The 144179-nt window shown below is 33.1% G+C and overlaps 1 protein-coding gene across 2 annotated transcripts; it reads right to left on the reverse strand.

The window, feature by feature from the left end:
* Positions 1-22005: 22005 nt before the first annotated feature.
* On the reverse strand, positions 22006-86061 carry LOC123707202. Of its 2 annotated transcripts, none has more exons than XM_045657058.1 (7): positions 85941-86061; positions 37616-37714; positions 36578-36945; positions 30133-30352; positions 28411-28585; positions 24143-24279; positions 22006-22249 (listed from the first exon to the last, which is right to left on the reverse strand). In XM_045657058.1, the coding sequence occupies exons 2-7, from the start codon at positions 37671-37673 to the stop codon at positions 22050-22052; spliced, it is 1158 nt and encodes a 385-aa protein (XP_045513014.1). In that variant the 5' UTR covers positions 37674-37714; positions 85941-86061; the 3' UTR covers positions 22006-22049. The 2 variants fall into 2 exon arrangements, with proteins under 2 accessions (XP_045513014.1, XP_045513013.1); XM_045657057.1 differs by having other exon boundaries at positions 22006-22252.
* Between the last annotated feature and the right edge of the window lie 58118 nt (positions 86062-144179).

Consider the following 144179-nt stretch of genomic DNA (forward strand, 5'->3'; position numbering starts at 1 on the left):
ATAACAGTAGTTTATGACCGTAAATGTCTTAATGCATACTGTTGATATTAACACTGTGCATCGCGTATATCCGCGTATCCTAAGCCTCGGCCAGCCACGACAATGTGCCAACGGTTATTTAAAGCTAGATTTACATAATGTACTGGTATATTGGGATACACCGGTAACTATACTATTTGTGGGGCTTTAGCGTTTGAACTAGCCGACCAACATAATGTAACATTATGTGTTCTCAATAATAAATTGTAGTAAATGTTTGGATATTTCCATGCGAGTAGCTCTTATTCTTGGTCTTACAATAGTGATTTTGGCTCCGGATCAGGGTAAAAGCTATCCTTTTATTTATTCAATTAAAACGGCCCTGAACAGCAAGAAATATTTACAATTTCTATTATAGAAACTATATTCACCTAAGAAACATCTTTAAATGTTCTTAATGATTACACCAATTCTGAAATGTTAATCTATCACTTACAATAAAACTGTCACATCGATAAAAACATACACATGATTGAAATCGAGTTAACTTTTTGACATTCAGCTGTCATGTGTAAATGACTAAGTGAAAATTACTAAACCACTACAATATTTTTTTGTTGTAATTAAATGAAAAAGTGTCTTTTTTCAACTCTTACCATACGCTTCGTATTTTATTAATAATAAAGACACTCCTGCTGAACCAGTAATGCATATTATCCAGATTATTTTTGATAAAATTTCACCACGCTCTCATACTATATTTATAAAATTTCTGTAAGGTTCAGCCAAGTATCTGTAACATAAATTACTCGCAAGACCCTTACTTATACTGAAAAGACAAAATACGATCTATTATAGCTAGAATATTCAATTATAGAAAAGTTTCAATTAAGTTTCCAATTAACAAGGTCCCTGGTGTATTCAATGTCTCTAATGTTCCGTGCGGATTAAGTTTACGAGAAATCGAGCTATTAGAATATTGAATTGTAATTTATAGTAGTAAATGACCCGTTAAGTCTACATAAATTGTAAACAATATTTGGCAGAAAGAGACTAATTTTTAAGATGGATGTGTTTAGAATTAATCCGTTGTTAAGGCGGCCATACTCCATACTTTAAGTCGTAGTAATTATTCGTTACCTTTTATTATATTATTACTACGCATTTAATAATACATAGCTAAGAAACTACATAAAAAGGTAACGCACATCGTTATTACAGGTTCCATAATATTTAAAGTCCACAAAGTTGATTATTACAGCTTTTTTATTTTATCATTCATCTAAATACTTCCAGACTGTTCTTTTATATAGTTGAAATCTTAAAATGAAATATCCCTAAGAATTTAACTTCAGAGACGTGTTTATTTGAGTTTTCCATTACGGAATAACTTGTTCATCAGTATCTAGACAAACTTCGGCTGTACCTGGGGACATCACCAATTTACCTAAAAGCCTTGAATTTGGTGCAATCCGTTGAATATTTTAAAAATAACAACTATTTTCAACCATTTCGTATTTTCTTTATTGCATTTGACATTTCCAGAGCCAATCTACTTTTGCGATGCACAGAGATTGCAAGAAAAGTTTTGTACTTGAGACACAAGTTTTAGAGACAATGTCGTGTCTATTCATATCACAAGCTTTTAACTTTAGCTGTAAATAAAATTATATTATTTAGATTATACCTGGCAGACAAAGGAACATTAAAACATGTAGACAGCGACACATTAAAATTTAATACCTACCGTTATGAATAAAAAGGAATTTAATTCATTTAACATATAACCTGTGTTTATTTGTGTTTTATTATATCGATATGTCTTTTAAATCTAAATACAGAACTATAATTATATTAACTATATACTATCTATAACTAGAAAGATCAACTATTATTATAACAAGTATTGATGTAAACATTTTACAACTTCTCTATAATGTTTTTTTAATCCTAAAACTCCTAGTTACTTTTATTTTATGTTCCTCTCTGGCGGTAGTTTTGACTTGCGTTCCCGTGTCTTTCTAATTTACGAAACCTCTACTCATAAAACTGAATTCTATCACTCCTCCTTTATTGTGCAAAGTATCCTTCTTTGGAACTCCTTACCTCTTGATATCAGACGAGCTCAGTTTTTAACTTTGTTTAAAAAATCTTCTTGTTGATAATTCATCTTCTGCCTGGACATTATACACTTATATATATATATATATATATCAATTGTGATTCATCAACTATTGGATTAGCTTTTACCTTTTGTTAATATTATTTTGATTTTAGTTATAGTAAGTATTACATGTTATTTTTTGTTAATTATTTATGCAGTTCTAGTACTTTACTCTCTGTAGGTGTCCTTTTTTATTGTTCCATACCATGGTTTCCTGGAAGATATCGCTTGTTAGCAATAAGGCCACCCGTTGCCTAATAACTTATGTAACCTGCTTTTTTATGTATTTGTTTTATTGTGTTTTTGTATAAGGTAGCGAAGTGTAAATAAATAAATACATAAATGATGTATCCTTCTTCGTTAATATAGCATTTTCTTTTTTTAATTCTACATTATTTATATTACTATATGTTGATATTTCTCGTTTACTTAAACTACGCAATCCAATTTAACAGATGTGGGTCTCACGTTTGATACCTAAAAAGTGTTTCAGGTCTCATGAGAAATTTGACACAAGGACTGGTGAAACGAGGGAACGCCGCTGGGAGGTATCGGTCGCAAATAGAACGGCCTTCGTAATCTATAAAAACAATAATGATTTCAATAATTGGCAGTCCCTAATAAACCTTGGTGACTTCATCTAACGATAAAATCTAGGGACGGTCTTTTCAATGTCTGTAACGCCTATGCTGCAAGCTAGGAATGTGAAAATTCAGTGTTGAGTGGGGGAAGCTTTCGCAATCGCTATTGTAAGTTGACAATTATTTTTAAATATGGACCTAAACTTAGTATTTTCTACTAATACTCACCCGGCTTTGCTCTGTGCAACCGTGACGCGTAAACCTTACAAAAAATATACACCTAAACCTTCCTCATGAATAATTTTAGATATTGGTAAACGCTGCAATAAATTCAGTGCGAGTTTATCGCGAACAGAAAGACAAGTAGACGTGTGTGACGTAGAGGTCTCGTTTTTTATACAATATAAAACTAGACATAAATTCTGCCGCTGACTTTTCTGTAGGCTTCATCAAGGTCTATAACATTTCTGTAGAACGCAATAATATATCTGTGATCATTAAAGCAGCATTAAGAAACGTTTTAATTACATTGCAAATACAACTATCTTGAAAAAAAAACTTTAAATTTTCGTTTTAATATATAGCCTAAGAAAAAAGAGAGGACACCTACCAGAAACCTGGGAAGATGGGATAAAAGAAATATCGGGGACTGATTTGAAAATGGTGGCGAAAGGAAGGAGGAGGAGGTGAAAGAATGTTGAAGAGACCTTCACTCCATCAGAGGTCGTGTATTAATGTTAAACATAGTGACATGGACTAAATCATGTATTAATCGAATACAGGCCATTTTTATATTTATTTCATATAGCCTATGACTTCACTAATAGCGTTGCGTTGGAAAATAATTTACAAAATAGATTCAGAAAAATTAGAGACACCTACAACCTCTCAAACGTTACCTTATAAAATTACTAATAGATAGATTATTACAGTATTATAATAGGATGAGGGTAGGGAGAAAACGAGAGGCATGGGCGGTGATTACCGTGTTTTCGACAGTTTAAAGACATAAATTGTATCTATTTTGATGTATAATTTTGAATTATTTCGGAAATAACTGTGTTGAGGGGTATGTTTTTTCTAATTATTATTTTAAGATTTGGTTTTATTTAGTTGTGCAGCTATCTGAAATGTTTTCTTTCTTTTTAGCTTTGGGAAGCGCCCTCAAATTAGATGTTCATTATTGAATGATAAATTAACAAATTTGTTTATGTGGTATACGTTACCACATATAATAGGTTTGGTAGGATAAACCAAAATCCTCCTGACTCCTCCACATTTATTTAGTTAAGTTAATTATAAGATTTAGTTCAATATTTTTCTAGTTTAATTGTTCGAGGTTGCTTTTATAAATATTCTAATATGTGCTAATTTGTTTTATTTAATGTATTTAACCCAGTATATTACATAATTCTAATATTTTGTAAATCGTTTGTTTTTCTATATATTTTACAAGAGATATTGTTAGCACGGGTTTTGTCACCAGATACCATTTTTTGGGTTATGCAACAATATATATAAATAAAAACGTACAACATTTCTACATACTTTGATCCGAAAATTGGAAAGAATGAGTTGAATGAATGTTAGACAGCACATTATAATTAAAGTTTTAATAATATTGTAACGATATTTTTTACAACCTCCACCGGCAGTGTCAATATAACTTACAAAGGTTGCTGACGAAAATTGAATATGCCCCATGACACGTTTTAGCCAAATTATTGTGAGTTCCCTTTTCTTCCACATGACAGGAGTGACAAATGGACTGAGTAAGTGAATAAAGTGTCGCGGTTGAGTGATATCACCATTTTCATGTGACTATCTGTTACTCTCTGGAATTTTAAATCGTGGTTAAACCATAATACCATTACACATTTATAAAGTATAACATAAGTACAATATTGTCGTTTTACAAACATACCATTGTACCTTACTGTTACCTAATAAAATCCTACTAGATTTATGAATATAGCTTATTAGCTATATTCTAAGCTAGCTCTTCTGTATTTTCTAAGTTTTTATAATTTGTCGGTTTTAAATAAATTCTTCACTTCTAGTAATATACGGAAGTAGTAGTAGTAACGCATAAGCAGCCTAGTTGTTAAGGTAAATAAATAGAGATTGGAATTACCAAATAATATAACCGACTACAAAATATGCTAAAAAGTATTAAATAATACTTTTTTTGTATTAATTAACATTGTATTTAAATGTAAAAAGTGTAAACCAGTTTATTTTATGTAAAAGCGTTATGAAGATTAGACTATATTTGGAAGTTGAAATTTAGTAGATAATCCCTACGTTTCTTAGTGTCATCGAGGCATGTTTCTTTATATATAAAGACTAGCTGCCCCCGCGAACTTTGTTTTTCCTTACTGTAATTTTACTTAACCTACCTTTGTAGTACATACCAACATGGAGCATTTTGCTATGCTACCCCAGAGACTGTTCGGTTTTCCGAAATGAAAACTTATTAGGTTTTTCTATGAAAAGTTCTCTCTATAAACCTCAGAGTTAAAGTTATAATTGTCTAATTAATAAATAAAATATAGGGTTTTATAGTAGATAGGTTTCGGAGGAGAATGGGAACAAACATTTTGACACGAGAATGTTATATATATAGAGAAATAGATGTTGGTGAGACTGGGGATGCGAGAAACAAATAGTCACACAACTCAGTATGTAATTATAATTGTCTTTAAATTTAAACAAATTATAAATGTTAACCCTATTACAGTACCTAATAGAAGTAATAGAAACCCTTTAACATGTATTATATAATGTTAGTTTTAAGTATTGTTATGGTAGCAATAATATAATATTGTAACTTTAAATAAAGAACTTTTGTACATGAAACAAGCAAGGAACGAAGAAGTTATCAAATAGTCGCTTCTTCCTTGCGTTTTTATCCCTCCAAACCACAAACGACACTTTGAATTTAAAAAAAAAATTCACAATCTGCGTGGTAAGCGGTCGCAATTGCTAGCAGCGCGTACAAATCTACTTAGCAAAATTTACGCGCGTCATGCGCACCCTGAATACTACTGATTTATTTTAGTGTACTGTCACAATGATCGAATTATTCGTAATTTGATATTTAAGGTTGAGGTTTTACGTTTTCTTGTTTTGTTCGTTGTACGGTTCCTGGGTCATTGGGGTGCCATAAATAATATAAGATTTGATTGTTTGTTTGATTTGATTGTTTTACTCTATATAAACCATTCGCATACTACAATGAATATAAGCGAAATAATGAAATGTTAATTGCTATGTAACGAATGAATGCAATGTAACAGTCAAAGAGAGTGTCTATACTCTGCGGGCGTAACTCGTCGATTTTTTTGAATGTATCGCTGTTGGCTTTAAGGGCCTTTATAGCTGAGCTCAGGCTGTTTTGATCGAGCGTAGGTCGTCCTGAATGGACGTACCAACGATTTAGGAAATCGCCACGCTTATAAAACTTCTTATAAAGCTTTTTCGTATTAGAAAGATGTAAGAGCCACTCATAGCAAATTGTAATACCTTTTATAAATCCCTATTAAATGCGTCAAAACTTGTTATACAGGGTAATTTTTCTGTAGTGTATTTTTTTACGGTGCGATCAGGACTAAACAAAAAGTTTTGATTTGAGAAATTTTAATAACGTAGTATGTCTAACGCATGGACTCATCAGTACCAATCTAGTGGATATTATGAAAAAGATACAGGTGTAATTTTTTCGAATTTTAATAAGAATTAGTAAAAAAAACAATTTAGAAAAACGCCAAATGAATGATAACTCTGCAGGGGCTTAAGGACCTCTCGTAGAATTTTTTTTTGCAGCTTATGATCCCATCTAACCCCTAGTTGCGATTGATCCACGACTTTTTGATACATATAAAACCATTATTCATAAAGCTACAGGATGTTATTAAGGGAGAAGCTAGGATCGCATAAATAATTCGAACAAGAGCACTTGATCACGCGTATCAGATACAAATAGCGATAAAATCGGAGCAATATATCACACGGCGCACCTGGCTGATGGAAAACATTTCTGATAATATTACCGTGGATGGAGGATTATTCAGCATCAAAAATTTTATAATGCGGTTGAATTATCGGTTCAGGCAAATATTATCTTAATTGCGTTTTGCGGATTCATGATATAAATCTTCAACCGCATTTAACATGGAGAGTGTACAGAGGAGTTGTTCGGATTAATACCGGCTGTTAAGTTTTATCATCGGACGTCGAGGCAGAATACGAGATTCCGCCCGTATCACCTCGACATCCGTCGTTCCAGAATTGAGCGAGTTTTTAAAGCAGTTTTACCACTATGTTGAACCAGTTGCCTGAAGTATTTCCAAACCAATTTGACTTAGGGTCCTTTAAGGAAAGATCATACTAATTCTTAAAATGCCACCAACATAATTGGGGGCCCTCTGGCAATGTCTATCACTTGTCATCAGATGACCCTCCTGTTACATAAAAAATATACACATAAACTATAGCCCAAATTACTCATAGTTACTAGACCATAAAAACAGGCATACGACTGATAGGTGTAATTATTGTGCGCAACTACGTTCTTTCGTCTTAGACGCCATTAATTTGTATAATGTTCAATTCAGTCCGATCACTAACCAACGGTGACAAATAAATTATAAGTTTAATTATGAATAATAAAACAACATAGTTTTACAAAATCACGGAGCCCCAAGAATTTCAATACTTCGAGACACAATATGGTTTCATATGGAACGTCAAAAATCTGTAACTGCAAAACCAATTTTTCCATACAAAATTGCAGCAGCTGGTGCCTCTAATGCTATCTAAATAGAAATCTACACTACGTTGAGACTACGTTAAATTACGTTAAAATTCGAGTTCTCGAATACAAAATCCAATTGACACAGATTCGATTCCCCGCACATGCCTCGAGTCATTTAACGCTCCAACGACACTGACTATTAACTCTTTATTACTTTTTACGTTGCCTACTCGCGGTCTTCTCTGCCTAACCAGATTCATCTTGGAACTTGTTATACCTAAGTAATATAAGGTCCGGCGCTGAAAACGTTTTTCTACTAACTACCAATAACTTTTAATTATCATGCGGTATTTCTGAGCCGCGAGTTTATAGTTTTATGAAAATTTATCGTGTTGAGTTTACTACTTAAGTTAAATAATGAAAAAAATTTAATAGAAATTTACATATTTGTTGCTTGACTTTGAGAATAGTTCAGCATAGATAGAGTTTCCATCAGTGTCACTGTTCTTCTGTGATATTACGCTACTCCAATAGACCTAAATACTCGCGTGAGGCACGCGAAAAGTTTCATATTTCGACAAGATACGGTACGCAAATGTGTATTGAAACGCATTTTGCAATACATTCAATATTTTGTAGTTAAGCAATAGGAATTGAACTTATAGTAAATACAGCAAAACGAATTCAATGATCCATATAATATCAGAAACAGAAGAAAGCTTAGGTACGTATCATAATTTCAGAATTATATTTGAGTTACTACTGACTTAAAGTCCTATCTCCTCCAAGTGAGGCAGAGGTCCTGGACAGAACCCTTATTATGGACCTTTTAATTTAGAAGTATATTTATTGTAAAATTCACTACGTTGTACAGGTTTTAAATTTTTTTTAATTAGCATACTTATAGTTGTAGTGGAAATAATAAGACTACAACATTATAACAATTATCGAGAAATTTATTGAAACTTATTAAAATATCTTATTAATTTTTGAATAACTTATATTCAGAGCAAATAACAAAAGTAAAATAAACAACAAAAGCCCATCTAAAAATAACCACGAGTTTAATTCGTTAAAAATGCAAAATTCATATAAAACAAAAGACGATTGCAAAAATCTGGTTTCTTTGCACAAATGAAATTTTCTAAAAAGGAAAAAAAACGCGCGCAATTCTCATCTGTGTATTCAAAGCCGTGCAAGCGGGAGGAATGTGGTAAAGTTCAGTTATATGCTTTTGTAGGCGACCTTATGCCTTTGTTGTGAAATTTCTCGTAATATTCCTAGTTGGTAAGGCTTCGCTGAAAGCTTAGGTGACTGTGGTACTTAAGTTTTAAGCTTCGCCTACGGCTCTACTTATGTGGAAGGATTTGCATGAGTATCATAGATGGCATTTATTTTCACATTTTAACGATATCGTCTTTAGTCACGTTCTGCTTTTATATGATATAAAAGAAAATTACTAATTCCAGATTCATTATTAGTACAATGATTACATAAGACTTTTATACCAGTTGAAACATTTGTCTATACTATTTTATTTCTATAAAGTTACGCGAAATATTTCAGTTTATTTTTCATAAAGTATATGGGATGCTTTGTAGAATATAAATACTCGTACTGCCTTAGGTAATATTTATGAAAATGAATTTTATAATCTGTACCAGTTAAGGTACAATTGTATTTTAAAATTAAAATAATCAGACTGTTCATTTACGGAGTTAAATTTTGGAGTCGGTTAAGACATGAGATTGTAAACCTCTGTCTAAAAAAGGCTAACCCTTTATCCGGGGTGGGTAAAAATATATAAACTCCATGAGAGCCTTCTGTAATTGAAGGATTTACCGGTAAAATGGACTCGGTTTTCCTGGACAACGTTTTTAAATGACACACTATGGTAACAGTTTACTAATGATCGAAAATAGTAATTCAATAGTGTTTTCTTTTTTGGGGATGACCAGGGCACTGGCATGAGGCTCATATGATGCTAAGTGATAAAAACTTAGGGACAGAAGGATTGCAAGTGCGTTGCCAGCCTTTTAAATTTGGTACGAAGCATTATCTTAAAGGACCCTCAATCAAAATGTTTCAGAAATACTTCAGCGAGCAGATAGTTCCACACAGTGGAGATGCTTCGGGTGGAATTTCGTATTCTGCCTCAAAGACCAATGATGAAACTTAGCTGCAAGTATTAATCGGAACAACTACTACGAATAATGCGTAGTAGAAGCAGATAGACAGCCCGCCTCTACGCAACGCCAAGGGATCCAGCCACGCGGAAATTGACTGACTGGTCGTCGACGATTCGAATCGCCACTCGTTAATTAGCGATTCTGGTACGGCATTTATGTCTTCTCATATCATAACTTTCAAATTATATATATTAAAGTCATTATGTATTGATTAAACAGGATATCTATGTTACGCACTTTCCTCCACCCAAACACGTAACAGGCCTTACCTACTTTTATTATTATAAAAATATACAAGACGATGGAGCTGACATATTAAATAGTGTTAGCAAACTCCTATATAGTTACAAATAGACAACAAAGTATTGTCGTCTCACGGAAATTGGTAAATGTTTAAGGTGATATATGAATTACATTCCAACCGCATTTTTGACTGTAAACTATTACTATACGTATAGTTCATCACTACCAGAGTCAGTTTACTGTGTGTTTCTCCGTGAATAACTTCCTTTACCTTTAATTCATGAAAAGTTTGGTACCTTTTTTAAAAGGATCGGAATAGCCGCAGATGTTTTGAACTGAGCCTCGAGCATGAAACATTGGTGGTACAACTTTCGAGGAAACATTGGTGCATATAAGAGTTCAAACATAGGAATTTTTGAAAAATATACCAATATTCTATTCAATATTACCAAGTTGAATTGTTATTTGTTACTTAAGATGTTTAAACTATATTTATAATGATAAAAATTTTATAATTGTTTCCAGTCCAGTACAATATCTACAAAAAGTCCATATGCCGAACAAATTAAAAAAATATTTTAAAGTCTAATTACCGAGAAAAGCTTCAGGATGTAGAATTGTGCTATGACTGAATTAATGTATGAATGTATGAAGACAGAGCACAGCTACTTTTAACAAGACTATGGAATTGGGTAAAAAATATAAAAATACTGTAGATTTCGCAAGCGTGTCACTTGTAAACAACGTGATGTGATTAAACTACTAGATACTTTGATAACATTATATTTCAGAGAATATAATGTCATCAATGGGGCGACTAAGATTCCAGTTGAAATTTTGATGAACGGTCCTTTCAACTTTTTTACTCATCACACAATACTCAGTATAGTAAAACCGCAAGTCATAAGTTCGCCTATTGTGCGGCTCGGTGTGAATATTCGCACATTGATTCTATTAAGTAAACACTAAATTTCGGTCTCAACAGACAGTGGAACATAAATTTGGGGATCAAGCGCTTCGCTCATACAATATGTTTCAGATTACATTTGATGTTCGGTTGTAAATATAGGTGCTTTAGTATTCAATGTAAGTCACATAAATAGAATGAAATTCTGAGTGAGTCATAATGTAGACGAGGCAAATACAAGAGCTGTAGTAAGTACTACTTTATTATACTTTATTATATATGCTACTAATATTGTCGCTTTGCTATCTAAATATGTTGCATGTACACGAAGTAAGTCAACCCATTTCACTTCTGTAATCTAACTTGACTGAAATTAATGTTTTTAATTTTCTCTTTGCTATAATGATACTTAAAAGCCGTGCGTAAACAAAGAAATTGCTCATGCAGAATATTAAAAATTAAGTTCATTTTTACAACGCGTGTAACAAAAACTACCTTTAAAAAACGTTGACATTTTAAAACCTTTGAGGAATTGTTGGGATTTTATAAGTGTTGTGCTTGGTAGCGAAACGCATAAAAAAGACAAGAAAGATACATTTTTCTATTTATGAATGGTTATTTTATATTATTTTTGTAAATGTTGACGTATAGTATATGTCTATCGGGGCACTTTCGCATTTGACTCTGTGACATGTCATCAAGTTCCATTGTATTTTGTAAAACACTTCTCTACACGGGACGTAGAAATACCGTACCTTCTCATATTTTCCTCGTTGCTTGTATCACACTATCATATTCATATTGTATCAGGCGGTAAATCCAGGTGAAATTAAAAACAACGCTTCCGTATAAAGCGTATACATAATCTGCGCTTACATATCAGTGCGATGACGTCATTCCTGAAACATGCTAACGGAATTATTCCGGCCCCTTCCCGATCTAGCCACTGATCCCTTCATGCCAGTCAGTGGTTAGTCTAGTCCTCCCTTTAGTTTGCAGGAACATTACATCATCATTCCTACACATTGTTATTGCATGTATTTTACATTCAAATATTTATATTCAATTAAAAGGCTTTATATTTATTTCAATAAAAGAGACGCTAATCGCTTATGGGACGCGTATTTACTACAATTTATGTTATTAGTGTTTTTATTTCATAGAGACACAAAATAATATATGAAGTTAATTGGTTACAATTTTCATAATTCAAATTATTTACTTTATCAAAAAAACTAATTTTTAAATTAAAATTGTCTAAATGTCAGATTTATTGAGATTTTAATTAGTTGTAATACAATTTTTTACCAGAGATTTACATTTATTGCATTTTTCAATTATGGGTTTAACAAGTTAGGGAGCGTTCAAGTATTACGTAACAAATTTCCACTTTACACCACATAATGGTAATTTTTAGGTTCAGGTCTTAGGTCAGTGGGGGTGGTCACGAAACGTTTTACTATTGGATAAAGAAAACGTTACGCCGGCGTTTCATGAGGGGGGGGGACGGTGTTGTCATCAAGAATCTCCAAAAAATTGCGTGACGTAATACTTGAATGCTTTCTAACCCCAAAAGTCAGTTTGATTAAAACATGAAATTTATTTTCCACACCATAACAATGTTTAATTTATCTGCACGATTATAATTGGACATAACAATTCTTTAACTCGTAATTAATATGATTCGTGCAAAAATAACAAGAACTTGAACAACTACTAACTATGTAACAAGTTTATTTTACAGTTGTTCCGTGTTAGTAATGTACTGCGCTTTACTTAACGACTGTTGTGAACAGATTCCTGAGACCACAGTCTAGACTTCTAAATATATCGGAATACTTTTTAAGTCATACCTGTTTCCCAACGTGGGAAGACAAAGACTTCCACGCCGTACGGTCTATATATTTCCCGTGTGTGACAGCCTCGCCCTCACTTTACACACTCGCCTTATTGTGGTTATTGGATTGCACTGTGACTAATCTTTTCTCTGCTTCTGCATATGGTGCAGACATCCATATATAAAAACCATATTTGAACTATGCAAAGAATAATTATATCTTTTACTTTAAATTTCACAACTGTCGTATGTTATGTACTGTAGACACTAGATATCCTACAATTGTTGTAAACACGCGAAAGTGTAATTATTATGCATTGTTTTGTTGTTTCTGTGAGACTTGATTTTACGAAAATTAGTCTGATACAGTTTACGAATTCTTATTAATCTTAGCTGCGATAGCTTAGTTACCGCACAATAATCAGTTATAACTTAGATATTCATATAGTCAAGTTTGATTCTCAGAAAACTATAATTTGTATCGCGTCGTTAGGAATTTATGTCTATAAATATAAAAGCGAGGTAAAAATAATTCAGATTTTGTAATGTGTCTTCATGCATGGTCTAGTTTTTTTACTGTATCATTTTCTCTGTAAGTAGCTGTATGCATTTTAATAAATAGTATAAATAAATAAAAATGGAAAATAAATAATTATTAATGTTACTCGCAAATTTTATTTAAAATTGTCGAGTGTCTTCCAATAAAAAGCTTCACGTTGTTCATCTCAATAAGACAAAAAGGAAATTGGTGAAATATTGAACCATTAACCAAATAATTATCAAGTTTCAGCAACTCACATTACCTCTAGTTACGGGAAATAAGAAAAGTTGCTAATCGGAAAAGTTCCCTACAAAAAGTTATGTGGAATATTAAATCAGAACTTACATTCGACGCCAATTCAACAATAAAAACAAATCGCTACAACCTTTTTTTTAGGTCTGCGCCCCTTATTTCTGTATCTGCTTCATGATCATTTGTAAATTGAATAAGCAAGTAGGTCATCAGCCTTCTGTGCCTGACGCACACCGTCGTCTTTTTGGGTCTAAGGTAAATCGGTTTCCTCACGATGTTTTCCTTTACCGTTCGAGCTAATGTTTAATGCGCACATAGATAGAAAATCCATTGGTGCACAGCCGGGGATCGAACCTACGACCTCAGGGATGAGCGTCGGGCGTTGAAGCCTCTAGGCCAACACTGCTCAATTCAATAATGGCTTAAACATTTACAGAATATTTCGTTTCCTTAATTGTTTGCTAAAATTATATTTATAGTATGTAGGTCATAGATATTCGTTTATCATATTAGCCGAGCAGTTACTTCAATAATTAGTTTTGTGAAACTTTTTTTTCGGAACTAAGTGCACTGTACTGAAAGAAATAATAAGTAAGTAAAAATTGCTTCTGGCGGTGTCCATGCGTTGAGTTGTCTCTCTGGCCATGCGTCATACTCGCGAACGGATGCTACTTGTGGTGAGTGGTCGTACTTGAATTAGTGTATGCGGTTATATTAGTTATTTCGACTACGTATTTGCGTGTTGTTGCCACGAGAATGCAAGTGCGTGCTCCTATTTCACAATGCTGCTGATAGAGGACAAATTTTTGTTTTTAATTTATTTTATTATAATTAATTACTTAAGATGTCATGTGGAACATGGTGTTGTGGTTGCAGCTCCTTACAAACGTTGTGTAAAACAAAAAAACAAAAACGTGGTGATTAAAAAGAGTGGCGGATAGTTTATGGCCAGTTGCTCTCTTCCATTCTACGTCCTTGATTTGAGAAATGGCAGTAAATGTAAAATTTGAAGCATTTCATATACATTTCTGTTTTTGACGTTCATGAGCGTATTAGTGTAGTAATATCATACTGTATGTTCATTGTGTTACCTATATGAATAAATGATTTTGAATTTGAAAATAATTGCATCTCTTGCATTCCCATCTTTGAAAAAAGAGAAAGCTCAACATTATGCTTACATATGCAATCAATTGGGTCAACAAATCGTGAAGAGCAGTGTTCCATGACCGTACTCTTCGCACCCCTGTCGTAGGTTGAAACCCTGGCTCTGCAACAATGCATTTTTCTATGTATGTGCGTATTTAACATTCGGTATGAAAAGGAACTAAAATCTCGACGGCGTCTGACAGTCTCATAAAGCTTATTAGATAAAACAAATGATTTCGAAACAGACAGAATTCTAAAGCCATAGGTTGTAGCGTCTCTGGTAAAGTACTGTAAGCAATACAACGAATTACGTATTTATTGTATGTGACATTATTTTCATTGAGGGGACGTGAAAGAATACAACACTGAGGGCCCGAATGGGACACTTATGATTTATCGTCTCTCTACTGTGTAGGTTTCAATTAACCTGCTACATAATAATGGTGACATTGCGTTGCCTCGCACTGCTACGTTTTACATGCAAATGACGTGTATATTTGGGTAGTGAAAACATTTAATCCGTAGCGTAGCTGTTTTATCTTTATAGGAAAAGCGTGAATTTTAAATTAAAAAAATCCCGACGTTGCAACAAAATTTATTCTTCATTGCAGTTCACAAATTGCGGTTTGGTTTTGGTCTGCAACGAGCCAAGCAATTTATATGTAGGCAAATATAACGTGGTTTTACGGTTAGAATGAATCAGCTATGTATGTTGGCGCTAGTTAACTTATTGTTACCTCGTTATACCTAGTCGCTTTGTGTTCTCATGTGTGAAAATGGAATGAATTCTGTTTGAGCAATTTACAATATCTAGTTTTTATTACAGTGAACAATTCATATTAAATCAATTAATTATCAGAACTGTTATAAACTAACACTCTATTATTTTCTGTTAAGTCAGCACTTCGAGGGACTATAATAAAATATTGAAGCAACCGAAAAATTCCGAACATTAGCATCTACCGCGCCCACAAATTTGTTGAATTATTATATGACATAGCCTAACTTACTACCAAAACTACGAACAATTTTAATTTCTACGTAAAAAATAAAAACAATTCATCTCTCAGTCTTCCCAAATCTGTCACAAATATATCCAGTTTTGATGGGGAACTGAGGAAATGGTTTAGCAGCGAGATCATCAGCCTAATTGGTGGTTGCTGGTGGAGTTCCATTCAGACAGCAGAGCATGCCTCTGGGATCTGAAATACTGTTGGCTTAAAAGTAATACTTCAAATGTTATTTTTTTATACTTTGTAAATCCTAATTAAGATATTCATTTCTATACTTGAATTTTCATAAATGCCTCAAAATCCAATTACAATAATTATTATTTAAATTATTATCACGCTGTTTATACTTATTTACAATTTACAAATTGTAAATAACTAGTAATAATGTAGCCACACTCTACGGCTAAAATCACTGAGACATTCGTGCCGGACAGTCAGTTGTTTGACTGGTCGGGGGTTCACCGTAAAGGTCTGAAGAACCATCTTTCTACAGTACCTTATGCGGCAAAGGAAAGTCATTTACGGACTGTTTTTTTTTTAAAGAAAATACGTATTACAAAATGGCCATTAGCAGATGATAAGAATCTATAAGGCGTATACATTTTAAAATAGCCATGTTTATAGTATATTAATAGGGGTTAATCTGACGAAAATATAAATTTTATCGTAAGTAGATCGGTTTATAAGAAAACTGACAAATTGAATTTCGTGCCGTATCTCGATACGTTTATAGAAAATTCGTATTCAGAGGGCACGATAGGACGAATGTTGCCATAGAATATAAAATATAACTCACTGATCCGTACTTACTCTGTTTATAGGTCTATACATATTGAGCCTTTAGCCCTAAAATTATTTGGAATGTATCATACAGGTGTTTCCGACGGAGTTATAAAATATATACACGTACAGTATGCAGGAAATGGGTTTGGTGGTAGAGGCTAATAAAATATAGGCGTTGAACACTTTCGTCTTATTGCAGCTTGGTGCTCGTCGATACGTATGGTGTCAATAGAGTTCCTTACAATTTCTTTCACAAAACTTGGTGATTAATGGTGGAGAATTTCTTAATAATTTCTCTCGCCCGCTTTGCGCGTTTTAGTTGGGAACTGGAACTGAATTTAAACATTTAATTTATAAATTGATGACTTTCAAATATTGACGTTCATAAGTGTACGTAGTTACTAATACAAATAAATCATGGCTGTGAAACAATGGATATTTCAAATGCGACTTGCTTTCTCTACTCTAGAAGTAGATGATCATAGGGAAACAGTATGCATGAAACCTTAAACGGCGGATGTCAAGCTGACCACTCTATTTCGTAGAATTACCAAGAAACAGATAAATAAACCTAATTCCAAACTAAGGCCGAATAGTTAATAAGTAGTTTTAATAGCAATGTCTCAACGTGGTATTAAAATATGTCAGAAACTTTAAAGACGAAGCCAAGGCTTTGTAACAATTGTTTTTCAATACATAGAAAATTAATAAAAATAAGTTTAATATTGATTCATTATATTAGTTACATTAGATGACTATTCTTCTATAACCAAAATTAAAGTTAAGTCGATAAAGCACACTAGGTGCTCAAGCCCGGAGGCACTAAGTTTGATTTTCGTATAGATACAAAAAAAGTTGCTGCTATGGAGTCTGTCCCTGTAATTTGCAATGGAGCATGTTGTATGTTGTGTGGCTTCTAAAAAGATCCTCCGAAAAATCACTTATATAATAAACTCAGGTTTATTAACCCAGGTTTTTTTGTGTTTTTGGTACAAAATCCTATTTATTCCGCCTATTACTATCTTCAGTAAAGCTTTCAAAAACATGTTGAAAACCTTTTATAGAAAGCTTAACGTTAATCATTTCTTTCATATGATTTTAACAAGTTCAGACGAGGCGAAAAAGATCTTAGTCCTAAAGAAACTAAAGAAAACTGTGGGATTTAGTGAAATACCTAAAAACCCTTTTCAGCTATACAATTTCAATTTCATAGAGAGTATTTTGTTGAGTAACAAGTATAATTGAGGGTTTAACTATTTACAGAAAACAATAATAATTTCAATTCCAATACAACTCAAGTACAATCAAAATTATATTAAAACAACTAGGACAACACAGCTCTATACACACACATATATATACTGTAAATAAATATTGACTAGTCAATCACTTCGATAATGCGTAGCATGTTTAATCGTGCGGTCCAGACCTCTAAACGGCTTGCGCACACAATTAATTAGAATCACGACTGCTCTCACCGATGACCTCAATAGGCTAAGTAGTGATTGACTAGTGATTATTAGTTTTTTTTATTAATCACACATTAGTTTAGTATAATAATAATAATTAAGAGTAATTCATTTAAAACATGGTGTAGCGGCGAAGACACAGCAAAGTAGACCGAGACGTAAAAATATGGAATCCCCACTAACCGTTAGTCCTTTGTCTCCGTGGGAGAAGACCACAAATAAAAGCGTATGCATAAGTGTTAAAAAAAACAAGAAGCGTGTCTACTCGGTGGTAGTGTCTTCCCTGCAGCGCGGGAGTCCCATCCTCTTCACTTGAGTATAGCTAGAGATACCGAGTGCTGTTTAAAGAATGGGTGACGTAAAGACAGAAAATGTGAACAGAGAGGACCATTATGTGGCGTGAACACATAATAAAGTAAAATAACTTGTATAAATCATAAATTTATCAAAAAATACACAGTTTAAAATATTATTATTCATCTTTTGGTCACGTAAAAAAAAGTCACAGATTAGTGGAATCGACGATTAAAATTCTTCGGCCGCCTAATCCTAATACTTACCTTAGAGTTTACTTGCATCGAAGACGGCATTTGATCGAATAACAATATATGCGTATTTGTATGGAAAACACTTTAAACGGATTGAAGCTATGTTTTATTATAAACTTATAATTATTTTACCTAATTTTAATAATTATATGTTTGTAATAATACATAAACTTACATAAGCTTCAATCTGTTAAAAAGTGTTTTTTTTTTAATGTGTAAAAGTTATGTTAATAAAAGGCAACACTATGTTTATTTGTGTAAATTCAGAATAATTAACAAGTAAAAACCTTTGTTTACGTTTGTCCAAGGGCTGCGAATTAAAATTGTATATTTCTTAGTGAATGACGTCATGGCAATGATGGTAGCCGAGAAGTGTACCTACCGCAGTATGCATTAAAATTATGAATGAATAATAGCTATTACTGAACGGAACTATATATAACAATTTGTGTAAGAATTAAAGTCATGATTAAATTTTTATATTCTACTCATTTAGTTCATTATATAAGAGTTTTGGTATTATTGATATTTTTTACGTTCCACAAGCTACGAGAAAAATAGTTATGTAACCATAATTTACTAATATATTAATTATACCAATAAAATGAAGTTTGACCAATAAAATGACACTGATGATTACTACTATTAAATATATATTTACGTTTCCCGACGCACTTTTAAATTGAAATTGTCTTACTCATCAATCTGCTTATCAAACAGTTGTTGAAATAGAATTCTGCACTAGGTTACATTTCAATTGATCGATAGGGACTTAAAATAGAGCGTCTGAACTTGTTAATAACACAGACTTATATATCATCGACTTTAGCATTTGTTTTTAATTATTTGCATAAACTACGTTTTTATTGAAAATCGCACGCCACGTCACGGTTATCGGACTTGATGTGGAGACTGTGGGGACCCTGTTGCCCTCTGCTATTCAGAGACAGACTTTACCCACTTAAAACACGTCAGCCCTCCACACGCCCTGAAGATGGGCCCAACCCAAGGGACCCGGGCGCATATCCAACAATGACCCCAATCAAGACTGCTGGTCTCCAGGCTTCGATTCCCCCATACCACCGGCCAGTCCATGGTCATAAACTAACTACTACAACTTCCTAACATAGGAAGATCATTGAAAGTTATATTTAAATTACTAAATGAATAAAAACTTTGAGTTCTCAAACTCGGCATAATAATAGTGAGGGCTTTCATAATTTAACCTCCGTATCCATAGCTTCGATATGTATAATTAGGTAGAGCTGACAGTGTAGATAGTATAATTACTGCCTATTAATATTATCTATGTGCAAACTAATATGTAATAAAGGAAACCAGATCTATAGATGTTAAATAAATAGGCTTTGATATATTAATATGACGTAAATGGGTTTCATTTACGATGTTATGTAATATATTGGTTTATAGTAAGTCGGTTTAGATTTAAATTTGCACTGTGTGTATTTTTATACCAAGTGGATATTTTTATACTTTCTGCGATTTTTAGATATATCTAGTCCAGCCATTAAGATATTTCTTTGCTTTTCCGCTGCGTATCGCAACATAACGCCTTTTAATAGATCAACTCTCTTTAATTGTAAAGATTGACTTAGGGCATGTCCTGTATGCCGGTAAGCACCGAGCTCCAGGTCTTAATTTATAATACGCGACAGAGTCCTAGTGGGAATCTTTATTTTTCGTGATAAGATTTTTTGCTTCCTAATGGGATTTCGATGAATTCTCGCTTTAACAGCCTTTGTAGTTCTAATAGCAAGCGGTCGCCCCGATCTGCGACAGACGAAGTGTTGTTGTAAGTGTTGATAGTACGATATACGAACGTACGGCCGATATCAAGTTTTTGAAGTGTCTGGAATATATCCGACAGTTCCATAACGAGTTCAGCAAGGAGATCACTGCATTACTATTTTCTTTAACACCCCATTCCATATTGTCTATAATACACGTGTTCCAAATTGTACAATAATTAAAAAGTTGAAAAAAGGAAATGATTGTATGAAACAGGATTTATGGCCGGACTAGTTATAATATTCTTGGTATAATTGTAATTGTATGCTATATTAATACTAAAAACCGCCCCGGCATTGCATGGGCGAACGTCACCCATACACCTTGGAAAATGACACACTGAAACCTTCCTCATCAATTATTCCTGATATAACAAAACACTCCGTGCTGTACTTTCTAAGCTTATCGTGAACAGACCTGTTAATAATATGACAGTGTCATATTTAGCCAATCTAACTACGACACAAAAATCTTATAATTTTTCAGGTAACATACCCTATAACTATAACAAAAGGCTATCAATTGGTAAAAGAATTTTCGAAATCGGTTCAGTTTAGAGATTACCCCGTACAAAGTCACAACCATTATCTTTTTATAATATTGGTATGGATACATTTCGTTGAGAATAATTGGTACCGTCTAAGCCTCGGTCGATATATAGCTGTAGTTTTTATAGATTCCTAGATACAAGTCCAATCTGATACACCTACATAATTCTGCACATTTAAATCTAGTGAAGTAAATACTTAACAAAACAATACTTTGTACATTAGATGCATTTAATTATCACACTAACGTTCTGGGGAGCAACGACTGCCATATTTGATATGGGTTGTCCCTAATTATAACAGAATGCATATTTTTTTAAACGTGTAAATCTGACGTAATTCATATTATGTAGTAAATATATAAACTTTATCATTTTTACAGTGATATATATATATAGATTTTGATATAGATTTTAGTGGTGGAGTATGATAGCTTAGTGGCTTCAGCAAGCGACACTCATCCCTTAGAAGGAGGAGGATACTTTCTGTCTATCAGCACAATTAACACTCGTTCGATGAAAGATATTTTGCTTCAAAAAAAAAAAACAAATGATCACATAACATAAAGAATAATGCGGCCAAGATCCTAAAATTTTCGGTATTGGTTAAAAAAAAAGTGAATTAGTGACGCCTCTTAGTGCTATTTATAATAACAGTATACCCTCATAAGCTGTCCTTTGCATGCAATTGGACCTCTGATTCAACATTTACGTAGAATATGCGGACATATTTTCGTAAGCCCAGTTGATACCGAGTTAGGGGCATCTAGCCATAAAATGTGACTGATAAGCCGACATATAACATTCAGCTCGCGTATTTGTAACAAATCCTTTACAAGATTACATGATAAGTGGCGCATAGATAGACTTTTATTAACGTTGAAAAATGAGTTATTAGTGGAAATCAGGAACGAGGAAAATTCGTAACAATGTTTGGGTTTGACTTGGACGTGTGACGTGTGTTTAGAAACACACTCCTTTATTGCTATTTTGTTTGAATTTGAGGGAATCATTCAAACAATACATAATGTAAATTTTGCTGGTATTTAGATAATTGATTAATTACCCACAAATCATAATATTAGATTTGATAGTTTTAGGCAGTTACCATTCTTCCAAATTCACTTATGATATCTTCAAGTAGAATTTTTTATTTATAAGACAATTTTTTTAATCTTCCAAACTTATTATACAGAGAAATAAAACAACAAACGTATACAATGAAATTTAATTTCTGATAAACTAGTTATAATATTTAAAACGATATTATTTACAACAATTATCACGTGGGCAATATTATTCCCGTGAACTGTTCACTTAATAGGCCTTGGACCCTTATATTATGTGCTAGTGCAGCGAATGTCACTGCGACTGCGACTAACGGTGATTGTGAAATAACAACTGCTATAATTAGCAACGTTATAACAGTGATTTTCGTTGGTTTGTGAATTGAGTTCCCGGCATGCAACTCGGCGAGGCTTTCTTCTGAAACAAAGGATGGTATAAGTTATGCTGAAATTTACTGTTATATGTATTACGAAGATTTATAATTTACATATACCTTTAATTAAGTTTTTAAGAGCACATTGATAATAATGGTCGTTTTATTATTCAGGTTACTTAAGAGTGTTTGTCACTCAAAAGCGTTTTTTGCAACGAAGTGTTTTATAAATCCTTATATTAAATGTGGTGAGCAGTATTGGCCTAGTGGCTTCAGCCTGCGACTCTCATCCCTGAGGTCATAGGTTCAATCCCTGGCTGTGATCCAATGGATTTTGTTTCTATGTGCGCATAACATTAGCTCTAACAGTGAAGGAAAACATCGTGAGGAAACCGGCTTTTCTTAGACCCAAAAAGTTGACAGCGTGCGTCAGGCACAGAAGGCTGATCACCTACTTGCCTATTCAATTAACAAATAATCATGAAACAGATATAGAATCTGAGGCCCAGACCTAAAAAGGTTGTAGCGCTATTGTTTTTTTTATATATTTTAATGTATTCAAAAATCGTTATTTCTTAGTTATTTACTGTACTACATAAAAATGCTACCCGCGTCCTTCGGTCACGCCTTGATTTTAACTAAATTGCTTAAATCTAGCAACACGTTATTTAGAGAAACCAATTTTTTTTCTCATTCAAATTTAAATATACTTATGTAAATAAATTATGCTGAAAAACAAATTTTATTAAAATACTCATAATAAAAATAATAGCTCAAAGATATATGTAGCAATGTAGACTATGATTACTTCACTGTTAAATTTAACATAAAATAGGTGTAGACAAAAGATTATTTATGCCGTTCTTAATAAAGAGACCGAATTAACATAAATGTTTAACCAAAATTAATATTCCAATTATGAACTGTTATAACTTTCCACTAAGTTTTGCAGTAAACAGGATTGTTAAAAGATAGGCGTAAAGTCAATTTCCTACCAAGACAGCAAGAACGCTCGAGTAACCTTATTAAAGAAAATCGAGATCTTTAGCATAAACTACCCTCAATTCGCTAAGAGCTTGTTTATTTTCTAAACAAATTGAATGTATTTATATTTGCTTAATGATGATAAAGCGGCTCATAATTTGTTTTGAAGAAAAACAGAGACTCGTGTTAAGCTTCAAGTAGCAATTAGTACGTGGAAAAATCCGCGTATTGACTTTTGCTGAATTATTTTTATTCTATATTTACTCCTGATGTTTAGCATAGAACAAAAGGAGTATGAAACAATATCATCACAGTATCATTTAAATCACACAACATATTCAAAATTTTGAATATTGTTTCAATATGTCAATATTGCATAGCGATATGGTTGCCTAACAATTTCTTGGACACAATTAGCGATTGTTAGTACCGGAGAGTTTATTGCCAATTCTTCTCGCCCGCTATACGCCTTTGATTTGGGAACTGGTTGTTAATATAAAAATATTTTTTTAAATATTCATCAGTGTACATAGCAAACATGATTAAATAAATGTTAATTTGATTATGATCCCGAATTAATGAGTGGCAATTTAATAGTCTTAATGAAATTAATTGATCGCGTAAATTTAAAGGACTACAAACTCTTAATTACTTTGTCACTTTCGGATGTCGCTTTGAAAAGTTTTGGTACTTTATACTTAAGAAAAAATAATATATTATATCACCTAATCCGGTATTGTAAAGTTAGAAGTGGTAGGTAGTGGTATACGTGTAATTCTCCTGCTTAAGGAATTAACTCACTTTAAATTTTCAGCTTTCTGTCAACCATGGCGAATTAAATTCTTTCCCTAGGAAGCGAACTCAGGATTAACTCTTTTTAACTCCAGGTTATACGCCAGGTGAGTTAGCAACTAAGATAATTTATGTAGTTATTGAAACGTTAACATTACCATTAAGAACATGAACAGCGACTGTGTGTGGCTTCGCCCCTCGTACAGCGCAAGTGTAGTTCCCCGCATCGCTGCTGTTTACTCTTGCGAGGCGTAACACGCTGTCCGCACCACCTGGTACTTGTTCTGTTTTTACACTGAAAATAAAGTAGTGTTTTATTCATTATTCTATCCGGAATTACGATGGCAACGATACGATGGAACTAGTAGCGCTACGATGTCCAAATTACAGTTCAGACCCCTTAATGGTGTATTTAAATTAATAAGAAAGTTGAACAATTATTGATATTTCTTAAGGATTGTCGTGGAGCTATTCAAAAGATTTGTGGTTAAGTAATAATAATTTAGATGAAAATTGGGGCTGCAACATTTTAAGGCTGGACCTCAGATATTTGTATTGGCTTCGAGATTATTTATTTTATCTCAAGTCATCTACTTGCCGATTAGAAAAAATAAATGATTCTTCTATGCTTCACGTGTGTGAGTAGACAGTGTGTGTACACTGTACACACACTGTCTACTTTTGGGTCGAAGCTCTACACGTATTTTCCTTCACCTTATACTTCTAGACAGAAAGACAATTTGTGCTTGTCAATTGGAGCTATCGTTCGAATCGTACCTTAAAATTCCTTAGCCTACTATACGTACGTAAAAAATATAAAACCTGAAAGAAGGTCTTACCTAATTCCAAAAGATATTAACAAGAATCAGCTAGTTTTTGATTAAGTTTGACAATTATATCAACATATAACTGAATACCAATGGTAGATTCCCCAAAGACCCTTGTAAACAAAGAGAGTCGAAGACAAATAGTGACTTTATTTGCTTAACGTTCGTTGAAAAGTGAGTAATTCAACAACGTACTGTTGGATTTCCGATTTGTTTTAAAAATATACAAGATTCCTGCTTTTGTAGTAACTTAATCCACTTTTAATATATGCGATGGTAATTCAAGGTCAAAAGTGTCACAAGGTCACACTAAATACAAATTATCTTAAATGTTCTTAATTTATATTTATAAAAGAAAAGGATTTTAACATTTTTATTTTTACTACGAGTGTCTAAGGAGGTCCACGTACATGGCAACAGATTTGCGCGAATCAAATATTATTGTTCGTTACTTTTCCTTACATAAGTTAAATTGCATTCAATAATTGTATTAGGACGTAAACTACGTTACTACTACACTAACTTACTTACTACATTGATTGAACCAAGCTTGGTTTTCCACGGCATATTATTTAAAGTAAACCAAGACTCCGCATTAAAATCCAAAATGAGACTGTATTTAAGCGAAATTTCGTAGCAAATGGATTCAGGAAATCTCGACAAAGTATTAACAATTTATTTAGTAAAAACATTAAAGCTTGATTTCTCAAGAGACGGCTTTTGGCTTAATAGGATTCTTAAAATATTAATTTAGCACACGAAACGCATTACGTTTAATTTGCTATTATTGTGCCTTAATTTTAATTTGATAGGATTTAATAATGGTAATAGAGTTATAAATTTAAATGTAGTATTCGGAAAGAAAATTCCTTTCTTCAAAAAACCTCTCCTTTCCTTAAAAATACTTTCATTAAAAAGGAATCGGTGTAATTCCACATTTTTATCTAAAGTACTTATTTGCCTCTTTATGACATGATAGAGAGAGACCAAAAAGTACTAAATAAGTACAATAATACTGTTTATACAAATAAATAAAAACAATGCAATAACAAAAAATTTAATCAAGAAATGAAATCAATATAAAAAATCATCGTGGTCTGCATGTCCTTTTAATACGCATCAAACGCAAATGTAGTTGATTTATATGAAGTTGATATATTTTAAAACACGCACACAACTTAAACATTTCAAACGAGGTGGCACTTAGAACCATTACAATACATACACAACAAAACACTTCAGTATGAACTAAATTTATTGATTTATAGCCGCAACAGAATATTCAAGAAGCTAAAAAGTCCCTTTGTTGATCAGCTATCGAAAGACACGGTTTAGCTTTTTACCAAGCTTTATGTTATCGATAACGTTTCTTATGGTAGCGATTTATTTTCCAAACTGTGAGATTTTTCACCGATTGCGTTTTAGCCACTGTTACATTTATATGCGGTAAAAGTTACCAATTAATACCCTGCGGAAAATTACTGGTATGTGGAAGGCTCGTAGCTGGCTTTCATCACACGCACCCAAAATAAATAAAAAATGTGTGCGTGTACTAGTGTACACACGTGAGAAGTGAAACTTCTTTATGACCTTATTTTTCGAAAAATGAACTATTATATGCAACTTTACAGAAATTGGTTAGATAAAGTTAAATAAGATAAAGTTTAACAAAAGGCTTTTATTATCATAGACATGAATACAAATAATCAATTATTTTATTTTACCTTATTACTACTAAGATTATTACGGAATTTCATTAATTTTAATAGAATTATTACTATCATTGTTATCGTTATTATATATGTTTGTTATTAATGGCTTCGAATCTCTTCGAATAAACCGTGGTAGGGAAAAGAAAAAAATGGCGCACAACGGAATACTGTGACGGTAATTTTTATTACAACGCCGATAAAGAAGTTTAACTTCAATAAAAACTATTGTTTGGAGGTATAATATATACTTGTCGTGGGCAGTATTAATTATTGTTTTACTTGAGATACGATATAATCATTTTTATTACAATGAACAGATCAGATATGATGAATTCAAAGATTACTAACTTGATGGGCTAATGACAGATTATGTAATAAATTTATTTTATTTGATTATTATAAGAAAACTGCTTTCAGATAATCTAAATGTAGCAGGAATAAGAACATATTTTCTAACACTTTAGAATTTCTGAAACAGGATGTCTGTACGTATTTCAATTAAAGTCTTTAGTTGCCATTAAAAACAAACAAGGAATGTTGCTGAAAGTCTGTCGCTGTCCTATTGTAACGATTCGTACGTATATCTACGTATAAACAACTTTGCAATTAATTTAATGAATCGTGTTCAGATGAAACTATTTTATATATACTCGTCGTTATTAGACACTAATACTGAATTTCGATATCGAAATGGACAAATCTTGTCATCGTACTAATCATTCACGTAAAAACATTATTTTCTGAAAATTTACACCGATTTATAAGATTTATCTAAAACTTAAATCTATACTTATCTAAACTAAAATTTATCTAAAACTATCACTTAAGGACAAAACCCTATTCGATATATTTCTTCAATATCCACAAGTAATGTATCACCACCACAAACTTTAAATAATAATCGCTATGCGGCAATAAATGTTTATAGAACTTTTTTGGTAGAATTATTGGTTTTTGATATGAGAAACTTAATGTATACGATCGAGATATACGTTGCCATCAGACAGCCGTCCTGATGTTAGTCTACTAGGCTCATTCTGATATATTAAATTGCGGCAGTGATTTAAGTATTTTTATGACACCAGATCGAAGTCGATGACTACCAGTCGTAGACCACACACCACGGTGATATACTAGCGAGAGAAGATTAGATTGTAGCCACCATGGATAAATACAATAACTCTTTTGGTTTGGCTACGAAACGTTAAGAAAACACCGCAAAGATAATCCTGTTGAAATTGGAAAAAAGAGAAAACAAATCCTTATTCTTGAACAGTGTTTATATTGGTTAATGGAGAGATAAACGTCGAGTACTGTATATTTCCAAAGAACATGGTGACGTGATGGTGGAAACTACTTCTACTATGACTAAATAATTGCAGCCCTCAATAGTCACTTAATAGACTTCTTCATATAATTTGAACGTGGCTCCGGCAAGATAAGCAAACTCGCTCAACGGGTATTGCGTTTGATTTGTTAAGTTATGAAGAAAGTTATTTAATTTTTAAAAATAAGATACAGGATTTATAGCATAAACATATACTTGTTTAATTGTCATATAATTGGCTTATAATTTATTTTACTAGTTTGTGTTAAACAATTGTTTCTGAATAGTGATTTTAATAATTTATTTTGTAGTGTTTGTATATTTCATTTTGATATATAAAATGCGGCTTGACTAAACAATTATCAATGTTTACAGATTGACCCAAATCTGGCTATAAGTGATTTGTTAATTATGTCTGTTAAATATGTTTGTTAAATATGTGAAAGTTCCCCAAAAAGAAAGAAATTAAAAACTTAAGAACCTAAGAACTTTGAGAAAAGTGGCAGGTTCCAGTACTTCTATAATGATGTATTTATAAGTTAAAAGTTTAAGAAACAAACCTGATTCCACCTCTGGATGTGTCAGAATTCAGAGCTTTTCCCTCGTGCAACCACGTGAGGACAGCTGGTGTATCCACGTAGCGAGCTCGACAGACCAGCGCCAGGGTTGATTCCGCTTCATAATATTTCTCCAGAAGAGGTGCTCCAGCCTCGTCCACTACCCAGACTTGGGGAGCTAGGTAATATTTATATAAATATTAAACGCAAGTTGTGCGCTGGCCGTTTTAAAGTTAAACATATTATATAATTATCAAGACGTAATCTATGTTAAATAGTAAATACCACATTTTACTTTGGTACTTTATCTAAAAGTAATCTACGAGCCGCTCAACAAATTGTATCAATAAAGTCAGAATTATCTGTCAGTACATTAATAAAATTTTAAATAATATTCTTTAGGCTGTCATTTTTAATGCATGTACATTGTACATATTTGGCATGCATATTAAAAATAATTATTAATATTAAAAAGAATACCGTAAGACCTCTTAAAACAGGGTGGCCTCAGCCTTATTCGTGTCTCGCTAAGAGAGGGTGAGGATTGTTAAGAATATGCGAGAACATTGAAACTCGGGAGTAAACATACCCTTACATAAGAAAGTTTGGACTGCGATAATAACAGAAGCATCACGCTACATAATACTGCGTATAAAATTCCTTCGAACCTAATTTATCGTAAGCTTCAGACATACGTCGATAATACAATTGGTCAGTATCAATGTGGTTTCCGTCCCAACAGATCTACTATGAACTACTTATATTTTTGCACTCAGAACGATATTAGAAAAGCCACATAAAATCTATTTATAAATTTTAAATTAGGTAACGAATGCGTTCTGCGTTCTAAGAATTAACAGAAGACAATGACTGAATTCAATATTTAAAACTTATAAGACTGACTAAAATGACGATGGCCACTATTACTAATTGTGTTAAGGTACAAATTGTTGTCTCCTCGCATTTACCACCTACAAAAGCCTAACACAGTGTGACGCGCTTGCAACCCTATAGTTGCGAGCGATTAGAGTTGCCGAACTATAAGTTAGAGGTACTATATTTTATAAGTACACGCAAAAGTTACTAGTCATAATAATTCCAACCGAGATATCAGTACAATCAGACGCATTATGATAGCAAATCGCTACTACTTTGGTGTCAAAAATCTCTGCTGCGGCCAGTGCTCACTTATGGTTCTGAAGCCAGGGCCATTAGCAAGAAAGACGAGCTTGCTCTGTTTATTTCCAAGCGGAAGAATCTTCGAAAAATCTACAGCTCTGCTTGCGACGACGGTGTTTGGTGTATTCGCTACAATGAAGAACTTTACAACATTCTTGACGACGCCACCAACGTCCAATTGCAAAAAACTCAAGTGATTGGGCCATTTGCAACATATGGTGGACGACAGAACCCCTAGCTCCTTACTTCTTATCTCGAAACAATAGGGGCTTAAAGTTGGATGGTATATTGTGATGGCAAATTATATTATTATGGTTACATTAATACAAACCACAGCGGTTTTCTTATGTCACATATTCTGATTATATTATATTATTTTGAATAAAAAAAACTTGATGATTAGAAATAACATAACAGCGGAAGTATAAAATTTTACTACAACCAGTTGATTGTTCCCTATTCAAATGATCCATATTATTTAAAATTTATTAACTTATTTATTTTGGGATTAAGTTTATAAAATATTTGTGCTTCAGGCAATCTTACTATTTATATGTAGATATGTCCGACTGACTCTCGGCGGATGTGTAGAAATCTGGCACTCGTACACTCCTTCATCTTCTGGCTTCACCTCCCTGACGAGGAGTTTCCAATTTCCAGGGTACCTCCTGGCCACCGTTACTCGATTATCCGCGGCATATGTCACAGCACCAACTGTGAGCAATTCTGGAATCTCGTCTTTACCTCTTCGACGAACCCAGGATACCTATTAAATATAGAGGATTTAACAAATATTATTATGTGTATGATTTGTATATTTTTGACTTCAGAAAACCTAAAGAAAATGAACGCGTGTCTGTAATTTTTATTATTTGTATTCACGTATACCGTCCGGGAGACGAGTCTTGGCCTTTTCATAGGACCGTGCGACTCTCATCCTTGAGGTAGTATCTTCGATACCCGCCTGTGCACCGATGGCGCATTTAACACTTGTTCGAATGGTGAAGGATAACATCACCACAAACCTGGAATGGCTTAGACTAAAAAAGTCGATACCGTGTATCAGCAGAAAGCTGATCATCAACTTACTTATTACCTACTGTATTCGTACTTGTGACATATTTGGTTTAATTGTTATATTATGCCTCTAACTAGATTTTATATAGAAAGGAGGCAAACTGGGTGGAGGCTCACGAGACGTTAAGCGCCCATGGACACTTTGAATGCCCGTGGGCTCGCGAGTAAGTATTTAAATATATAATCAAATTAACTGAATTGATGTATATGATGATTCATGTATATTTATTATTGTTGATTCATAGGATACCCAATTTACTAGTTTGTAGCCGATACAATGAAGTGAGATTAATGTTAGCTTGGAAACTTGGCACTCGACTCTCAACCCTCACGTGATCCAGCTCCAGTTTATTTTTCAGATCGGCGTATAAATGGCATTTGATCAACTATGTCCCTTTTAACAAAATTATAAAACAGATATTAAAATTTAAAGCCAAGACCAAGAGTTATTTCTTATTTGTATAATAGGTTAAAAATAAACCGTAAAGTTGATTAAACTAGTAGCTATTCCAAAACAAGGCCCACTCAGAACTGTACAAATTGCATTGCCTCTTGTAAACATTATAGCGGGTTTCTTGTTTTTAACTCGGCAAGTTAAAGTTACAGTATCCTTAACACTAGGAAATGTTCAGTTAATAATTGTATTAGTAATTGTACCAGTACGAGCAGTACAAATTGTATTGTACAAATATTGATCCAAAAAACAGAGTGGTTTTCGATAGCTTTATACTATAAAAGTATTACTTTTGACTAGGGGCATGTCTTTTCGAAGCTGGACACGTCTTATTTGATATTTGGAAAAGAAATAGTGTATGCTACTCAAGGATAATGTAAGATTCTAATGTGTAACCTAATTGGTCACCATGTTACAATATTATAGACATCTGGACTTAAACACAAAATTGTACTCGCAAATTAATTCCCTTATTAAAAATTCTAGGAAGTTGTGTTTGTTTTAGGGCTGTGAAAATCAAATAGACTCAATTATTATAATATAGTGTTGATAATTTGATAATTAAAATGATTAATTAAATAGATATTTAAGAGCAAATCTGATAAATTTGGTCATAATGCCAATTTGTGTCGATTTATATTTGATGGCTTTCATTACAAAATTAAATATTAATAAGATGACAGTGTTGTAAGTGCTATTTAGGACACTTCTTGCCGCGAAAACTCTATGAAACCAGTTGACAATCCGTTAATATCTGAACAGTGACGACTCGAGGGCTTCTTCTTTTTTCCTTCTCTATGGCTAAAATTTTTACGAGACAGAGGGAAAGTCGCTTGTAAACAAATACTTTGTCGGCCTTTAAGCAAGTGGTTCTTTTCTTGGAGACCCTAACTCAACCTGGAACGGCAGCTGGTTCCAAAAACCGTGGGGCACTGCAAACGAATTTTTAACATTAGACCTTTATTTGTGATATGAGCAGTGTTGGCCTAGTGGCTTTGCGTGCGACTCTCATCACACACACGACACGTGACATCACACACGCGACACGTGACATCACACACGCGACACGTGAGGTCGTAGGTTCGATCCCCGGCTGTGCACCAATGTACTTTCTTTCTATATGCACGTTTTACATTCACTCGAACGGTCAAGGAAGAGACCCAAAAAGTCGACGGCGTGCGTCATGCACAGAAGGTTGATCCCCTGCTTGCCTATTAGATTAACAAATGATCATCTGAGGAACAGACCCAAAAAGGTTGTAGTGCCATTGATTTATTTTATTTTAGATTACAAAAAAAAATCAGCCTAAACCTAGTATTAGAATAAAAATTGAAATCACTATTACCTATACTTTCACCAATGTAGTACAAATGCACGCAATGTATAGCAAGCTCAGTTTATCGTAGCCCTGTGCTTTTTTGCAACGAACACTGTAAGTGGCTACAAGTTAGATTTTAACTAGCGAAGTTAAATTGTTATTGCGCTGTAGTACGAAGTAGAAATGTTGAAACAAAAAGTTTATCATCATTTAAGTTTATATGTTCCGCTAATTATTTAAGAGGTATGTTATTATGAAAAAGTTTACACAATGTCCTATTCCAATTTTAAAAGCTTGCCATAGAATTCAATATCAACCCTTAAATAATATAATTATGCTCATTAAGTATTGTAGTCAGAAGAATTCAGGCTTACGTTTACTATAGATTATTTCGTTGAGGCAATTACCTTAATGACCTCGAACTTAACATGGATACCTCGCGGCCAATTACAACGAATTTTGTTAAATATTCGCTTTTGCTGCTATGATTATGTTGTTATGTTATTTACGTTAGAGTGATTCTTAATAATCTTTATACATAGATTTCATATTATTACTAGCTGTATCGGTTTTACATGCGTTAATTGTTGGAGTATGATGTTATATAGTTTAAAGCTTACCTCAAAAAATAATATTAAAAACAAAATTAATTAATCATTTAAAATTATATAAATACTAAAAAAGGATATTGTGTCAGAATAAAAAATAAAAAGTATTTTATTCCGATATGAACCGGTTGTCTTTAAAACTAAATTTTGTTATACATGCAATGTAACACGGTGTTTAATCAAAAAACTCATAAAATCTGGCATAATGTAGACATAACATAATAATACGCATAAAAAATCCACAAACATTCCCATTTATACTTTCAGTATAATAATATCCTTATCCGATGCCTACAAGTACGAAAACAGAGTAGCCTCAACCATAAAACGTTAGGCGTTTTCTTTCTTCGCGATAAATCCGACAAATAATTCAGTCGTATTCGCCTGGCGAGGAAGCCGTATTGTCTTAAATAACATCTTATCAGCAAAAGCGAATATTTAACAAAATCCTTTGTAATTGGCCGCGAGGGATCCATGTTAAGTTCGGGGCCATTAAGATAATTGCCTCAACGAAATAATACATTATAAAACATAGCCCTGAATTTGTCTGACTACAATCTTTAATGAGCATAAATATATTCATTGAGTGTTGATATTGAGCTCTATGACATGATTTTGAAATTGGAATAGGATAAAGTAAATTGCACAGACCAGCTAATGAAGCAAATATAGAAAAACTTTTTGATCTTTGACGATTTTATATACTTATTTACGCCCATGGAGGTCTATCCTATGGAGATTAGAATCTTTTTGCGTCGGTGAGCTTGAGCACTTATCTTCAGCATTATCGGTGATGTAAAGAGAATCGATCTCTCTTTACGAGAATTAGGAAATTGATGTCAAGATCGACGACATCAGTCGTTTAGTATGGAGCATTTTTTGCTGCCGCCATATTAAGCGCGGGATTTTATAATAGCTTTCAGGTTAAATGGATATTTCTTTCTACTGATTGTTGTGCGCACTTAACACTCGCTCGTCCGGTGAAGGAAAACATCGTGAGCACACCAGCATGTCTTAGGCACATAAAGTCTATCAACTTTTAGAAAAAACCAAACAAAAATCTGAGGGCCACACCGTAATAGGTTCTAGAAAATAGAGAATATGGTAATTTCAATTTTTATGTATGAAATGAAACTACCTAAGTCTAAGTTACATAACCGTTAAATACGCATATAGGCAGAAAAACCATTGACACAGCCGGGGTTCGAACCTATGACTGCTGAGGCTCCGGTAGTCACCAGAGGTTCATCGCGTGTCTCATCATTTTTCCTGTCAAAATCACTTAATTAAATTACCTCAACGCAATTTCTGGTCGAAAACGAAGGATTAAAGGGACAATTTTGTATTAATTATATCTTTTGTAATTGGCCTCAAGCGTTTATAAGGTTGGCTATTATGGTAATTAGAGTCAAACAAAACAAAGCCGCCTGCATACTGTCTACTATTGACAGGTATAAGATAAGAAGAAAAATTGTGGGAACTTTGTGCTTTGTAGAATTTTGTTAAAAGAGTTACTTGCTTGGGATGAAACTAACTTTGATTGAGGATATAACCATAAATGGTAATCACCAATAAATACTCACATAGTCTTTTATTAACAAAACTTTTACACATTTAAAGAAAACACTTTTTAACGGATTGAAGCTATATTATTTTAAACTTATAATTATTTTACATAATTTTGACGTTTCGCGTGCTTTACAGCGTGGACACGGTGACTGAAGACAAAAGGTTTTGAATGTCAAGATTGGTTTCTTGTTATTTAATTGTTCCATATTTAGAATCATAACTTAACGAATAAAAATAAGAATAGATATGCTCTTAGCATATACTTCGAGTGGTGTCGAGGCGCCATTTGGCTTAGGACAGTGTGTTCAGAGAACGCAGGCTAGTTCTGATTGAATATTCAGTGCAGCATTGTAGTGATGAGACGTTGGACCGAGTTGGATCTATGTGATTTGTCGTTGGGTAGATTGTAATTAAAGGTGCCTTAAACCCGCTGTTCGTTATAATTTAAGCTTGAAAAGGAATCAAAAAAGTTGTAGCCCTTTTAGGTGTCGGTCTTATTTCTGTATTTGTTTAATGATTATTTATTAATCTAATAGGCAAGTAGGTGATCAGTCTGTTCTGTGTCTGACGCACGCCGTCGAATTTTTGGGTCTAAGGCAAGCCGGTTTCCTCTCAATGTTTTCGTCACCGTTCGAGTGAATGTTAAAAAGAAAGAAAGTCCATTGGTGCAAAGCCGGGGATCGAACCTACGACCTCAGGGATAAAAGACGCACTCTGAAGCCATAAGGTCATCACTGCTAAAGGGATCTATCTAAATAAAATACTGTACGATAATTGTTCGTGTCTTTTGTGCTCGCACTTGTGTAGGTAACACTACTAAACCAGCTTATAACGATGTCCATATCGGTAGTGACGATATTTCTATGTTTAGTTTTCGATGCATATTAAAAGTAAAGCAGAATTGATGTGACCGTGGAACAGTTATTGATTTAAAATTAATATAGGCATGCAAGGCATTGGTATTGTGGCTTCAAAGATTCTCGTCCCTGAGGTCGTAACTTCGATACCGGCTGTGCACTAGTAGAGTCGCTGTCTATGTGCGCATTTAGCACTAGATACAGAAAACTGAGGCTCATACCCAAAAGGTTGTTACACCACAAAACATAATACTAGAAATAAAAATCTATTCGTATAGATACAAATATGTGTATATATAGACTCGTTCCTACATTCAAAGTGAAGATATTTCCTAGGTCGTGTTTTAATAGACGCCGTCAAAACTTGATTACACAACTCTGCAGTAAGCACTGTAAAATAAATGGCCATCAGATGAATTGCAAAACCGTAAATCTGCTTGTTTTAATCTAAGGAAAGTAAGCGGCAGGTACTCAAAAGTTACGTAACTTGTGGCTCGAATTTAAGCCCCTTATTATGGGGACGGTAAAAATTAATAAAGGGCCTTATCTTGTCTTGTACACAAAATACGGTTCCTTGTAAATCTACGGATAATCTCGGCAAAGCTTGTTCAATTTTACGGATAAGAAATTAATCTTGTGACATTTTAGACTATAAATTGTTATAATTATAATCTCGTAATGGATCGAAATGTTTCCGTTATGAGTTTTGAACTCAAATTTATGCGATATTTCAATTTTAATACGGATAACAATGTCTTGGATGTAATATGGAGCAACTGGCTTTTAATCCATGAAATCAATAATTTAAGACTGATCTCTTGATTGATGTTATGTAATTTGAAAACAATAACAATAAAGGCTTTTTTTTAAACAAATGTAAAAAAAAATCTAGAATTGACTTTTATATGATGCATATTAGATATTAACGTTTTGAAATATATTTCAGTTAACAGTTATTATCAAGATACTTTATTAAATAATATCTTAGTAGTCATTTCTCAACAGTCACTATAAGTTTGTAAAAAAGAATGTTCCTTTATGTTTCAGATGGCGCTTACAAGTTGAATGTTTTCGCGAACCATTTTTATTCCGATTTGTATTCACTCACCGTTTTATCTTGAAGAAGACTAATCCTGCAATTCAAATGCGCGTCTTCGCCGAGCTGAACGGTAATTTTAGTCACATTACCAACTGGGACGTCCTCAAACGTCGGGCCATACTTCCTATCGTGATCGAAGTAGGATTTAACTGAGACCACGTGTGGTACGACTTGCGGTGCAACTTGTTGGACAACTTGTGTCACAACCTGTTCGACTATTTGTGGTGCAGCTGTGTTGTCGGTCGGTTGCGGCACTTTAAAAGACTTTGTGCTGTCTATGGTGGAATTGCCGAGACGTAACATGATCGGGGCGGGAACAATGCCGGTGCTTAGGGCGTAGTAAGGCGTAACAGTTGTGTCTTCGTTGGTAATGTTATCTGGAAAGAGAGGTCTTGGTGAATAGTTTGCCGTTGTTTACCGTTAAATAAGTTTTCTGAATTATATTATTCAGATCTTTTTAATGCAAAGAACATACATGGAATGAAGTATAAAATGTAAAGGTGCTCAGGATCTATGGCAATATGCGTGATGTCTAGGGACGCCTAGACGATTTACTTCTTACTTAATTCTTGAAAGGCCGCAACGCACTCGCGAGCCTGCCCGTTTGCCCCCTGTTTTATTTAAAAAAAAACGCATCGATTCGCCTTTTTGCCGATACCGATACCAACGCTTATTGAATAACAAATAAATAAGGTTAAACTATATCAAGTTTGGTTAAAGTTTTTTTTATTTTTATTAAGAAATATAAACTGTCACAAACTTTGACAAAGCGGGTGAGAGAGACAACAAACTGAATGAAACGTGGGGTTTCCCCGGGCATAGATAGTCCGTACCTCATTTGCAACTAGATCAAACAAGAAGCGCCTTTACATTACGTTTTTAATGCGCGAAATTTGAAAAGTATAGTTGTATCGGCAATTAAAATATCGCCGCCGATATTTCGGCAAACCCATAGTATACCGGATATAAGTCCTAGTGCATAGATGCATCCCTAGTGCTGAACTACTAGTTCATATAACATTTTTAAACGTTGAGAAGTTATTGTACCTCTTGTGAATTGGCAGACGACTATCTGGGAGAAAATGAACACACCGACACTCCACATAGCGCCTGTTCGAGGCTGAGCCCCATTCGGAGCCTCATAATCTGGAACAAGTTAAACTTATTAATGCAATAAATACTAGAATAAATTAAATAAAACGAAAAAAAAAATAGATATGTAAAATAGTTGTAGTTTGTAAGATCTTGTTTAAGCCCCCTAGGAGCGACAGACATGACGGCGTCTATTCTCTTAATCATCAAATACATCAGCTCACTCTTCCTGACTCGTCATCGGAGACGATATCTGAGACCTGTCAGTTTCCTTACGAGGTTTTTTTCACTGTACTATCAATGAAATGGTCCACAACTTTAAGACTAATAAGCACAGGCTCAAACTTTTGCTAGCTTCTAAGAATTCGTATTTGAAATTTAATCTCTAAATAATTAAAATCAGTTACTGCTTGGGCCACACGAACTATTTTCGCTATAACTATTACGTTCATATATTAATGTATATTATATGTTCAATAGGCTTTGAACAGTACGGATTCTGTAAGCTACAGTATGTCTTTTACAATTTACTTTGATCCTTTGACCTTTGAACGTTCACATCGACCTTGCATAATAATACTCACACTTCAAACGGCTTGCAACATTCTTGAAAAGCCTTTAGCAACTTCTGAATGGCCTCGCTTCAAATGCTCGAGGCAGTAATAACTAACTTACAAGTTTTCTTAGAATATCTATACAAATGAAAGTTTCCCCTTTAAAATTACACTACGGATGTGGACGAGGCTCAAATATTATGGATTAATTTAATAATTAACATATTTTGTACTATAGCCGTTTTATATTATAAATATAGGTGCACGGTGGTTTTATTAGATAGTAGATGTCATGTGTGTTGCGTGATTCGATTGATCGCGGCTAAACCACGTCTAGAGACATTAAAGTCAAGTTGTTCCTCTGGGGTGCATTGTCAAAGTGAAATCAGTATAGACTGAACTGACTGATCTACATACTCAAAACTTACTTAAACCATTAGAACCTATTTTTATATGGTGGTGGTGAGTATCTAACCAATATTATAAACATAAAGGGGTGCTGTATTCGTCTCAAATTACTGCATTTGTGTTATTTATATATTTTTTTCTTTATACAAAGCCCTTTAGTGACTAAGTTAGTCACTAAATTTTTAAGTTGAAGACACGAGTTATGTAACCTAACATTCGTTAAGTTACATATATGCATACTTTAGTTAATATTTCAAAGCGTATACAAAATGCAAAAAATCGTCGCACAATTGAAGCCAATATGAGCCCTTTAGTTTTTACCACACTCATAAATTGTAATTACCATTCTCGTTACCGATACTATACTCGATAATGTCCAATAATGTCACTGAGATTTTCGAACCCTTCAATAAGCCAAGTTAGTTTAACTGCCGCTACTTTTATTGTAGTTGTTTGGCTTAAACAATTAACGCCAGTTGTAACCAAGCCACTTTTATTTGAATATATCCATACAATAACCGTCACCAAACTTATCTCATGATTGACAATTTTTTCTGTACTAAGCAAGAACAACAAAATCTTGATGTACAGCATTGAGATAAACCTTGTTTGAATGTCCCATGATTAACTCTTAGTTAAAACTGATTTTATTTACGTATTAAATTTGAAAGTAAAAGATTTCACATTTTCCCGCAAATGGCCTGGAACCTACATTTAGTTTTATATGAAACACATACAGAGTAAAGAACCCGAGAGATGTGATAATCCCTTGTGTGACAGTCGTGTGTATTGGAGAAATCCCGCTTACTTGCATAGATATTTATAGAAACCACTTTTATTTTTACTTTTACTGAGTATTTGATTGGCTATTGAGTGTTAGCCTAGTGAGGTCGTAGGTTCGATCCCCGGCTGTGCACTAATAGACTTTCATTCTATGTGCGCATTTAACATTCGCTTGCCTTAGACCCAAAAAGTGTGTCAGGCACAGAAGGCTCATCAACTACTTGCCTATTAGATTATCAAATGATTATTTAACAAATACAGAAATAAGACTCAGACCTAAAAAGGCTACAACATTTTTTGATTGATTTTTTATTTCCTGTTTGATTGGCTATAGTGAGTGTGTCGATCGATTATCGGTTTGTTTACGGGCAGACTGAAATTGTTATTTTTAAATTTGTTTAGTAGTTAAATGACACAACAAATACAACTATTTAAAATTAACAAGAAAACGAAGTATATTTACTAAATTATTATATAAAACAAAAACAGTAGCGCTATAACCTTTTGTAGGTCTGGGCCTCAGATTTTCGCATCTCTTTTGTGATCATTTGATCTGGAATAGGCATGTAGGTGAGCCCTTCTCTGCATTGTCGATTTCCTTACAATGTTTGATTCACCATATAAGCGTATTGTAAATGCGCATGTAAACAAAGTTTACTTGTGAACAGCCGTGATTGGAACCTACGACCTCCGACCGACCGAGTTGGGAGCTGCACTTGTCCAACGCACTGCATATGTTCATAATATCAACACGTTTTTTTAAATATATTCAGACATATATCTTTATATTGTAATATCTAGTTATGAAGTATACCTATACATAGAAGCAATTGAGTAAAAATGTTTACGCACACATAAATAAATTATAACGTTTAAAAATAAATTCTAATTTAGAACATCGACATGTTTCAATTTATTTTTTGCTGTCAGCTCTAAAATTATTGCAAACAAAATCTATCATGGCTCGTCATCCATCGGTCATATTTGGATTGAAATATTTAGACTTTTTATTTCTGTTCAGTTAACTATCATTACAACAACAACTAGATTGTGAAGAAAACACTTTTTAAACGGATTGCAGCTATGTATTATTATTAAAAACTTATAATTACTGACATGATTTTAAATTTTTTCCGACGTTTCGCGTGCTTTTCAGCGTGCGTGGTCACGGTGACTACTACTGTAAACTGATGATGGTGAAACTAGATAGTGTCTACAGACTTGTTTGCTGTGGTTTTATTCTTCTAAACACAACACAAAATAAATATGCAATTTCCTGTAATAGTATCACTAAGTAACTTTGACGAAGCATTTTAAAGATTAATTTCGTATAGAAACATAGTAACTATTCATACACATAGTTACTGTTTATTATAAAAATATTAAACTAAATTTAAGAAATGGGTCCTATCTATATTATCGTTACCTTGAGTTTATTTTTACGTAAGTTTTCTTTAATCTTTTTCTGCAAGATTCTAACTTGTTAACGAATACTTTTAAGTCAGTAATCTAAAAAGGGCTATAATTATGTATGAGGTAGTGTAAAGGCTCCTTCATCCTTTAGAGTTTGACACCTTGGTTGCATTTGGACCCGTGTAATCCGATTAAGGTAAAAGGATAAATTGAGATCATAATGACATACGGAAAAGCCGTGTAGATTTTACGCCTGACATGAATCCATTTCCTTCATTGAAAGATCCAAATCACCGTAATACTGATTGGATTTGTATGAAAACGCCAGAACTTTACGAGAACTGAAAAATTCTCTACTTAAATTAAAATATAATGCTTTTAGAATCTGTTTATAAAAAATATTTTGTTTTAAACGAGTTCAAACATTCTTAGAAAGGATAACGAAGATAATCGACGGGAAAAGAGGATAAAGCAGCGCGTAAATGCGTCTGTGAGGAGAAATAGGCATAATAACCAGAAAGCAAACAAAACGTGATAGAAGATAAATTCTTTCGATATAAGAGTCTACTTTTAAAAGGCTTCTGCTTATTCAAACTCAAACCATTTAATCAAAGTCAGGGCCACATTTTTTTATGGAATCTCGTTGTTGCCTCTAAGGAGTGGGCTTCTCCTTGCGCTAGTCACCGCAAGAGCTTCTCCTGCGAAAGTCGGACCTCGTCTTTGACAAGAGTGGTCAATCGCCTGAAAGCCAGGATGAAAACTCTAGAGTGACTGAAGTGCACAGCAAAGGACTCTGTCTTCCCTAGTGAAAGTGTTTTTTACCCTCATCTAACCGTAACATGCCGCAAGGGCGCCTGTAATTTGTTGTTCGCTTATGTTATTGGATCATCCGCAACCGTTAGAACGTGACGTAGCCTCCCACGGGACCTTTTTCTCGGGAACGAGTGCCGCACAAACCGGTGCCTGTATTTATAGCAACCCAAATATGTGAAAAACTAATTTCGTGATATTTCATGCACGTTTGGCGATCGAATTCTACAGAGTCAAATGACAGACAAAGGAATGAGTGTCAAAGTCATTAATTTTAAAGTTTCTGTTAAATTTTAATAATAATCATTATTATTATTATATTATAGACTATTGAATAGTCGTAATTTTTTAGATCTAGTAATATTGATAAATCGAATAAATTACAAGTATTAACCGTGAAAATCTAATGTATAATGACAGCTGACACCAGCGGCATTCTTCTGTCTAACTATAATATAACGTATTACCATCGTTATTTTAAGTAACAATTGATGGCGCACTCTTCAAGCTTCTATTTAAAGTGATGTTACGATGGCTAGATCTTATGGTGTGTTGATTAAAATTGTAAATGACAAATAAGTATCTTTGTAGGCGCAGGAACACTGACACCTTAAAGGAGGATGTCATGACTTCGACATAGCCAGAATCGACAAATATATGGTTATTAATCTATTAAAATTTGACATAGTTCTCGAAGTGAGTAAGATATTTTCTAGTTTTTCCTGCACATAAATTGGGATTTATTACCATTAATAAAAGTCACAGAAATGTTAAATTAAATTTGTCTATTACTTTGTCTTGACTTGTTCTTTATTAAAGTACTGTTCTGACGTACGCAGTTCAAATATTAGGATACGAGACTAAATTAAAAATAAGTGATATGCGATCCTCGCCCGAATAAAAGACATTAATCGGTGAAAGCAATTGATGAAGGTTGGGTAAAAAGGATACCTCTTATAGAAGTTTTTGTTTACTTTGTTAATATTATGTATACATACACGCCTTTTTACGCCTGTAAATTCGTTTATCCATAGTTATTGTTATTCAAAATATTTGGTTATATTTTAAAACCAAAACTTAAAGAAGTGTGTATTAAGCATCTAATAAGTCACTAGCATAGTTCAAAGTTAACTTTTCTAAGTAATAACAGACCCAAAAACAAAACGATCGATGTATTTCCTAATGTTATCTTGTCATTATCTTTCAAAATTATTTTATTATTTGCTGGAATCACGCACGAATACACATTCTGAAATGCTTCGTGGGTACAACAATAACACTCAATTTGCTGGTACAGTTATTAAGAATTATATCGTTCAAGTGACCGAACCTCGATTCACAGATCTAGCCCTAATGGACAGCCTAATAGCTGTACGTGATCTAAATAAGACTATTTTGTTTTCGCTTTACACATTATTTGCTACTTTTATTACTTTTCGTGCGATTTGTGATACTAAGATTATTATCATATATTTTTTATGTTTTAATAGTGTCACTGGACGATCGGAGAGCCGATGTTATGTTCTAATCTAAATAAGTTAAATGGCCAAATACAAAATAGCAACCTCTTATAAAATAATGACATATTATTCCACTTTTATTCCCAAGTTCAGGCACTTCTCACTCGAAATCTTCACCAATACTATATAATACACGCTGCTCATGCAGAGTTTGATATATTCGAAATTGGGCTGAACAATTAAAAACAAACCCAGTTAGGCGTATGAGTTACCTAACCTGCATTAGTAAAATAAGTACCTTAATAAGTTAAAGTGGTTTTCTTATTCCCTTTTTTGGATATGAAAATTTTGATTTTATTTTTCGTTTGTTAACCATAATTTTATTTAGAATTTTAGAATATCAGAATGAAACTTAAACAGTAGAAAGGATTTTGTATGTGAAGTGGTTTGCTTAAATAAATAAGTTCTATTAAAACATCATCCTGAACTTAAATCTGCTTAAACGTGAAAATTATAATTAAGGAAATAATATAAACTTCTTTTTAAATTAGTTCGGTTTCATATGAAGTAACATCCAATTATTTCAGGCCACCAATTGAATAAGAGTATAATAATAACACTATACCATAGTGGCTGCTTGGTGATTGAATATGACAAGGTAGAAAAACTAAACCATGTACATATATTTTTTTAAATACAAAACTACTTATAAACATTCTTGTATTGGTTTATTTATTTGGGGCGTTACACGGAAACACCTAGTTGAAACAAATAACATAAAGCGGGGTTCCACGTGCAGAATTATATTTGTTTTGCAATTTTATGTGAAATAATACATTTATTTATTGCGTTGTGTTTTTATACCAATCCGTTGGAACAAACATTTAATTAATTTCAGTTTTTTAATACCAATTTTAGATTACGCTTATTACCTATTACCCTTTATATTCTAGTATTTAAAACTTTGAACGTTAATTTTATAACTAGCTAAGAGATAACTGTTAAAAGTTAAAATAACTGTAAAATCAGTAACATTTTAAACACAAATAACCTATCAATAATTTTACTTTATCACATTAATGTGTCATTATAGTAACCGTTACAGTACGTACAGTTTGCATAACCCGGGGTACTAAGTTTGAAGCAAAAAAATTCTCGGATTTGAATTAAAATATTGAATGATGATGTATGTTCCAATCACTATTAAAGAATTAGGGTACAAGAACTGATGTTCTCAAACTGAAGTACATAATTATGAATGATATAGAAAGACTTTAAAACTTGAATACATCCCAGCTTCAAAGTTCTTTAAACTTCTACGAAACATGCCTCAAAAACTTTTCATTGTACCAGTATTTTCGTAGAAAATGTATGCTACAGTTAAATAGAGTGACGGACATATTAATATGAATAATATATATTTTTTGGGAAATTACAAATAAAAGACTTTTAAACGTTTGTCCCTCCTCATTTATATTTCTTCTGTCTTCTCTTTTGTAATATTTTTGCATATATTATATGGAAGGTATGAGTTCAAGGGTAGTCATCACAAAATCTAGACATGAAACTCTCCGATACCATTCACCAAGCTGAAATCATCAGACGTGGAAGCAGTGGTGTTGTTTTATGCCACAACAGAGTTAGAAGCATCACAACGCTAAGCAGCAAGGAGTATGTGCAAATAACTTAAGTTGTGTAAGTGATAGAGAAAGTGTTAGACACATACAGTTTTATATTATATTAAACAGACATTGAGGGCAATTGTGTTATGTGTAAAATAAATATTTTATTACTTCTTACAGTACACACAAAAAATTCTAAATAGAATGATATTCAAAGATAAAATTATTTACTTTAATAAATTACAACCTCGACCTAAGCTTTTTATGTTGAGGATAGGTAAAGGTGATAAGTTTAATAACATTAATTCCTAAACTTTAATAGAACAATAACTATAAAAGATATGTTTATAACACCATTAATCATCGCTCAGATACTACTAATCATGTATGTATTGTACTGGCCGAAAATAAGTCTTACTGTCATATAATTCCCCTTATTAGTCTATCTTTTTAGTATTCGAAGAATGTATATATATACCCTGTCAAAAACTATCCTCAATGACCTTTCATAGATATCATAGTTGACAAGGGTGCGCTGAGATATTAAGCTGACAATTTACGAAACGGAGAAGATAGAAACCGCTGATTTTTAAAAATTACAAGAGTTTTTTTGCTCGAGTGGACCCTATTATTGAAAGATATTTCCTAAATTCAATTTGAACTAAAACAATGAATTTGGAAATGAATATACAGTCATACATAAATATTGTGTTACAATGTCTTTCAAAATGTGTAGGTATATAGCGATCGTTTATTTATAATACGCGTTTGGAAAAATACTATTGACACAACATTAATTATAATTAAGGGAAGTTGAAGACACAAGTTAATAAACTCTTTGTAGGGAAAGAGCCATAAAACGAAGAAACCATAATCAATACAATGCCCATGAACACTCTCAATGCTAGAGGGTTCGCGAGTGCGTTGCCAGCCATTTAAGTTTTGATACGCTCTTTTCTCGAATTAAGTCAAATTGGTTCGGAAATAGTTCAATGGGTTGCTGGTTCACATAGTTGTAGTGCGAGGCAAAAGTTGCATAAAAAACGCTTACTTGTTCACCGGTAGACGTCGAGGTGATACGGGTTTTGTATTCTGTCTCGACGATTATATGAAGAAAACTTTGGTTCCTCAGTTGCTTTCTATATTATAAAAGTAATAACGATTCCTTCTGGCACTGCCTTTTTTCATAGTTAAGCTGTTGTGTACCAATCCCTATAAGTTTTCTAATTAATGTGGGACGATCCACTTTTACTGGAAGTTGATTAGAATAACAGTACAGTATTACCCAAAATGTTGTATATAAAGCACATTTTTGTGTTTCGGGTGGATCCTCGTAGATCTGATTAAATAAAATGACCTTGGCATCTTGACAGAAGATAAAATCAATTCTTATTAAGATGACTATGTCATATAAAATAAATTCTATGTACTGGATAAAACTGCTAGGAACAAAACCTATTTGGTATCATTTGTATCTACACTCTCGTATCTGAACTCTACTGTTATATATCTTTCATGAATATGAACAAATAAAAAACAGTAAAACTGTGATAATAAAAAATAACAACGTCTTTGAATGATGCGCCAGACTAATCGTAAAAATAAAGATTATATAAAACCATAAAATGGACTTTATGTTTCATTCGAAACTTACGACAATGATGGCCAGTTTTATTTTTAGAAACCTATTTTGAAATTGACAAAAAGTCAATGTCACTTTATCTCCAAAGTCATAGAATTGTATCAAACCCTTGTACCTTTTCTTTCTAGTTTAAAATGCGGACAGCTGAACAATTGACTGTAGCGGACAATACGTAAAATATCGCCGTTTTATCCGCTAACTGAGCGAACAAAGACCTTCGATAGTCAACCGTACTACAAGAGAACGTACTTTTGATAAAGTAAAACGGAAAATACTAGCTACAGGGACTGCACCATCAAGATACTATACTATTTCATGTTTTATTTAAAACAATATTTACTGCGGAATAGATGAAACACAGACTCTTTGCTATTCTTATTTTGATAAAAAATGGATTAAAAAATATCCTACAAGCCGGCAACGCACTAACAAAATGGATGTTCATGAGCTGCGGAAGCTGCCTTTTACGGACTTAGAAATCGTTAAAAAGGTTAGGCAATCTACAATTTTTTGTGACTATATTATTTTTAATAAATCTATTACCATATCTACACACAAATCTAATATAATTAACCGGAAAAGTGAAATGAAAATCGATAGTAAATAAAGCCTGTTAATAAAATTTGCCCGGGTTCAATCTGTCGATATTAAATTAGGACCCATAATTAGTGAAGGATAGTTCAATCAAGAAGTGACTGAATGATCGATTGAACGAGTAAGTGATCCGCAATGTGAGCTATTAATCGCAGTGCGTGCTTGGCGTGTTAATACCGAATGGGATGTAGAGTAATTTATTCTTAGTTTATCGTAAACGATAAAACTGCGTGAGCTACGCTCTTGAGGGCAAGTAAGCCTCGTTTCCCCAAATATTATAGTAATTTATATATAACACAAAAGACAACTGTTTTGAGAGCTGCTACTACTACCATACCGTGTTCCTGTTTATTCAAAGTTACTTAGGTAGGTATAAAAAGTTGTGTATAAATTCATTTTACTGAGTCTCAATTATGATTTTCGTTAATTGTCAATGTTCAATGAGATTAGTAGAAAAATTTATAAATTCTATGCAGTTTAAACTGCATGCTATTTTTGTAAAAGATAAGTAAAGGAATCTAGAAAATCCAGGTTGAGGAAAGCTTAAATTTAAACTTTTTATGAAGAGCAAGCAATATTGTAGACATTCTTGAAATATTTTCTAGTTTAATTAAAACAGAGACTTGATCATTGAGAAATCAAAGGCACCTTTATGTCTTTATGAATTTAAAATTTTGAACAATTTTCAATTCGAGAGCTTGTGAATTCACTGCATAATTATTGTGAAGTTATCTACACACTTTTGAACGATAAGTCGATCGTCATTTATTTTTTAACGATATTGTATCGGAATTTTCTGCCTGGATTTTAGCTATAATATCCAGTCGCGTAAAAATGTTTTTCACGATTCCTGTTATGTACTCCTCTATCATTTAATTAATCATTTTTCATACGTTTTCAGAGTATTCCTCTAATTTAGGGTCCAAGACACGCCAACTTTCTCACTACTACTATATTTCAAATGCTTTTCAGAAGTCCTGGTCAGCGAAATCTTAAAGCGAGATAGAAAAACCCTTAAAAATAATCGGTATTTATTTACTCTGACGATGATAAAAACTGTATTTAAAATCATCCAAATACAATTTCGTTAAAAAATAAATGACGATCAACTTATGAGTTCAAAAGTGTGTAGATAACAGCTTTGCAATATTTATGCAGTGAAATCAAAAGCTCTCGCATTTCCGCGGTTGCCTTGAATTGAAAATTATTCTTTATTTTTAAAAATTTTATCGTCCAAATGGAACATCATTTTTATTCATGTTACAGTTATTTTAAATTAAAAGTAGCATATTTTTTTAACGAACAAGTCTTTATAGCGCACATGTAAAACCCATTGGTGTGCGTCTGTAAAACGCATAACCTCAGAGTTCAGAGTTGACAGTTGTCACCAACATTTATGTATTTATGTAATATACCTTCATGTACGTGTTCAATCGACATGGACGGCGTGTATCTATGATATTAAAATAGCAGAGTATAACTTTGAAATATCGATAATCTAAATGTAAAAAGCACTTTCCTGCTTTCCCGATGATTGTAAGCAAACATCTTATTCGTACTTTCGGATTTTACATTCAGGGAAAATACATTATTTGACCTTTTAAATCATAAAACGTTCTCAACGGCGTGAATAACTTATAATTAAAGTACTTTATTCAACTCTCGGTTCTATTATTCCCTTCGGTATTCATAAAGAATATTTTTTACGATTTAAATATTAGATGTGTTATTCTTTATAAATGGCCTTTCAAACGGGGATTTGTAAAACGATGTTACAAAAGTGAAACTGTTATATGATTGTAACCATATATGTAGTAGTAAAACAAAAGAACAATTCTACATTGATATTAAAAAGATAAAAAGATTTTTATTTGGTTGAACTTATGTTGCAGAGTAGTGTTGGTGAGTAGAGAGGCTTTAGGATGCGACTCTCATCCCTGAGGTCGTAGGTTCAAGCCCCGGCTTTGCACCAATGGACTTTCTTTCTATAAATAAAACATCGTGAAGAAACAGGCTTACCTAAGACCCAAAAAGTCGACGGCGTGCATCAGGCACAGAAGGCTGATCACCTACTTGCCTATTAGATTATCAAATGATCATGAAAGAGATACGGAAATCTGAGGCCCAGACCTAAAAAGGTTGTAGTGCCATTTTTTTGTGAACTTATGTTGACTAGTCAGTTTATTTGGAGCCTCTATAACGCAATCGCTATGCATTTCCAAATGTATGCGAGTGAAGCACAGCCCAGCTATATTTGTATATACGTATACCGTATAGTAGACTTTATATTTTTACACTGGATAACTATGTACCGATAGGATTTTTTTAGTTCGCGATTCTGTCTTACCAATAAACTTACGGCTAATATTAAAAAAATATGTGTAAATTTGTAAAGAAATAGTTGTATATTGTCAAACTTTATTAAATTTATACGATTTTATTTTACTATTAATTTAAACGTAAATTGTTCATTACGTCTCAAAATTTAATTTATTAAAGCAATTAATTTCCAAACAGACCCATTAAGATGTTTGTAACTTAATAATTAGCTGACGTTGCTACTTGAGTATGCAGAGGACGTCGTCTTTAAATTTAATTTATAAAATTTCCTGTTGCATTCATTGTTAATCTTGAAACATATTGTATTTTTATTTCTTTGTACGGTTGATTGCTATTGTAGAGTGGTTTGCGTTTGCTATTTTACAAGTTTAATCGCATTGCTATGAATATTTGACGTATACACATATGCTTTACTTATGTCACAAATAGATATTTTTGTTTAGTTTAAAAACCTGAATTCCACTAGTAAAGTCATATTTTTACATCTCTAATGTCGCAAACGTTTCTTATTTAGGAAACATAATTACTTTGAATCAATTGGAATGGTTTCGTGTTTATGGAAGACTTAAGTATGTTTCTCGTCACTTGGATTTGGGTAAGTATTGGGGAAGGAAGAATCCCTACGAACTTAATGGAACAAGTAATTGACACGTTTGGGGTCAGTTTTAAGTGATATACTGATCTATTTTCGCTCTTGGCGATACGATATTGGGAATAAAAAAATTGTGTATACAATCCGAAGTTATCATAATGATACATAAAATATGCATTAATTGCTTAACCTCTGGTTTAACAGTGATTTAATTTATAGTGATTTTTTTCTAAATATCTTATCTGCATGAACAACTTCAATATGTTTGTTGTATTTACGGACATGAAATAATTACTAGTAGAACTATTAACGTAATACTGGTTCTAGTTTCTATTTATTAAGGACAACCATTTTATAGTTGTTTTTGGACGAGTTAATGTGCTTGTCGATTTTTAATTATATAAAAATATTTCATATTTGATGGGTACCTAAGATATAGTTTACACTTTAAAACCACTGAAATAACTACTGAACTAACACCGTCAGAGACAATTAGAGATGTGATCCCACGGTAATGTTCGGCTTATAGTTGTTCAGGACCCGGGATGATGAAAAAGCTACCTGTGGGGAACATTTACATAAATATACATACATAATTAATTTTACCGGTATGAGCGGGTTAATGTTTTTACATAAGGATTTTACGATGATATTGTGTAAATTTAAAAATGTGATGAGAAACCACTTTTTAATTCATACTTAATTTGTTATTTTTATCGTTATATATGTTGGAGATAATTAATTCATTCTTGCGATCAATAAATTATAAATATGTATGACAATTGAATAAATATGTATAACGAAATATGCATTTTTTAAAAGTAATATTTATATATTTAAAAAAGAACAGTGTTGAAATCATCACCGGCTCTAACATTATATTCTACTGAGACGAGCTGACAAGATAATCTGTAGTAAATTATTATTATTAAAAAAATATATGTAGTTAATTTTTAGTATAGTTTTAGTTTAATATATATCAGATTTTAGATAGTGTTATTATCAGATTTACTTAAATATAAATAAAGTCTTAAATTAAAACCTACCAGTTTAAAATGCATATTAAGTTTTACAAAATATTAGCTTTATATGAAAAAAGCATGCGTCTTCTAAGCAGATTACTTGGTAAATCAAAATCTTTCAGTATAATAAAAATTTATTCCGATGAAAAGTAGGAATGGATTTAAAATTCTATGCGGCTGCCATCCGCGGTGTTATTTGTTATTCATAGAGGATCCACAGAGAATTTATAGAACGAGCTACTTGCGACGCGACGTTAAACTAATAAAACTTTACCTTCAAGAACTTCTATACAAATCGCCTAATCTATACGACTCTAACTGGCCAATCTTTGTTAAAGAAATCTTCAGTGTTTGTATATAATATTTTCATAGTTTTTGCGCACTACTTTTAAAGTCTAGTGAGAGTCTAAGTGCGGCAACTAAGTTCACAAACCAATAACTAAGAAGTTCACAGAAGGAGTGACAATTGTCAGTTTGATTTTTACTAGCACAAGCCTGGGGTTGGTTGGCACGAGTGATGGTTGACGTGCAAGCGATGGAAGAAATCATTATTGAGATCTCCAGAAGTCGCCATTAATAAAATAAAGTGAAGTGAAGTGAGATCTTAGCGCGTGCGCAACAGAATTTCGACATTTTCGAGAGTTTACACACACCCACAACCGCATTTACAGTAGAGGAGTAACTACTTTTTTAATAACTGCTGCTGAATTTTATCATAGAATGTCGAGGCAGAATACGAAATTCAACCCGTATCCCTTCGAGGTCTACTGGTATAAAGGTATGTGCTAGTTTCAATCAGATTTAATTTGGTATTTCTTATATTCTCACTATTACTATTAGTACATAATAAAATTAAAATCAAGGTAAGGGTGAATTCAACGATATAGGTAGCTTCCAGGAATCCAGGCATATATATAATTAAATGCACTAAAATGTTAAACCTCGAACTCATATCAACGATCTGTCTTAATAAACAGCTTTAAAGCAAAATATGTATCTCTTTAGAGCAAGGGGAGGCGGCCACAGACTAAAAGTTTTATTAGATCATTGATCATGCATAGACCCACAAAGTAGTTGTTTCACTATATATAACTAGATGTCGCTAGTACTCTGTTACAATAAAATTATTTTCAACAGCTGTTCTAACAAAATGAAACATTAAATAACATCATTATGCTTGCTTCTTTTGTGGAATAAACTATGTTTGTAAATTGTGCACTCAGGTTGTCATTATATATAGGTGACTCATTTCTGCATTTCCATTAACAAGTTCCTTAAATAAATAGCTTCTTTACTTGCCTCACATATAGTCATTTACTCAGCTTCTGTGCTAGACAAAGCTAATGTCAATTGTTTTTTGCATTCAAGTGAGATGTGACACTAGCAGACTACATCTTAAATATAAAACCTGCATAAGACTTACGGTCCACATCATCTGATGCCCAATCAGCATCAGCATAGCCTATTAAATCTAAATCATCCTTGACATATTTTAAACCAAAATATTTTGTTTTTTGCAAGTACTTTAAAGCACGTTTTACATGGTTCCAATGTGTTTCATTATAATTCTTATTAAACTGACTTAGATAACAAACAGAATACAATATATCAGGACGGGTTAACATTGATAAATAAAGCAAACTTCCTATTAATTGCTGGTAAGGATACTGAGCACAACAAGTGTCTCCCTTTTTAAGCTTATTTAGCTAATTTACTTTCATCGGCGTAGCAAAAAAAAAACCATCTACGTACAAAGCTATGTTCTGGCAGTATTATGTTGTTTAATAAATAAACAAGGTTCATCCAGTGACTTTTTATATCCAAAAGATTATTAACAATCATCTACACGCTTATACCATGCCCTAGCTGATTGTTTCAAAACCGAGATTGCCCTTTTTAGTTTTAACACTTTGTTCTCCCTATCATGACATTCAAAATTCTCAGGTAAACACATGTATACTAAATGAAGATTTAAATGCCCATTTAAAACTGCTGTTTTGTTATTTCTACGTTATATTTAACATTAATGCAATTAATAGTCTTATTGTTGAGTGACGAACCACTGGAGAAAATATTTCTTTATAGTCTATTCCTGCTTTTTGTGTAAAACCTTTAGCAAGCCTTAAACCTTTTCTAGCTCCGCGAACACATGCCTATCTGATCGCTGGCTTGATTGGATTTTATGTTGCGGTCCTTAAAAAATAATATTAAAAACCCTATGTCTGTAGATCTGCCTTGCAGTTTTATACCAAAATATGTTTCTCTTTACATCCTATCTATATCCTTTAATTATAGCACCGTCATTTAACTGATTCACTTTTTTATGAAAAACGTGTTTAGGGGTTTTAACTCCATTGGAAAATAGTGTCTTAAAATATAATAATGTGTAGATGTAACAGTGGAGGTGTGTTGTGATTGTATTCTTGTACAATCGTCATGCCATGTCATGACGTCATGCTCACTCATTACGTATGTCACGTGACAACGCGACTAATGTTATTGACTAATCAAAATGGTTTTTGTTTTATATTCTTACCTCACTATAGTTATCCAAGTTTTAAAAGCTAAAAATCTCAATTTTAAATTGCTTTTAAGATAATTTAGCCTTGATTCGCTCTGAAGACATTTTTGTTTACAGAATGAAGTTCTAGTGCAATTTTGGATCACTAATTTAAAAACTCATCCTGGCTTAAGAATTAATAAGAAAATCAGCCGAGCTTAATTTTTCTGACCATGGCAGGCTTCATAGTTTTATCGAAATAAAATCTCGATGGAGGTAAGAAATATCCTTTGAAAAATGAATTCGAGCAAACGTGCTGTCATTACAATACTTATGAATGGAAGAGACGTGAAGAAAACTGAACTATTTGAAGAGCCTCCCAACTTTTATCGTTATAATAAAAAGGTGTTACAAACATACTAAGATCCATCGAGATAGTGAAGATTAAGATGCATTATGTCGCTGAAACTTTTAAAAGATTTTTTGTGTCTCAACACAAAAATGACATCTCAATGTTATTTTTCTTTGATATTTAATTACGATAACTGATCGTGTGTTCAAGTAGTCCTTATTTGTAATTCATGCAGAACTGTTAATTCATAACATATTAATGCTACCACTTATAATTATAAAATATCTTATTACGCGATTTTACTTTTAGCTACTAAGAGCATCTTCCGTGACTTAAGCGGTTAACGAACATAACATATAAATCCAAGGTTATGGATTCAATTCTAGGTAAAACAATAATCGTTTCGAGCAGTAGGCATAAAAGGTCGGTCACTCGCTTGTTTTAAGTATATAATTAATGATAAAGGCGCAGAAATGAGTTCACCTCGCACCCTTGAATAAGATTTTTAAAGACACGTGCTACACGTTGCTGACACGTGTTATTAATGTTAATATATGCAGAATATTATAAAAGTTTAGTTTTTCCGATACCAATTTTCTCAGATATTTTCACAAGCTCAAAACATATTTTGTAAATGTCTTTAGGTCTTCGAAGACTTAATACGGTTAGGCTGTCTTTGTACAGATATTTTCTATCAAAATTTATTTGGCGTAAGAACCTCGTAAGAAAAAATAGCTTGGGAACATAGGTCGTCTCGTGTACACTCTTGAGTCGTTTAAAACCTTCTCAATATACATACAAATGACCTCATGTAAACTCGCGCAAACTTAGATTATAATGTCTAGCAATAGAAAATTCAAGAGAAGCAGAAGAATTTTTAGTTTTAATGATGATTTAAACTTACTTATGTTACGCATTGGCAAATTTCATATATGATAGTATCATGTATTACATATTGTATATAAAATAAAGAAAGTAAGAAATAAGATAAATATTTAAAAATCTAGAAAATCGCTAGCATAATGCATTATTGGTTTCAAGAGATACGAAATTAGCTCGGAAAACGCTAGCTATTGATTTCCCACGCCAGAGGTTGTTAATTCGACTTAGTGTTGCCCCTGTGGGAAATTATTGTTGATGTTTTTTTAGTACGATATGTTCGTGTTTGATGCGATAAATTATTGACCGAAGCCAAATATTTTAATCTATATTCTAAATATTATCTATATCATTGCTGAATAAGATGAAACGGCGCGTTCTGATTGGTCAACATTTAATCACAGATACGTAACAAGATCTTTCTTCCTGTACGTTCGTCTTTAGATCTGACTATCCAGCGGTAACGCCATAGTTTTAGTTTATATGTTGACTCTCTACTCTAAGTAAAATTATGTCAATACATTTTCTAAAAATATTCTGTTATCAACTCATAATTTTGTTTATATAAATCAATCAACATATACTTGTTGTAAATTTATGAATCTTTCCCCTATTTCAATTATATTAGCTTCTCACGTACGCCCGACTTTGTGTTCAATCTTACAATTCTCTTTGTCCTATAAATTCACGTTCGAATTTCTGTTTACTCGCAGTAAGAGATTTTCGTGCAAGGTACAATGATCCTTCCGTAGCAAGTAATCTGCTCAGTCTCAATTTGCATAACAGCAAACTCGACACTAACCGCAAACGAAACAGCTGCATGTTCCAAGATTTCTAGAGATTAGCAAAACTTCGTCAGTTAATCAAGACTTTAAGTAACTGAAAATGTTACAAAAGTCAAATTTTAATTACGGTTTTCGCTGCTTCGGTTTCGTTACTAACTAGTATTCAATTTTTTTCTGACTGAATTTCAGACTGAACATTATATCTATTTAAAGTCCAATAATGCAAGAGGTAAAAATATCACCGGATCAACTGTATTCGTTTTTTGTATTAGAAATCATTAATTCAGTGAAATCGAATCAGAGATCTTCGGTTTACACCCCATGTAAATGAGCTTCGTAAACGTCGTTATAAAATGCAAGTATTAAACGCAGAATTGTAGGATGAACATTAAGCCTAAGCATTTTTTGTAACGTGGAAATATTTAAATATTTACATTGATTATGAAATTAAAATGTAAATAACAAAGTAACTAACTAAAAAAATCCCAGTTAAACCACAAACTCTAACGATAAACTGACTAATAAGACAAGGTACATTTCCGTAACCGCTAGATTGCCGGTCAGGATAATCTCTGTTTAACCACAGGTTTAACTACACGTTGCAATGCTCTTAATAGACCACTGTAATAAAGTAGCCGCAAATGCTCTGCGCTTAGACATGTCCAACTTTATTTGCAAATAATTTTTGTCTTACCACGTAATTTCATTTGTGATTGCACAGAGGAAAATAAATATTTTACAAGAATTATTTTAAGAATAATAAAACATTATAAGTTCTTTTTTACTTACGTAAGTACAACACATTTTGAAATATGTATTTTTTATTTATAAAAACTTTTTCATTGTACAGTAATTAATTTTAAATTTGGAATTATACGAATATGGACACAGGTTAATTTGAATTTAGAATTTCATAGCAAGGGTTAAGGAAGGTGTCTAATTTTAAAGTAAAATTATTTCAGTGACGGCCGTGATTGTTGGGGCAAATAAATTTGTATAATCCGTAAAATTCCCATCAAAAAATTCTCAGTGTAAAGAATACTCAGTAATAATTACTTAATTGAAAAACATATTATAGTTACCCTCTGTATGGATCATAGTGAATATACAGTGCCATACTTGTTATTTCCTAGTATTTCGCGTTATTACATTTCGAATAGAAAATGGATTGAACCTTTGAAAGGAAATTGCCACCTGAACGACCGATGACCATACAGTATAGGGCTTTTCAATTAAAACAACATTAACAGTTTTAATTAACTCTGTTCTAAGATCCAATATTTTTCAACGCTATGGTTGCTGTGAAGATCGTTAAAGTCACCATAAAATCTATATTATGGTGCGATAAAACATCGTTGTGGAACATTGACTATAAAAAAATTAATTCAGATTTTATGGTGCCTCACATGGGTGTTTGCTACGGAGATCTGCCTATATTTCATTAATCATTTTCCCTTGATTTGACAATTATATTAACATTCTTTAGTATTTTAGAATATATTTTTGACAGCTGCGGCAGCTTCCTTTAATGGTAGTTTGTCATCCTATTAGCAAACCTTTATATAATATTTAGGAAAATCTATAGGTTACATTACTGTAGGCGGTGACAAAAAATAATGTTAATCTTAAAAATGAGTTTATATTATATCTACTAGTTCACTTAATTGCTACGCTGTGGCCTCGGCGTAGCAATATAGACAATATTGTTACGAAGATGGGTTGACTGAAATGGTTCTCGATTTTTCCACGAGTTAGAGACGTTTTCAGAAAGCTGAAATGTGATGACCGATTAAGAGGCTCAATCACATTCCAGAAATTTGAAATTTGCATAAACTTACCCTCGTTTTTTTCGTAGATATTTTTTTCAGACGGTTAAAGTAATTAGTGGCAGTAATAGTGTATTTCGGTGCGTCTTTTTAATGTAATTAAATTCCTCGTTGAGCAGTGTTGGCCTAGTGGCTTCAGCATGCGACTCTCATCCCTGAGGTCGTAGGTTCGATCCTTGGCTGTGCACCAATGGATTTTATTTCTATGTGCGCATAACATTAGCTCGAACGGTGAAGGACGGAACGGACGGAAAGGAACGGTCGAAAACATCGTGAGGAAACCGGCTTGTCTTAGACCCAAAAAGTCGAAAGCGTGCGTCAGGCACAGAAGGCTGATCACCTACTTTCTCGATTAACAAATGATCATGAAACAGATACAGAATCTGAGGCCCAGACCTAAAAAGGTTGTAGCGCCATTGATTTCATTTTTTCAAATTTCTCGTTTAATTATTTAAAAATAAACCTTACAAGTGATTTCTAACTACTGCTATTACTTTATTCACTTATAATTATAATGAGCATTTATGATACTTCGAAGTACCTTTCAAGTACTTCTACTCTAAGGTATTAAATACCTTAAGACTATGATAGTATTAAAGATTTATGAAGGGCGTGAATAGCTGACATACTCATAGTTCATAACCGATTGGAAGTAATAGACTTCATATTGACTCGAACACAATAGATAATAGAAGTATAATTGTTCATCGTTAATTTCAAAGTTTCAGCATGAATTGCTTTTATGACTTAATTGTGTAGTTTAGAACAGGAAATTATTTAGAAAGTTTATAAACAAATGCGTGAGTTTTGCCAACATATCTAATATCTCCTAAGTTACTATTTATGTATATACTATTTGGAAAACCTGTAATAATTATGGTGCTATATTTTTTATTTCGAGTGTGAGTGTTTTTGTTTAACGTAACGTAAGTCAAAAACTATTTTTAAAATATAGAAACCAAGTTAAGTTCAGTAGCGTTAACGGAGTATAACATAATGTCTACCAATATGATATAATTACTGTATTATTCTCTATGGTCAAATAAAGGTCATGGTCATCTTTAACGACATATTGCTACTTTTATTAAACCTACGTAGGTTATAATCAAACAAGAAACATTAAAGAAACTGCAATAAAATCATCCACATAGGAAAAACAATTTCTAAAAATTATTACGAAACTTTTCTCGTTCTTCCTTTTTAGATAAATTTAAAAAACTTTGTAGACCAATAACCATTTACAATGGTTGTAGTGAAATATCGTATTTATAAATTTTAAACAATTATATGAAGATTATTGTTTTATCAAGTGGTCGTTTATGAAAAATTATTGATAAATTCACACTATATATAGTTATAACATATAACAATAGTATATAATCTCAAAGCCTATTATAGCACTGATTTAGGATACGGTAATTTTATATTTCGTATATTATGTTTACAAAACCGTCAATAAAGGAAGACATAAATTAAACTGTAGATACATCTATAATAAAATCAAATAATCGTATACCAAGTCCATATCCGGATTATACATTGTATAACATCAAGCTCACTTCTAAGATTTAGTATATACTTCGCGGAGACTCGAAGCCGGTATTTAGGTCGTCAGGGACCTCGCTGGATGGCACCATTTTTATGGATCGTAAAAAAAACCCGGTTACAATACGTATCCATGAATTATACGAACGCTTTTATTGCTGCCTACTCTAATCGCTAAAGGATTTTCGTCCAATATGTATGGATTTTTAAAATTTCTCGTATCGGTTTTTACCTGTCATATCGGTCGTGTACCTTAAATATTTTTGAAACTGTAACGATAGACTAGTTTATTTAAAATAAATGTAGGTTAACATCGCTCAAAGTTGTATTTTTGGAGTAACAGGAAAAGCTTTTAGGTCCAACAAGTTCAAGGAAATATGTTGTGTGTATAGCAGAGCCTATGAAGGTTTGAGGGCTTGAGGCTTGACCCTTGAGATAGGCCTATAATTTCGATGAAATTGTATTAATGCTACTACAAATTTATCGGAATGCCACTGATTGGTGGGAATAAATATTAGTTTAGGTTTTCTTAAAACCCTCATAACCTAACACACTGGCAACATATCCGCTTCGTCTGGAATTTTGATATATTCTTCCTTCAATATAGCTGAGCTGGAATAACCGAGACTCAGCATCGGGATTTCAATCGCTTTCGGAAATATTGCTAGCGGATTTGTGAAAAGGTTATAGATAACCTTACCACTTATTACTCCAGAACTTGTACTATTCTAGCCCCTTGTATGAACTCCATAAATCATTTATCGAACTCGATATAGATTCTGTTGACAATGGTAAAAGCATTTTCCGACTGAACAAAAAACACGTAGGCTTTTTATATTTATTCTCTGTTTGTTGACCATCAGCTGTTAACAGCTAAATGGAATTCGATTGAATGCATTGTGTATGAGTGCTATTGAAGTACTCCATTCAACCACGCGATATTGTATAGTATAAATTATTCTAGAAATAGAGATTATTCCTCGATTAAATGGACAAATATATTGTTTAGGATATATAGTTATTTACATTTATATGTTAAAATTATTATTACTATCTCAGATGATCTACAAAGAGATCATAAAGAATTAAGTGCCCAGAGATACAACAGTGCGAAGGTAGCGAATTTATATTTCACCTTTGCCTTCAGCAAGAAGAGCACTATCGAACTATTCATAACTGCATACTTATAGATAAAATAACTGTATTGGTCTAAGCACAACATAATAAATGTCTTAAATTTCTTCTTTATTATGAACGAAACTCACACAAATAAGATAACAACGTTTCTCTACCATCATTAAGCTTAAAAATAGATGTGAAACATTGCCACCTGGCATTAGCAATACACCTCTATGTCCACACAATATTTCGTCAAAGCGAACGATATCCGTATCAAAGGCCTTTCAGATCCTTCGTTCAATATAATTGCGAACAGCCACAGTGACAAAGTGATACGTGATTGAGACCGCTTTTTGATTGTACAACACTAAATTGAGCTATTCAGCCAGGAGTTTTTGCCTCAAATAGTGTTATTGCATTAATCCTAGAATCCATTACATTCTATTGTTATCCATTTCAATACTCAAACAATGTAATGGTGAGGTAGTCGTGGTTTGTTTATCATGTATGGAAGGTTGTTCAAATTATGGTTTATAATTTAATCATGAATGTGTGAGTGTGTGATGAAGTGCATACTGTCCTATTATCTATGGTACGTAACCGCAGAAATACGGCATATGATCGCGCTTTCCCTTGGTCACGGCATCACGCGTGAACGGCTAGACCGATTTCGCTAATTATTTTTTTGTTGTGTTTGTTGTCAGGAGAAGGTTCTTATGCAAGAAAAAAAATCAGAAAACTGCACAGAAAATTAGAAAATGTAATAATACTTTTCTTAGGATAGCATTTTTTTTTAATTTATCAAAAGGTTGATAAAACCTTATGGCGTTTGACATAATATTGACAGAATGCATGCTGCAAATATCGTCAAAGAGGATGTAAGAAAACTGTATATCGTTTAAAACAAATGCTTCGATCGAGTTATTATTTTGATAAATATAATTAAATTAAATTAATAACTAATGTATGATTTCAAACAAAAAATGAATTTCTTAGTGCACATGACCGTTAGTTCAAAGCTAACACAACTAATATTAAAGTTCAATTTAATATGGAGTTTTGGTATGTTTGAAATTTTTTTTTGTTAATTATACCAATTCATAGTTAATACAGGACAACGTCTGTCGGATCCGCTAGTTAATTCATAAAAATTCACTACCTATTACGGATGCAGCGAATTCGTCGATATTTGTGATAAAGTTTTAGTCAGGTTATTGGAAAATGTTTGACAGCAACGTATGTAAAAATATTTAGTATAAACTAAATTTTGTGATAACTATCATAAATTATAGTAAAAGATAAATACGATGACGCATTTTCGTAGATATTTTCAACGATATCAAAATACATTTGCGAAGGACTTTTTATGGGAAAAACATTTTACGAGGCAATCGTTAATTTTCAGGTGTATTTCAAAACGTGTACAGAATTTTGAAACATCCAATTGGGCTTATCCTTTGTGTTCTTAATAAAAATTCAACGACTCTCAAAGCCTATTAAATAAACAGCCACATCGCGAATTCATGTACATTCAATTCCGGTAAAGTGCTATTTGTGTCTGTTCGAGTTACAAAGACTAAAAAATTCGAAACAAAAGAAGCACCTCTTTGATATGACACGTATGTAAGCAAATTAGGCTCCCGCCTTTGAAGAGCGGGTCTCAACGTAGGCATATAAGACTTTGAATAATGTCTAAGGTCGTTTCTACTTTTGCTCTTAATGTTTAGCACTTGATGCTCGTGTTCACCTATTTTTTATCTTGGTCCGATGAGAGATTTACACTGGTATAAATGCAATAAAAATGTATATATAAATATAATTATAACCACGACTTATGTATGAAGTCAAACAATTAAATTCGTAAAGACATTTATTAAATGATTAATATTATGATTATTGCGTATTCATAATAATTTATCTTAATGATAGTTTTTATACAATCGATTTATTGATTTAAATTAAACCGTTTCAGGCAATAGTTAAATTTAACCGCTCAAGAAGTAAACAATAAAGTTACGTGAGAAGTTCACAAGTGGCGTTACGGTGTGAACCACTTTCGTTCAACTCTAAATCAGGTTAAAACTTTGCCTAACTGCTAACCACTTGCGGTATTAGAGTTTTTGTTTTAGATCCTAGATTTAAGTTATACTCGTTTTAACTTTATAATTAAAGGACAAGTGTAATTATAACCATCGAATTTAACTAATGAAAAGCTAAGGTAACTGAATATGATTATCGAAGATAGAAGAAGATATGAAATAATTATAATAGAAGAATAATTTCATACAATTAAGGTGCTATTTTAGAAAAATGTTAAATAAAGTCTACAAAGTACTCGTATGGTAACTCGGAAACTCAATCTTACGTATGGTAGATTACGAAGTTCACATGAAGTTTAGTTATATTCCCAGGCAAACTCGCTGTTAAGTGCCTGTCCAACTTGTTACTATGTAACAATTTTACATGATTCGGGTTGACTGAAATTCATTTCTACATTTACGTTTCATTAAAACTATCTTATTTGTGGATAAAAACTATGTATAAAGTACGCGGACTTTAAAAACCTCACATTTAAAATTGTATTTTTTACGTGTTTCATTGCAAGCGTGATCAAAATCGATTGAAATGTCAATGTAGTACCTATTGCTATAACAACATATTCCTCGAATGTGTTGCTGATGATTACAAAACATTGAATTCCTTCCTAAAAAGAACATGTGTGTGTACTTATGTACACGCGTTCGAAGTTATACCTACTTCTTTGGCGTAACATATGTATAAAAATATTTTTAAAGCTCTTATTTTTCGCCTTATTCTACGTTTGTAGAAAAAAAACTACACTATCAATAGAAAAAAGGTATTAAATACTTTGAAAGTTTTATTATAACGTTAACTAAAGAATTAGTTAAATAAACTTATTTTAAATATCACAAAAAAAAGATTTCTACATAATTAAAGATATGGACATTTTTTATTTTAAAATGCTAACTTCAGGGTGTCGGTTTTTTGTGACGGTGTGCGGTTATTCTCACCATTTTATCCTAACGCGCCAAAAGAAGTATTACTTTAAAAATCTATAATGTATAAACCGTGCTAAATACAATAAGAATATTACCTAAAGTGGCTTGTATTAAAATAAGAATTTCAGTATCTTTTCAGTTTCAGTCGTGACTGTCTGTTAAATGCGCTTTCTTTGAAACCCTTGGTAATTCCTGCTAATAACAAACGCATTATGTGAACGGGAAGGTGAACTCGTAAAATTTAAAATTGGAACGACGGATTTTACTACGTGTTTCGTTTTGTTTGTCGTATCTACGTATTTGCCTAGCAAAGTACTGTTGGTCTAGTGCCTTAAGCGTGTGACCCTCGTTCCTCACGTCGTGCGTTTGAATCACGTCTATGCACATTGGAATTGTCTTGAACACTTCCAAGTTGAAGGCCAACATCGCGAGGAAACCGGCATGTTTAAAAAATATTGGAAACGGTTGCAATTTGAGGCCAACACATTTATAGTCGTAGATAATTATATATATAGATTATTATCATTAATATAATTGTTAAAATTAAATCAATAGATAGTTAACTCCATGACCATTATTTTTATAACTTTTATTACAGTTCCAATGAAGTCTAACGTTTTTTTTGCGTAGAAACCTAAAGTTTCTTAATTTATTAGCGAGCATTTTGTCGATTGAATAGATACCAATAAATGGATTATCAGAGTTTGCGACGTACTCGCGTTATCGGCTTCCGCACAATCTATCATTGGATACAGTGTAAGGAAAATAAAGTAGTTCAATGCCTACAACAACTACACAGAGGATATTAATGTTTGATAGGTTTAGATTTAGTATTTCAAAATCCAAAATGTTTTTGACAATACGGGAGTCATACAACTACGTCATTTTTCAACTTTTAAACTCTTGTTAACGTACGTGTTAATGTACAGATCTACAGATCAGTGATCTCTTGATAATTTGAAGCTCCTCGAAGCTTCCTATTGTGAATTACCTGAAACAATTAAAATATCTTAGAACCCTGTGATCAGCAATACTTATTTTATGCGTATACAGACAAAATGAGTGTAACAAGATTTTAGTTATTTGTAATATAGTTATTTTTACTAGAACTAAATAGAAAATACATCACCTCTCGCACTTCAAAGGCAACTACTTAATCCGTGACAACGATTGCTGTAAAGCACGCGAAACTTCGAGATAGTTTAATGTATAAATTTTAACGATGAATAATACTAATAATTTACTTCAATTTATACACGTTTTTTACCAAACAGTAGTTCAAATGTTGCAAACCAATGGATTCTTTCAATATCCGAGTTTCGTATGCACTCCTCCTCGCATGGTGAAAGAAAACATCGTAAGAAACCGTCTTAGTATAAAAAAAAACATGTGTATGTACTGTACACGCGTTAGAAGTTATACTTCTTTGGCGTAACAAGATAAAAATCTTTTATCTCTCGCCTTATTCTGCGTTTGTAGATAAATTTTGATTCTCTTGCGTTTGTTTAATAATCACGTAGCTTCGTATAGTGGTTTACAACTGCTTCTTGAATGCTAAATGATTTGTACGGTAGAAATACAGGTAACTCGTTATTCCTGCTTATTCTAGCATATACTTTAAGCTATTATTCGAGTGTAAACCCAGCTTAAAGATAACCTAATTATCTTACAATGACTGTGCGTAAAGTGTGTTTGATCTAAATTCAATGGAGCGATATAATGTTCGCATGTTACTGACGCGTAATCTAATTTCAAACAGGTGGATGTGACTTATCAATTATTAGCTTCAATCAATTACACATAGTGACATTGCGTTTTGACAGTTTTATTAACGTTTCTAAAAATGGACGGACGAAGTGACGTTATTTTTAATTATTAAGGATTTATAACTGAATCAGTTATTTTAATTTTATATTTACACAAGAGTGAAATAAAGGTTACATACGTGTAAATGTCATAATCATAATTTAGCAGAAACAGACATTATTTATTAATTACATAATTGAATTCAAAAGCAAATCAAAGCCAGAATGGTAACTTAAGAAAGGGTTAAAGTAAATCGCGTTGTTGAATAACCATTAAGAAGGATTTTTTTAGGATCTCCATTACGGGAGAGGAAGAGCAAATAATGAATTATAAAAATTACGAAAAAGCCACAGTTAATAGCCGTTAAATTTTTTATAATGGTCCCCTTTTTATAGAAACAAACTAGCTTTATAATTTTTTTAACCTAACTTTAGCTAAGTTAGTTCATATAAATGTTTTAGGTAATAATTAGAGGCGTAAACCAAATTTAAACTTACACTTGAAGCCAATATGAGCCCTTTAGTTTTACCACACTTTTAAATGGTATTTTCATATTCTCGGTTACGATAATGTCCAATAACATAAGTGTCATTTAGATTTGTGAACCCTTAGATAAGCCAAGTTTTGTTTTTGTTTACGTCGCGACCCCTCTGCCTCTAATTTTCTATTAATTATAAGCTCCTATTTTAAACCATCAAAGTCAGTTGTTACCTAGCTTTAAACACAGCGTTTTATTTAACCATATCCATACAGAAAACTGCCACCAAACCTGCGTATTAAACGCGGAAATTAATTTTTACTCTATATACAAGTTTAATATTCGATCAATCACTCAAAGAATCAGAGCTAAACATTTAGAGGCTGGATATAACATAATAATCAAATTAAATCGATACATAAATAGGTTTAACCTTACTGTATACGTTTGTAGGCGGACACTGTCTGTTATATCCGATTTTTCTTGGTCGAAATGTTTTTGTTAAAAGAAGAAAAGAATCTAAGAAATACTGAATTACCCCAGTTCTTATTGAAGATATACTTCATATAATCCATAAGTACTATACTTTTTCGTAGAGTAACGCTAGATTCATATTTAATAAAGGTAGAGATATCTTTGTAACAAAAACGTTACATATCTTTATAGGTTTGCTAACGTAAGTACAAATAAATATATTGCAATATAGTTAATGGAAAGCCTAGTTGCTAAGCAAGAATAGCCTAGATTATATTCAAAACGAAAATTGTTTTCACGTCTGTGTCGTGATTGTAAATTTATTTATACTAAATCAAAATATTATTAACTCAATAGATGATAAATTATAATGAAGATTTTTCTATTATATCAATCAATGTACACTTATGAACGTCAAAAACAGAAATGTATATAAAATGCTTCTAATTTTTACATTTACTGCCAGGTCTCAAATCACAGGGCGTAGAACGGAAGAGAAGAACTGGCATGCAGGCCATGCACATTAATGTACATTATGACAAATGTAATTATTGATAAAGATACAATTTATTTAGCTGTGAAATAGAGATTTTTCGGTCAAAATCGAATCTCAAAACCAATGCTAGTTACTACGCGATTTTTGATGAAACAAATTGAGTGATCGAATCAATGTCTGATGTTAAAACTTGGAAGTCATGAAATAACTTATAGTCTTTATGGAGTCCAAAAAATAAGTTAATATTATAAATCCTTCACAAAGAAAAGTAATAAATTAAGACATGTCGGCAAGATTAGCAAGGAGACTGAGCAGGCGGTGCTGACTCATCGCTTTACTTGTTAAGCTGTTAGTTTTTCCTGACTTTGCACAAATTAAAGCGATCCTCAACCAACCAACCATTCATTATGTTTTGTATAGCGTTTTTGTGAACGCTTGGTATTGAATGGTTTCCTACTTCAACATAATCATACCACATATGGTGAGTTAAATCGCAAATTATTCACATTTCAGTTTCAATCAGTTATCACTGGATTAAAATGTATCTCTTTAAGTCCTGTTCGGATTTCTTCGTGCTCGCTGTGCGCTCATATCAGACAAAGTAATTAACCTTATGCATTTTGAATTTAGAATTCTTACAAGTGAAATGTGAAATGTGAAATGTGGAGAGGCAAGGTCTATTATTAATTATAAGATGTAGGTAGATTAATTTTTAACCTTTATTTGTATATTGTATTAATTCATATAGCAGTAAAATCATAAAGTCTTCTGTAAAAGAATGTCAATGTGTGTAAAATTATCTCAAATGTGAAACAAAGTCGTTTTCTAGCAAAACATAATAACGAAGTACTCGTTCCTAGCTGATAGAATTTCTTAAAATAGACATTGTTTCCTTTGAACAATGTGAACAATATTATAATGAGTTTAGCTTTTATTTTTATTTAGTACAATATTTTAAAATTCATCTAAAAATCATTACAATATACGAGATGTCAAAGAGTGGCCCATGTACCCCAGGGGGAAACGCCTTTCATCTTGCTTGCCTTATTTGGTTGGTTAGGGTGACGTTCCACTAGGAGAAGGCATCACGCCTCTGCCTCTGACTTGTCATAATTCACTATCCAGAGTAGAGTTGCGCTCGGGGGTGTAGGTGTCTAATGGCGTAATAGCGGGCTAACTCACTCCAGACTTTTTGAAGGGCGCGGTGGTAAAACCGAGGAACCTTTCTACACCCTAGCTGATTCAGTTGATGGTGCTCTCTGTTGTCATATCAATACAAAATTTAAGTTAATTTAACAAAAAATTGTTCTTAACATAGATCCTGTTTCGAACCACACATTAGCTTTGGCTTCCCTCATGTTGTTGAGTTAGGGGTACCATCTCCTCAATACTCCATTAATTGGCCCAAAAATTTTCTTTAGTAATTTCGTACTCAAGACAGTTTTACAACGTTTAGTTTACCACACGTTGTCAATATTAACTGAACAAATTCAATACAATTATCAGAAATTCCACTTTGTGACAAATTAATGGCCTCGCAAAATTATACGAGAACTATCACTAGAACTGTCATCAATTAAACGTCACTAAAATGACAGTTGTTAATACAGACTAATGGTGTACACGCTTAAATTTACACGTTTGCATCAAATGGTAATGAGAATGATTGCTAGAATTAAGTGTTTGTTTGGTAACGTAGTTTGAATGCTTAATATACAAATGAGTGGTATTTAATAATACCAGCAGTGTTCACCTAGTTGGCCTAAATATGCGTTTATCAACCTGGTCCTACAAGTACACCAATAGATGTTTTTTAGTATCAAGATGAGCAAATTGCGAGGATATCAGCATGTTTTAGACACGTAATCGACATGTATCAATCACACAATTTAATACAAAATCATTAATGAAACAGAGCAAGTGTTCAGTAAGTATATTAGAAATTTATTTGGTCTAGCTTAAGGTGAAATGTGCGTTAATCAATATCTAGTTGTTTTGCATTTTATGGCCGCAATCTAGGCCATAAGATTCCATTTATCATAAAATTCATATTTTTCTATTAAATACCGTACATCTCTGGTTGTAATTTTAAAAACATCTAAAATTATTGCCTATTGTTGTACATTTTTTACTAGCGTACTACCACAATTAATTTATAGGTTAGCTTAATGTGTTTTTGTATTAGTTAGTATTTTTCTACTGTAATAATAGTTATACATTTTTTTGTAATGTAATAATAGTTATAGTAATACGTCAATAAATTCCTAATATTTTATATAACTTCTTTTTTATAAAATCTATACAGCCGTTTTTTTAGTTTTTTTTATTATTGTTAATTAATATTAATTTTCTATACAAGACCTCACAGTAGTTTTAAGACCATCTCGATGCCTTAACATATGACATCATCTGAAAATCTAAGTCTAAGACAAAAAAGAAGTTAAGTGTTTTTTTTAAATAACAAAATTAATAATTCAAAAGCCTCCCCTAAAATAACAACCAATAAAAATATTGTGTAGAACAACACTACACATCAATATTTCAGTAGGTTAAAAATAACAAATCAATACCATGAAATCAGAACAACTCAAGACGTAGTAGAATTTATTTCAAAGAAATTTATGATATGTAAAAACAATGAAATATACTATATTCGAGTTAAATAAATTGTTGAAATTCAGAAAAATTAAAATTGTTATTTAGAGTGCCTATTTAATCATTGGCTTCACCACAATATTCCGATAACACATGTTTGAAATAAATAAATAAGGAAACATATTTAGATTGTAACTTTTTACGTTCTTCTAATTCACAAACAAAACCAAATCTAATAAAACCTTTGATATTTTGGGTCGCAGATTTGGAGGATTTTAATGTAAAAATACTACACAGAAAGGGAAAATTATTTATTGGATATTTAGTTGTGGTATAAATATACCACAACTAAATATTATTTCAAATATGAACGTGGATTAAAAACAATTAAAATAAAAAATGGAAGTTGATTTTTTTCTTATGAAGTGACTGGTTTCATGTATTTTATATACATTTCTAAACGAAATGCTTTAAGGACTGTCAAATTTGATACTATTAAGCTTAAAAGCTTCCTTAACTTTGAAGTATGTACTTAACATTTGGCAACGTAAAGTATCCAAGGCATTTGTAAAATATTCCTTTGAACCCAAATCAAATTACTATAAGTCAAGCTAAACGATATTAAATTGAGAGTTAGTATTCATGAAATTAAGACAAATTTATGAAAATCTGTTTATTTTTTATTATTTCGTCCTTAAACATTTACCACAAGCCTTATAATATTTTCATCGCTAGACATTAATATTCGGGCCAAAATAATTATATTATATCGTCTTGAGATTACACAGAGATCTTCGTATCCAAGGTACGTCAAACTGTAACGTTTCACAAGTTTTTGTATGACAAGATAATAATTACAGAAACGTTTTAAACTGTTTTGACTTCCTATATCAGTTTCATAGGTTTTTCCTAATATATTTTTATTACTAGTTTGGGTTTGATGTCACTCTTTATTAAATCGTAATCACCTAGCTAGCTGCAACTGGACTGTCAGCATAGACAAGGGAAGCTAGTGGGACGCATGTTAAAATGTCAGCATTTGTACTTTGACGCAGAGATAAGCAAATGAGAGCAGTTCGTATGCCACAACTTACAAGTGACATATACCATATATACTCTATATATCATATAAATTACTTGTTTTCTAACAATTTCAAAATAGGTTTCTTAAATAATTACTGTTTAGTTATTATTAAAAAATAAACGAATCCAAGTTTATGTAATAAAATTTTGCACGAGATTAAAAAGGCGTAAACTATATGTTACCTGTTTATAGAATACTAGAAGCGCTGTAATCTTTTTCATCCAACTATTTCATGACGTCGCGATATCAAAGTTAATTATTAAAATACATACAGAAACTTAAAATTTACGTTACACCATAATAACACAATGGTTTTAAGAACTTGATTCATTATTGAAATTAAACGTAGTAAAATGTTATTTCCGTTTTCTATTCTTTCTTTTTTTTAATTATATAAAATCTCTGCCAAAACGCTACATCCTGTCCGGGATACCAAACAAAAGGTGATATGAGAGCAAGTCTCATAGTAGCAGTAATTACGTATGCCATTGTATGGACCAGAAACAATGCCCAAGTTTTAGCTTGAATGGAGACGAAACCACTTTGCTGAATTTAACTTTTATACACAAAGGAAGTTGGCCAAAAATGAATTTTCAAATGAGTTTTTATGGAAACGGCTTTTTGAACAATTACTTTTTGTTTTTAATTTCAAGGTCAATTTTAATTAACAATAAAGATCGGAGTTGTTTTCATTTCATTTAGATATATTATGATGGAGAAACTAATTTAATTGAGGTAAGGAATAAGCTTGTGACGGTAGACCGTTTTGAAACTTTTCTCAAACTTAGGAAAAGTCAATAAATTAAGCTTTATTCTGTATAATGACATAATTGACTATATCTAGGAAAACTTAATATACACATTGAATTTAATTGTATTTTTTCTCATATAACAGATAGATAGTATATCCATATACTTACCTCATTTCGTACGCAAATAAAACTGTAGGTGATTAGTACGTGTCGCCTCGATTTTATTGTCTACGCACCCTTCGCATCTTGGTACCACATGTTACCACTAGTGGCCAGGTAGGATAATTTTTGTATATAAATCTACAGTTTTTAAAAATTAAACACATTCCACATTCCATCTTCACCTCTTCTCAACGAATTATTAGGAAGTTTTATTTTAACCAAACTAAACCAAAACTCCCTAAAAAACCTTTGATTATATTGAAAATTATTTGTGCATAGAATTCCTGAAACCCGAGCGAGTATTTAAAAAAATAAAGTTCAAAGCCACCTTTCCTTTAATAAAATTGTTGGCCATCTTTCTGGTAAATTTCGGACTTAAAAGACACAAATAACACCAAAATATAAAAATAAAACACGGAGGTTATAATTAAAGTTCAAAGGATCAGTCCAATTTTGTTTGAGGAGCTCGTTTGAATAAAAGGCTTAAATAATGGTAGAATGACATTTTCGACAGTAATAAAAGGATGTTTTTTTCTAAGATATCAATTATTTATCAGTAAATACGTCATATCCGAATACGTTATATCCGTTTTGTTGTTTTAAATTATTTATAAAAGTTAATTAATTCGTTGTAAATAAATTAAGGTACGCGGTATTTGTGATAAACTATTTTAAAGTGTTCAATATTTATATTATATTCCTTCATTGAATTAAGAATTTTTAATACTATGGATGTTTTACAAATAGTTATTTTTGCCTCTTTAATCTTCCTTAGATTTTAATTATAAACATAGATACATAATGTCTGATCTTGTGAGTTTGCCAAACTCTAAATATACCAAATATTTCACGAAGCTAATCGATTAAAGCTGGGTTATATATTTTCTAATCATGCGATATTCAATTTGATATTTTAATCAAGTTCCAATCAAATCCCGCCGTTAATCTATTGAATTCGCGAACAATATATTTATCAGAATTGAACGGTCCAGTGGACAAATATGTGCCAGGCTAATTAGTGGGACGGTAATTTCATAACGCTATTATACGTGCAATTTACGAACCTAATTTAGACCGCTGTGGTTTATTGGTTTCCTATATTTAGATATACAGGCTACAACTATCTAATCCGTATCCAGGTTTGACTGTGGACCAAACATTCGGAGTTGGTAAACACGGCTTAAAAATAAAATAAAAAAATATGTTTATTATGGAACATGAGATACAAGTATCACTTATTCCACGTTTTTATTTAAACACCAATTGAAATAGGTAGACATCCCTACTCATCGGCAAAGAAGACAGAGGCCGAGAGAAAAAGCGAGCGTAAACAACTCTCGGTACTCTTTTAAAATAGCAAATCATCAAACACCACTTATTTAAAATTCCTTAAAATAAGTATTACACATTTGTAACATATCTGCACAGTTTATAATAAGTTTATTGGAAGATGCTCAGCTATCCCATAATATATAGGAAGAAAAGATCACAACGGTTTCTTTAAAATTTAAAGTAAAAATTATATCACAAAAGTCAATTTATATAAAAAGCAGACCATATAATGGAGGATTTAACACATTTCTTAAGAGTATGAATAATAAATCGGCAAAGTTGGCGAATGTATGCGCCATTTGCCGATTAATAATCGCTAAAGTGGCGCCGCCTGTGGTGGTACTTCGAGTAACTACCGGCCCTTTTAGTGAGGGTTTAAACGCTTGCGACACACTGGGTAAATCGCTGTTATTAATAGAATTAGTTTAATGTGTGAAATTTGCGTTATAATATACTTAAATGTTTTATAAAGTCCTCTGAACAAAAATAGTAAAATTAATCCTATACTACAAAACCCTGTCAATAATTAATAACTTTATAATAACAGTAGGCATCATTATAACTTAGCAGGTTTTCCTGTTATCCCTAATTGTCATAAAAAAGTTGATAAAACTATAATTTATTGTCTTTCATCACATCTGAACAAAGGGCTTAAACAAATATTTACAATATTCATTAACTGATTTTGAAACTCTCAGCAAACAATAATCGTCATCAACTTCTACAAATATGTATGAGTGTTGGAGTTACTTACAATTTTCTTGTTAACCAGAAAATTGGCGATTTAGAACGATATTTTCTTGCCAGTTCTGTTATACTTAATGTTAACTTCAAAAATTATTAATTATTTATAACTTAGTTAAACATATTAATTTTATTAAAATAAAATCTAAATTTTTTCTGAATGGATAAGATTTACTAGATACTTGTGTGCCACTTCCTTTACTTACAAAGCCCGCCGTTTCATCAGTCAATGACTGGTCATTTCAGGCTACATCATAATTTGTACGAGCAACTTTACCCGGATTTAACAGTTTCTTAAATCAAATTAAGTACTTCGTAACAATAGAGATAAATATAAGTAGCTTCGATATGTTTAGTTCATTCAAAGTGAAACTCAAACTCAAGATATCTTTATTCATATAGGTAAACAAGTACACTTATGAAAGTCATAGATTAAATGTAAATTTACATTTACTACCAGTCCGCAAGTCAAGGGTGTAGAGCGGGCAAGAAGAACTGGCAAGAAACTTTCCGCCACTCTTTTTTATCACTATGTTTTCAGTCATACAAATTGTTTGAATTGCAAATCAATCCCAAGGATTATAATCATTTAAGTATTCGTCAAATGTATAAAAATATTTATTGATTAATTTACGTTTAACGAGGGCTTTGAATTTATTTAGTGATAATTCTCTAATTTGCTTTTGAAGTTTGTTGTAAAAACGAATACAAATTAGTTCTATTTGACGTATTATACTGGTGAAAGCCATCATTTGTTTTAAAATCATTTATATTTTTTTGTACATACAACAAGGCTTCAAGAATATATTGACCAGATAGTGTATTAATTCCGTATCGACTCCCTCGGAGAAATACAACAAATACCCCGAACAGCCCGCTTCTGCAGCACAATTATGGATTGAACCTCTTCAGCAGCACCCCACAGTAGAATACCGTACGACATAACGCTGTGAAAGTAGCTATGATACACAATTTTACCCATGTCCTTATCAGTAAACTGTCGGATTTTCTTTACTGCAAATATGCAGTAGACTGAGATCTGCAGAATACTGCAGAGCTCCGCCTATTCGAAAGAGTCTCTATGTGTGGGCCCCAATAGAGTTTACTATCTATTTTTAAGCCTAGAAAACAGTTTTGTCAACAAAGTTTAGTTCACTGTCCTAAATCTAATACATTTTGTTTTATTCTCACTAAGCTGTAAGTTATTTACATTAAACCAGTTAAATATACCAGAGATTGAATTGTTTATATCATACATGTAAAATAATACATTTTTCCTATTCACTTTAAATAGAAGTGAAGTGTCATCAGCAATCAATACCATCTCATGAACTTCGTTGACAGTTGAAGAATGGGAGGTCGATTATATAAATCAGAAATAAGAAAGGCCCGAGAATCGTGCCATGGGGGACGCTGATTGACACCTGCGAACCCGCAGAGGTGATTCCATTGACATGCACTCTTTGGATCCTTGCCTTTAAATATGAATTCACCAGGCTTGAAGCTTTGCCATCAACGCCATAGTGTTGAAGCTTTCCAACCATTCAATTAGAAGTCAAAAATATATTATGAATATACAACCGAAACCGTTTACGACGGTATATTGACTAAAACTAAAGGTCCCCGCTGAATTCTATTGTATTAGGTACTTAATAACAATGTCATCGGCTGTTACGACTATCGGTTTTTACTACCAAATATGAGTTCCTTCGATGTCGTTATATCAGAATTTGACTTTATATGAAAATACCCATCATAGGTTAACGGTTATAGGTATAAAGGTTTTTAGTATTAAAATAGTAGTTTATTTAAACCCACTGTAGATAACTTAACATTAATATTTATTAGTTGTACAAAGCAGATTTTTCTATCTAACACATGTCGATTTTTGGAATTGAAACATGCCTATTTCCTCATGATGCTTATGCACTATATAAGCGAGTATTAGATGCGCATAATATAGACAGAAACTCCATTGGTGCGCACAGCCAGGGATAGGACCTACGACCTTAGGCATGAGAGTCACGTGTGGCCACTAGCAATGCCCACACGTTCATATTTGGTTCAATAGATGTAATTTATATTAAACTTTATTAATATATATTTAAGTTAAGAAGTTGTATTTATAAATGTTGTACTAGCGTTAACTAAAGTTTATATTAAAGTACCTTCTAAACAGCTCTTGTCAAAATGACTAATTACATTAAACAAACACTAACCAAACATTATAAGTAATTAATCAAGACTATTTTGCTTTATCACGACCAAAATTAGCTGCTTTGAAAAGTCACTTTGAAAAATGGTATAATTGAAAATCTTCTTTCTCGGGATACCAGAAGTCAGACAAAAATAAAAGATACTTATGAAACAAAAGGCCGAAAATCTAATAACATCATATTTTTTTATAATATCCAATAATTACAACTCTGATTTCAGGAGTCATGACTAAAAGGAAGAAGGAGAAGACGGTGCTGTAGAAAAAAGATATCACCTATATAAGCGTTAGAAGAAAGCGAATGGAAAAAGAAACCCATGGATAGAGAAATTGGCTTAAGAAGGTTCTTAGAACGCTGGGCAGTAACAGAAGAGGACGCCCGTCAGAAACTTGGGAAGGTAAAATAAATGAGAGATCGGGAAAAGGTTATAAAAGATTAGAGGCAGGATTCTGGAAGAGGCCTTCACTCCTTCGGGGTTTTATATTGCACGGGTTATATAGCACGACTAAATTCCGCTAATTACTAATATGTCTATTTTCTAAAGCATACTTTTAACTACGGAAAACTTTTCAATTAACATTTCTATAGGCCTCCATTATGACGAAAGATATATGTAAAAAATGCTACATGGTTGCGTATATGGTTATGCAACCGATATCACAAAATTTAAGTGGTTTAAAAACTTCGCATTCGTATGTGATTGGATCCCATTAAAAAAAATATTATCCCTCTATTAATTATATTAATCTCGTAACTGATTTAACTAATGTAGGTGTTTATTACTCGGTCTTAAGTTATGACAGAAATATATAAGCTCCTATCAAAAGCCACCAAGTACAGATTATAGTTAAACTAATGATTGCATAGCCAAACAAATTAGTGTTGATATAGGTCATGTTTGGAAATGGATGTAGTGCAGTTAGTTTTGATCCATTATGGTTAGATAGCTTGGAAATGCTGCTCATTAAAAGTTACCAGGATATTACTGACAAGCATATCCATAACTGAAATGAAACATGAAACCTTCGATCTGGATTTTGTCTCGCTAATTTTCAATATTCTATAAAACCATAGACTAGATCAGAAAATAACTTACGAATTTATTTTTATTTTTTTAGATCTAGGCGTGTAAAAGGTTTAAAAAAACCTTTCCTTCATAGCAACTAAGTCAGTTTTTTAATGAGTTTAACTAAAGCAATATTTCGTCTTTTTCTGCCAAATATGTCTATGGCTGAATAAAAAAGAGTCAGATATATAGTTTAAATAATAAGGAAATATTAGTCTAACTTTGTTTTTATGTAAAAGGAGTGATGTATTTACGTGATATATAAAATTTACTACATGAATACATGGCCTAGAACGGTAAGCAAAATATAAGACTCATACTTGTAATAAAAGCTTAATTAATAATAAAGTAGCTGGAAGAATAATCCATAAACCCAGTGAACGTTCAATGATTAATATGGTGGAAAGCAATTTTTCAATCATTGTGCCTTGAACACATAGTACTATTAGTCTCACTGTATCCGCTTGGCGAGCTATTTTGTTTCTATAGAAAGTAGAATTAGGTTTTATTATGTAATTTTAGACTCGTTTAATTACCGCAATTTGAATTTTCGATAGTTATCGATTTTTATCGAGTAATATACCACAATATATTTCGCATTATATAGTAACTAAGCTTATCAGAGGTATACCCAAATTCCAGTATTATACACCACCAACAATACGTGCAAGAAATAATCTTCGATTTTATTGGTACTATATTTTTAAGGACGTCCTTAAGAAATACGAATATCTTTTCATACTTTTGGATTACGTCTTCCAATATTTCTATCAAAGAGTCTAATTCTTGAGTTAAAGAGATTATTGAGAATAAAAGCCTTTTGAGATAGGAAAGATTATAATCGAATCAAGCATAATTATGTTGTCAATTTATACTATAACAGGTAAATATCCATAGTTTTATCTTTTATAAATTTCTGTTGGATATTGGGAAATCATAGTTTTTTTTATTTATATGATATATTTTCTTGTTCACGTTTTACGTTGTTTGATTCATAATATTTTAAGGCTCATTGACTAAACATTATTGTTTCAACGGGAATTAAGACCTTCAGGCTATACACATGTTTACATAAAAATATTAGTACAATCATCAGCAAGCTACTTTATAAATCAGTGCTATGTCTGAAAAAAATATTATTTGCGGCTTATACGATGCTCCTAAACTTGGTAAGACATTGTAGAAGGCTTTATAATGTAAATTGATAGAACCCAAAATTCATAATTTAATTAAATGTCACACATAACTCTTAAGTGGATTACGTCACACTAACTATTCCAGACACAATCTTATGTACTCAGCAAGTGTCAAAGTTACTGAAATTGGTAAAGTGACGGTTAATAAAGTAAATTTGTACAGTATAGACTGAATTAATTGATAATTTTCAATCTAGGATACAACCATATAAAATATGTTATGTTGAAAAATACTTTTTCATTATGTTGTATTTTATATATTCCTTCCTATATACTATTATGGGTATAAATAAGGATTTAATAAGTGACGGGCCAGGAATCCTACAATACTCTATTTGCCTATACAATATTATAATTAATTTAGTTGTGCATACATTAATTTATACACAATACATATTTTTAAATACTATTGTGTATAAACTACTAATAGTTTTACTATTATTTTTTTGTGAAATTTTTGTTCACCGTAAGTGTCATGTGTTTTATAATAGATAGATTGTAACTTAAATTATACAAAATGCATTATATTTTGAAATACTTTTTTTATAGAATAGGGGCAAATGGGCCTACGGGACGCCCAAAAAGGGCAGTCATCGCAGTCCATGAACACCCAATTTTTTATGGGTGTGTCACCGGCCTTTAAGACGTACACTCTTACTGTGAACAGTTGGAGTTCTGAAATAAAGTTTCATTAAAGATAATATATCTACCGTAATATTAATCTACAGAATCACATTAGATTAAGATAAACTTATATTGTCTAAAGAAAAATGTAAGCGATGAAAACACGGTCAGATCTTTTCTTCGCATTCCATTGTCTCTCTTACATAATAGTCAAGAATATACTAATTAAAACAAAATACACGTAAGAGAAAATTTCCATTCGCTTACAATACAAACTTTACGTATAAAGTTTTGCTTTTTGTTTATGTTAAGTCTTGTACAACAGTATTTTCTAAATTGAAGTTTGAGATAGAGTCATAAAACAATTACGATGAAAATGAACTTTGTATATGCATAGTACTTTAGTACGCTAACAATTTATATTATGTGTTAATTAGAACTTCGGAGAACAAATATGTGTTCAGTATATATTAATATTTTAACGTACAAACGTTTCAGTTGTTGCTATTTTGAATCTGTGCAATTATAGTCATCGGATTGCATGAGACTTAAGAATTTTGATTCGCTATCCTTATCATTACCTGACGTGATCATTTATTCTACGCATCTAATTTGCAATGTTGGATCGTAAAAATGTTATGTATATTCAGGTTCTTGTTGTTCAACCCCAGGGCTTGGACAGAGTTATCTCTGTCGTTTGGTGTGAGTAGTCTTTTGATATTTCTAAAACAAGTATCATCAAAGGCATCCTTACCCTAGCTCAGCAACATCGGTTTTGTTTGAACTGCCATATGACATTTGCCAAAAAACTGTGGGTTTTCTCTAATTTTCCAGATGAATACTAATTAAAATGGATGAATATAAAAACTGAACTAACGTTTAGTTTTAATCAAACACTCAATAACGTTCTTACTCACTATAAGATCAAAAGTCATAGCGGACAAATACTAGAAACTAACAAATTTAATCGTTAACTTGGAACAAAGTTAAGCTATGGTATAATCCCAGAGGATTGTAAACTTTGTGAATAAAACTCGCCGTACAACTTCAATCCCTTTTGAACCCCGTTACACTTGTGCCAACGACATTATGATACATACAACAATTCTGACGATAATCTTTATGACATTTTTAGCAAGCTGAGTTGTTGAAAGAGCAGTGTTGGCCTAGTGGTTTGAGCGTGCAACTCTCAGCACTGATGTTTTAGGTCTGAACCCTGTGTGTTTCTACATATGTTGTTGTATTCTATTTTTTCCTTCGTTTGAGGTGATGGGAATAAACATCGTGAGGAAGCCGGGCTTACACTTAACAGTCGACATTGAAACTGATAATGAAATCTACCAATGAAATGAAATGAAGACCAAGACCGAGAGTTGTAGCGCCACTGATGTTTACAAATGATCGTTGCCCGTAATTTGAGGCCTTTAGTCTTAAGTAATTGTACATTATAAGAATTTTCATTGCAGATCCTTTGGACTTTCTTCTTTAGATAAATAAATAACAAAATACACTAGAACACAGAAACTTTAGATTTTTCAAGTTTTTCGACCATTGCTCACCTATATTCCGTACCTGATATCGATGGCGTATTAGTAATAACATAGTTATTAATTAGCATTTATGTAAATTGACTGAAATTATCAATCAAAACTCTTTCCAAATTTATAAATTCTACGCCGACGATGGCAAATGAAAGCTAGTTACTTATAAAACAGTAAAAATTTCTGACTATGAAATAACTACTAGTGCTTCAAGCAAACTACACATACGCAAAGTTTGTAGCAATTTCGTAGCACCAACAACGTATATAATTGCGTACCATATGCTACGCATTTATTTTGCTATGTAAGAGCTTTTAGCTCCACAAACATATGTTACAGTTCACTTATTGTACTGTTAGGAACAATAAACCGGAAAGAAAACCTTTAAGGAGTTCATAATTAAATGTATGTCTTACCGTAAATAACCTCATCTGTGTCTTTAAAATAAATTTTATTTTTCAATGTACATGTTTGATAATATCTTCTTCATCAAATAAACTATAACACTCTAGATACTAATAGAAAATTTAATAAGAAAAATAATCTAGCTGGTCATAGAACTTATTGCAATTTGAATAAAGGGTTGGAAGAAACTGCTAATTGTAATGTGTAATCTTTCTTGTTTATTACTTGTTTTTGGATAAGTGTTTTGGTGTAAATGTAATGTTCTTTTTTTATGAATGATTTATTTTTAATATATTATTTACATGTATACGTAGTTTAAAAATAGGTAGGTAGAAATTAGCAATTGTAACATGTGATATCAGTGCAGCAGTTTCTTTTACAGGGCAAATGAGCGGGACCTAATGAACTAATGTTAAGTGATACCGTTGCCTATCTGCCAGTGGGCTAGCGAATGTGTTACCGGCGTTTTAAGAATTAATAGACTTTTGTTTCTTTCTCTTTTTTTAAATTATTAATTACAATTGTAAAAAAAGTACAAATATTTTTTTGATAGTGTTAGTATAGATTTACTAGACTCGTTATTATGTCTAGCGATAATGTGTATAACAAACCGAGCAAGAGTGCAACACACAATGAATACTTGGAGCACACAATAAACATGCTATCCAGGTCTTTAAATGCACTAACGGCTCTCACAGCTACTTGAAAGCATTACTCTGTTGGATGTACATTTTATGTGGTACGTGGGTTGCCAAACAAAATCCCTGTTGAATTTAACGAACGTTTTCTATTAAAAAGAGAAAGCTTATAAACAAGGTTTAGTGTTAAATATCAATTGAGTACATAATTATATAAATAACGCCTATTCCCAAGTCAAATTACATCAAACTTTGTTCAAATAAACCCTTTACAAAGCACTTGTGATATAATATATTATTTATATATAGCAACATTGGCAGTGTTGCCCTACTGGCTTCAGGCTGCGACTCGTGGACTTTCTGTCTATGTGGGTATGTCAGAAGACTGATCATCTCAAAGTCAAAATCATTCATATATCAAAATTTATTCATATAGGTAACACTTATGAACGTAAAAAAAAAAATATTGCCAGTTCTCAAATCAAGGACCTAGAACAGACGAGAAGAACTGGCCATAAACTCTCCGCCACCCTTTTCTTACTTGTAATCTACTTGTCTCTGTAATAAAATTATTTATTTTTTGTTAATGTTTAGTATCTTCTTTATAACTATATGTAATATGTATTTTTGCACTTCTTGCCTACCTTATGTAATTTTTCTTTTTCTTTACTCACAGTGGTTGCCTGGAACAGATCGCTCGAAAGCGATAAGGCCACCAGTTGCCCTCCTTTTCATTTAATTATGTTCAATTTTTATATTGAAATGTAACGAAGTGTTCATGAATAAATAAAATAAGTAAATAAATAAATATAATCAAAAGATGCAATCTAATGCCAAGATCAAATTAGGGATGTAAAAGAGGAGAATAAATTGTTTATTTTTTTACATTTCGTTTTATTTATTTCATTAATAAATATATTTACAAAAGTGAACCTACGAATTCGTGCTTAATATTCCAACTGGAAAATAAAATGATACGAATAACTTTTATCACACAATAACCGTCCTATTAGCTGTAACATTAACGTTTAACGTAAACACAGCCGTTATTCAAATTGCCATGCTGTCGTTAGACATTAGCCCCTCGCCACATTACGTGTAATCGTTTCAGATACAGTTTGTATGAATCAATTACGGTTTCATGACAATTAAATAATGAAAATATTTTCCCAATGAGTGTAGATAAGCGGACATATCTGAAATATGTTAACATTCGCATGGCGTATTGCATAGAAATAAACCTTACAAAATATATAACTAATTATTCAAGTTTTTTTTACTCCTGGCGGTAAGTTTATGGCAACAATTTTAAAGCACCAAACAGGACAGACTAAAGAAATATATGGGCGTTTTAAAAGCCCAATAGTTCTACTTAACAGATATAGACTTTCTATTAAGCTAGTAAGTGATAGCAGTTATGATTCAATAAACCAACAAAAACTTCTACACGTTCAATTTTACTCAAGCTTATTTAAAAATAAAATATTAATTTGGATTAGGGTTAATCAAAATTATTTTATTAAGTTAATGAAACCGTCCCAACATGTCGCGGCCTTCTTTGCGTTGGTCTAAATTGTACTGTAAATGTAATTAATGTTCAATATGTATTCTCTGTTAGACATTTATTGTAAAATATTCATCTCATTACTAACTCATTGTCTCTGAAAATCAAATACCACTATAAAATTTACATAGTCAAAATTGAGCCTGTATAAGCTACATTAGAGTCGAGCATAATCTGAGAGCACCCGGAGCATAATGTTTTTTTGATGAGAGTCATACGTTGCAAAAATTACTTCACTGTTTGGTCATAGCTTTATAGAAATATTTACAATCGAATTCGTTCCAAATTCAAAATTGTAAGCAATCTCTACCTACGTAAGTACCTTATTGAAGTCACGTATTAAAACATTTTTACTTATATTATATAATGTGATTTTAACATTAATAATGATAAGTATTGAACGATTCTAATTTCAATATAAAAGACGTCACAGGCGAGTATAACTACGACAAGACGCTCTTACGTTAAAAAAGATCTTTCTTTTTTAACGTAAGAGCGATTTTAAGGTGTTTAAACAAAACGAAAAAATGTTTAGCATAAATTGAATTAATTCATTTTAAATCAAATCACAAGGTTTGCTCATAAAATAAATGTTAAGTACTTTGCACGTCAATCGTGTTTACTGAAGAACCTTTTAGTATAAGAGCCAGAGAAAAGAAATAACATCTTCTCTTCATTAAGTACCGATTTCTTTGCATACCATTAGTACTATATTTTGTATAATATATATAATTACCGTGTTTTGAAGGAAATTACCTAGAAATGGTAGTATTTTTTTTGTAATAGGAGGCAAACGGGCAAGAGGCTCACCTGATGTTAAGCGATGCTGCCGCCCATGGACACTCACATTGCCAGAAGGCTCGCAAGTGCGTTACCGGCCTTTTAAGAATTGGTACGCTCTTTTCTTGAAGGACCCTAAGTCGAATTGGTTCGGAAATACTTCAGTGGGCAGCTGGTTCCACATAGTGGTGGTATACAGTATTCTAATTAAAGCACACAAACCAAAACATAGGTTATCACAAATAGAAATAATAATTTTAAATTTCAGTTCCTTATGCAACATAACGTATTCTTAATATACCATTAACTTTCTTTAAAAAATTAACAGCATGGTATTTGTGAAAATTAAATTGGACGTAAAACAATTCGCTCTAGGGCTACACGTGCAAATGAAAGAGAATGGAAAATGAGTCAGAAAACATGGACGTTTTCCTTTGAGTAAAATTGATGTTTGGATGAGAAAATTGGTTTGTTTTTGCCGGGTAATTAAATGCTTTAATTTATTTACATGTACGTATTCATAAAACAATCGATACAACATGAAAAGACCAGTGTTGACTAGCTGTGTGACTCTTAATCATAAGGTCATGCTTTCGATTCAGGGCTATGTACTAATGGACTATCTGCGCCGTGAACTCTCGCTCGTACGGTAGGTAGGCAAACGCTGATCACCTATTTGCCGAAGCTTTTATCCGAAGTAGGTATATATCGTAAAATAAATCTTTTCATTAATCTAGAGTTGTAAATTATGATTATTGAAATTTACATTATAAAACCATATAAGTTACATAAAATTTTAAAGGGTGTTATTGTGTATGCTTTTTTTTATTAGAATAGCCAAACTAACTTCACCATTAAACTATAAACTATACCACTACTATATTTTCTTTACGATTTCTTGCATTGAATAATCATTGGAACGATGTAGTCATTAAGTAATATACCGCCACATAAAGAAAGATTAACTTCTAGAACTTAGTAGTACTAGAATAGCAGTCTGTTAACAACGATAATAGTTCAAGTTTAATAAAGATCTCATAAGTCACCATATTTTTTTATATGCAGCAGGAGGTAAAAGGCTTACCTGATGTTAAGTTATATCACAGTCCATGGACACTCATATTGCCAGAAGGCTCGCAAGTGCGTTGCCTGCCTTTTTGAACCATAGGAAATGTGCGTAATGCATGCGGAAGTGGTAAATCACTAAGCATGTGAGTGCAAGCCCGTGGCACAGCCAGGAATTCAAAAACTTCAAAATCCTTTACTTATTTAGTTAACACAATATACGCATATAAACGTCAATAAAGAAATACATTTAAAATGCTTCCAATTTTACATTTAATGACCGTACTTAAATCAAGGGCGTAGATTGGACGGCGTAGAAGGAGAATGAGGCAATGAATTCTCCGCCACTATTTTTTCAACAGTCACTGATTTCCATGCCTGTCGCGGTAAATCGGCACTCGCAGCCCCAACCTCTCTATCGCATCTTCAATGTGTAGTAGCCCTAAGGATTTCAAATAGGTACCGAGTAATGGATCGTCCCTCCTTACCCTAGCTGAATGTATTCAACCATACCAGATATGCATTATTCCTGAACAAAGCCCTCTACACTCAACCATGATTTGGGATACATAATTCATAAACACCGTAGTGAATACTGATGCTATCATTCTTTAGAAAACAATCTAAATTCGTATGAAAATATGATGGTGATAATTACATTTAAGTACGCCAATTATCGCGCACGCAAAGTAAACATAAAGGCTCAAATGCAAAGGAAAATAAGAATATTTAGTTTTGTGTCGTGGAACAGAAAGTTTGATACTAGAAACTCGACTAAAACTACTCAACAGATGAACTTAGAACGATAACAATGATTAAAGTTTGTTTAGGTATAATTTTATCGCAAAACTTGTCTACGACTGCGTTAAAAGTATTTGATATTATTTTTTGAGTTATGAATGAGACCACATATAATTTTATTATCCAAAATCATTATGAGAAAAGTATTAGGCTTGCTGTGTTCAAATATTTAGTTTTATGGTTGTATGGTAACAACAACTGGATTGTTATATCTTTAACGGAAGTGCGAACTTTATTAATGACATAACTCAACGTATCATAAATCGTTGCCAACGATATACTGTCACTTCAAGTTAGTAATAGACAATGATTTGTGATTAGAGTCTATTGAAATAATATTAACGCAGAATTTGTGAGTGCACGCCATCCACACCCTAATCTAAAGTACGTATTTCCTGTGTATATAGTGCTAGACAGATATCTAAGTGTAAACCAAATCTTAATAGAACTTAATCATACTTTTAGATCCTTAAATGCATTTAATAATAAAATAATTAGCGAACTGTCTTTTTTCTGTAACTATAGTTACTAGCACCCTAAGTATTTAAATATATATAGAAATAAGCCAATTTTCCACCCCATTAAGCGTAACTTTATATATAATATGAAAGTATCGGTAATTGAACTCAACAGCCGAAGCGCCGGGACCCTTTTATTTGGTCATTCAAAGAAAATTCTTTTCATGTTCAAAGTCGATTGAGATACTTAGGAGTTTAAGGTTTAAGTGTCTTAGGCGATTAAACGAGTAGTTCAAAAGTTTTATCTAAACCTCAAGGAACGAAACACTCTTTATCTTCCTGAATAATGTGGTATGTAAAGTGCATTCAAGTCTAATAAAACATAATAATACCAAATAAACTTTTCTCATACAAATTTTTCAAAAAATAATTAAAAGCTTAACATAAAATACGTATATAAACACAATTTAAATAATTTTCTACCGTATTAACGAGATGAATAACTTTTAAATTAATTGAAATAAATTGGAATATTTTTTTGAAATCCGAGATTTGATTCGATATCTTTCATAATTGTTTCATTACAATAAAGTTATAGTAATATAATTCTTATTTAAATAAACGTAGGCACCAAAAGAATGTTTTTACTATACACATACTAAAATAAATAACCACCTTTATACATTAGTAAAGCAAAAGGACGGATGAAACGGTTTTAATTAAAAATACACGGTTACCTGTTAAATACCAAGGTCATAACTTTCCTTTTACCCGGGAACACACACAAGGACACTCAACACTACACTACACACTTCGTGATACTAAGTTATGATGCTGCCACCGACACGTCTGCTCTATGCAGAGTTTGAGGCCTGACTGATGTGTAATGGAAGACAGCGCACGCCCAAACTTAAGATGGAACTTGGAAGTTATATATAGTGAAGCTTTTAAGCCTCATGTACTCTAATTTTTAGTAAATTTGTAATATAAAATCGCTAGGCGTCTTGGCATACGGATGTCGTTTAAAATAAGATGGACGGTATATAGTTTACGAGAATGATTTATGTAAATCTTTGCAGCGATACTGAAAGTACATATGCAGGTTTTTATGTAATGGTTAAATATATTATGATAAAAGCTTACTGCTGATTATGAGAACAAAAATGTAGTTTTTGATGCTATTTGTATTGGTTTAAATGTACTTAATGTAACAGAACTAATGCTGATAAAAAAAACTGAGTTATCTTCTACGCCTAAGGTTATCCAAAGTAGTACAGCCTTACGGTTTTGAAGATTGTTTCAATTTCGTCAAGCTTTTCCAGCTTTTCACCTAGGCGTACTTCATAAAATTTATAAAATTTTTCGTCGTAACAGATAAAATTATTATTTAAATCTTTGTTGCATAACGAAAACATCACTTTGTAAAATATAACGTTAACAAAACTAGGTCCGTCATTCCCAAACGGCAGTAAAATATGTTGAAATATAGTACAAGACAGCACTCACAAAATTAAATTTCCAACTAAACTAAAAAAGTAATTTGTCTGCGTTTTGAAGTTAGCTTCCAATCACAGGGTCGCCCTAATTGTCCTCTTCTCTCCAAGTTTTTACAAGTTTTCCGTCTGATTACGACATGCCCGGCCTCAGTCCCTTCGGAAGTGAGTTATGACAGGGCCCCTACAATTGCTCCACTGATTTTATTTTTGTGTCTGGATTGTCCATGTGGAATTAAAAGTGGATTAATACACATTAACCACTTTGTGACAATTATCAGTTAAAAGAAGCGACACATAATTATATTTGCTTTACATTTTTATCGTTTTATTATATTATATCTAAACGAATTACATGTATACGTTTAAATATCTATATTTAATGACAGATATACCGATTTAAATATTAAACTTTTATAAAACAATATCAAGTTCAATAAGGAAAGGTATTTCATCATTAGATGATATGATTTTGGTTTATTTGTTAGGGAATATTCCCTTATTAAACTATCATTGAATGTATTGTCCTACCCTTGGATTCGTGGTCCTATATCAATTAAGTATTAGAATCAGAATCTCCGAAGATTACTAAAATGTTCTGATTTCAACCCTTAACGAGCATATCACTTTGACATATATACATGTGATATTGTTGGAATCGGATAATATCTGAGTAAGATACTATATTTAGAGCTTATTAGGAACGTGTGTTGAATGTCATAAGTGTGGGTATATATATATATGCTCGCCCATTTCCCGGAAATTAAGATTATCATTTATCGTCAAATCGAGATCCATCTTAGGGAACATTATTTCATTAAAATCAATTAGCAGTGTTTGAAATATGAATAATATTTTCCCCTTTCATTAAGCGCTTAAGTAACATTGTATAATAATGTATTTGTTGAAGAAAGTAAGTTATATAAGATAATTCTACTAAGATAAACATTAATTAATTGTAATAAAACATATCGTTCTCCACGCCAAATAATTATTAAGCAAATGCTTAAACAATTTTATTCGGACTACTCACCAGATGGAGCAAGTTGAGTTTGTTTTAATCATTTGTTTTTAATTATTATTTAAAGCTGAGGTGTGGCTTGAAGCCTCGAAAATTATTAAATAATTAAATAAATTTTATTTAACAGCAAAGGCAAATTTATTACGTTACAGTCTCTCATTGACCACAATTCTCGAAAAACACTGGAAAAACCGAGTTATATAAATAATGTAATAAATAAGTAAGGTTTATGTGGTGTATTACTCACGTAATTCAATTACTATGGATAATTATGAAGCTTTGATTTCATCCCCTAGGTCTTAAACCTGCGTGTGTATTTTTTGGTTATTTTACCAATGCATCAGTGTGCCGAGCGTTGGCAAGCTTTTATCCCAAGGTTTTTAAAAAAAACCCGTCCATAAGTACAACATTAAGAAAAACACTTTTTGAACGGATTGAAGCTATGTATTATTATTAAAAAATTATAACTCACCGTGACCACGCACGCTGAAAAGCACGCGAAACGTGGGGGAAAAAAAATTAAAGTTATGTAAATAATTATAAGTTTTAATAATAATACATAGCTTCAATCCGTTCAAAAAGTGTTTTTCCTAATGTGTAAAAGCTATGTTAACAATAGACAATACTATGTCTACAACATTTTAAATACACACTATAAACCTCTAAAAGCTATTGAATATTTTCTCCGGATGACGAGAATTATACAAATAATGTTATAAATCACTTTCTATATAATTGCTTATTATATGTATATACATCTAATGAGCAAGCCGCGTGTTATCTCTTGTATCAAATCCCTTAATATCCCTGATGCTCAGCACACATAAAAACAAAGTAGAACGAACCAATCAGTCAGTGGGAAGTGTTTCGAGGAATTTATTAATACTTTTCTCTTATTTATATTCGAAGTTTGAGACAATGTTTTCGAATCTGCATAACTTTTTGTTTTGCGAGAGCATTTTCTTGTCTTCGCAAGGTCTATGAAAATAAATTTTGATTACGAAAGTATTCTTAATATTTGCAAGAAGCATTTTCTATAGTCATCATATGTACGTAATACGTATGTATTAATGATAAGGTAATAAATATTTAAATGCGAGATAGTTCCTGAGTGATGTAAAACTACGTTTTTCAAAAGAACAAGTGTTCATTTTTTATCTTACAGTAATTGTTAATAGCTTAGCTGCGACAGGTTTCACGTGCTGTTAAAATGAGATTATTAGCTGACTTATAAAGACCTGCAGTGCCTCGCAGTGTTAGATCAACTGCTTCATTGTGTATATGAAATCAAACAAAAATTAATTTAAGATGTGTTTTATATTTTTGAGTAGACGTCAAAAAATCAATCCCCTTTGATGGACTAACTTAGTAATTGTATATCTATGCTTTTTACTGTGCGCAAAAAAGTGATTGTGAGGCGTTAGAAAGGCATACTCGTATACTACAAATTCATGAACTACGCTTGAGCAGTTGAGTTTAAAGTAAGCCTATGCCTGTAACAATATAAATGCCATTCGGTATTTAAAGACACAAATGTCATGTATTCATTTCGGCTTTGAAACATTGGCCTAGACTTTTTTATTTTATATATGACATAGATTAATGATAATTAGCAAAAAACAAAATATTTATTCGTTTCAATATATTTTACGTTTTTCAATATATTTCATTTCGTTAGATTAAAATTGTACAACAAAACCAACTAAACATGTAATTTGTACCAAACGAAATATACATGGTTTTACGTTCTCATCTTTTGAACATGAAATATAAGTCAAGTTTTCTTCAGTAACTGATATATTGTAAATAAGTGTACTACTATGTACTAAGTCCTACACGGCACTAAATGCTCCATTCATACACAGGCTTCAGTTACACTTACAAATACACCCCCACACCCTACACGCATTAGATATATTATTGTTTAGTACAGACTAATTGGCGTTTCAATTTAAGAATTATTTTGTATTTTAGTTAAATAAGCTGTAAGAGTTTTTCTTAATAAATAAATAAGTGCTTACCTTAAAATACCTTACCTTCGTGAGCAGTGTTGGACTTGTGGCTTCAGCGTGGAACTCACATCCCTGAGGTCGTAAGGTTCGATCCCCAGCTGTGCACCAATGGACTTTCTTTCTATGTATGCATTTAACATTCGCTCGAACGGTGAAGGAAAACATCGTGAGAAAACCACTAGCCCAAAAAGTCGACGGCGTGCGTCAGACACAGAAGGCTACCTACTTGCCTATTAGATTATCAAATGATCATGAAACAGATACAGAAATCTGGGGCCCAGACCTAAACAAGTTGTAGCGGTTTATTTTACCTTACAATAAAAGTGTATACAGTACTTTTCCATTTATATTGTATACGTACTGTTTTTGCTTTTGGTTGGTTTTTAATATCGAAAGTTCATGAAACATACTTTTTCCCAGTACCTGATAGTGAATTCATAATGAAAATGAAAGTTATGATTCCGCAACTACTTTAATATAACAAACTCAGATAAACGCTTTTTGAGGTCTAAGATTCAGATTCTAGCATTAACAATTAATATTTTTGAAGTTAATATATTATATTGTAAGCTTATTTTTAGATTAAAGTTATCATAGTTGCTAGGCATGTCGTTTTCAATTCTGAGGTCGTAACTTTTAAACTCGGCTTCGCACCAAATTTTCTGTATAATAATCCGATAATTATGTAATAATAATTGGTCTAATCAATTGTGAGTCTGTGTGCTTGATGATTTCGTTTTGAGTGATCAGTCTTCTGTGCCTACTAACAGGATATGAAAACCTCCAAGTCATTTATGGTTCTCCAAATCACGGATCACTATGTTATAAATGTTTGTCCCTTTCAATAAGTCAAAAATATTATTTTGTTGCAAAATCAAAGGAAAATTTCATTTGCATTGAGTGCCAAACTCGTGAATTATAGAGAAAGGAGAGGGAAAAATCGCATCGAATAATAAATGAGCTCTTTTGCGATTACTCAACACTTCGTATGAATTATTTTTCTTTTTGATTGTGTGTGTGTCAGTGTACGGCTCCTGGGTCATTGGGGTGCATTAAATAATAGAGAATTCTATTTATTTCTCTATTAACCACTCGCGTACAACAATACAATATAAGCGAAGTAAGTAAATGTTAATTGCTATGATACGAATGAATGCAATGTAACTGTCGAAGAGAGTGCCTACTTCAATACGCTCGGGATGTAACTCCGACGATTTTGGAAATTGCCACCCTTAAAACCAAAGAAATCCTGAGAGCAAAATATACAGCCTTGGCTCGTACAGTGTTTTCTGTAAAGATACAAATTAAAATAATAAAGTGAATTAGATTCCGAATCTATTGATTTTTATTCATAAATCTTTAAGATCCGGCCATCAATAATACCCTGTCAAAGGATAAATTTATGTAATGTTATGCATAAATCTAAATATTATTATTAAATTTTGAACTAAGTTCGTACACCAGAGACTATTTTAAAAAAGGAAACTCAATAACAGATACATACACAAATGAAAATTTTATGATTTTACGTTTGAGATGGGACAAAAAATCTACAATAATTATCTTCGCTTGTGTATATGTATACATGTATTTAATTTAAATAACTGAAGCATGATAATAAATTCATTAAAAAATTTCACTACAATTCGGAGGTTTTACAGAGACCTCTAACGCCGGATTTGCGAGGGATAAAATGTTTATTTGCGAATAGGTATATTTATTCTTACTTTATATTATAGTATGTCTATGAATATAATATAAACTTTATTGTGTGATATTTTTGATAGGAACCCTATACCATGGCTAATAAAATTAGGCACCAATCCAAATATATTTTATCCAACAAAGTGTGCTGATTTCTTATGCCAAACTCCCGTTTTCGTTCATTGCCACATATCTAGGTTAAAGTGACATTAATCTTACAATTCTTAACGAAGAATTTATCTCCAAAATGAGAAGATAATTTTGATAACATTATACTAATACTCGTATTATATCTTTTTTTTATATCACAAAACTGGCACCATGGCATGGCACCCATGGACACTCTCATTGCCAGAGGGCTGGCGAGTGCGTTGCCGGCCTTTTAATAATTATATTTCTAATTTAGTAATGAGTTTGTCATTTAGTAATGTCTACTATTGTTTTATATACAGCATGCTATTGTATATATATACAATAAATTGCTGTGAATATAAGACAAAAGAGGATACTTAGCCATTTAATAATACAACGCAGAAATTTGTCTGCTTCCAGTCGGAAGGTAACAGGAAGCCCATAAAGTAGCGCTGTGAAAGCAACATTGTATAAATTATTGCTTTCTTTCTGAATTACTAATGTTTGGTAACACCAAATAACTACATATAACTAGTTAGAAGACTATTATACAAATTGTCAGTCATGGCACTAATCATGATTAAAAAATCTATACAAAATCGTTTTTAGTTATCATACTATATTGATTATATATATGTGCGATAAATATTAGAAAGCATTCAAAATAAGTTTTTAAAAATAAAAATAAGATAGTTAAATATCGCCCAGGTCAACAGGAATAATATACCGTCCACCTACTAGTTGACCTATTTACCTATTCTGATACATAAAAAGCAACAAGGTTATACAGCACACGAGCCCTCCAGGCATCGTTTTCAATTGTTTGTCAATAAAGCCCGCATGTTGTCTTTACTCTCGTCCCTGTTTTGAGTGAATATCATCAGTTTCAAACAATGTTCTCTACGCACAGGCACGGAAACAACTCTTGATTCTAGTGCCAAGAGCGTATGCCTCAGTTTTAGGACAGGAGCGTTTTAAATTTTCTTTATGCAATCACTACACACAAGCACTTTGCGATTGCCAAACAGTGATTCTTACAGTGGAAATTAACATTCTCCAATTTCTATAGGTAATAAAGGTGTCCTTGTAGCAATACAGCTGATGAGTCGGTGTTACATATTGTGACCGACTGGCCAATGTTTGGATACAACAGCTATAACAGTGAATAAGCCATGGGAATAAAAGTAAGAGACGAATTTGAAGGAAATAATGTTCAACATTAAACAGTGTTGGCCTAGTGGCTTCGGCGTGTGGCTCTCATCCCTGAGGTCGTAGGTTCGATCCCCGGCTGTGCACCAATGGATTTTCTGTCTATGTGCGCATTTAACATTACCTCGAACGGTGTAGGAAAACATCGTGAGGAAACCGGCTTGCCTTAGACCCAAAAAGTCGACGGCGTGCGTCAGGCACAGAAGGCTGATCACCTACTTGACTATTCGATAAAAAATCATGAAGTTCGACAAAAAGTTTTTAAAAGAAAATAGGTTGTAGTGTTTAATCATCCGGGTTACCAATGCCATTTACGTAAGTTATTTAATACCGACGACTACATAGTCGGGGAAATATCTAGAAAACATAAAGAGGTATAGTTAATTTATTGATTATAAGAATGAAACGGTTAACGTGCATAGGGAGGGAACCTGAATGTTTAGTGATATACCGCTTAATGTACTCATGGACACTGAAGCAAACTTATTTCTTTAATGGACACTATTAACACAGTACAGCTTTCTTCTCAACAATATATATTATATATGAAAATCGTTATTGCATAGCTATCGCAACCATAATAAATACTGTTATATATTGAACTGAAATAAGTCGTACTAATGTTATTGCTTATAATAATAATTAGTGAATGAAAAATATTTCATTATGTAATTATTTTGAAAATATTATAGGGGGCAAACAATACAGACACCCAATTCTTTAGCTTGTTTTTCCTAATGAATTTATTATGTTATTATTTCGTGAATATTTTTTATTGGTTATGCCTTCCTGTTGATTTAGGGTCACCTGTCCGATTATTACCGACGCCTTGCCGATGTATTGTTTAATGTGACCATAGTGTATGCAATATTACTTGGAAAAATTTAATCAAAATCGGATTACTACCGATACTAAATCTTCTCATGACTTAAACCAGATCCATGACATTCTTCAAGAACTCTCCTGACTTTAAATTGAAAGCCAAATATGCGGAGATTAAATGCCTATGTAAAGACGTTCATCTTACATCTCAGCCAAAGCTAGAAATAAAACAAAATTCTTTGCTATCGATTCCTGCGTTCACAGATGGATACCGCTTTACAATCATTTATTTTTAAAGAAGTCTTAAGGATACCTATTTTTAATAGCGTAAATCTTATATTTGTGTTATTAATATTTTAATATTTATTTATTAAAACTCTGTCCTTCGTTTAAATACACTAATAATTAGCATTAACAATTAATGGTTTACAAAGAAAAAGAGAAACAAAAAAATCGCAAAATTTCGCGATAGATAATAGATTGTATAATAAAAAGCGTGATATTAATGTTTTATGCACTTCAGTACAAATAATATTTCTTTATCTTTCTCGACATCATGATTAATCCCAGTCTTGAAGAAATTATCATGCGTAAATAATGCATATTATTTATGAACTTATCACATGCACCACACAGCGTATTGTGAAGGTGGTACATAGAGCCTCCCTCGTGTGGCTTTATTTCCGACACGCCATAAAAAGGCTGCGATTGCAAAGGCTGTGAATTCGTTCGCGGCTTGTTTATCGTACTCACATGGCCGTGTTGGGACCACCGTTCCAGAATATTCTATTGTGTTTTCAAGGGATGTTTTCATATTGAAATTTTTAAATGACTTCCTTATTTAAGGAATGCTCTGTTGAATATAAGTTTAGATGAAACTGTTACACAAACTTGATAAAAAGTGATAGTGAGCTCATATATCGGTATCTATTTGATTCTTCACGTTATCATATATGAATTTAAGTGATTAAAAAACTGTCCTCTTTTTTGGGTCTTCTTCGCTTGTTTTCTCAATGTGAAATTAAAAACTATTCAAAATATTAAAGTCAAGGGGCTGTATAATATTGACTACTAGTTGAAATGGTAAAATATAATTAATTAAATCACGTTTTAATTCTTAATACAATTAGCGAAGAAATCATTGAAATAGTCCCTGGAATTCAGTCAAATCCCATTTTATTTTCAACGGGATAACTATTTAGACAATTCCCGACAAACACGGGTTCAACTTAATCGCTTAATTCAGCAATCCTTGGGTCCATCTGACATGGAATTACCGGGGTCTAATAATAAAGAAATCTGCCCTTAACATTGACTCCTTTTTCCTTTATAGTGCTACTTAGTTATAAATCCGTGAGCTCGTTTTGTTTCATTAAATGTTAGAATTAAGGTTATCAAAATTTTCTCTATACGAAATTGTTTATTTATTTATTGATACCAAAACACATAGGTTTAAGTATAAAGCAAAAAATAAGAAATTTTAAATATAATACAATCAATATAATAACATTCGCTAGTAACACTGATTCAAAATACTCTAATTTTATTATAGTATCAAATAGTTATTTGTCAACTTGAAATAATCATTCTCTTCAGCAATCTATACGTCGATGTAAATACTGTAAAAACAAAATGAATGCTATGACAGAATAAATGCTTTATTTCATAACCATCAGATCCTTAGACATATTTTATTTAGATAATGTTTGTATGTGAATTATTCTTCTCATAAAACGGTTCGAAATACCTTTTTAATAAACATTATGGATACGTATGTTCGTAGAACTATAAGTATGTTAAGAATACTAAAAACACAAGCGTATAAAATTGTTGATGTAAATTATGAAAGTCGGTTATATTTTTCTTGGTTATGTAAATAATGAATAAATAATACTGTAATACTTAAAACTCCGAGCTTGCCAATCAGCCAACTGTATATAAATAAACTTGATCCTTGAAGTTACATAAATAACGTTGATATCTTGATAAAACTAAATGCATTGTTAGTAAAAACCCGTGCCTTATTATCTAAGTAGCTATTACCAACAGTTGCATGGTATGGGCGCTAGTCGGCAAAATGATTTATTAACACAAATGGCGGGCCAATAGCAGGATGTGACGTCATTTACCTAGCGCGGCCGGATGCTATATCGTGGAGATGTGAATAATGGAGGCGGTATTGTCTTTTAAAGTCCGTAATAAGTACGTCTTTGTTGTAACAGTGGTTATGCTTTATTCTCCTTGGCCGTGTTTTTTCTACTTTGCACAATTTGAATAAAACAAAGCACTAAAAATTTTGTCATAATCGCAATGTTTGATGGTTATTTTTTTTAAGTGAAAATTCTTTATCGGCGTTGTAAAAAAAAACCGTCACATTTTTCCGTTACGCGCCATCTTTTTCTTGACCACGGTTGATTCGAAGAGATTCGAAGCCATTAATAACAAAAATATATATTAACGATAACAATAATAATAATAATAATCTTTATTTCTTCTCTCACATATACATACATAGCAGGTTATTATGATTAAACTAAGATGATAACATTTGGAAGTGTATGTGAGAGACTGGTCTCTGTAACAGGAGACCTGAGTGACAGATAGCCAGCCTCTCCACCACCGGACCGGAACACGTACAATCAGGTCATTGTCATAAGATACAATAGAAGAAAATAAGCAAGTGCTAAAGAAAAAAAAATGGAAACGGAGTCGTAAAAATAAATTTGGTGTGTGTTTGTGTCTGTGTGTGTGCTCGCGTGTGTGTGGGTGTGCGCGTGCGTGTATGTATGTGTGGGCGAGTGGGTGTGTTACAGAGTAACAGTTATTAAATCTTCTGTTTCATCATAACTCAACGTCTTCAGCCAATTAGTAACCATTTTTTTACATTCATATTTCGGTAGTGGGTAAATGTTAATTTTTTCATTTAATTTATTATACAGGTAACAGCCTAGGAAACCAAAGAATCTTTGCGAGAAAGAAGTTGTCCATCGTGTAATACGACAGCAAATGTTTGAAAACTGTGTTGAGAATAAATAATTGACGAATTGTTAACACATCGGCTAGGGCATAAAGCTCTTTAGTGGGAAAAAGAAACGGTAAGGAATGACTTACTTTTAACACTGCTCGTTGGGCTCTTTCAAGTTTTAGTAGATTGCTTTTGAAAGTACCTCCTCACACAGTGATACAATAGCTTAAAATTGACTGACATAAAGCCTGATAGAGAGAGATAGAATTATATCTTTGTCGTAATTTTTTCGAATTATTATTTCGAATCGAAATTTTTATCTCTTCAACCTGCTTGTGATTTTCAACATAAATTACGAACTGCCATAAAATACAGTTACCTGTCTCATATAGATTTTTGTCGTAATCGTCATAACTCCCAACGTAGAGTAGTAAACTCACATTTATATCCCGCAAAGAAAAACATTTTATAGACATTCTCTTTCTTAGATCATTGTTCAGCCTACATTAGAGCCTTCCATAAAATATTTTACTTCACTTAAAATTACTATATAACTACTAACCTTCAATTTTGTAATAGCGTAATAATTAATTAGTTATTTCGGGTATTAATAACATTTCAATTAGTCGTAATTGATACGGTTGAAATTTTCTACAAGATAAAGAAAAACGTAATTTAACGAAAATATTAAGACCCATCCCTAAGCACACTAGGCGAATCTAGTTACTAGTAAACACTAGTCATAAACAATTTCATAAGCACAAATATCATAAATATTGGCTTTCCTAGATATACAAATATATAAATCAATTATTTTAAAAATAAGAAATATTTTTCTTAATATTTTATAATTAGTGTTGCCTAGTGGCTTGTATCCCTGAGGTCGTAGGTTCGAGCTCAGGTTGTCCACCAATGAGCTTTCTGTCTATGTACGCATCTCACACTCGCTCGTATGGTGAAGGAAAACATCGCGAAGAGACAGGCATGTCTCAAATCTGCGACATATGCCAGAAGGAAGGATAAAATCTGAGGCCCGAACCTGTATAGGGTGGTAGTGCCACTGAATCATTATTATTAGTTTGGAGTAGTTATGGGTAGAACTGCGGCTTGCTGATGATCCACAACACTTGAAAATTTGAGAGTCATGTATGTCTTCTACATGTTTTTTTGTGCGAAGCAAACGGGCAGGAGGCTCACCTGATGTTAAGTGATATCGCAAGTAGGAGCAGTGTCCGATCGTAAGCCTTTCTAAGGACTGAGCATTCCCTGTTGGTAATGTACCCGAAATTTTTGTACGCGAGAGCAAGGACCCAATAATATAAATGTTAAGTTACTGTTTCTATCCGTAACTTGTAAGTTGTAAACTTTTTGTGTTAATATAGCTATAGTATATATTTGCGTAATAATTTGATTAAAAAGATCTTATGCAACTGACTGGACTAAAGTACTGTATATAACTAGTGTGGCCATAAACACTGTTACATAAACACTTTTCTTTTTTCAACTTCAAAAGGGTCGTCAGTCGTATGTTCGTATATCGTACTACCAACAGATACAACAACACTCTTGAAGACCAGAAAAAAAAATCACGACTGAATGACACTGCAAAAATGATAAAGTGTACGCTCACAGTTCTAAAAAAGCTGCTCAAGTGGTTGGAAAGGTACAAGGATCAGGTCACGTGGTCAGTGATAGTTTAGTGGGGCGCGTCTGATCAAGGAGTCACAAAACTACATTTTTGTAAAAAATAAGTGAAGCTTCAGGCAAAGCGTAACAATATACAATCTTGGATCATGTTGTGAGACCTCTCAGCAATACAGTTTTTAAAAATATGCCGTCGACTTTCCAGCATGATTCTGCACCTGGTCACAAGGCACGACCTACCCAAGCCTGGCTTGAAACCCACGTTCCGGAATTTATAAGAGCCAGTCATCTGGCCCTCATTTACCCAGACCTGAACCCTTTAGACTTCAAATTATGGTCAATTTAAGAAGACATGGCTGCTCTTAACGAAACAGTGAAACTGAGTCTCTTAAAGAATCTTTGGAGTAAGCAGTGGCCAAATTTCTCTTCGAAACACTGCGTAAATCCAAAGATTCGTGGCCAAACAGATTAAAGACCTGTATAAAATCCAAAGGTGGCCATTTCAAATATAATATTAATTTATGCATTTTTTGCTGAGCCTTCGATAAGTATTGAAAACACAAAACACAAAACTACATACTTATGTAGGTATAAATTTTAATAACATTACATCATTTTAAATAAATGCATTTTCATTTGTAACAGAAATTATGGCTGGACTAGGTGTACAAACCTATCTTGTTAATAACTTGTTCAACCTTGAAATCGGAGAAGCCAAAACGCGTTCTTCTGGTTGGTCATTTGGAATCAAAAACGCGGAAAAATTCGATATATCTTGGCAAATCTCACATAAAAATGATCTAATGAAATAAATAAAGTCTATGAACTTGATTTAATTTTAATTAGTTTTAATCATATAATTCAATAATTGCATAAAACATTTGAGAAGTTTTTGTTTACAATAATATAAAAATCGATGTCATATAGAAAGGATTTTAAATGTGATCTCTCAAGGTATTTATTAACGAGAATTAAGTTTCTGTAGATTGAAATATTGTGATCAGTATGTATCAATCGTCATATTAAGAGTCGTTAAGTATAAATAATGAAACCCTTAAGCCGACTTTCAGTTTTTGAATTGAATTATGTAAAACCTTTTTTAATCTGTATCGTACAAAATGCTTTATTTACCACGAATCTTACAAAAATAACTAGTAATACATGTTATGAATCCAACTAATATTTTACTTGATAAACTCTAAAGTTTCCACCGTGTTACTGAGAACTCCTGAGCGATAGGTACAAACCTTCCTTTACCACCGTTAATAATACAAATTGTGTGTATATTAAATAATAAAATGATTTGCAAACTTAGGTATATCAAAAAAGGACTGAAGACTTCTCGCAGCAGGGTCAACGTCACCTGCGTCGGGAGTAAAAGGGAGATTCATGAATTCATCAATTATTGAAAATAATTTAATATTCTGAAACACAAATTTTATTAGAACTAAATTATTCATTATTTCCCTTTCAATTTATGAAAACTATGAGACAGCCTTTATTGGCGTCTCAGAAATTTAATTTGAATTTTAAAGTGATTGTTATAAACTCATCGACTATATTAGGTGAAGCAAGACTAGACAGTCACTATTAATTGATTATTACAACGTAAAGTATAAACGTAAAGGATTTATGGGTCAAGAAATCGTATGTTTAGGGCCTGTTTCTTCCTTTATGTCACTGGGTGTACTCCTATAACACCGTACCTAATACGACAATAATGATTACTATAAAATAGATCTTTATAAAATGCTTCTTTTTTCTTTGGTACCTCTCCGTTACTGGAGGTTTGCCGTCAGGCCGTGAAGCTTGTCTTGTTCTGTGCCAGATACAGATACAGCCCTAGATTTTACCATCAGAATTGTGTCAGAATCAGAATTTATTGAATGGAGCGGTTATGATCAACACGTGGCCCAGTTACGCAACTCTCCGTTGTTTGATGTTCTACATAATTTTGTTTGATATTCCAACTCGATTAAAACATTGTTTTCAAAATATCCAATACTTTCTTCTTCAGTCCGCATAATTTTCTTCGGGAAATTTAGATCACTCCCGTAATAGGCTGCGTTCTCTTTAATTAACTGAGGAGGCAACAGATGTTACAATAGGATATTAGATTTATTTACGAAAATAAACTTTCGACTTTTAACAACTTTGTTTTAATAAATTGTCTGAAATTATAATTTATAAATACATTGTGCAGTATAATAAGAATAGTATAATTAAATAGCATTGGTTGATTTAATTGGAGGTCTATTAATAAAATATTAACAATAATAATTTTCTACAGTTCTTAGTCATTAATAACATGTCTTGAACAGATAATTATAGCCGAGGTGTCCACGGAAATTATTACCTATAATTCTCGTCTTGATAATTGACAAGGCTAAATACAATTTCATTTATAAGGCTACTTTTAAAGCTCTAATAATGAGTTCAAGTATAGATTCTTAGCAACCTTATGTGTAACACAACTTGATCGCCAGCTGTGATTGACGGAGAACCCATACTTCCGACACAATTGAAGAAATTGGGTCGGATATTAATTAATACGATAATTTACACTTATTATATATAAACATATTTACGGATCAATTGTACGAAGGCCCTTATAGCCTAGCGGTCTTTGTATGTGGCTGCTATTGTGAGGGGTACTGGGTTCGATTCCCGGTTCGAGTGCAAGTTTTAATTTATTTTAATTTGTTCTGGGCCTTTGGTAGGTGGGCACGGTCGAATTTCTATAGTATACAGTGGGCATCGACTATAGAAAGGAGACTGTATAGGTTTGGAATGTAGCAATACGTTCTAGGCCGTGGATGGAAATTACAAGTGGTCAGTAAATCAACATTTATTTTTCAAGTATTGACACCGAGCTGCTTAGAGTGTGGCGCAAATGATGACACTGCACAGCATACGTTGGAGGATTGTCCGCAGTGGTCTCAGCTACGTCATAATCTTTGTTTTGTGGTGGGTAGTAACCTTGCTTTGCCTTGTGTTGTACAAAAAATTGTTTGCAGTGACGAGGTATGGAATGCAGTAGTATCCTTCTGTGAACATGTTACACTACATAAGGAGACAGCAGAACGAGAGAGGGAGCGCTTCATTACGAATCCTACGGGTAGAAGACGGGGAGTATATAGGAGAAGATATGCCCATATCCTACCTCCTATGTAGTGTGTACTGCACCGGAGGTTTGTGAGGGTAACATGCCGTTGAGGTCCCAGTAGAAAGTGACAGCGACTACTCGAGGTGGTTTTAGTGGGTATTGTTCACCCAGTCTCTGAATAGCAGATATTTTGGCGTGGGTCAAGTCCCACATACCCCTGCAACCTTTAACGTCTGGGGATGTGTAAATGCATTTCCACCTCGTATATCAAAAAAAAGGTCAATTGTATTATATTAAAAACATTTTGGACAAGCATAATAATCTTCAGTCCTATTTGGCCACGACGAACGTGGTATGGAAGATTTAGGCATGTACACAAAATACCCTTCGAATCTCTGCTTTATAATCGTAAATCCTAAATTACACTGTGTTTGTATATTATTTAATGTATTTTCTCAGTATAACAAAATCCATAAAACAAATATACACAAATCATACGGGCCGTAGATTAAAAATAAAAAGAATAATAAACTAAAAAGTAGTTTCCGTATTATAAAAAGCATTAATGGCGTAATGAAACACCCTACTGCATACTTTTCAACCTCATTAACTCTAATAGTAGACACAAGTTAAGTACACGTTTTGTTGATATCCTAAAGTACCTCAATACACGATTTGGGTCGACGCTTCTTCTTACGTCAGCGAGTGATACCGTGCAATCTCCTCGAGAGAATATATAACACATTGGTTTTTTCGGCGGTTAAATATACCTATTTAGGTACCTCCAACAGCCCATAGACCAGAAAAAGGTATTGTGATTTAATTAAACATTACGTAATCCTAAAGCTTACATTAACTATATATAACAAAAAACTATTTTACTAAACATATAGCCAAAAATGGAATACATAATGTACACAAAAAGGTTTAAAGATTATGAAAAGAAAAAATTAACACTTTATTATTGAGTAATCACTAGTTATTAAAATATACGTCACAGGGGCTTGAATCGTTATTATTATTTAATAAATTATTTATTCGGTTCGAAATATTTTAATTTTTCATATAAATTGAGGAAACGTAGTAGGTAGTCGGGACTAATTGTATATGCGCCTAGGGAGTGTTTGGGACAATGAGCATGTGATTATGAAATGTTTATGATCGAGAAGAGCTATATCCGAGGGATACAATTTTTGGTGTTTATTGTATAAGCTGAGTATATCATATATTAAATCTAAATAATCTGTGAAACCGATGTAGTTTAGCTTACTTTCACAAAATATTTACTTAGCTACTCGCGTTAGTATCTATATATTTTGTCATTTATATATAACCTATGTAAAATGAGTTTAACTATTTCCATGCCATAGATCAATCTTTATTTATGGCCCTCATCAACATACCTTTATCCTACCTTTTATTATTCCAATCGTATCTTTATCTGTAATACATCCGGGTATCACCCTTGTAAAGGTATTATAATTCATTCGTCCATAAAAAAAAAACAGTACACAAACACCTTATACTTTCAGTAACCTGACTTACCTTGAATATATATATTTGTAAATAATAAAAAAATATTAAATATAATATTTGGTATTTCAATTTTTCCGTAGATTCTAGTATATTTTAAAATTCGACGTATCCCATTCTGTGGATCAGGCACAAGGTTCAAAAAACAAATTATACATTAACGGAATTATTGGAAAAGCTGTGTAAATTTATAATTCAATACATTATACACTTTCAACCGGCTTTCAGCTAGCGCAGCGAGCGGAAGAAACCACGAACATGTCAAATTTAATAAACCAAATGTAACAATAGTTTGTAATTTATCAAAAATGTGTGTCCCGCATAAAACTAATTAATGCCTAACTACATGAATTTTAGTATTCATTATAAAATAATATAATCGTAAATAATAAAATATTACTAATTATATACTATAAAATAATTGTTTAACCTTCTAATCTTTTTAACCGATTTCAAAATTCCGAATAAGAGGCTGTTATCCGTGCCAAAGCTTATTCGATGTGCATTTGTTTGTAGTACAAAACAATAATCGAGTGGCGCATACGACTTACTAGGTCTATGTCATATATTGACGTCCTGTCCTGTTTTTAAGTAAGATAATACTACTACACACAATACTTGAAGATCAGGTTATCAAAAATAATACAACAAATACGATTTAGTATGAAAACCATTTTCCTTCATTTTAATGGCGGGTAACAAGTCCCTTAAGAAATGAATAATTAGTAAAGTTGCGGTGTTATGGACATGAGAATTTTACGAGGTTTCAAGTTTCTCAAATATTTTACAACCTAATAAAATTTCGTAATAAATAATGTATATTTTGAATTTACATTCTTCAGACCAGATTAGATTCAGCGACTAATGTAATTTTAATTTTATCTTTAAGACAAGTAAGTAGATCTCGTGAATTGAGCATTAGATATTTAAGAGTAGCGCTTTCAAAATCAGTTACAATATTAAGTCATCTAACGACGTTCTAAATTGATTTTATTGAGAGAATTATATCGAACTAAGCTTTAACTGGATTTATGTGGAACTGAAATATTAGAAAATAATATGCAATAGTCTTGTGTAAAAAAAAATTCTTAACCTACATAGTAATTATTATAATGATTAAAAATTAATTAATATTTCGAAAATAGTTTCGTCCTTGTGATAAAAAATACATAGATGGTTATAATAACCGGCTGCCGGTTTGCGTCAACACTCGGTTATAATACAACGCATAACACGTTGGTACTAAATAACGATAAATAGGTACCTTAAAATAAAGCCTCAATCTTACCGTTACTAAGCTAAAGAAACCCATTTCTATATGTATTGGAAATTATTACACGAAGATCTGGAGCGAGCTACAAGAATATAAATGAAGTCATCTCATAATAAATTTTTACATAAAACGTTTTACTGCGCACCATGTTTTCAGCGGAATTGAGCCGGCGATAAAGCATTTTACGTCAGTAATATAAAAATTTCAATAATTTATGCAACATAGATTTGTATTACTAATCGTAATACGATAAATGGTTTTTTGTAGTACGAACAATAAATATTCTTATATTGGCTCACTAATGAAATTAATGCTTCAGAGGCTATTTCGATGAGTTCCTTATAAGTAATATAGCGTAGATACTTTTCTTGACCTTTTGTTGAGCAGTGATACCAGTGATCATGAAGCTAATACAGATATCTGAGGCGCAGACCTAAAAGGTGTGTGGGACTGGAATATTCTTTTTTAGTGGGTAAATAATAGGAGTACGGGTTAGACGATTGTTTTATTTGCTATACAATGTGAACATTCGTTATAATGCAATGAATAGGAATTCAGGATACCAAGAATAATAATACACGGGCATTACCACTAAGCCAACAACGGTCTGTTTATATATTACATATAATAAATCAAATATTTAAGAATATGTAGCGTCAGGCTCCGACATTGTTAAGATAACAAACACAAAGTTTTCTCACAATCATTGGATTTATTCTAATTCTAATTTCAGTCTCTTAATTCAATACGATTTCAATAAACAAATTCAATAGGTAAATATTTCGAAGGCTACTCGGTAATTACGTAACGTGTGCACCGGGCAATGGTCGATGAACGATTGCCTGAGTAGTGCGCGCGCGCTGCATTATATTGGTTCCGTAGTGGGGATCGAGTGACACATCGTACGATCGTTCGACTAATTGCCCGTTGCACGTTGTTTTATAAAACTTTGATAGTGGCGCCATCAGTTTTACAAAACATTGATAGTGGCGCCGTCACGGCCATACTGACATACGCTTTTTGGGCACCTGGGAACAGACAAAAAAAAACTGTTCGTTCATCCTGACACATTTTTCTAATAACAGTTTCAATAATGAACGATTACAATAATGAGCTGGTCCGGCAACCCCTTCCGCGTACTAGAACTCTTAAGTCCCTCTCATCAGTTTTAAAACCGGAGACTGGACAAATACCTCTCATCAGTTTTTAAAACCGGAGACTGGACAAATACCTCTCATCAGTTTTTAAAACCGGAGACTGGATAAATACCTCTCAGCAGTTTTTAAACCGGAGACTAGATTGCGCTAGACCGGAAATCTCTATAGCTGTGTTAGCTAGACCAGATATCCCTGTAGCGAATGCTAGACCGGATTGCAATCTCTATAGCCAAAAGGCTAGACCAGAATGCAACCCCTATAGCCGAGTCATTGGACCGGACTCCCTGCAATGACTCTTTCCTACATTTTTTGATATAGTACTTCTTTCTTTTTTTTTCGTTTTTTTATCATTTTAATATCTTTCCCATTTTTTTTTTACTACTAGCTTTCATCGTGATGTACAATGGCATTAGTCACAATGCTGATAAAATCTGGTGATTCTGATGATAAACTCTCTAAACTATTGCTATTAGCGCTCAAGGTACGTGAACTAGCCGACATAGTGCTACTATTAACAGATATAGTGTCGCTATCAGAAAGTTCATGGTAAGCGTCACGAATTATAGCTAAGTGATGACTATTGCGATCAGTTTCATGAACAAAATTACTTTGGCTAGCATCCGCCGTCACGGCATGATCAATATAAGTTTCGGATACTTCTAAAAAACCTACTGGGTACTTCGCGTAGGTTTTCATGGGCAACTTTGTACGTTCGCTTGGACCCGTTAACAAGATTTAATTCATAGCTATCGTTTTCTAGGACAGCAATGATTTTATAAGGGCCTTTACTTTATACTTTGGGTCCAACTTAGTTTGATGTCTTTCTTCACTTCTCGCGAAAACGAAATCTCCAATGGCAAAGGGCCTTATTTTGGCTTTACCCCGGTTAAAGCGCATTCGCTTTCATGTCATTACATCAGACTGAGCCAGTCTCTTTATATTATCTGACGCACTAGACCGTGCCGCTTCCAAATCTAACCTACTAGGATTATCAATATTCGCAGCTATTCTGGAAATACCTAACGAGTTACATTGCACTCCAAACATCAACTCGATTGAAGTGAAGCCGATCTAAGTAACTCTGCATCGAGTACTATTCAGTGCTGTTTGGACCTCACTTAACTGTTCCTGCCACAACCTGTCGGAATTACCTTCAGCTATTGTAAGTAGGCTCTTAAGAGTTCGCATAATGCGCTCCACTTGGCCATTAGCTCTGCAGGCTCCCGTAGCGATAAGATGTAACTCAATATTGTTATATTTGCAAAAGTCCCTGAAATCTGCATTGTCGTAAGAGCGTCCATGATCGGCTGTTATTCTCCATGGCGCTCCGAACAAATTTACAGAGTCTTTCACTGCTTTAATAGCGTCAACGGAATTCAGTGTCATTGTGTGCTTCAGTAAGACATATTTTGTAAATGCATCAATAGTGACGGAACAATACTCCTTGCGGTCGCTCTTACCACTGAGTTTTCCTGTAAGATCTATATAGAGAGTGTGCCATGGGAGTGGAACCTTGGGTATTGGATGCAGGCGTACTTGTTGGGAACCAGATGGACCCTTTGAAGACTTGCAAACCACACAGGAATCTACAAACTTCTTTACATATTTGGACATGTTATTAAACCAATAGAGATCGTACAACTTGTCTAGTGTCTTTTCATAACCCAGATGTTTTATGTCATTATGTACGTGGCTAATAAGCGACCATATTAAAGAGTTTGTGAGAATGGGTAACCACTTAGTAGTTTTGGCGCACTCTATTTTACAGTACAGAATGCCTTGCCTAATATCGAAAGTATGTGAGATTTCAGAGGGTAATTGATTCGTTTGTATTCTAGAAATCAAATTTGAAATTTCAGAGTCTCGTTGTTGCTCTACAGATAACCATCCCTTGTCAAGTTCTGTTTAGCTGTGGATGGTTTTGGAGCATTTTGTAAGGCTTGAACTATGCGCGGATTAGGTTTGAGAGCTCCTGAGGACACGACATAACCCAAGTACTCGATCTCCTTTTTCATACCTGGTGAAAGCCTGAGGCCATGTCCACAATACTGTAATAATTCGCTCCATGCAATTTATTAATTTGGTCACTGATTAGAGGAAGTGGGTAGCTATCCGGACGAGTATTGCTGTTGAGCTCTCTGTAATCTACACACAACCCATCGCTACCGTCTTTCTTTTTTTACTAATAGCATGGGACTTGAACATGGGGATGAACTTTCTCGAACTATATTAGCATCTAACATTTCTTGAATCTTTTCATGAACGATATCAAGCTCTAGAGGAGACAAACCATATGGTCTCCTGTGAACTATCCTAGCAGGGTCAATAAGATCGATTTTTAGTTCAGCGGTTTTAATACGAGTAGTTGGCAATATCTATATAAAATTATTGGAGTATTTTTTTAGTATTCCCAACAACCGCTCTTTATCCTACGAGGTCGGTATCAATCGAGCCTTCGTGAAATGGCGAGAGCGTTGTACAAGAGTTTGATATATTTTTCTTAACAAAAGTCAAATTATCATTACTAATCTGAACGGAAATCCCTAGTTCTAAAATGTCACGGCCTAATAAAACTTCTTCACTGAGAAACTCATCTGGCAAAGCGTGATAAGTGATGTCAAAATTAAGGTTTTGGACTATAGTGGGACATTTGATTTGTAGCAAAGAAATCACATTATTACTACCTACACCTTTTAAAGCTGAAGCTGTTCATGAAACTGTTCACCCTTATTAAACTTGCTATAGCTTTGCTTAATCAAACTACATTCCGAACTGGAATCAAAAACAAACGGCAATTTTATACCACTTATCTCAATCAATCCATGCGCAGCTCGAGTACACACGTTAACCTGCTTGCTGGAACATACCGAGGCTACGGATGGCCGGGATTGGCACACGTAGCAGGCGACAGATGAGCGAGGATTCTGCGGAGTGGCTGAGAAATGTGGCTCTGTCTTGGCTGCCACTGAAGAGTCCCTTGCGACGAATCTAATTCTGTCGCGGCAATCTAGGCCTCGATGACCGTGTCTCCCACAAAAGTGGCTGCTGCCGCGAAATAGTGTATTGTTTCTAAAGCGCTTCGTGTCCGAATCAGATGAACCAATGTCTTCGTTGCGTCTCTTTAATGTGAAACCACATAATGTGCGAAATAATTGGCTTTTGTTATTTATAACCACTGAATTTAACTCTCGACGAAACTTTTCATCGCACTGAGACAGCACAGAGATTGCAAAGCCAGTGAACGGGCATATTCACTTCAGGAATTTTCTCAATGAATTGCCATAATCGCATTTCCGCTTCAGCAGGGCTCTCTTTGCCATCTAACTGAAATTTAATGATCGAAGTAGTCTTGAGTCATCATGGGCTTAGCAAATCTTGACACCAGCATCTCCTTGATCCAGCCATGATATTTGATCTGGTTTGATATTCGTCAGACAGGTTGCAGCACGCCCCTTGAGAGAATGTGTTAGGGCAAGTATTAAATCGATTCCTTTTAGGTTTTTCTGTTCAATTATCATTTCGCTGAGTGTGCACCAGTTGATGATGTCAGGTTCAGGTTCATCCGGGTCATAATTGACTAATTTTATCGGTGCATGCTGAACAGGCTGACAAGGTGTCATATTATCAGCGATTTTTTTGAAGATCTCTTCAATACCAGTTGAAAATAACATAATTTGCTCCATTACTGTACTCCTCGGCGCATTTGGCGATGATGGTTGGTGTGGCGGTGGATCCCACTTCTGATGTAGCGTCAGGCTCCGACATTGTTAAGATAACAAACACAAAGTTTTCTCCCACTCATTGGATTTATTCCAATTCTAATTTCAGTCTCTTAATTCAATACGATTTCAATAAACAAATTCTATATAAAAAATAGGTAAATATTTCGAAGGCTACTCGGTAATTACGTAACGTGTGCACCGGGCAATGGTCGATGAACGACTGCCTGAGTTTTTTTTTTTTTTGAAGAAGAAGGCATCTCGCTGTTGGCCTTAAGGGCCTTTACAGCTCAGTTCGGGCTATTTTGGCGAGCGTAGCTCGGCCAGAATGGCTTGTTGTCCCGCGACTAGCGCAAGGGCGTCTCCTGTGAGACTCGAACCTCGGCTTGGGCCGTCGCGGGGCGGTCAATCGCCTGAAGGGCAGGACGGAAGCTCACTGGAGTGAGCGAAGTGCGAAGTAAAGGTCCTCGCCTTCCCCGGTGAAGGCGGTTTTTTACCCTAATCTGTGATTGGCTATTTTTATTATTTTTGGCCGCGCGGGCGGCTTTTAATTTATAGTTTGCTACGGTAATTGGATCATCCGGATCCGTTAGTATGTGCACCAGTGGATTGGGATGGTGTTTAGCCTTGTCAAAGTGGCGTGTGGACGCCAACTTCATCCATTGGGCTATGGTAGGGAGCTCCAGGTCGTGGTGGAGATCGACGTTTCTCACATAGAAGGGCACACCGGTCGCGATTCTCATGAATCGCGACTGAAGCACCTGTAGCCGGTGAATATAGGAGGGGGCACAATGCGCAAAGACTACGCTAGCGTATGTCATGCACGGTCGGATACAGGCCTTGTGACCTTGTGTCTGAGAGACATATGACTCCTTTTATTTAGGAGGAAATGGAGGCGAGAGAGGACAAAATAGGCCTTCTTGCGAACGGCGGCTATGTGCTTACGGAAAGACTTGCCGCTATCGAGCGTGACTCCTAGATATTTGACGGACTTTTGCCATGGGATGGCTTGCCCGTATAGGGTTACCTCTGTCTTGAGGTGAAATTTATCCCTAGCGTTAGCACCGGGGTTGCCCCTGGCAAAGAGAACTGCTACGCTTTTCTTGGGATTTATTTGGAAGCCCCATTTCCGAAACCATTCGCCTAACGACGTGGTAGCGGTCTGGAGTCTGTCCACGATGACACCTCTATATATATATATATCTATTTGTGGGTGGTATAGAGAGCGGTGTCATCGGCATAGAGGGCTAGCTCCACATTGGGAGCCCTAGGGATGTCGCCGGTATACAGCGTGAACAGAAAGGGCGAGAGGACCGAGCCCTGAGGGACTCTGGCCATGATGGGGCGAGGAGACGATAACGTTCCTTCTACGCGATAGCGCATTGAGCGGTCGGACAAGAAGTCGTGTACGATACGCACGAGTCTTAGTGGCACATTAAGGTGGTAGAGCTTGTAAACCAAGCCATTGTGCCAGACCTTGTCGAAAGCTTTCGCTATGTCGAAGAAGAGCGCACCCGTGGCTCTCGGTTTCAGGGAGCTATTCATCCCGGAGAGGATGTGCTCCGTGATTCGATGGACTTGATGAACGCACGAGTGGGCCGGCCTGAAGCCAAACTGCTCATCGGGAATGAGCCCCTTATCTAGGGCAAAGTCTAGGAGGCGCTTTTTAAGTACCTTCTCGTAAAGCTTGCTAAGCGTATTGAGAAGGCTGATAGGGCGGTAACTGGTGGGGTTGTTACGGGGTTTGCCTGGTTTGTGAATACCAATGACAATGGCCTCTTTCCACTGCGCCGGGAAGGTGCAGTTTTCAAGGAGGCAATTGAAAATGGACACTAGTAGGCATATCAGATGGGGCGGGAGGCACCGGAGGACCTTGTTCGAGATGGCGTCGAGACCTGGAGATTTACGAGGCAGTGAACTCTTTATTAGACTTTTGACCTCGGCGATCGACGTAGGAGGAAGCGGCTCGGGAGGGAGGGGCAGTGCTACGATGCGTTCGACCTCGCGGTTCACGTGTTCGACGTGCGCCGGGTCGCTATGATCGAGATACGGGGTGCACTGCTCCACTAGGTTGACGGCTCAGCACTCGGCTTTTTCGTCGTCGTCGAATGCGTCAGGCAGATTTGGACGCTTGAGAGGGGGCATGGACGCCACCGTGTCGGTTTTAAGGGAACGCGCGAGAGACCAATAGGCCGTGTGCGAAGGTGACAATTCGCTGGTAAGACGGTCCCAGCGTTCGTTTCTAATTTCCCGCATGCGCTCTTTAACTCGGCGCTGCGAGGCGCGGAGTGCTCTGCGGTTTTCGTCGGTCGGTGCTCTGGCGAAGGCGCGAGTCGCCGCGTTCTTCTCGGTCAATAGACGCCTCGCGTCCGGGGGAAGCTCCCAGCGTTGAGCGAACTCATCTGGGACATTCCGGGACGACTCGGCGACCTTGGTCTGAATGTGGCTAGTGACCGAGGAGATCGCGTCTAACGCGTAAGCGGACGAGACTAAATTGTCGGGGGACTGCCTGAGTTGTGCGCGCGCGCTGCTTTATATTGGTTCCGTAGTGGGGATCGAGTGACACATCGTACGATCGTTCGACTAATTGCCCGTTGCACGTTGTTTTATAAAACATTGATAGTGGCGCCACCAGTTTTACAAAACATTGATAGTGGCGCCGTCAAATATATAATACATAAAACATATGAATATAAATAAATCATTCAATTAACATTTTAATTTTATAACAATTCTCTCGTATATTTTTATTTTTAATTACGAGCTTTGTATTAAAACTCTATTGAAATTGGATTAAATTAATTAATATTTAGTACACTTGATTGTGTCAATATCGTTTGGCAATACATATAATATTAATTCATTTAATGAAAATCATTAAATAGAATATATATAAAAGTATTAATAACGATACCTTTCAATGGATTCGAACAATTTCCTGACCGCAGCCAATAGGGTCAACTTAGGGTGAAACTATAATACCGAAATTGATAAATTTAATTGTATCACCTATAAACTAAAATGATAAATAATTCCCCCATATTTAGTCATTAAAATTGTTATAAGGCAAAAAGAGCCGGGACAGCCATAAATAGCAGTCAGCCCATGGATACCCCATAAAAGAGATTGCGTTGCTGGCCTTTGAGGAAGGAATAAGCACTCTTTTTAGAAGAAGAAGAAGACCTATACCCAGATGCAGTTTCTCAGTTCGCTAGTTCGCATAAAAATGCTTAGTGAAACAGACCGCGGAAGACTTCCGACAATCGAGGTAGTGAATTGAAATATTTGTAATAGCCGTTCAACCTCGGCTTCGGCCTAGCGCCCACGACTGGATATTTATTTTGGTAAGTTTGTAATAGTTAATATATATGATATCGCTGACTCTATAGATACTGATGTTTTAAAATTGTAGAACATCACTTAGTTCTATTTTATATAGTTTATATACGCGATGTAAGGATCGTTATATCTAGGTACCTGACCTACCTACCGAGGTACCTAACATTTTTGTTTTCTACTGATACGTAATGTTCATCAGGGAAAATGTAAGATTTTTTCTAACCGGCCCGGTAGTTTTGGGGCCAATTCTGCAAACTGTCAAATGTTTATAACATCACTGGTGAAAAGTGATTTTTCAGAAATCCGAATTATATTGAAATTATGACCTCGGTTATTTACAGTCAAATTAAAAAAGCATCCTATCATTTTCTCTAATAGGAAAACGAATGTGGAGTTTGGCCATCGTCCAAGTTTTTGGACAAAGCTTATACATAAATTACAATTGTGCGAATGCAACATCTCAAATGACACATAAAATGTTTTTTATGGTCCCAGATATCTGTAGTTGGATTTATCGAAATCATTCCTATTGTTTAATATTCCGAGAAAATGCCTACGTCAATCTAAACATTTTATTTACTTGCTTACCAATATGTGGAACCAGCTGCCTACTGAACTATTTCTGAACTAATTTGACTTAGGGTCCTTCAAGAAAAGAGCGGACCAATTCTTGCAAGGCCGGGCAACGCATTGGCCGGGCAATTGGGCAATATCAGATGAGCCTCCTGCCCGTTTGCATTACATTAAAAAAAATCCTACTGTGATATTGGATTTAGTGTGCAACTCTTCAGGTTCGTAGGTTTCATCCCCAGCTCTACACCAACTTAATGTCAACGGCATGTGACTATTATATTGCGGCGGGAACCAACACCGAGCTGCTTGGAGTGTGGCGCAAATGATGACACTGCACAGCATACGTTGGAAGATTGTCCGCAGTGGTCTCAGCTGCGTCATAATCATTGTTTTGTGGTGGGTAGTTGCTTTGCCTTGTGTTGTGAAAAAAATGGTCGGCTGTGACGAGGTATGGAATGCAGTTGTACCCAGCAGAACGAGAGAGGGAGCGCTTTATTACGAATCCTACGGGTAGAAGACGGGGAGTAAATAGGAGAAGATATGCCCATCTCCTACCTCCTATGTAGTGTGTACTGCACCGGAGGTTTGTGAGGGTAACATGCCGTTGAGGTCCCAGTAGAAAGTGACAGCGACTACTCGAGGTGGTTTTAGAGGGTATTGTTCACCCAGTCTCTGAATAGCAGATATTTTGGCGTCGGTCAAGTCCCACATACCCCTGCAACCTTTGAGGGCTGGGGATGCGCAAATGCATTTCCACCTCGGATATCAAAAAAAAGGGCCTATTATATAAAACAAATGATTTCAAACAGATACAGTTATCTGAATGCCAGTCTATAAGTATTATTACGAGTGTAGCGTTATTTCGAACCTAACCGTCTGTTTCTCTTATCAATAAATAAAAACAAATGAAATATTTCCAGATATGTATAGGCCCATCGCATAACTGGTTTTTAATACAACAATTACTTAGTTAATAAACATATACTACGAATCAATAACAAAGTTACAATTAGGTATATTTAGCACTCTAGTTGCCAAGAAGTTGATATAATTAAAGTTTATAACGATTTGGCGTTTGGCCAACGACTTTTAGTTTTAACGCGTATAAATGTTTAAGAACATGAGTGTGGTTGTCATAATAATAATGACCAGACTATAATACAAAACTACTAAAATTGCTGATCGGAAAAATAACGCTAATATTCAACTACAGTACATAGCAAAACGTTTAATAATAATAATCTTTATTTACCAGACGATTAGCTTCACAAACCTGAGGACATTTTGGAGCAGTGCTGTAAAAAGTGGCCGTCCAATGTAATTTTTTTCGCACCACTCAGGAAGAGAACTGTTCTTTCTGGATAAATATACATAGCGTTGTTGAAGAGAAGAGGAAATCCTGTATGATAATTGAATATATTATTTATTATTGATGATAATTTGAAATTTATCTGTATCTTAATTTTCACCATGATGCAGGCAAACGCCTGTTAAATTAAAAAAAAAGTAATATTATATAATAAATAAGAGCATGTTTGTATACACATAATATGTCGCCCGATAATCCCACAATAGCCTACGACATGTATGAACATAGCTTAAAGCGTTAAATGTATTGACAACAGTTTACGGCTTTTTACCTGAATTTATGTTTTCGCGTGTATTTGAAATCATCTACCTGTTGTTCGCCTATGTATGTATGCAAGTATGGACTTCCATGATGTAAATTTTTGGGTCTCCTTACAATATTTACTTTCCCTGTACGAGCAAGAGTTAGTTACGCACTAAAAAGCTGCGATTACACTGGAGAACAGCGTTCAAGTTACTAAATCGTACGTGAAATCAGCAACTTGAGCAAGACTAAGCTACGAATCTGGCGCCACCAAACGGCCAATCTTCTAACTAAAAAACAGATAATAAATGTTTAACACATTACACAAATAAAATTCTAGAACACTTAACTACGCTTTATAAATTAATTTCAAAATGAAAGTTTCGCATTTCTACTTTATTGTTTTAAAAATCAACTTGTACCTTATTCTGAAGTTGAAATTATTTTCTCTTTACAGTTGTTCTATACTTCTAAATTTATGTTTTTGCTGTATCCGATCATTTGCGACGAATGCAATATTACTTTTACTTTTTTAATGACTTCACAGGTTATTAAAAAACAATCTATGTTATCATTACCAAAAACAATTGAAACCAGATTTTGCGAAGTTTGACAATAACTATGTTAGTTAGTAAGCTTAGGTTGGCTACAATTCGGTTAAACCCCGACTTCCACCATCATACAATAACGTCTCTGAATCCCAGCCCAAATATATTTGAAGATAGAAAGAAGTTCACCGACCAATATTATTTCAATTTATTCTGACTAATCAAACGACTGAAAGTGTCACATATTTGTGATTGAACTAGAGATGTTGATGGTCAATTTTGAAACTTCTATTAAAAGTTGTACAACCTTTTATTTTCTCCCTATTAAAAAGGTTAATATACCTTTTAATATACAATATACCAATAACAAATTATCCAAGGGAAATCACGTTATTTTGCATAATAAATCAGTATGTAAAAATATAAAAACGCTGTCCCGTCATTACGTTTTCAACAGATTTCAAATAAATTACTGTGAAGGTGACATCATTTGTATTCTGAATCGGCGAGCGCCCGCGCTCGTTTGGCTCCCTCTTTATATCCAAAAGGAGGCAGGATGAAGCGGGATAAATAACTTAAAATATATGCAAAACTTGAAAGCGGTTGTTCAAACTTGAAGTCCAAGGTTAAATGTAGATAATGAACTTCAGCAATGACAGTTTGACATCGCGTTATGGATTAACAATGAGGCAAAAATATGGTGACGAAGAAATACCAGCACATTTCCTTGTTTACACCTTACACTTGACCTTCCACAATAATCACCTCCATCGGCTAAGTGTTACCAGCATACAATCCAAATGTTATATTAAATAATATTTATGTTACTGACAGTTGTCATTGATATTAGGTACATGTCAATCAGTTCAAACCCGTTACTACTAACATTTTCATTTGTCAATATTGCTTAATCTATAAATTAACGACTGGTCGATAGTAATAGTTATTCTAAAGCCATTATTATATAAATTATAAAGCCTGTGACACAATGACAATTGCAGCTGATATTAACGACATTGGTCTCGCATTTCATTCTCTGTCATATTTGTTGGAAAGTAAAGTTAATAAGCATTATGTGTGTATATAAGTTTTCAGTCACAGCTGACAGAAGCAGTTAAGAACCATCAAAAGCATGCATCATAATCCACAGAAACAAAACCCGCACCATAATCGTCCCAATCGATCTACGATGCCACAGTAAGATAAATAAGTAAATCCGTACAAATTCGCAAAATCATTCAAAATTTTACTGAAACATGTTAACAATAATTGACTGGAAACATTTCTCAAAATTTCGAATAATGGCTAATAAGTGACATTATTTTTTGTATGCAAGGAAAGCCAAGCAGTCAATGGATACCCTTAAAACAACTGATAATCCTCATCTAATTAGATTGTAGAAGCAGAGTCCATCATGAATCCTTCTCTACAATTCCGGGTGTTCATTTGATATACCTACTAGGAGCCAACGACGTGACAAAAAACATTTATATTGACAAAACCTAGTACTAGTCCAGCCATAAGTTCCGTTACAAATAATATTATTAAAATTGATACCTGCATAATTATTAAAGTCTCAGCAAAAAATAAAAATAAATATTCTATACGAAATGGCCAGCTTTGGCTTTTATACAGGCCTTTAATCTATTTGGCCACGAATATATTGGCTTTAACAGCATTAACAGCTTTTGCAGTCTAACAGCACGCGGCCGTCTTGATCTTCGAAAGATAAGGTGTTATTGTATCTGTTGATAGTAGTATACGAACAAACGGCTGAACCAAGCTAATAATTCAAAATTATTAAAAAGTTACTTGTCTACAGTACTTGTCGTCAGTTGTACGCTCTTAATTTTATTTTATTTACACGAATAAACACAACGTTTATAAATAACAATAAAACGACTCTTAGACTACAAGTAAAAGGTCCTCGATACAAACAATTGCACAAATTGAATGGGTGGAGGAAGCTAGCGGGTTGAACGCTTCATGTCATTAGGGCGCCTTGCGACACACACTAATAAATATGATAGGCTGAAATGAAAACATACGAACGTTATATTTTACATCTGATATTATTATTAGTAAGGTAGATGGTAATATACTTGTGTGCATCCGTTACACGGATGAAATACTTTCAAAGCTTATGGATAATATACAGTCAATTGTGAATTAATTTAAAAGGTAAGTAAGGCTGAAACCAAAGATAAGGTAAAGATATATTACGTAGTAGTGATGTGCAATCAAAAACCGCAGAATGAATGAAATGGCAAGATGTGTAGTGCTTGTGTATATAATATGGGTTTATAAATAAATAAAACAAAAAATTCTTTATTTTATTACGTAGGTATCACCTAAACCATTTAGATAATACTCATATATATAATACTCATACTTGACGATAGTTAGTTTTTAAATAGTTAATTAATGTTATGTACTCATTAATAAATAAATGATGATTAAAAAATTCGAAAGTAAATTTCCACCAATGTAGCGTGCAGCACATTTGTTAACGACTTGTTCAATGAGAAGATTTTCTGCCGACAGTTGTTAATATAGACGAACAGAAAAACGTTGTGCATAGTAATATATTCTTGATCATTCTAAAAATCACTTGGCATAGTGCGCGCACAATTAACGGTATTCGCTTTTGTAGCAGAAGCAAGATTGAGTGATTGGGAACAACGAGTGTATGCACGTCGACACGAGTTCACTACTTGAACGTGGAACTGAAAATGTTTAGAACTGGCCAGTTAGAAACATTGCTAATAAAAACTTGTTTTGAATTTCAATTTTAGAACTTTTGGTAATCTAATGTAGTATATTGCATTCATTTGTCATTTGTTTTTGTGAATTGGCGGCAAATCTAAAACTCTTGTTACACGTGAAAACTAACGCGAGATAATTTTATCTCAACTCAACAACAAAGCTATGCTATATAGGCTCCGATGAGAATTTCTTAATGAAGCCCCATATCGTGCCACTATTTACAATTGGAACTTGCAATCTCAATTATGTTCCGCGTGAAGGACGTCCTTTAACAGCGACTACTGAAGATAATGGAGTGACCTATCAACAGACATGGGCAAGCCTAGGCATTGCCTAGCCTAGGAAAACTGAATATATTTTTCTTCGAACCCGAAACCAACAGAAGAACAGCTCAGTGGGTGTTTCCTTTCGAGAATCGGCCAACTAAAGTAAAGAAAGGAAAAGGTCAATGAAAAAAGATGATTGCCTCAGTTGTCGGAAAGGTCATTTCGCGACAGTTGTGCTAGAAGGTCAGGTACTGCAGACTGGTATGTCAATCGCTGTTTGCCAGTTGTTGGAAAAAAACAGTCGACAGCAGCGCCCTCGAAGCAGTATCATCCTTCACCACGACAATGCTTCAGCGCACTTCGCAAAACAGACTGTTGAATATTTGACTATGGCAGGTGTCGAGATTATGAATCATCCACCATACAGTTCTGACCTGCGACTTTCCTTTATTCCCAAGAACTAAAGATAAAATTCTAGGTATTCGCTTTACGAGTCCTGAAGATGCGGTGAAAGCGTACGAAAATGCCATAGAAGAGACCCCTTAGGAAACTTTTTACATCGAAAAACAATAAAAGTATTGGCAAGTTTCTACATTAAGCCGTTTTTCGTTTTCTAAATATTTTCAGTGTTACCCAGGTACCGTGTGCGCGCACACAAGTGCAGAGCTATGCGCGAACTTTGTTAAAATATTCGCGAACAATAATTTGTTATTGTTCGCTTGAGTGCGTCGACCAATACAAATCTTTGTGCCGTGCGCTGTGCAAAATTTTGATTTTTATTATTTAAAACGGTTATTGATGTTTCATAAATATTACTTTTATATTAATATTGTGTCTAAGTTCGGTAAGTGGTTTGGTTTAAATATACTTTATTACTCAAAGAAATACATTTACTTAGCGAGAAAATTTAGAAAATAAGCTATATAAAATAAAAATATTCGTTTCTTACAAAATGTACTATATTATTTACAAAAGTGCAGGTAGGTCGCATTTATGCTACAACGTGCATTATGTGACTATCGAATATAAATAATTTCTTAGAACCTAGTTCACAGATATAAATAAATAAATGCCAGACGGGCTTTTTGATGTTTTGTAACATATTTATTCCATTAAATTATATATATATATATATATATATATATATATATATATATATATATATATATGTATTTTTATTATTTTATAGTTACGTTGTTAATTATATGTTATTTTAAAAGTTTTTAAATTTGTAAAAAGGTTTTATTTCTTTTAAACTGGATGGCAATGTATTAAATATTATTGCGCCTTGATACATAATATTTAGTTTTCCGTAATTAGTCCTTGGTTGTATTAAACATAATTTATCACTAAATATTGATATTTATTGATAAATTAATATTATATACATTATTGATTAATGAATATTTTGTAACTGATTTTTGTATAAAGGATAGATTTATATTAATCAATTTGTTTATAATTTGTATTTTAAAATTGAGGTATTGTAAACGTATGTCTGGTTTATACTCATAAATTTGGTATCTCTGTATAGTTTTTCAGTTGCAGCAAATAATCGTAATACAATAATGTCTTCAATAATTTATTTTGTATAATTTATATTTTATGACGATTGGTAGGCGCTGCAGTGCCCCATAGTTCGATTAAGTAGTCTATATGTGGCTTTACCATAATATTATATATAGTGAGTCGGACTGATTTTGGAAAGCAACGCTCAGCATAGTTTAAAAAGGTTTTCATAATTGATAGCTTCATGATAAACCTACTGCTTCGTTTCTGGCGAGTATTGCTTTAATTCTAGATATATCTGCTTGTGAGCTGACATCGCTGATTCAATAATAGCTAAGTTGAAATTATGTTTTTTTTTATGTTGGCCCATACGTCGTATATTATTGTTCGCGGTTGATGATGTTTCGCGGGTGCAGTAGAATGAGTCTACTCGATTAAGAATGACATAGCCATTTTCATTAGTCTGTGTGTAATTTACTGTGGCATGGTCATTTTTGAACAATAAATTAATATTATAGTGTTCAAACACTAGAGCCCTTTTTCTCTTTTCTAATTGAAGTGAATGCTCATCAAGAAATTTATTAATTTTTGAGCGATCAGGCTTATATACTAGTCCAACATCCAGTTTAAATTAATTGATATGTCTATAACTAGTGTATATTCCCGATGCAACAGTCCTCTATTAGACTATGGCTTAGGTTTATTATGTATAAACAGTGAGACTCCACCACCTGTAGTGTTTTTTCTAAAGTTATATTGATGTATATATCCAGGTAAAATATTTTTTTTGCTTGTTTTAATATTATTTTTGTTACATTTAAATCCAAAGTACATGTTTGTTATATTTACTATAATATTTTCCATACCTATATATTCTCACTTTCTTCTACTCCAACATGACTAGGTTCTTTCGAAATTCAATTTCTGCCTTTCCAAATTATTTAATCTGACTTCGTTTGTTTTCTCCAATTCTTAGTTTATTAATTCAAGGTTTGCAAATTTCTCGTGGATGTTGTGTTTTTATATCCTCATTCATGTTTAACATATCTTGTTTTTGTTTTTTAACGGATTTCTGTTCTGTGTTGTCTGAAGTTCAGTAACATTTGATGAATTTCTTTCATAGCGTATCAGTGCCCTCTCTCAGAAGAAATATGAAATTATCAACGCAAATAGGAAAGCAATTGATAATTTTTTTTATAAATGTAGAAATTTAAATAGGCCGGCCGCGTTTTATCGAATTTATCTTAAATTCTTAGTTTCGTACGAGCAAATGAAATCAATAAATAGTGTTAGACAGTTTATTCGAACTTGGGCCGTTTAACACTTAGTTAATACCCACATGTAACTGGCTAGCTGAGATTATGACATAATGAAAAAATGTTTAGTATTATAGATAATTTTGTGACCAGTTCGTATAAATGACTTATAGCTGTTTATTATTTGCATTTCGTTTTGCACTAAGTTTTTTCAATAAACACTTTTAGCACTAAAATATCAGAACCTCAAAAAATTATTTTCATGAGTCCAGTTAACAGTATTTTTATGAGTCCGTTTGATTTTTTAAAACGTAGCACGTCATAGAACATCCTCAAATGGAAAATATAGCTTAACTCCATTTAAGTGATACTCAAATGAACTCGACAAACTTATTTTAATAGGCATTATTTGACTCAAAAATGGTCATGACTGTTTTCAAAATTTCATGAATGAAAAAGTGGTTCTAATAGTGTAGTTATGAATTAAAAACCATGTACATACCCATGCCTGATGGGTCCATGGATTTTTTTGGGTTTGCACTAAACTCAACAGAACAAAACTGCATATAAAAGTGATTAAAAATAGCGACTGTCGAAAAAACAAACTTGTAACTAGCACAACAAATGAGTTCCGACTGGACCCGAGGGTGCAGGGAACGCAACAGCGGTATTCTTGGTTTTGTATGAGTAAGGATATCCTTTTACTTAATCCAGAACAAAGGTTATCTGTGTCATGAAGTTAGTAAAATTGACTTATGGTTTTTTAGGTATCTTTTTTAGGTCACTTGAAGCCTCGTTAACAAAAACTTAAAATTCTAATGCCTTTCGTTGTTTTGAGCACAAACTTTACATTTAACTATTACTTAGTAGTATTACTAGACGTTTTAACTGTCTTCGCATTGATGGCAAATAGTATTGTTAAAAAAGAAAGACAACACGGAGCCTATGAATGTAGTTACGAGGCGCGCTACCCGCTTCTGACTGTGTGTATAAGGTTCGTTTACACTTTAAATTGAACTCAGAATAATGGACTACATATTTATATCCATTAATGAAATTAGTTAGTAAAGGGACTGTATTGCGAAACTGAAAAATAGTAACCGATGTAAAACGTACTTCATTACAAAATGCTAATCTGACTTTATCGTAGACACTCAGGCGGTAAAGCGAAAACAAAATTTTATTAACTAATGATTGTATACAAACAAAAATATTTTTAGTTACTTTGAGTTTTTTTATATTGACTTAATTGAAGTACTTCCAGCTAAATGACAAAAATAATTATAATTTACATACTAATACATTTACTACTTTAAATTACAGGTTACCAAAAAAATTACAGGTTAAGTAGCGAAATAATAAGCGGAAGAATCGTGACTTCTGGCGGAGTTGTGAGCTCCACTCCAACACCAGGGAATGCATTCTACAGCTGTATATGCCTGAAAATTATTTCAGGCATATAGAGTAAACCGCTGCCTTGTCTTTTCTAAAGTAAATTACCGATTACACGTGGTTCTAGTGATTCATACCCCACCTTATATTTTCACACATATGGCCGAATTTGACTCGAGTTCGCTCATAAATAGTGCAACAAAAAGCATCATCGTTACCCACTCCGAAAATTAATACGATATAATTACGACGATTAAATATTTATTTTAACAAATGGGAGTTTGTTTTTTACGCTACGTGAGGCTATTATATATCAGTACACTGTATAATGCGCATCAAAGGTAGATTGAAGAATGGTATTGTCAATTGCTTAGCGGTATACTGATATCCTATGAGATCTAACTAAAAGATGGAACACATCAAAGGCATAATACTCGTAATATATAGATCGTAAAATGAAAGTAGGTAAAAAAACAATTTTGTTTTAGGTATGTAGAAATACAACGCATTCTAAGCATATTACACAATACTTCTTAATTATATTATTGATGTTGTATTACCAATAGAATTAATATGTTTACATATGAAGATCCTATTAGATAAATTTTCGGAAGTCCAATTCGATGCACAGGACCGGTACCGGACGATGGTGCTATGCTTTAACGCACACAACAATATACAGGTGTGATCGCAGTTTCCGCACGCCTATTTGGTCCGCACTTATACAATAAGTATTTAACAGTTCAGAAACATGCCTAATTGATTAAGGAAAGGACAAAAAGTTGTATTTAAAAGCTTCGAATTTGCACAGAATAAAGTCCAAGTGTAAGTTAATTTATGTAATAATTAATGCCAAGTCACATCAATCACAGTAGTTCAGCTATATTATCGTACTTTTGTTTACAAAAAATAAATTCTATAAAAGACTGTATTTCTATATCGTCGTTCCAATATTTGTAAAAGTTATTTTCACAAATTGTAAGATAATCCCTAAGTGCGAAGTGGGGCAGGAAGTCCCTAGGATGCGGAGATTGGGACGTCGCGGTCCGCAGGCGGTCGGGAAAAATTACAAAACTTCCACCATCATTATTCAAAGGCACATCCGATATAGGAAACGGTTATATAGCAATGCTAAAATATATTTTAATAGCTTTATAACACACAATATTTTTTTTACTTGTGAAGGATGAAAGAGGATCAAATGAAAGCTAGTATTGCGTAAAATTGCGCGTGACATGTAGCGAAGTTTTGTCTCGGAGGCCTAGACAAATTGCGGGTAGATAACATCTACAGTCTACAAATGATTTATGTAAGGATACAGCGCATGAAAGCATTGGGTATTTATTCAACGTATATAATATACCGACATACATATGTACTTTTTATTAAAGCTTGAATTCGTTACTTTCATACCTTGTTAACTCATAATTTTTTAAAGATCCCGAAGAGATAAGAAAATAAGGCTTTTAATACACTGCTCTCATTAAATATCTTCAGATAATAAAGAGCAAAATTACCATCAACTACAGATTCAAAAGTATTTCTTGTGAATAAATTTATGCTTCTATATCTATCGTCTTTTAATAAAGAAATATATTATTATATTACCTCAAAGCCTTAGGTATTTTTTCGTCGAACAGCCCAAATAACCAGCTGTTTACCGAGAATTTGAATTACTCTTCATCGAGGCGTTTTTTAGCTCTCTTATATAAACTGTACGTGATAAAATGCATTAATAAAGAAATGAATTACCGCTTTTAGGCATTTAATTCGAAATGTTATGTTACTTACACATATTATGAAGAATTTTCCATTTGTTTATTGCATTTTATTCAATTGCTCAATTGGATATAACTAAAGTAGTACTAACTAAAGTAGTCGAAGTAACTATCTAGAGATGTTGTATTTGACGTCAACAATAATATGTAGGTGGACCTCAAACAGCACTGACAGCCTGGTAAAGAAATGACTCTCGACTCTGAGGTTGTGCGTTCACCAGCTTTGAATGAAACATATTCATTCACACTTAAAAAGAACAAATTTGCCATTTTGACATTAATTATTACAAACCTGTGTTACGTAATTTAAATTGGAACAATATTGATAGATAGACGTCACTTTTAAATAGTTCGTATTAATAAGGATTTTACTATTACTTTTTGCTTACAGGAGAACTATTACATTTATACTGATCTGACTGCATGAGATTTTCCGTCATTCATATGTTTGACAAGATAAAGGCTGTGATATGTAGTAAGGTATTCAGCGACTCGTGGTAATAACGCCTAAATCGTTCATATGCCCTGGTCTTTTGGGTTGCTTCGGCCAACAGCGGCTCATTTAAAGAGGCGTGTGGTTGTTTTTATATGTTAATTTTTTTATTGCGCAACAGTTGTATAAATTACTTAGTATATATTTCCATTATTTCAAGTATCTGCATAATATAATGAGTAAAAACTATTTCACAAATCGTCGAACGCCATTAGAAGTCGTTCAATAATTCATAATGCACAAGTGTCGCAAAACGGCAGCTAAACTTATCCTAACTATCCTAAGCTAAACTTGGTTATTTCGAAAAGTTTGACCCGCGGTTGGAGCAAGGCCAGTACAGTTTGAGATTGAATCGCTTGTCCGTGCCATTCACAGTGCAATTTGACGTTTTGATCACGATACCGCTGACTGATTACGGATTGGTTTTAGATATAAATCCGTTTTCAAAACCTATATTATACATTTTCCACTGATTTAAAAAAATCAGAGGGACGTAAAATCGGACACACTTATTGCTTGAATATGTATGTTAAACCTCGACATCTATGTACTCATTTTGACTATTGAGTGAATAATTTTTATATACTTTCTATCTTAATATAATCTTTAATTGTGTGAAGTGCCAATCAATCAAATTATATTTCTGTAAAAGTTACTTCATACAGCCTTTATGTTTGAAGTCGTATATTTTTTTAAATATCGATGAGTATTCCACACATACCGGTGATTAAGAGTCTCCCAGCATTGCAGATGATTTAATTTATTTACGATGGTTGGTCATTAAAATACAACTAATAAATTTTAAAATCTTTGCAAAAGTTATAATAACATTTGTCTTTTTAATTATATAGCTCTTAATGTAAACAATGTTAGTACCTGCGCCACGTAAAGCAACATAACGAGGGTAAACAGCATGTTGGGAGAAGGAAAACCTTGGCTTCGTAACGTTATGGAGTGGACGGGCATTGCGACTGCGGAAGAGCTTTTGCATCTGTCACAGGACAAGACTTATGACCAACCTCCAGTAATGGAGAGGGATCAAAAGAAAAAGAATTTAAACAATAAATAGTTTCAACATATTAACATTATTGATTAGGAAAGCGAACGTCTATTTAAAAAGCAATTTTTCAATTGTTTTATATTTATGAATTTATTTTGTATACAGTAATTCACCACTTAATCTAAGAAGTGCACAACTTTGAACTATTATTTCATGCTGATTTTTATTAAAGCTGATTCAATATTTTTCAGTGACAATTTGTATTAAGATTTTACTGAAGAATAAAATTATGTGTTTGTGATTGTTAATACAACGTGTTGTTTGTATGGGTTGTATTGATAATTTGATTCCGAGCTTACAATGAAAGAGAAAAAATAGTAAATAAATGTTGTTTTCCAATCGCCATAGTAATCTACACGAATTTCAAGCAATTTGTATAATATAGGTGCAATATTATACTAGTTACATGAATACAGATATGTCGGCGGCAGCTTGCACTTGGAATCGGATTAGACGTTTTTCTTAGATGTCTCAGATGCTCTTAGCGCGTACCTTTTAGTGGCAGCTGCTTCTTCGAAAGGAAATGAAACTACATATTTAAATGAGTTTTTTATCTAAAATAGGGGGCAAACGTGCTCACCTGATGTTAAGTGATACTGCCGCCATGGACACTCTCAATGCCAGAGGGCTCGCGAGTGCGTTGCCGGCCTTTTAATAATTTGTATGCTATTTTCGTGAAGGACCCTAAGTCGAATAGGTTCGGAAATAATTCAGTGGGCAGCTGGTTACTTAATGACTGTAAAAATATAAATAAAAGTTTAATATCGTAATATCGGCTTGTTTTAATTACGCACATAGACCGAACTTTACGGGTATATAAGAAAAAAATGTGTGCGTTTACTAGTGTACACACGTAAGAAGAGAACCTTCTTTATGACCTTATTTTTCGAAAAATTATCTATTACATAAAACTTTACAGAAATTGGTTAAATAAAGTTAAATAAGATAAAGTTTAACAAAAGGCTTTTATTATCAAAGACATGAATACAAATAATACAATTATTTCATTTACCTTATTACTACTTATCTTACAGAATTTCATTAATTGTAATAGAATTATTACTATCATTGTTATCGTTATTATATATTTTTGTTATTAATGACTTCGAATCTTATCGAATCAAACGTAGTAGGGACAAGAACAAGATGGTGTGTAACGGAAAAATGTGACGCGTAACGCCGATAAAGAAGTTTCACTTCAAAAAGTTCCTTCATAGTTAAGAACAGCGCATTTAGCATCTTGGTCAATATTATTCTGCAAAAAAAAACGAAAATTAAAAATTTACTTTATCCAATATATTAGTAATTAATTAACTATTAATTACTTAAGAAGCCATGTGAAACATGGTGGTTGCAGCTCCTTTCAAACATTTTGTAAAATAAAGTGGCGGAGAGTTTATTACCAGTTCTTCTCTTCCGTACTACGATTCTTTCTCTCTTTTCATTTCAAAACTGGTAATAAAAGAAAAAATTAGAAGCATTTCTTTTTTGGCGATCAAAAGTCTACATTGTGTTACCTATATGAATAAATGATTTTGACATTGACATGTCACACACATATGCAAGTGTAGCAAGTTTACGAATTCATTATATTGTGGTGGTTACGAAGTGTAATTTAATTCAGTGGCAAAAATGATTTGAAACGGTACATCAACCCTTAATCAGGGTCCGATAGAACCGCAATTTGTATTCATCATACGGATCACAACATATTGGGCCTATTATATCCGCGCGTGTTGACATTCCGCGTCAGCCGCATAAAGGTTCTGTGGATTTTATACTATATAAAGATGACGAAAGGAATAGAATTTAATACGTTCCATTCAAAATTGTCGATTAAATATTGATCATATTCGATATGTTCATATATTCAATATATTGTTATTGCTATTGTAAATGAAAAATGACTAACTTCAGGAAATCCTCGTTAGAAATTATTTTAGAAGTCAATTTATCGAGATAAACGACAAATGTCGAGTAAATCTTGCTTTTATTCAGTCCTGTTCTGTGATCTTTACTTCCAGTTCCACGACTTCTATGACTCGGATGTCCTGTTCAACATCATGCAGCCATTGTAATTTTGACCTGTCTCAGTTGTGCCGGTCTGCCGCGTTTCCATACAAATTGCTCCATACTCTTCCATCACCCGGGAAACATATACAGCCCATTGTACCCTAATCTGATTTGTACCTAAATTCCTAAATACACACAATAATTTAAGGTTTCAAAGTTATACTAGAAATCTTCAGTCTAATAATAGAACCGTCAACTAAAGGATATTTTCTTACTAATTAGCAGCTAGCAATTAGAAGCAGCAATTAACGAGATTGTTCTCCTTAGGATTTGACATTTTGAATATATATACCTAGTCCTGCCATAAGTTCTGTTACAAAATAAAATGCATTTCATTAATTAAATTAATGTAATATTGTTAAAATGTATAGATCTCTAGTCTCAGCAAAAAATTAAAAAAAATATTCTTATCAAAATGGCCATCTTTGGGTCTTTAATCTGTTTGGCCACGAATCTATGGATTTCGCACTATTTCCAAGGGAAATTTCGCCACTTGCTCCAAAGATTTTTAAGAGACTGAAGGATGCTATGATTCATCATGATACATCTCAAACTTACCATAATTGAAGTCTAAAGGGTTAAGGTCAGGGCTAGATGAGGGCCAGTCTTCAGCTCCGTCAATTCGTTCCTTGTGACCAGGTGCAAAATACTGCTGGAATGTCCACGGTATATTTTTGAAAAGTGTATTGCTGAGAAGTTTCACAACATGATCCATACTGTACCTTGATACACTATGGCTGAAGTTTGACTCCTGAAGTGTTCTTGAATCGTCAAAACTTTTTCATCTGTAAAAAAAGAAATATTTTCAGCTGCGTATCGCAACAGAAAGCGTTTTGATCGATTCACTCTCTTTGTAAAGATGGATTGGGGCATGTCCTGTATATCGACGAGCTTCAGGTCTTGTTTTATAATACGCGACTGAGTTCTAGCGGGAATCTCAATTTCTCGCGATAAGATTATTTGCTTCCTACTGGGGTTTCGACGAATTTTACCTTTAACAGCCTTTATAGTCCTTTATAGTATACCAGCACGCGGTCGCCGATCTTTTTTGGTTTTACCGATAAAGTGTTGTCGTATCTGTTGATAGTATGATATACGAACATACGGCTGATACCAAGTGTTTGAAGTGTCTGGAATATGAGTTACGACCAACTGTTCCGTACCCACTTTGTGCCATATTGTAGTTTGATAATGAACACAAAGTGTATGAAATGGCGCAAAATCGAAAGAAGTTTTTAAAATAATATTCGTGTTCCAAATTCAAAATTGAAAAAGTTGAAAAAAAGGAAAAGTTTTTATGTAACAGTATTTATGGCCAGACTAAACAGTATAACTATTATATATATTCAAAGTGATATAATATTTTATTGTGTAAAAAAAACCCTCTTACGATATAATGTCTATTTTTTCCAACAAACAACAACACAAAACAAGACAAGACAAAAACTTTTTGTATTCTAAATGGAATTAGAAAGTTGCAAACAAAAATAATTGAAACCCGTTTACACTAAATGTTTACTTAACACATTGTATTAATCTTTACGAAAATTCATATTAATAATATTGTATTAAATTATCTAAACATTACGTTCGCTAAATCTACAATGTGTTATATTTAATAGTTCCTTATCCCACAAGGAAAAGTATTAGTCGGGTATAAAGGGATCAAGGGTCGAGTGTCAAGGAATGTTACACCTCATGTCACCATCAAACATGTAGCTTTTATTAAAATAGTTTAATATTTTTGTGAAACTAATATACAGTTATTTAAAAAAACATATGTGTGTGTACTTATGCACACGTGATAGTTATACTTCTTTTGCGTAACAAGATAAAAATATTTCGCCTTATACTACTCCTTAGTCTGTAGTAAAAACGACACTTACTTAATTATAACGCATTATCTAGTTAAATATAGTTTATTTAAATATCATAAAAATATTTCTACATCAATAAAGAAATGGACATTTTTTACTTTAATATGTTGACTATGCTAACTTCAGGGTGTCGGTATTTTGTGATCGTAAAAAGTTACTCTCATCATTTTTAACGCGCCAAAAGAAGTATAACTTTAATAATTCCAATATATAAACAAACGATAGTTTAAGCTATACTTAAAGTACCTTTGCTGATGCATTAGATTTGGACAGAAATCAAACGACAAGAGATGTGGTTGATTTATTATATATATTTGACTTATTATAGAAAAAAAGCTTGCTAATTCTTAATAATCTTAAAACTGTTTTTTTTTCAGGCACATATGTCTGCGATGTCTCAGCGTAAGCGTTATGTAGACTTTATATAAATCGATACAGCCTATACGTCAATTAGTTTATAAAAACAAATAAAATATTATAACATCAGAAGAACAAATGCCTCCCCTTAATTTTAATGCTATAAATTTGATACCATTTACAAACAATGAAATGGTATAAACGTCCTAAAAATCGTCAGAATTGAACCGCTTCGGTTAAAGCATTATTTTAAAATAGTATTCCCACTAAGCAAAATCAGAATATTAATAATAAGAATATTAATAAACCACCTACATTTATTTAAGTCGAAAATAAAAGAAAATTTTCTACCATCGTGTAATAGTTTAATTAGTATAAAATTAAATTGAGCCAGCCAATGTTTTTCTACTTTTTGTATAAATATAATAAATTAACAGCGAGAACACCTATTGAAAAGTGAATATCGTGTACGAAATTGAAAAAGTTTGTTAATTACCGTACATTCTCCTAAAGCCATAGAATCCAATTTAATTCTAAAATTCATTAAACTAGGTTTATTGCAAATATACATTGACGAGATTTTATTTTAAACTTTGTCTTGCTTTCTTCGTTAGTTGTACAACCCTGCTAGATTAAATACAAAATAACGTTACGACATAAAATGAAATACTAAAAACAATAAATTCCTTTAATTTTTATCCATAACCAGACGCTTGTAATTTGACAAAATATCTGTAAATCCAATTAAAATTATCCTCAATTGAAGAATTGGTTTCAAAGAAAACCTCTCAAAAATTCTCTTAATAACTTGCCTCCCTAACGTCATTTGGATTTGATTAATAAGAGGATAATAGGGAGTCCGATGGAGTTATCATATTACGCCATTTTCTAATTGACTGTCCAAAATGAAAGTTTCGTCTTATTAATTACTAATCTAACTTTTATCTGCTACCAAAATTATGCTGTACTCAGTATCGATTGACGGCGACGTTCAGATTCATATTAATCCTTAAGTATGGCTAAATTAGCTTATAAGAAGCTTGTCACTCAATAGGGCGCTACATATTACTTAATATTAAGCATTAACCAATCACCAATACTTGTATGTAACCTACTTATAAAACTGTAAGCTTTAATAAAATGATTTGTCAAGAAAGTTGTTTGGCGCGCACGACTGGCAATGTTCCCATCGCTCGCATTGCAGATACCCCATACTTATCAAAGACTAACTGATGCTCACAACTTTGTCTATGTAATTATAATAAAATAGACATGTACTTTAATACAACCTATGTATTAGAATATAGCAACATTCGCCTACAGGCTAAAGCGTTCTACTCCCAACAATGAAGTCGTGCGTTCGAATTACTGTGTTGCCTATGCGCAATTTACACTTGCTCCCAAACCCAAAAAACAATATATGTCAGATACAGAAGGCTATCCTACGAATCCATAAATGAATACTGATCAAACGGATGATTCTAAGGCCTAGAGTGATGGGTTATAACAACACTGTATTATTATAAATAAGCCATCAACGCCTGACTGAAATAATTTTCGTTTACGTCATTAACCAACTAATAAAGTATGTGAGCGGCAAAGTTGTGAATAATCATTATAACTTATTATTAATTAATAATAAATAAATACCTACACAGTTACTTATGAAATCTTTCTAAACTTTTTCGACTATTTCTCTATTAAATATACCTGGAAGTAATGAACCAATTAAATACCACAGTTCTGCATCCTTGCATTTCTAAACACGCCCTAGTTGTCGAAGAAAACTGTTAATTGAAACGTTGATATCGTTATTTACACATACTAACGAAGACTCGTGTCGTTAAAATTATGGGAATGGTTTGTGAACAGTAGCTCCTTTTTTGTAGCGATATACCATAATGAAACATTTTACTATGCTATGGAGACTGTAGATTTTCCAGACTTGAAAACCAAAATACTAAGTAGAACAATATTTTTCTATGTTTTCAAAATTTTCTTAAGAAGAGTTCAAGAAATAAATATACTCGAATTTGTTCAGTATTCTATTTATATAGATAATTAGAACTAATTAAGATAACTAAGATAAGTTTTTGTGTTTATCGGAGTAAGTCTTCAAAAAAGATCGCGTCTTAAAATCGTTGTAGGTTTGAAACCCAACTGTGCACCAATAGACTTTCCATCTATCTGAGCATTTAACACTCGTACAGTGAAGGAAAACAACGCGAAAAAAACCTGCGAACCCAAAAATAAAACGTTTTTGGTTTAAATCTACTGTTTCTGTTTTATAGAAACACAGGCCCTCGTGTCTGCCGGTAATACTATATTACTGCCGCAGTGTTATTATCTTCTATGAAATTACGCTATCCCGCAGTGAAGCTTGGAGTATACATATTTCTGCGTCAATGTCATAGGTAATTTTGTAGCCTGTATAATGAATTTTTACGTGCAAGGTTATTTCTTCTTATTTCTTTGTAATAGAAATCTTACTGTTTTAAATAAATCTGTATTTGTTTTACGAGCGTTTTAATGAAGCCATACGAAGATGCTCGTATGTAAAGCTTTTCTGGATAAAACTGAGTGATTTTTTTTAAATACCTTCGGTACCTTGCTTAGATTATATTCAAAAGCTTTAACGCTATTTTAAACTAGAGGTCGTTCTTAACAAATATTTATTATATACCTTATGTACCAACGTAATTAAATCAAAATATAGGAGCTTGTTCAAAATGGCTGTTGTTTCACTTTATTATAACTAGTTGTCTTTATTATTATATACAATTGATTACGATGTTCTCCTAACTTTTAACACCTAAAAAGAAAAAAAACATTTGAAAACGTTAATTTTGTATATACACTTTCAATGTGTGCGATTCATTTATGAAGTTTAGTAATTTTAAATAAATAATGAAAAAAACACTTTAATTTCGTTCGTGTAACAAATGTTATAAATAAATATGAAACTTGCTTGATATTATACTGATTCGACCAACCGCATTATAAGTGTTGGCATTTACTAATTCTAGTCCATGCGTCGGGTTGTCTCTCTCCCTAAAATATGGCGAGGGGGCTGATGGCTGGCCATCGTGAACGGGTGCTACTTGTGTGGGTGACTGATCGTACTTGAATTCGTGTATGCGGTGATGTTAGTTATTTCGACTATGTATTTGCGTGTTGTTCCTACGAGAATGTAAGTGCGTGCTCCTATTTTACCATGCCTCAAATCTTTGTTTTTAATATTTTTTTTACTTAAGTTGTCATGGAACATGGTGTAACGGTTGCAGCTCCTTACAAACGTTGTGTAATACAAAAAAATGAATTTAATTGATTGAAAAGAGTGGCGGAGATTTTATTGCTAGTTCTTCTCTTCCGTTCTACGTCCATGATTGGAGAACTGGCAGTAAATGTAAAATTAGAAGCATTCAATGTATATCTCTTTTTTAATAACGTTCATAAGTGTACATTGTGTTATCTATATGAATAGATGATTTTTGACTTTGACTTTGACTATACTGTCCCCAAATTCAACCCTGGAGCATTCAGCGGAGAGATTTATCTATTTTATCCATCATACATTCTTTAAATTCTTGTTCTCATATATTTTAAATTGTCCTTCACTGACCCGTTCTGTTTGCACCGTAAATATCACTATACTGTTGTTTTTAAGTTCTTCATTATTTTAATGTTAGCTGTCCATTACATGTCATGTTTCCCTAAACATTAATACGTTAATAGAAATACATAATTATTATTGTTGGAAACACAAACATGCCATGTTATGACACACTTCGCTATTATGACAGCTTTGGTTAACAAATGTTTTTCATAACTGTTTTTTGAATGTCATGTCCATGTCACTAAGCATTGTAGACAAAGCTATGTTGTCATAGTAGGTATGCTTTCAAAATCAATTTTCTATCGTTTTTCTTACAACAATATTTTGGCAGTTCTGCTAACGCGTTAATGGTTGCTTAAATCATAGTTCTAATATTGGTAGATAAACAATTTTCCTTTTTCAAACATCTTTGAATCAATTTTTGATTGGTAATTTTCATCTTATTTATTCTTTAGAAATTAAAATTGAACAGAGGCAAAAACACGCTATTATGAAATTAGTTTTTTGACGCAGAGACCTAATACAACCTATCCTATTTTTGGCTCTAGGATTCTCCGGTCTCCACATGTAGCGACACCTATCTACGAATACCATCACTGGGATGACGTCATATCCCGATTTGCGCTAACGTTATTCTGATCACTTGAGCCTTCGGCCAGGCCTTGATGAGAATGTCCGAGGATCTTGCCTTTAGGTTAACCGGATACTCACCGATTTTTTTTTTACACTTACAATAATTATTCAATTGCGCACATTAATTTTTATGGTAGGTCACCGTGATTGGCCTTCAGGGTTGACAGTCGTGTAGAAGGGTTGACGTTGCAATATTGACAATACTGCTCTTATTAAAAAAAAAAGTAAAATTACTATTACACCAAAAAGGAAAGTTTATCGAACCAGAGCAAATGGTATTGATAGAATTAAAAAATATAGGGCATGTAATGTCCTTTACCCTAAATTCTTTCAGCCACCCTTGGCGTTTAATAGGAATATATAAAATTCCTCACATTTTCATGTACAAAAGTTTTTTTTCATATTTTCATAAGATGTTGATGAAAAATTTACAAAAAGCGACATTGTTTGACACTAAATATTTTACGTGGTTTGTGATTTTAATTTTGCGTAAAAGTGAACAAACAACTACGTTGGTAATCTGATTTTGGTCTGATTTGTAAGTTCAAAATAATAACTAAGATTTTTATATGGCGTAATTTTTATTTTATTTTTATATACATGTGTCTTTACTACGACATTATGGAACATTGCGTAATTTTTTTCTGATCATATGAAACGTTTTGTGTTCTATTTGGAAATATGGACATTTCTACGGCTGTTTAACTAATATTTTATAGGAATGTCTTTCCGATTTTTTTTATCGAAGTCACACAGTTTCCTCAGATCCTTTATAAAGCAAGTGTCTATTGGGATATTTTTTGATGTTTCATTAAGTGCATTTAGAAAATACAGCCAAGCGTCAAACCTACCATGATATTGTCGATAGTAATTTCACGCTTAATGAGTTAAGTAAAAAAATCTGTTTTAGTAAAACTACCAAACGTTTACAACTATTATATCTTTCAACTGTCTTTTCATGGAAATAAATAATATGCTAAATAAAAATGATAGATAGTAACCATTATTATGTATGTATATTTGTTACACAAATTATTTTTATGGTATTATTAATCGAGGTATATGTAATTGTATAAGTAGATTTTTTATAATACTTGAGAAAATAAATAGCATAACTTACCATAAAAGAGAGAAAATTTATATTCTACGAGATCATGATGATCATAGAAAAAAAACAAGTTTACCGGCGTTAATATTACTATAACCTCTTCTGTTATTTTAACAGCATTTTTTCTAGGCACTTTTTATATACAATATTTTTTATGCTGTAAATATATGTAAAAAACAAATATAATATACAGTGTATTAACGCATTAAACGACTTAATGTGATTTATATATATATATGATCGTGAACCCCGACACTTAATAATATAAAAGACATTAAAGTTTCATGACTTCGTATTGTGCATAGTCTAGGATCTCAAGACGATAACTTATTTTACATTACATACATATTTTATGCTTATGCCTAAATTATGGCATTCCAATAGGCTTAATCAAAATGAAAACCACTTTTATTCCATGTTATATACAATAAAATGTTCATATCGAATTGGTATTACTTTACATACTTAGTTATTGTTATTTGTGGGAAGAAATGGATGGAAACAAAATCCAAATGGAGATTTGAGGAGGAGACATTTACACAAAACGGCTGCATACCAGAATACACAAAACTATAATAAGTAACATATTAATTTATTCTGGCAACTTGGTGTGGTAGTTAGTATGTTAAACTCTACTGTTACAAGCTAAATATCGCGACATTACATTTTAAAACGACTTATATCTAAGTTACAAAAAAATACGTTATTTTTTAAAATAATTTTAACGTGTGTGTGTACAATACGTGTGTAACGTAAACAAACTAGAAACAATATGTGGCCTCAGTAATAGGTGCAGATGGCCTACGCAAGCACTATGCTTAAAACATTAACTTAAATGAAAGATTACAAAACCGATACTAAATCAGTTGAAATGAAATTATTACAAAAAGCTGCGGTACATTACATACAAAAAACTTTAAAATGTTATAATTATTTTAAGTACAGATCCTAGACTATAAGTCACGACGTCATATTGAAAGGTTTTTATTTCACATCACACGACTACGTTATTCCAAACTGATGTGTTATTATAGAAAGCTTTGAGACGTGATTCGGTTCGTCAATTACGGTGTTATTGTAAAATCAGCACCAAAATTGAGCAAAAAAAAATATAAAAATGTTTTCAAGGCTGTACTGAAATTAAGTTATTTGATAGCGATTATTAAATTGAATTTAAAAAGTATCAAATTATCAAATTAAATAAATAGTATCGTAATATCAAATTCAAGAAATGATTTTACATATAACCATTCTGTAGGGCCTTTTTTACATACGAAAATGACCGTTTCTAAAGGTTAGTTGACCAATTCTTGTCTGTATGATTATTGCTGTGAGACCAAAAAACATTAAATAAAGATACAAAAGTATCTAAAGCTTTACACTTATTTTGATAAATTATCCTATTTTTAACCTTATACGGTATTAAGTTCTACGATCAAAATGAAATATGGAATGTAACTAAATCGTATGTTATCCAAATCCCCAAAGCAAATTCAAACTTACATGCTATAAATCTCCGATAATACCTAGTTCTATGCAGTAACCATTAAAATGTCTTTGAAACTCGATAAATCATCGTATGGAAAATAGCATTGGACATAGGATTAAGTTTTGTGTAGTTTTATTCTCTTCAATCATACGTTATACATGACGGTATAACGTTGCATCGGTTTAAACATCAGTTCTATAAACAAATGACGAATTTCTGTTAATCTCGAAAGAAGACCCAACCGATAATTACGTCCTAAGTGCGGATGAGAAAACTCCACTGAACACATTCTGGAGTGCCTTAATGTTTGTGACGTTTTAATTTCGCGCGTTACTTGCTACGTGCGGTTGTGTTCAGAACTACTGTACTCGTATATATGGGCACTACACATTCTTACCCATATCAAACGGGTTTTCAGATACTCTGTTTCCTCTTCCTGCCTATCATCGTTCTTACTCAGATTATAATTATATAGAATATTGGTTAAGAGATTTTTCCGTAATAAATTGTGTACACCTTGCAACTAGGCAAGACTCATTCAGAAAAATATTTTTTCTTTATATTAGGCATAAAGTCTGTTCTTAATTCAAAAATGGTATTTAAATTTAAATGGATTCTACCAATTCACTATTTCGTAATTCTCATAGCAATAACCAACACGAAGGACCGCAAGATGTAGCATATCTAGTTTAGACATTTGGCAGCCATTTACTCGTACATTTGTTTCTCGAAAATCACGATTCATTTAATTATACCGTTTTAATTTTTTTCTTTGCATTACTCTATTTATAAAATGGAAAACATGAAATATTTTATCATACGTGTTATTTACAAGTACGATGTCTAGAGGCACCAGTACTGCAGAAACCAGTGTCACAAAAGAAAACACATTGTGTTTTTGTTTCCAACGTTTTCGTTCTTAAAATGTTGACCTACAGAACAAGCTTGGAGTGCCGAAACAGATCCATCACAGACTACGTCTGAGTTAGTTATAAATCCGTATTAATACAATTGATTTAAATAGACAAAGGAGCGTCGCTTGCTTCGTTACATAACTCTACTAATAGTTAAGGGGTTTTTTAAATCAAAGGATCGTGGATCCTGTACAATAATTAGAAGCGCTTATAGCAATGGCTGAGCCCAGCCGAACCAGCCAAGTCATGCCCTTAGTGAAAATTGACTCCGAAAAAGTTACATAACAAAGCGTTCGGTGGACTAGTGCTGAGGTCATTTCAACTTTCTTAAATCTGGCCAGACGATTACGGCAAATGTCTATTGTCAGCAGCTGCAAACCATGATGGAATAGCTATCTGCTAAATAATCATAGCTGGTTCATCGCCCTAGGCCACTGCTACTTCACGACAACCCCAGACCACATAATACACAATAAATTGTTATCAGATTAGAGGAGCTTCACTTGGAATGTATAAGACATCCACCGTACACTCCGGACCTTGCTCCAACAGAATCGAATCACGTTTCGAAGTTAGGATAACTTCTTGCAAGGTAAAAACTTCAACTCTGATAGGGCAGTCGAAACCGCCTTCAAAGATTTTATTTATTTCCTTCCAAATGTTTCTAGTAAAGGGATGAACTACCAATAATATGGAAAAAGTGCATAGACAGCAATGATACATACTTTGATTAATTAAATAATCTACTTTTTCTAAAAACTCCAAAATACAAAACGCCAATTTCATATGTACCTAATATTTGTAAAAAATGTCAATATTATTAATCTCATGAGCTGCAATACTATCTCTAAGGCATCTAAGTAGCCTTAATAAAGCTAAAACAACAAATCTACTTAAATTCAATCGAAACCCTTAGTTTATCCTTTCTACCTTCACAAGTGTGAATTTCCTTTATGTAACTTGGCGGAAATTGAACCAGCTCGATGTATTAAGATATACCGTTAGATCACGTTGAAGTGCTCAACGTTTGAAATCTCAGCCTTCTATTATTTGATCTTGGGAATTGAAGTAAAAAGGCAAATAATTAAATAGAGAAACCTAATATTATGCACAGCCATCAAAGGCAAATTTATTACCCAGTGTGATCAGTTTATTTATTTGAGCCAGTCTTACATTAAACTATACATAATAATTTAGCTAATAATAACCAAAGGTGCTTTTTTTATTTCTGTGAAGAAACGAAGTTTGAAAATATTTTGTACGTTGTATCTTCAGGGGCAAAAAATAAAAAAAATATTCATTTAATATCTACAAAATTTAACAAATGAAAATCTGTAATAAACTAAATATAAGCTGTAAAATTATATATTTTTTAAATAGCTTACTTTTTCACGCACTTGGCCCAAATAATGGCAGTTTTGGTATCTGTAGATTAACTTAGATAAATAATATAATAATCTAAATTTGAGTGTTTGTCAGTAAATTAAAATCAAAAACGTTTAGTGCAGTTAAAATCTTTAAATAATTTTTTTTCAAAGTCATAGTTTAAAATCATTTATTCATAAAGGTACCACAATGTACATTTATGAACGTCAATAAAAGAGAAATAGGGTCGACTTAGGGTCCTTCAAGAAAACCGCGTACAAATTCTTAAAAGGCCGGCAACGCACTCGCGAGCCCTCTGGTATTGAGAGTGTCCATGGGCGGCGGTATCACTTAACATCAGGTGAGCCTCCTGCCCGGTTAAAAAAAAATATGCTTCTTATTTTACATTTACTGTCAATTCTCAAATCAAGGGCGTAGAACGGAAGAGAAGTACTGGCAATAAACTCTCTGCTAAGAAAAACACTTTTTGAGCGGATTGCAGCTATGTATTATAATTCAAAACTTGTGTTATCTGTATTTATTGCCCCGAAGTCGATATCGACTAAAAGATGACGGGTTTTTTGCAAAAATGACCGTTCAAAAAGTGTTTTTCTTAATGTGTAAAAGCTATGTCAACAAAAGACACTTTTTAATCGCCAAGTTTTTTTTTTTATATTACACAACGTTTGTAAGGAACTGAAACCATTACACTATGTTCTACATGACATTTTAAGTAATAAATAATAATAAAATTAGTTAAAAACAAAGATTTATCACAGATTGTCAAAGATCCTCGATCAGCAGGAGGCATGGTGAAATAGGAGCACGCACGTACATTCTCGTGGGAACAACACGCAAATACATAGTCGAAATAGCTAACATCACCGCATACATTTGCATCATTTCTTAAGTTAAAGTTTTATTTACTTTAGTCAAAGACTAATTTGTAAGTGCTTTCCTTGGAAGACAAATTTCATGAACTGTACTGAATATCTTAGTATGGAGGTGGATTTGACCTAGTACTATAGTGGTAAGCCCGGGCGCCATCTGAATACTAATAAACTGTGCTATTTGGCATCCTTCCCACTACAATCGAGAAATCTACATTTCAACCTTTGCAGGACATACGGAGATATGTTATGAGCGTTAACGTATGCACTGTAAAGAAAAGACTTCTAAGGAATGTATGAAAACATTCCTAAGCAGTCCCACTAACTGGAACAGTCTCATTGATATCTTTTTTTTGTTTAAGACAAGTATTACAGTATTTTGTGCACACGTTGTTGAATCTCATATTACTAGTTCACGAGCAGATTTATTTCTATTCAAGTAAAAACTACTCGCGTAGGCATTGCGTAGTGGTGCTACGTATCTCGTAGCTGTGGAAGCGTAGCTTTTTGTTTGCTTTCTTTACTTATGTATCACGCGCACGGATATAATATAATATTTAATAAGACTATTATCGTTATTTTCCCATTTTAAATTCTTTAAGTATGATCAAAGACGCATAACAAAGTGTTAGAGACACCTGTGGCCATCCAACATTTTTATAGCTGTCGAGCGCGCTATTCGGCAATTTACACTTTACAATTATTATGTGAAGATTACGTATTCATATAAAGTGACGGATTTATTTCAAATAATATTCCGTATATAACATTCATTTGCTGCGATTACTCAACGGAAATACTATACATTATTTAAATTTTATTGCGTTTTTTATTGAGTTCTAGTGACAAATGTGAAATTTTTAGTATACAAAAAAATACTAGCGAATTATTTTTCACTATTACAAGGTGTATAGGACATACTATATATACTCGAAAGACATAAAGTAAACAAAAGTGAACTACACTACACTACCTTTTTACCTTCAAACCCAATAGATGACAAAAATAAGCACAAATAATATGTGAAGAATGTTTCGTTTTCTTTATCAAATTACAATGAGGTGTTAAAGAAAGTAGGATTGCATTGATCGCCTTGCCAAGTGGGTATGGAGCCGTTGGTCATATACCAAACACTTCAAAAGCTTGGTATCAGCCGTATGTTCGTTTATCGTACTATCACCAGATGCATCAATACTTCGTCTATCGAACACCAGAAAAGATCGGAGCTGACACGTCCTGTTAGAACTATAAAGGCTGTTAAAGGCAGAATTCGTCGAAACCCCAGTAGCAAGCAAATAATCTTATGGTGAGAAATGCAGATTCCCGCCAGAACTGTCGCGTATTATAAAACAAGACCTGAAGCTCAGTGCTTATCGTCGATATACAGGACATGCCCTAAGTCAATCTTTACAATTAAAGACAGTAGTTGATCTAATAAAAGGCCTTCTGTCGCGATACGCAGGTGAAGCACAGATATATTATCTTTACTGATGTTCTAAAAAAGTTGCTCAAGTGATCGGAAAGGTACAACGTGGTCACCATCCTACGTCAGTGATGGTTTGGTGTCTTATCAAGGAGCCACATAACTACGTTTTTGTGAAAAAGGAGTGAAACTTCAGCCAAAGTGTATCAAGTTACAGTCTGGGATCACATTGTGATATTTCTCAGCTCATACTCTTTTTAAAAATATACCACGGACTTTCCAGCAAGATTTTGCACCTGGTTGCAAGGTGCGAAGTAACCAAGCCTGGTTTGAAACCAACGTTCCGGACTTTATAAGAGCTGAAGACTGGCCCTCGTCCTTTTTGCCTACTCAATTTACAAATGATCATGTAACAGATACAGAAATCTGAGTCCCAGATCTAAAAAGGTTGTAGCGCCATTGATTATTATTATAATTATTAGGTATAAATTTTAATAATATTACATTACTTCAGTAAAAAAATGCATTTTCATTTGTAACAGAACTTATGGCTAGACTAGGTATGAAAACAAAGATGACAGACATTGATTACTTCTAAAATAAAATAAAAAGAAGAAACCTTTTTCCTTATATATTTTGGTTATATTTTCGGATTAAATACAACAAAGATGATAAAATATACCGCCATTATTTATTATTTCCTTATAATATTTTAAGGTTAACATGAGTATTGCTTGGACAATAAAATGTAACGGGAAGGAATAAATCTTTAAGGCCTATCTGTTACATTCATGCACTTAGTATATGGGTACAGACTACTGTCAACAGTTCGCAATGAAAAATAACCATTAATGCTGAGAGTTTTACTACTTTATGTGCGTCTCTATTGTTGGCTTTTTGGGTAGCAGAGGGGAGTGAGTGTGAGTGAGCAGTGTTGGCCTATTGGCATCAGCGTGCGGCTCCCATTTCGGAGATCGTAGGTTCGATCCCCAGTTGTGCACCAATGAACTTTCTCTCTATGAGAACCCTCGCTTTAGACCCAAAAAGTCGACTGTATGTCATGCATAAAAGCCTGATTATCTACTTTCCTATGAAATGATCACGAGACATATACAGAAATCTGAGGCCTAGAAATAACCGATAATATTTATATAGTACAACGTAAAAATCTTTCATGTATAGTGCTTATTTTGGTTTACGTTTTAGGGCGTTTTCTGTTCCTTCTTACATCTATATTAATTTTATAGTAGACGGTATAAATTGTGAAAATAGGGTCACGTATTACCTTATGTTAAGGTTAACACGTACAGCGGGCCATAGCGTAATATAATGGGCTATCGTGGTCACCCGAGAACACTAAATGTCCTTATTTTATAATGATAAATAATATATTGTAACTAAGCGAACATATAAACCCATAAAAACATGGAAGCTTTGATATTCAACCCATTCTTTTCCACTCGTATCACCTCGCTGTTCCACAACTGAGCCTTTTTCAAGGCAGGTTTTGCCGCGCACCACCGCTACGTGGAACCATCTGCTTACTGAAGTATTTTAGAACCAATTCGACTTAGGGTACTTCAAGAAACGAGCGTACCAATTCTTGAAAGGCTGGCAACGCACTCGCGAGCCCTGGCCCCTGTAGAATAAGAAAAGAATCTTTATCTTGTTGTAGGTGAATTGTTAAAAGACATGTCTTAAATCCAAAAGTATTTGTCTATGAAGAAAAATGATCAATACACCTTAATTTTGGCCAAGGCAAAGGCCAAGGTATAAATAGGGTTTAATTATTATTATTCTTTAACATCGTCGTGTTTAGTTTTTTGTATCTGGGCTCAGAGCACAACTAACTAAACTAGCTTGTATTAAAATATTAAAGTACTAAAAGTACCACGGAAGAAGAATGGTGCCCAAGGCCCTAGTGGCTAAGTTCGAGAAGTGCGTTCCTTAACGGGTTGAAGAAGTTTTTTAGTGCGTCATCGTAATTTGTATCCGAAGATTGTTAGTTTCGCTAAAGTAAAGGTGTATTTACCGTTAGAATCTTTTTCAGGCAAATAATATCAATGTTTCATAATAAAATTCCTTTTAAACACTAATGACGCAATCCAATCCTGATAACGAATATCGGAGCTCGCTGAGTATTGTGAATGTTAACCATACACAATCAATCAGGCATAAAATTGATAAAATAAAAACAAAAACCTATCAGAGATGTCGGAGTTGAATGAAATATTGCTAATATTTTATGTATGGAAATCATGAGTTGTTGGCAAGTGTATGTTGGGTGATATTGAAATTCCGTTTGAAGCTTTGTTGCACAATAGTGTACCAAAATACTTTTGTTACGAGCTGTAGTACTGAAATACTAACACAATTTTTTTGTTATTTAAAATCAACCGCGTAATTGCCTACCTCTTTAGATTTTTATTATGTGATCTATTGCTTAGATTAATGGCACGTATAGTGTTATGACACGTAACCATTGAATGACTCTGAGGATACAATAATAAAATGCAATATTTTTTTAAATTATCTACCGCTGTATATAACCTGTATTTCTCGGTCCGTCTTTAAATGTTCGATAAAGTATGATTAAACTTTGTCAATCTTAATCTTTGACAGCATAGATGGGTCCGGGGATTATGTAAATTGTCACGGTAATGGCATTATGACGCCACGCATGACGTGTGACATAGGTCGGTTAATTCAAGTCACGATTCTGCCGCACAATTACTCACTGAATAGGCCCTTGTTGTGTCAAAGTTGAAATTGTATTGGGCAATTATCTCATGAAAAATATTAATATTTATGCGGTACATAACTGAGTAGAATATAGACGAATTACGTAG

Source organism: Pieris brassicae, chromosome 3 (genome assembly GCF_905147105.1).
Source record: "Pieris brassicae chromosome 3, ilPieBrab1.1, whole genome shotgun sequence".
Taxonomy (NCBI): domain Eukaryota; kingdom Metazoa; phylum Arthropoda; class Insecta; order Lepidoptera; family Pieridae; genus Pieris; species Pieris brassicae.

Bases quoted from the DNA above. Each gene is read 5' to 3' on its own strand.
- LOC123707202 (XM_045657057.1), bottom strand. From the start codon at position 37,673: ATGTGGAGTGTCGGTGTGTTCATTTTCTCCCAGATAGTCGTCTGCCAA. The intron at 36,946-37,615 runs GTACAATAACTT...CTCTCTTTCCAG, and splicing joins CGTCTGCCAATTCACAAGAG to ATAACATTACCAACGAAGAC. The intron at 24,280-28,410 runs GTTTGTTTCTTA...CTTTATTTTCAG, and splicing joins ACATCCAGAGGTGGAATCAG to TGTAAAAACAGAACAAGTAC.